Genomic DNA, 140803 nt, shown 5'->3' with positions numbered 1-140803 from the left:
AATTATATAAGTGAAATAAATGTCATTATAATTTAATTTTATAAAATTAAGTTAAACTTAATCTTACTTCTTAATCAAATCTATCCTAACTGTGTTTATTAGATTTATTATGTTATCACTCACATACATTTAAACTTATATTTGAGATATTTAGTTCTAATTTATATTAAAAAAATAAAATAAAATTTCAATACAAGATATTTTTTTAAATTAAATCAGTTTAAAATCAATTCCTAATATAAAAAGTTAAAAATCATATTTTTTTAAAAATTGCTACTAAAAATTCTATGGTTTTCGTTAAAAAAAGGGTAGTGATGTGTCCTAAAAATATTGGAAAGAAGATGAGAGAAAGAAAAGTATGCAAAGTTTGTAGAAGAGAAAGAAAATGCAATAATGAGAATGAGAAGAGTGATAGTGATATATGATATGAGAGCATTTTTCTTTGAATTTGGATTTTTGTTTGGCCTCAAATCTTGCTTCATTCCCTTTGCTCTTATCTCATAAGTGGGCCCCACTTTCCTTTTCAATGCATCAATCTCATTTCCCAAGACTTTTTTGTAACCCTTATTTTACGCTCCACACATTTTTATTCTTATATATAAACAAATCTCATTTTAATTCTTACATCAAATTTACTACTTTCTCCATAACATGATTACAAGTAATAAATAATATTATATTTAGAGAAAGATGTTTAATTTAAATTTCTTAATATAAAAGTCCATTCAAAACTATAAATACATCAAATATAGTATAAATAATATTTGTACTGGTATAGCCGACCGACATGTAACGTGTCTTGGTCATTCTAATCGAACTGACCGAGACACCACGGACGATCACGCCAATTGACACATTAAACCATTAACGCTCAAATCAAGGTCAGTGAAGTTAAACTACCATTAAGAATTAGGTTATATAACTATAAGTGTGTTCTACCCCACTAATCAGACTTAATGAGGTAAACCCATTCAAATAATAAAAATAGCATACATTCTAAGGAATAAGGTACGTCATTATTACTGTACACCTATCCGAGTGTCGAATACCCTCTTTACTAACTTGAGCGTTAGAGTGTCTTCTGTAGGTACCTCCTCCATTTGGCATTCATCCGAGACCGAAAGTCGAAAGAATAGCACGAAGGTGAGAAGGATCCCAATGAAACCCTAACAACCTACTCAAAAAATGAAAAAAACGAAAACTTCAATAGTTCTCTAGGTTTCATCTCCTTTTCTTTATGTCGTTCTTGATATGAATTTTTTTTAGATGAATTCGACTTTGATTGATAACGTTGTTACATATTGTATATATTGTTTTAGACTTTTTTTTACTCATGAATTTAATCTTAATTGAAAATGTTGTCGTATTTTTCTTATTTAACCTTAAAAATAAGTAAACAAAGAATAACGTAATATGAATGTAAGGTTTTTTACTAATGAATATCTTGTTAAAATCTTCTCGACTAAAATCCTTTATGGTAACAAAATTTAATAATAAAACACATTAGTTACCTTGATATTATTAAAATAAAACTTCGAGATCCTATATTTACTAATTGCTAAAAAAAAAAAAACTAATCAAAGTGTTGTTGAATTTGGTAAGTTCATATTGCAATTCTTCTCATAATCTTATAATCTTAATATTGATTAGTGCAATTAATATGAGAAAATTTGGTATGACTTGAAAGTAACCCTCTTGCATAAATGTATTATTGTAATGTTTGTTTATAGGCACCGACAGAAAAAGGATACCACTCTACTGAAAAAAAAAGATAGTAATATTTATAGTAAATAATTCCATTTTATTTTTGTAATTTTTTTTGTTTCATTTTAAATAAAATCATTTTAGAACAAATTTATATTAGATGCTGTGAATAAAGTTTTTTTATAATTTTATTTTAATATTTTATAATGTATTTAGGAAAATATAAACTACCAAAATAAAATTTAAAATGCTATTGAATAACATCACTTATCATGTAGTGTTATTATCTTATGGTATTATATACGAATTTTTTTCCAATTAATTCAGCTCAAAATTATTCGATGTCTTTTTTAATTTGTTTTTTTACAAATTTTCTGTGGATTAAATAAAGATAAGCAAAAGCTGATTTCGGTGACAAGACTATGCTTGCTTTCTAGAATGTGCATGGATTAAATTCATCTGTATTTAAAGTGAAATTATATTTGGACTGATTTTTTTAATTTAATTTCCATAATTTAGAATAAAGTATTTGAGTAGAAAGTTTTTATTTATTATATAAAATACAACATTAGTTCAACCCATATGATAAACTTAGTCAACGGAAGTCTTGTCATCCACGTATAAAGCCCAAGGTTTAGAGTGAAAAATTATGTGGTAATTACACCTTAAAAATATAATTAAACTCGAGGAATTGGGCCATGTTGCAACAAATTCATATATATTTAATGCATATTATATTTTATAGGTTTAAGAACATTTCATTTTTATTTGAATAGTACACTGATGATGATAAAAAATAAATTACAGACTTTTATTCTCGGATCGGGAGTGAGATGACGATTATCTTTCTTTTTTATTGTCTTTTCTTAAACGACTTTTTATTGGGTTCTTGTTATTTTCTTATTTGGAAACTTTTAATTTAGATGATACGTGCAAAATACACTATTATGCTAAAGTAAGATTTTGGTATTCGATATTTGACACATTTAATGTGTGATGATGATTTATTTATTTTTCTCAGAACTCGTGATTATTTATATGATTACTATGAATCATTTGTTATTAGGTCGAATTAGAGTTTTGGATCATAATTAAAAACATATTACCTAATGTTTAATCACTGTTTGGTTTTATTAATCTTCTATTAGGATTAATGAATCTGGTCAGTTAGCACTGACCGAGGGCTGAGACCTCCATCTACAATTAATGGAAACTAATAACTAACTTTCATTCATTAATTAACTATTTCATTTAATATATTATTTTTCTTTACATCTTTTTACACATATTATTAAATTTTATCCTAAATGTAACCAAATTTAAGACATTTAGTGACACCGATAATATTATGAAAGATCAAAATAAATGAACAACAGAAAATTAAAGCAAGAGGGGAAATGACATTCTAAATTACAAAATACATTAATGTAAAAGTTAAAATAGCTCATCAAATAATTAAATAAATTCAAATTTAAAAAATGAATAAAAGCAATAAATTAATTTCATATTTAAAGTAAAAAAAAACCGACAACGAGATTAATCAAAGTTGTTTTAAATAGTTTGGTTGGGATTACGAAACTTATCAAGTCAATGGGGTTTATTTAACAAGATTGTTGCTTTCATTCAATGCTCACCTCACTCCTACTTTTATCCTTTTGCCAGTTGCCGCTTAAAACCTTCTAGAACACCCATGATTTGCTTGCTATTTTATTCCCAGAAATATATTTTAAAATTGGAAAATGATTTTCTGACACTAATTAGACGAGCTCGGAAAGGACAATTTAAAAGTGGTGCAGAAGAATAATATAAAAATAGTAAAATATAAAAATGTGTGTTGCATAATATTTGAATGGACATGCATGGAGAGTGGAAAAAGACAAGTAACCGAGGTACACATGAATTGTTATTGCAATAAAAATAAAATAAAATTTTGGAATGGATGATTATTTTTGTGTTGATCAGAAAAAGCAAGATCTGATGGTTGTGGTTGGAAGAAGAAAAGATGAGCACGGTTGCTTTCAATATTAACCCCTAGTCCGGTTGCAAGTTGCCGGTTTCTGAAAAGCTTCTAGAAGACCCACCGTTTTTTTATATTTAAATTTATATTTTGTGTTCAGAAATCTAAAAATCAGAAAAACTTATCTGGAAGACCATGTGCGGCCCATTGTGATTGCTATAAAATGCTCTCTCTCTCTCGAACGCTTCTCCACACTCACTCTCTTTCAAACTTCAAGATTCTCTCTTTTTTCAAATTCCATAAACCCTCACTCAAACTTTTCGCCCTTTTCTCTCTGCGATTTCTGAATCGTGTTGCTGTTAATGGGATTTCTCTGATTCAATAATAAAACCAGAATCGTCTTTCGTATTTGCTTCTGTACTGTTTTACCATGGAGTTGATTTCAGGTCTACCAGAGGACGTTGCCCGAGACTGTTTGATTAGGGTTCCGTACGAGCAACTCGCGGCGGTGGCATCCGTATGCAAAGGGTGGAGCTCCGAGATTCACTCGCCGGAGTTTCACCGGCGGAGGAGAACCACAAAACACGCACAGAAAATCCTTGTCACGGTTCAATCCAAAATAGAATCCGAAAAGGCACGAACCGGCTTGCTTGCGAAGGCCTCTGCGAATCCGGTTTATCGGCTGAGCGTGTTCGAACCGGAAACGGGTCTGTGGAGCGAGTTGCCCTTGGGACCCGAACTCGCTTCCGGGTTACCCATGTTCTGTCAGATAGCGGGTGTCGGGTACGAGCTTGTCGTTATGGGCGGGTGGGACCCGGATTCGTGGAAAGCGTCGAATTCGGTTTTTATCTACAACTTTCTGTCGGCCAAGTGGCGGCGTGGGGCCGACATGCCGGGTGGGCCCAGGACGTTTTTCGCGTGCGCGTCTGATCAGGATCATACGGTGTACGTAGCGGGCGGGCACGACGAGGAGAAGAACGCGCTGAAGTCAGCGCTTGCGTACGACGTGGCGAGCGACGTGTGGGTCCCGCTGCCGGAGATGTCGCGCGAGCGCGACGAGTGCAAGGCCGTGTTCCGCCGCGGCGCGCTCCGCGTCGTGGGTGGCTACTGCACGGAGATGCAGGGGCGGTTCGAGCGGAGCGCGGAGGTCTTCGACGTGGCCTCGTGGAAGTGGGGCCCGTTGGAGGAGGAGTTCTTGGATGCGGCCGCGTGTCCTCGAACATGCGTGGACGGTGGGGATGGTAAGGAAGGGGAAATGTACATGTGCCGCGGCGGCGACGTGGTGGTGTTGCAGGGAGAGACGTGGCGGAAGGTGGCGAAGGTGCCGCGTGAGATTCGGAACGTTGCGAGCGTGGGAGTGTGGGAAGGGAGCATGTTTGTTATTGGGTCGAGTGGGTTTGGGGAACCGCATATGGGCTTTGTGCTGGATCTGAAGAATGGGGCTTGGGCCAAGGTTGTGAGCCCGGAAGAATACACTGGGCATTTGCAATCTAGTTGTATTTTGGAAATTTAGTGGCTTAGGTTTTGTTTGGGTGAGTTTGTGTAAATACATTATGAAGCAACATTTTTGTTTTCTTTAGTTGCTTTCCTTACTTCTCAAAAGCTTCATCTTTTTGGTTCAACTTTAGCTTTTATGGAGTTCATTGTACATTTCTCGAATCCTCAAATTAATAGCTTTTCTACACTTCTTCATTGTCATTTTCTTTATAATTTAAAGAAAATTGTAAACTGTAAAATTGTAGTAAATATTGATGTTTGGGACCGAGCGATATAACGTCTCGGCTCCCATTCCAAAGTCTGATTGATCGAATAAAGTCGAAAAAGTCTGATTGATCGAATAAAGTCGAAACACATGTTAATGGGTTATTGGGCCGATCGTTACGTATCAGTTACGTTCAATTAAGATTAACAAAGTTAATCCGAAACACATGTTAATAGGGTCATTAGACCGATCGATAGTTCAAGATCAGTTAAGTTATTAAGATTAACAAAGTTAATCCGAAACACATGTTAATCGGGTCATTAGACCGATCGATAGTTCAAGATCAGTTAAATTAAGATTAACAAAGTTAATCCGAAACACATGTTAATTGGATCATTGGCCGATCGTTCAAGATGAGTTACGTTCAATTAAGATTAACAAAACACATGTTAATTGGATCATTGGCCGATCTATAGTTCAAGATGAGTTACGTTCAATTAAGATTAACAAAGTTAATCCAAAACACATGTTAATTGGATCATTGGTCGATCGATAGTTCAAGATTAGTTACGTTCAATGTTAACCAAAACACATGTTAATCAGATTATTGGGTAGTTTAAGACGTTCATGTTAATTGGGTCATTGGTCGATCGATAGTTTAAGATCAGTTACGTTCAATGTTAACCGAAACATTTTAATCGAATTATTGGATAGTTTAAAACGTTCAATTGAAGTTAACAAAGTTAATCCGTAATTAGAAATTAAATAATTTTATTATAAATATAATCTTTAAATACAGTTTAATCCTTTAATATGGTTCAATAAAAAAAGTTTAATATAAATATCGTATATTTCAAGAAATAGATACATCATTATCGAGTATTACATCTTTATTGACTTGAGTGTATTCTCGTTTGATGCTTACAAGAAGATTATTGAGAATTGAGAGAGATGAGAACAAGAAGATTATTGAGAATTGAGAGAGATGAGAAACGAGCAGTAGAGGTTGGAGAATAATACGATTGCCAGGAAGAAAGAAGAGAAATCCTCTCTGACCATAACTCTTACACCAAAACAACTGAATTTGAATTTTATAAAATAAAAGAGATGTTGTAACCCTGAATTGAACTTGGGTTGAGGGTGGAGCTTCTATGAGTTCCCATTAAATCTATCGCTTTCGCAGTTGAGATGAGTGTTGCGTACAAGACTCTTCAACCATCATGATGTTTGATTAACAAAGTTAATTAGTTTTATGTAATAGTCTCTATCTTATTAATTATAATTAAACATCTTATAATGGATCCTTTTTTGTAATGATAAGAGAATTATAACTACAATAGGAATGACTTCTCAATTATTTTTAAACCTACTTTTATTAAGAGCAGAAATATTCTCCTTTCACCAGATATGGCAATGGATCATGATATTTTGTCTTCATATATGGTAAGAGAAGAATTTTTTATATTTATTTTACTTCATCTATCTGTATATTCATATTTTAAATTATTAAAACATATTTAATTTATTCATTTATTGTCTTTAATTTTATTTCATTTGAAAAAAACTTTTTTATTATATAATTATTATTTTTCTTAATTATTTGCCTCGTTTCATATTTATTAAAATCTCTTACATTATTTTTCATCATAAACTTAATTACATTTTTTATAGTTTTTTTATCATATATTATAAAGTTATTACTTATGAAACCTCTTAATCTTGCATCGCCCAAACATCTTGCTTCCCTAGGTTCAAATCTCCATAACTTATCTTTTTTCTCCTTTAACGTATTCAATGAAGATACATTTCTCTATTTATACTTTTAGTTTATCATTTTTTATATGCGTAATCTCAACATAAATTATCGTAATTTGTTGACTTTCTACTTCATACCTCTTTGCGAATCTTAAACTTTAGAGTAGACGATAAACTCTTATTTATATGTAGATTTTAATGTTTGCAGCTTCTCCTCAAAAGGACTTAGGCATACCAACTCAAAGTAAAATATACATTATCTACTCCAAAATATTTTTGTTCATTCTCTTATCAAAACTATTTTGTTGAGGTATACCAGTGATTATCTTATGCATCCTTATGTAATCTTTCTTCCAAAACTCATTAAATTGTTATTATCCAAACCTCAATTCATTGTCCAATTCTAAGTACTTACCTTTTGATTATCGAGATCATGTATGTTGCTCCTTAAACCTCTAAAAGGTCTTGGTCTTACTTTTTAAAGTATCAATTCACACCCTTCACAAATAATAATTTATGATAATGAGGAAATAAGTCCCTCTACATGAATCCAAACTCGTGTTGGACCCCAAAGATTTGCAACATGTTTATCAATCTCAAATTAATTTATAAGACTTTCAAGGTTGATCACAAAACTACAACTCTTTCCTTTTATTACCTCTTAGCATGTTCAACTTGCCAAACTCCACCAAAACTCTTTTATTTACATGTCTCAACTTCAGATGTCACAATTTCACCTTTCTTGTCTAACTAGTTGCAAATGCATGCAAGATCATTACTAAATCATGTAGTATTTAAAGATTGTTCTTTCAGGTTCTTAAGACTATAAACATTCTTTTTTATAACTTTTATGATGTTTATGACTTTATGATTTGTCATTCTTTTCCTTTTGAGACAAAAACTTTGACACATTTGTCCCACTTTTATTGTATGAGTACATCTTATTATATCAAAATAATTTTTATCTTAATTCTTCATAATCCCAAAGTCAAAGTCGATCTCACAAGAAATTTTCTCAATACTATCCTTAATGGTCATGTTTTCAAACCTAGTTTTTCTTCACTTTCTTTCCATTATACACACAAACAAGATTGATTGGTAAGTTCGTTTAACAATCATAAGAAAAACATGAAAAAAAAACTAAAGAAAAACAATAGGATTCTACACATAAATAATTAACATATATATTATATACATAATAGAGTTTAAATATTTGATATATAGAGAAAATGAAAAGTAATAATAAAAATTGTTAAACCAATTAAGAAAAAGAATATATAATACAAGAGAAAGAAAATAAACTATCTAAAAGACGATAAACAATTTAAATAATCTTAATATTACTAAATATTCTCTAGATAGTCTTTTATGATATAACCATAATAATATAGAGTCAATACTTGTATAAAAATAAATTTATATAAGATTGATCTAGGAAGTCTTCACTTTTTGGAGTCTTGAGATAGACTCATTAAGACTTTTTGTCACTTTGGTTTATTGATTGAGATGTTTACTCCAATAAAATAGTTTCCTTTTCATTGAAGCCAATAAAAGAATGTCTTATTTGAACTTTATTTTAAGACAAAAGTCTCTACAAGTTGGCCACTTCCTCCAACTTGTTCGGATAAGAAGCACAATAAGAACATGGATCATCATTCTCCACTTCAAAATTCAACTTCAATAACATTTCTAGATTAATTATAAAATTAATAAAAAATAAAATGTAGGGAACTGCATTATATTAGATTAATTTAATAGCGGATTTTTAAATTAATTTAACTTTACAAAATCAATATTATAAAGTTAAATTAGTCATTAAATTCATATCCTAAAATGGTATATAAAGTTATTTACAAAACCAACGTTATAAAGTTAAATTAGTCATTAAATTCATATCCTAAAATGGTATAAAGTTATTATTAAGAGTAATCATCTATAACATTATTTAGATATCAAGGCCAATAATATTAGACAGGGGAGGTCTATAGGGAAAAAAAATAATTTAGACAAATTCTCCCTGCATCATATCAATCCAATCTGCTATTTTAAATGACAAAAATGTTATGATAAAAATAATCTTAAATAAAAAAAGGACGTGATTAAAAATTACTTTCGAAACTTTTTTCAAAAATAGTTCAAATTGGGATTTTTAGAATACATTTTTGAATTCCGAAATTTTTTATCATAAATATATTTCCAATTATGTTTCTGAAATATATTTTTTAGTTTTTGAATTATATTTATTATTCTAAATTTTTTAATATAAAAAAATATAAGTTGCAGGTTAAAATTGATATGGTCCAAAATTAATAAAGAAATTGCAATAATCTAAGTCTCATCTTAGATAAAGCTCCAAAATGAAAAAACATAAAAGTAAAAAAAAAAAACAACTTTCACCTTGATGTCATAGAATTTAATTATGTCTAAAATAAATTTTCAGATGGTATCATACTTTTTCTCAATTTTTTGTTGTTGAATAAATACATATATATATATAATACAAATATAATACAAAGAGAGAGAGAGTTTAGAGACAACGTTAAACCATAATTTTATTAGGAGACACATGCTGTATAATTGGCATAAAGTTGACATGCTTTGAACAGATGTGAACTTGGTGTTCTTATAGAAGGTGAGCAACATGGCACCACCTTGGCATCGAATTTTATATCATGTGAAGTTATTTCATAGTTTATTAATAAAAAATAACAAATAAACTAAATAAATGACATCTTGTCTGATTAAGTAAACAAATCATTGTAGATCATGTATTTCAATAAACCAACATAAGATAATTTATTGTATTCTAAAACATAAATATGCTACTATTTAATCTCTCAACTAAATTTTACTAATTCCTTTTATTTAATTTATTTTACAATTATATTAATTGATTTGCACTCAAACACAGATGACTATTGCTTTTCAGGAACATTACTTGTTTATATACAAACGAAATAAACCAGAAGAGATGGTAATCTTTCCCATAAATTGGATTGAAAAGGGTTTGTGCAATCTAATAAAAGAATGGGAGTATTGCATTACAAGTACCAAGCAATTATTTCTCACTTATTTACTTCTCATGCATCTCACAATAACCTCTACAAATTTCTTATACATGTGTTGCTTCAAATACATTTGCTGTACCTTCTTTCTTCCTTCCACACCCATTTGCTTCCTTGCCAACTGGTTTTTGAGCAAAAACCGGAGATTCTGAGCCAGAACAAGATTCCCTGGATGTCCAACAGGATGAAGAAGACCTGTAACATTGTGCTCAACAATCTCCTTTGTTCCCCCAGCTTCCGTTCCAAGAACCTACACCACAGACAATGCACATGTGATGACATAAAAACCATTGAGTTATCAACTACTTTCAAAGAATAAGTAAATAGAAAGAAACAAAGTAAATATAATGTTATCAGAAGTTTCTTATAAATAGAGCCAAAATGTTATCAGAAGGCATTGTTGCCTTTTATCTTTTGGCAACTGTTACATGCATATGCTTCAGTAACAGCTATCTTATGATGAGTTTAAGCAGAAAATGTAGTCATACCGGAAGACCAAACGCCATTGCTTCTATAGTCACACGTCCAAATGTTTCTCCCAGCCCCTGTTCACCATTTTGCTGATTAGCAACAGCTTTGCATACTAGCAAATAGTTCTTTCTACAATTAATTCGATTTCTGCATGTATCTGGAATGTGTAGTTTTAGCAATTATGTAAGTTGCAAAATGAAATGTTTTTTCTTTATCGCAGAAACCGGAACCAAAACCTGGATTTGTAGTTATTTGAAATAATTTCATAGCAGAATTGTTGTAAATCTTATATTTGTTTGCTAGAGAAAACTAAACAGGCTAGGTACAAATTCAAGTCTTCAAGACAATATGATGAGAATCCAAATTAGAAAAAAAAAATACACATATTTCATCTGCCTCAACAAAAATAACTTACTATGACATTATAATAATATTTCAGACATACTGAAACAATAGTCATTTTACAAATAGATTTGTTTGGAACTATATATTATATAATAGATGTCAAATTTAAACTATATTCATAAACATATGCACACTCAAACAACGAAGGATACTTACACCTATTAATGTATGTATAAACATTTCATGTACTACTTTACAAATAATTTAACCTTTAATCCTACCTGAGAGTTTATAACATAAACATCGGCAGCAGAGTAAAGTGAGGCAACCCGAGTTGTGGCTGGAGTCCAAAAAATTGATTTTGAGGTGTTTGGATGCTGTTCTAAGAAATTTAGAAGGCTTTTAACATAATCTGCCTTGTTACTCTTTGATCCAACAGAACCAATAAGAAGCTTGAGAGATTTTTGAATTGTTCCTTTGTCATCAGGCAAAACTTGTTTCCTCCTGGGAATGTCAAAATTCTCATGATCACTGGAACATACAAAAATTGGATACTACACAACCATAAGTTATAAAACCTTTTTTTAAATTTGTGTTACCTGCTTAAAGAATTGCTTGAGATATCATTTGAAACTACTTTGCCATTCTTCAACACCGGCAACAATTTTCTAATACGATGCTTTCTAGCCAGGGTAGATATGCCTTCCTTTATATTTGATACCTTTTTCATTTTCTTATCATCTTGCAACCATCCTTGTTCAAGTACTGAGCTTACTGATTCAAGAAGCAAGAGCTGGCCCTTCCCAGGGTTGATGCTACTCAGAGATATCACAAGCATGTCACTATCATTTAGGCCAATTTCTTTTCGGACTGATTCCCGCAATAACTGCCTTTTCTCCACCATTTTGTCAGTACTAAAGGATGGAGTGTTAAGTGTTGAAGGAATACCAGCTACAAATGCCAGTTCATCATTAACAGACAATGGAATAATTTCAGGGTAGGATCTAAGTTTTATGCTTTCCTCTTCGCACCATTTTAACCACTGTTTAGATTGTGATTCAGAAAGAAAAACCAACATCTTTACTCTGTCCAATGCATCTTTTGAAAGATCAAAGTACTCTCGCCGATTTTCCATAATCCACCAGACAACTTGGCTTGCACCAGCAGGAAAACGTTCGATATATTGATCTGGATGCATATAAAAACATAATGATTTTCTATCAACACATGTAGAGATGTGGAATTACAAACTCACATTGACAAATTATAAATTACAACAAAATGCACCACAGTCTTCAACTTGATAAGAGTTGAAGATTCCAATCAACCAATAGGGCAATATGCATACCTCCATGTACAATCAAACTCAATTGTTTTATCAATTTCCATAGTTCAAACTTCAAATTATTAAAAGGTTAGAAGTTTATATCTATATGCAGGAAGTGAGGCATGGTGGTGAGGATCCTCTGCCAACCCCATTTAATGAGACAATCGAATTATATAATATTGTATCATTGTATGACAGGTTTAGAAACAAAGTACTAAACCAATAATTCTAGAACTAGTTTGAGATGAATAACTAAGCCTTTGACAAACTTCAACTACTTTCTGACACTAAAAACTACAATATAAATAATGAATTGTTACCAATCTGTTCTTACCAATCCATGATGCACAGACAGCTGAACCAGCAATGACAAGATCGGCCTTCATTGCAGTTTTGAAGCTGAGATCAGCTTTGTCCTCAAGCACCTTGATCCGTCTCCTAGCAAGCTCTGACATCAAGCCACCTTTCTTGCTAAGCACAACAGCTGAAACCGTAGCCCCACAGCTCAAAAGTTCGGTTGCCAACTCCATCATTGAAAGTGGAGCTCCAGTCATGGAAAGCTCATGGAATACCAAGATAAATCTTCTGGACCAAACAAGACGTGCAAAGTCCCCCTTCCTGTTACATGTCCCAGAACGTTTCTCTGGACTCCATTCCAGAATCCTATCCTCCACTGGGCCAAACGGACCCACAAGCAATCCATACGTACCATTGGCCGTAGGAATTTCTGGCTTCTGCTCCTCTATATCAGCGTCCTTAACATCTGTACTTGGTTTCAGCTTACCACTTGATTTACCTTTCGAAGCACGTCTTCTCCTGCTCCTCTTCTTTGAGCTCGTTTTACGATGAGATGGAACATCATTGCCTCTCTTGGCCAAAACTACATTTATAGTTTTACTAGACAATGCTATGTTTGCATCAGTCTCGTTATTAGCAGACAATGAATGATCACTAGCAAGTAAATCACGGCGCTGAACCTGTTCCGCGTCTGAGCCAGTATTCCGCGGCCCAGTTCCAAACCCAGAAAATTCCTCCTTCTTATCACTATGAGCCCACCTGGACTGAACGAAAAACCCAAGATAAGCCCAGAGGGTAATTAGAAGCAACCAAAAAAGTAAACGATTGCTCCGAAACCACAGTGCCCCGCCTATACCGCTCCTTCCTTCTTTTCTTGGTGTGCGGCCAGAATTCTGTCGCCGAAATGAAGGCGAATTTCGCGGAGTTGATCTTCCAGATAACGTTGATTTAAAACTACCACCTAACCTCAATGAAGTCTGTTTAGCCAAATTAGGCTGAAATTCCCCTCTATTGATGCTTTCTTCCATAATCTTCCTGAACTATCATATCACTAAAAAAGCCTCACTCCATCCTCTTCTAGGGATAATTCCAAGAACGCTTCAACCTCGAACAGTAGTTTTCTGAATTTACCACACAGAAGAAATAATTTCCCATCATAATTCATCCAAAGAGAAAGAAAGAAAGAAAAATAATTTTTGCAAGTTGTCCAAAACCTTAAACAGTTCGTTTCTTGTTATTCTCAAGATCTCTCCTTCTGTCGTCCTACCAAAACCACTGGAAGTAAAATCGTACAATTTTATTTAGCTGATTGTAATGAAATGGAGTTGGGTTTGTTTCTATCTATTTATCCCAAACCAAAAGAGGAAACGCATAGCAATACATGAATAATGCATAGTTTACTTAACCAAGAAACCCATTGTGTAAAAATGGCAAAATAGCAGAAGAGGAGAGAACATTACACGGATCGTTCGAGATCTGCGCATTATTGAGTTTGAAGAGCGATTCTTGAAGCTTGTTCTTCAATTCAACACCTCTAAGCTTCTTTCAACACATTCAACAGCACAGGTTGAAGAGTTCAGAGAGAGAAAGAGAAAGTTTGCAGTGTCATTGTGAGAATTTCTGAGAGTTATTTCAGATAGAAAGAAACAACTACAATACCACGTGCGCCCTGCACGTGCCATCATTCTCAATTTCATTCCCAGTCACCGACCGCACTGCATCGTCGGTAGTCTCATCCTCAGATTCTGACCGTTGGATCAATCCAACGGCCTTCTAGGCGTTTGACCTAGGTCCCACCATTTTGACTTTTATTGCTTCTAGTTCGTCATCCAATCGGCGAGAAGGTGGTGTATTTAGTAACGGTTTAATTTTTAAAATTATTTAGCATACTAATATTAATATAGAATAAATTACAAGACTCTATGATTTTCGTGAATTTATCAGGTATTTTTTTATTGGGATCTACAGAAAAATGTTTTAATTATTTTAATTTTAATAATATTACACATACATACACCTTTTAAGCATTATATTGATCTTTCTTAATTATTTAAAATTATTACGACTACTCTCCTAAAATGATTAATATAAACATTAAAAAAAGTAGATATATCATGCATCATTGGAGAAATATCAAGAGATTGATATAAATGTAATTTATTATAAATATTTATTCAAACTATTTTTATTTCTTCAGGTTAGAGTAAAAAACTAGAGTATTCTAATATTGTTTGATTGAAGGTAATTTCCCTCTCATATTTCTACAAAACTTTATTCAATCAAGCAATTCCAAATCTATTATAATGCCAGGAACTAATCACCAAAGGCCATTTTTTAAAATTAAACAAGACTTCAATTTTTCAGTTCCTAAATAGAATCAAAATTAATTTTAAGCATCTAAAAAGAAAGTATTATTTATTGGCCTTTTCAATAGTGATTTTTTTTCAAGATATTGATTATAATTACCAGTGAGAGTAACATGTGACGTTAAAAATCTATATAACATCAAGAGTCTCTCTACCAAAGCTGTTATTGATAACACGAAGTCTTAGTCTCAAGTCTTAATAGAAGAAACAAAAAAGTTCAGAAGGCAAAAATAGCAAGCAGTAAAAAAACACTAGGTTGAATGTGGAAAAATATAAAAGATTACACTATTAACGGCTCATGATAATTTACCACAAGTCAAATACCATATGAATAATAAAACCATAATTTACACCAGAAATTTTCAATTCCACGAGCAAATCAGTTGCTGCAAAACAATCATTGTTCTTTCCCCACATCTATAGTTGTAGAAAAGTCTGCCTATATTTCTCACGAGCTTAACGAAAGCAAAACGCAAGAAAAATCTGCAAATTCACATAGTTTCCTCAGCAACTATAACAAAAAGACATCAACTGCAAATTCACATATTATACTTCGATCATACTTACCGCACAATTACACAAGCAACTACCACCTGTCAAGCTGCAATTAACTTCTTTAAATGGAGAACAGCATGAACAGGCGGTTATATAACTGCAACGAAACAAATTGAATACGGGGAGAAAAAGAGGTCTGTCAGTGTATAAAGTCCAAGGTAAACACACTAAAAAATAAGTTAAAAGATATTCCCAGCGAAAATACAAGTTCTATAATCACCTAAAAATTCTTGAAACATATCGCTGCCCAAAGTACTCTCCAGAACAAAAGCTGGAGGACAAAGGACCAGTAGGAAGAAGGCCTGTGATACTAAAATTACGAAAACTTAGAAAACTGTAACAATAAGAAAAATAATGCATCAATCGAGGGCAGTAACAAACCTTATCTTCTTATTCAAACAAGTTGCATTCTATATAATACTTCATTGCCCAAAGTTCATCTCCGAGTATCTGCATGGAGGAACATAACCAACAACATTCATTGAGATTGTGTTGATCTAAATAAAAAAAGGTGCCGCCACCAGTAAACAAAAAAACAGCTAAAACCATGCTCAAGCATTCAGAAAAAGAAAATTCTTTCAAATGAATAGAATGGAGATGTTTAAAAAATCAACTTGCCTGCGGGGCTTATTATGCCGCTGTCCAAACTCATCATTTACAGTCTCTGCAGACAGATCAATTTTGAAAAATAAATTATTTATTACCAATGGCAACGAGAAACCAATATAAATGGAAAAAGAATATCAATGTCGTACCAGATTTTGGGGGTGCCTTCCATTCATTACTACCTTTATTCACAATATTTTCCTTGCTGCAAACATTCAATCAAAACAGAAATTATAAAACAGAAAAAAGCTACAGAAACATAAAACCTATCAAGGAGGCAAGAAAAAACATGGGAAAGGCCACTTCATTGTAAACACCCCTTCCAGACTCACACAAAACAAATGTAATAGCTTAAAATACAAATATCATCAGTCATGCCAAGCCATAAAATTTTAATAACATATAGGAAAAGTGTAAAACAATACGAATTCATAATAAACTTATAAAAGTACCGACCTTGAAGTAGCTGTTGCAGATGTCTGCCCTGGTTGTCGTGGATGATAAGCACCATCAACAGTGAGATAGGGTGGACAGTATGTAGCCCCTAAAGCACCTGCTGCCCCTAAAGCTCCAGCCGCCCCTAGAGCTCCTGCTGCCCCAGTCAAAACTGGTAGCCTAAACCAGAAAATAGGTAGCTAAATAGTGTCCAAAAAGGAAACTAAAACATAACAAAAGTTTGTTTTCTCACAAAGAATAAGGGGTTTTGTGTGCATGAATATTCCAAACATTAGTTTATTAGAGTAGTTAAATACATTGATTATGAATTTCTTTATGAAAATTGCAATGTGCATCTTACACAGATGTATGTACTAAGGAAGGAGATTTCAACCATTTTAACACATTATAGAATTCGGTCATTAATATTCTTACCATGTCATTTCAGAGTTTCCCAAACCAAGTTGAGGCTGACCAACATATCCAGGGAATGCCATGCCAACAGCAGGAACTCCTATGCCACCAGGATGCTGCCCACCAAATTGCATAACTGTGTCCCACCAGTGTCCAGTGAAAATCAGAAAAATTGATCAAAGAATACAAAAAAAGTCTATGCATCTGTTCTGAAGGAATCACAAGTATAAACACACAACAAAACCAGAGGATGTCGATAATCAGAACACCCTCACCACAACAACATCTCTAACAGAGTAAACAATTACTTGACTTTCCACCGACTATTGATGCTACTAATTTTACTTCGGGCGTTCGGCAACATTGTATAACAATGCCAGAAATACAAATTAACAATAATTATATTGGATTAAAATTTTCCGCTATAATGGCACTGTGATATTTACAAAGAAGATAGCGGATTAAGACTGACCTGGCAAAAAGGTTGGGAAGTTCTGATCTCCATGATTACCATTGACATTTCCAGCAGTGCCCATAGTTCCACCATAAACAAAAGAGCCCCTTCCGCTACCCTGGGAAGCTTCCCTTCCCTTCCCAACCAATGCACCCTTCAATTTACCTGATTCTGAAGCTCCATCAATTTCTCCAGAATCCAATGAACTAATTGCAGCGGACGTGATTGGGGGAGATGAAGCTTGAGACCCACTACCAGGTCGATGACCCAACTGTGGAGCAGGGGCTTGCACAGAAGGTGAAGTTCGCCCTGGAGCAGTTCTCTGAATAGCCTGGAGTTGAGTTGGATCAATTTTACTAGCTTGATTATGAGAGGCAGCACGCTGATAATTCATCTGCACTGGTACTGCTCCACCCCTCCCAGTACCTCTTGAATGAGTAGACTGAGATGCATTAACTCCAGAAGATCCAGGTGGCGGCATATGCAAATTGTTAAAAGCTTTCCCAACAGATGGAGCGCCAGACCGATCAATATACAACTTCTCCATGCTGACATGATCAACAACATTCTTTCCCCGAAGAAGTGCATTGTTTTGTTGAACAAAAAAACCCTCATCGACAACACCAGGCCGAATGTTCCTGCTTGCAGCAGCAGTTTGGATATCCCCTTTTGATGTCACACTTGTATCTTTGTTAGAAGAACTTGAAGGGTAAAAAGGGGGAGATGCATAATTCAAATTTGATGCAAAGACCTGTTTCTTGGAAGGTACAGGATCGGGCTCAGAATTTGAGACTGGAGTGAAAGTTTTCCCTGTACCACCATGTGAAACTTTCTCTGGCTGCTTCCCATATCTTAGAAAATGAAATAACAACATTATGATCAGGAACCTTTAACATGTATAACATGCATAGGTAGCACAAATTCAACTGATCTTATAAAATACAAAAGTCTGTACTCACTCTTTATTTTGCGCCTGTGATGCTAAATCATTGCTCTTATTAGTAGGCTCGTACCTACGGGGTCCTCTCCCTCGGACAACACTCTTTGGTGCCTGTGTTTGATTGCCCCTGTTATCATCATACCCTTTTCTGTTACCTCGAACATATCCTCCACTGCGATCAACACCTCGTGTTTTACCTCCACGACCTCTATAACTACCCTTTGAAGGTCTCCTTCCCTAAATTTTACATAGATTACATAACAGGGTCTCTTTCACTTCAAAAGGAAAAATAAAAAAGTTCAAGTAATTTGTTCAAAGTAATTTACAAAATCAATCATTACCTCTTTGTAGTGCCTTTCTTGCAGAGTAATTTCCTCAAACTTATCATGTCCCCACTTCCTGTCATCCTTGGACTCCCAGAGTCTCCTTCCACCACGCATGCGCCTAACAAGATAACAAACAAACGTAAAAAACAAAACAAAACCTTAAAATCAACAACGTAACACTGAACACAAATTAAGCACAGGTTTCAGTAAGGATTTAGACACCTCTGGCGTCCACCGGAATTATCCCTGAAGCGATCATCGTGCATATAAAATGCTCCAGCAGTGGGCACCGCAAACGGTTCATTCTCCTTCTTCTCTTCCTCGTCTCCATTCCCTGATTCCTCCAAAGGCTCTTTAACATCAGCATCAGAGTCCTTAACCACTGTACCATTCACACCTCCTTCCTCTGCAACCCTACCCTCATTCTCTTCTTCTTCCAACAACTCCTCTTCCTCCTGCTCTTCTTCCTCTTCTTCCAATTCTTCTTCGTCGTCATAATCCGCCACGCCACCCTCGCCGTCGGAATCATCGGAATAGTCTATCCGGCGATCGACGGCGACGTTCCTCTCGTCGGCGTCGCCTTCCTCATCATCACTGGCCTCGCGCCTTCTCCGCATTGCGAGCGATCTCGTGGCCTCTTCGGGATCACTCTCGTACTCAAGCCCTTCTTCACCCGCCGTAGCCATTCCTAAAACCCCTCAAAAACCTAAAAACCCAAAAATCTAAATCAACCGCAACCTCCACAACACACGAAAGAAACAACCACCAAGAAACCAAAAGCGAATGAGCGCAGCCAATTGGAAATCCAAGATTATTGGAGAGCGCGAGAGGCGAAGAGAGAAAACTTAAATAGACAGATGAAACCCTAGATTATTGGGGTGGGAATGGGAAGAAAGGTTTGCACCTTGCGAAGGGAAACCCTAGATTAGATAATTTTGGGACATTTGATTTTGTGTCGTGTCGTTGGCAATTGAAACAGAGAGAGACGAAGAAAGAAGGCTCTTAAAAGCGGAAGGGTTGTTGTGGAATTATCTTATTATTGGGGGTATTTCAGTAATTTTCGTTGTCGGTTTGAGATTTGGAGTGAGTGATTGGTTTGCCTACTAACTAACTTATACCATAATTTAAATTATTTAACTATTATTTAATATAGACCTGAAACATGTTTTATACGGTAAAAGATATTTTTATTTATCATAAACTCTATTTTATAAACGTATTCCCTTTACATTTTCTTATATATTAGCAACACTTTTTTCCTTATTCAGGGAGTAGTTCATAACTTTTTTTATACACATTAATATATTCTGTTTTTTTTTAAATATTAATAGATGAAAAAAAAAATCTAAAACTAAATTCATCTTTGGGATACATATAGAAAACTAATAAAAATAAATTCAATTTATTTAAACTTAAAATAGGTATTTCTGATATAATAATTTAATAATATCGCTTATTTAAGGAATTTGTTTCTTGTAAAAATAAAAAAAATCTTAAAATAAAAAATTGCTAAGTAAATCAATATAAATTTATGAATTCTTAAACTTGACTCAATAATTATGTAAAATAATTATAATGACTCTTTTAATAATTGTCACGATTAAAATGTCTATTTTTTGCAACATAATTTTTCATTTGTTCATCGATATCCCTCTAGTGTTTTTCAATAATTGATGTCAAAAGCAATGCATTAGAGAAGCAATTTTGGTGTGTATATCATTTTTTTTTTATCTTTTTTTCTACTTATTTATATGTGTGCTCGAACATAAAGAAATAATATTTAAAATAAAATTTTAGTCTAACTCAATCTATAAAAAGTATTAATTTGTGTATAAAAATATATATTATAGAAGATTTGATAACTTCTTGATAGAAATGACATGATAGACCTAACAAACTCTTATTGAAATAAATTTTAAATAATTCTAATACTAAGAAGTGAACTTTAAATTTAACTCAATCTCATAAAATTAATTTATAAAGTAAAATTTACATTTATAAATAATAAAATATTCTAATTATAAAATATTCTAATTTCTAATCAATGTGAAATTTTCAAACAAAATATCATATTCTCTAGTCGTGATATCATAATCTCTATCATATTCTGTATTCGTGATATCATAATCTCTATATATGAAATCTTCAACGATGACTTCTAAAAATCTCATCAATCCTCCGTTAATTGTGACAAACCTCATGGAGAACAAGAAAATTAATGATAAAAAACACATTGAAGAAGAGAAAACCATAAAGAACTCAAAAAACGACCTTAATTATGAGGGAAGAAGTATTCTGGTTCACAAGTTACAATATACAGAGATATATATGATTTTAATGAGAGGATCTATCCCTCAACAACCTCCTGTGAGATTTTGATTTTGTGTTTCATAAAGGAACAGTGATATATATTATCTCGCACCAAAACGAACCATGTACCACTTTATTTAACTTAGCCGGCAGACTCATTCATATTTACATTATTCATATGAAATGAAACCCAAAGAAATGCTCTGTTTGGCGGTTCCGCAATAAAGTAGTTTAAAAAAGTGAATTCGTAGCGGCAACATCACAATAGCAAGGTACAAAGTCACTTTTAAATTTGTCAAAACTCCAGGCTCAAGAAATAACAGCACTATAGAAAGTTTGAAGGTTCAAGAGTTAAAACTGTGCGGTCTAAATCCAAAATTAAGTTCCTTATCACTTGGAGATTGACTCAAATTCATTCAAGTACACTAATTAAAGTATGCCACACAAGGGCAAACGAACTCAGGATAGTAAAATATCTTTGTGAAGGAACATGAGTAAGGAGATGTTTCTCAATCATCAGAAGCCTTGGGAGAATTTTCAGGGGTCTTGAGAAGTGTTGATGTCTCACCCTTGTGAGCCATGACAGCGGCTTTAAACTCCTCCACTATGGACCCGTCCTTGAACTTCAAGGCAAATGTTGAAAGACCACCTTTACCTTCGCTGGCACTATTGATGCAGGCAAAAGTAACACCCTTCTTGTCCATATTTGTGAGCTTCATATCAGAATAAAGACGTGCATTCAATATCAATCTCAAATTTCCTCTAGACCTCATAAGAAGTCTGGCTTTTTTTGTCTCACTGGCAACATTAACCTTCAGTTCTCCCTTTCCTCGTTCCTTCCAACTGCTGTCAACAAACTCAAACAACACTGAATCTGCATTGAACATCACTTTCTCATTTTCTTCCCCGGTTTCAACAGCAACCTCCTGCATTGCTATACCAGTCCCCTCATTCTTAGAAACAGCAGATGCCCCTAAAACAGAGCTTCCATTGTTGGATAAAGCAAGACCAAATGGCTTATCACTTTTCAGTCCAAAAATAGAACCGGACCCTTCATTTGAAAAGGATCCAAAGGAAAATGAGGAAGTAGAAAATCCAGTTCCAGCAAGACCTGTAAAGGCATTTTGGCTACTTGAGTGCAGTTGAAAGGACTTCAAATGGCCACCTTCAGCATTTGCCTCTTCATTTTCAGATGTGTTGTCTTTCTTATCCTCGTTCTTATCATCATTTTCAGAATCCTTGTCTTTCTTATCCTTGTTCTTATCATCATTTTCAGAATCCTTGCCCTCCACTATTTGTTCTTTATCTAACTTGCCGGCACTCTCATGTGCAGCATCCTTCTTATCCTCACTTTCACTACCTGTGACATCGTTACTTTGTTCTTTATCTACCTGAGATTTGTCATCCGTAATTTCTTTTTCTGCAGTATGGTCCTTCTCTGCATTGCTTTCTACAGCAGCATCCTTATCCTCGATAGGTTTATCATCACTATTTTTGCTCTCTGACAACTTAGTTTCCCCATCTTCAACTTTCTCAGAATCCTTAGCTATACCATCACTCCTCTTTGAATCATCCGCACCAGTGTTCTCACCAGCTGATTGTACTTCACTAATCTCAGCAAGATTAGCACCGGATTCAGTGGGAGCAACTAGGCGTATTCCAGCAAAAGGATTTGCAGAAGGAGCAGAATTAGTTTGTTGGCGACGAACCTTGACTATCCTTCTGGTTGCCAGAACATCCTCACTGGCTCTCTTGAAAGTGCCAGTCTCAAGCTCAGGAGAATCTTCCTCATCGTCAACAGGAGTATCTCGAGTGAGTTCCCTTCCAGCAGCCCTTTTCTTTGAAGGTGGAAGGGCATTATCAGCATCTCCCATTGTAGAAATAAAACTACTTGTCCACTAAGGCGAAGGACAACAGGAGCTGCAATCAGGAAATTACAATTCTCATTCCTTATGCTCAAAAAGTGTGTAAAAATTCAAGCCAACAAAATAATCCATATGAATAATGGCAAATCAAGCATTACAAAGTAAACAATAAAAGTTAAAAACCTCATAACTTAAAATATTATAGCCAACATACCATAAACTAAGAAAATACCAAACAACTAACAAAAACACATAACGATTAGAAATTTCAACTATATGAATCTAACAAGGTAACCCATATTATATTTTTCCTGAGAAGACTGTAGAAGGCTCGGTAAAAAAGAAGCACCTAAATTATATATGCCAAGTACATTTACTCACAAAAATTTGATAACATAGAGCACTACACAGGGTAAACTAAAAAGGAGAGAAAAAACAGATTGAGACAGCACCTGAAGGGTAACATTACACAGGAACCAGTCCCACAACAAAAATTACTCCAGTGACAAGGTGCAAAATATAATATAATTGCAACTAGACGTTGTTTTATTTGGTTTCAACATGCCTGTATTATATGAAGACTTCATAAGTCTGTTTTAATAAAGTATTCGATAAACACAGTTCTAGAACCTAATAACGCATGCATGACCTAAGATTAAATTATTTACACACTAACTAATTTTCTTCTCTGCTAAGTGTTACGATGAAGTTTATTCAAATGGGACCTATGTAACACCTATTAAAAATAACAATGGGTCAAATATCATAACTTCAGAATTTGTGCAGCTCTGGATTTGTTAAGTTGTGATACCCATAACCTTTCATTGTCTCCTCTTTGGTAGAAAGAGACAACAAAGTAAACAAACAACAGATAAATAGAAGAGAGAAGAAGAATTCAGGATGATGAACAAGGGTGACTATATAACCTTCCCAATGAAAACAAAGAAAAAAATGGAATCCCAAAATCAATCAGAGGAATCTGGGAACCAGAATGTTCCTAAAAACCTAAACAGTGAAAGTAATATGAATTATTTGGGAGTATCAAAACATAAAAACCTAGGACAAATGGTAGAACAATAATAAGAGCTACGAATCAAACATCGAAATGATGAAATTCAGAGGCAAAAAGTAGGGTATGGAATATGGAATACTCACAGGCAATCAGCGAAAGATATTTCTACGATCCTGCACCAATCCTTTCAATTTCAAAAATTTACAAACATGTAAGAGAAAATTAAAATTAAAATTAAAATAATAAAAACATAAATTAAAATTAAGGAAAAAAGAGGTAAGAAAAAGATAAAGAGAAGGAATGAAGAGTTGAGAGTGCAAACCCTAAAACTATGGGGAGAGCACAGAGAGAGAGAGAGAGGGAAGATGATAGTGGCATCAATGTACTCACAGCTGGCACCACTCTCCCTTTAAGTAGAAAAAAAAAACAGAATATAGACAGGTGGCATTTTGTTACATAAACATTCATGATTCATACAAAATTTGTAAAATTGAACAATAATACCATCAAATAATTTGTATAAGTATTATATTTAAATATAAACTAGATGATTTTCATCAATATTAAATAATTTTAAATTAATATAATAATTTTTAATTCAACTGTAAATTTTGAAAACATAAAAATATTAAGCAATGTAATATTAATAAAATCTATAATATCATAAATTAATTTATATATTTTAATAGAAATTTCTTTATTTCTCTCTCTATATGTATATAGTTTATATGTACAATTTTTTATGATAGTAAAAAATTATTTAACACAATTAAATAATTGTCATAAATAAGAAACCATAACAACAAAGTCAATCATAAAAAAATGTATTGAGTTTGATTAATTTGTATATATGTTTAAAAATTAATTCACTTATAAATTACTTTTTATTTACATATTTTTTAGTTACTACATTATTAATGTTTTAATTTTCTTTTCATCACCATCGTAAGTGAATATTAACTATTTTTATTGTAATAAAAAATATAGACATACTATAAAAAGTTGGTAATCTATTTATTGTCTTTAAATAATGTTTGTTCGTTTGATTTTTTTAATACTTATTTTTTTAATAATCCCATTTGTTAGCTTTTTTTACAAAATGTTGTACATGATTTTTATTTCAAATAGTGTAATTATTATATTTGTTTCACTACAAATCGAAGACTTTACCTTTTTTAGTTAGGTTTTTACATATAATAATTTTGTACTTTATAGTTACATGTACATTTTTTTAAAGGTTAATCATTCTTCTTAGTTAAACGCAATATATATATATATATATATATATATATACTTATATTAAAATTAACCTATATATATATTTTTAAATTGTTTTTAATTTATTTATAAACTAATTTAACATTTCCCCAACAAAATGCTTAGAAAGGAGCTCATTGAAATATAAACTTCAATAATCACATGAAAAACTCTCTATACTTCATATCCTAAATTTATAATTTAGTTAAGAGAATATATATATATATATATATTATCATTCATTACCAGAAAATTAAAAATATATCATTATGAAAAAAAAACTTAAAATAAATCACACATTCCTTTATGAAAATTGTAAAATTTCTAAGGTTGGATGACTTTGACCAAAACCAATAAACCATCACTGTGTTAAATTTTAGACTGTATATGTTGTCCAAGAATTTGGATGATGAAAAAATGATTAAAAGTTGAAACTTAACATGTTATATTTTAGACATATTTAGTACATATATGTTTTATGAATGGATAGTTCCAGACATCATACCAAAGTTACTATCAGTTAATAAACGGTTGAAAACCACTATCAGTTAATAATTAACAGATAACGGTTGAAAACCACCAAACATCTATAGTAAATCACTCTAACCATAGTTTAAAGTAAAAAAATGTTTCAAAACTTCAACCACTCTTGTTTTAGGAATAACATTCGACATGTTCTTGTGGAATGTTCATCCAACTATAATTTTGTGATTTCAAATTACCAACTTTTAGTCTCTTATTTCAAATTTTGAGCAAAATAACATTTGAATTCGTGATTGCAAATTTTGAGTGACATAACTTTTTTAATCATAAAATGAAATCCCTTATTTGTAAGCTCATTTTCACCCTAAGTAAATCCATATTTTTAATAATTAGGAAGAAAACAAATTTATTATTTCTTATATGAATAATTGCATTTAAAACAAATAATGAGCCGTTGAATCACATTTTTATTGAATTAAATAGTGTTTAACTTCTTTTTATTTTCCCAACCTGAGAAGTAAAATTCCTCCCAATTAAATTTTGAAAAAAAACTAAATATAGTTATTTTGGTGTGTTCTATTTTTAGGAATGACAGGTATTATACACTTTAGTGTGCTGTATATAGTGCAATGAACTGTAAACTATGAATTGGTATAAACCAAACTTTATCCCACTTCATTTGACCTATCAACTGTAAATCTTGGTTCATGATAAAACTTTATCTCACTTCACAGGTACAAAGATTTCAGGAATAATGCAGACTCAAGAAATACTGGTTGGTAACAGCAAGTTGAAGTACCGGGGGAATCATTATTTTCTCTATTAACCATGCATGTTTACAATCCATAAAATATCAAATGTTTAAGAATGGTCATGAAATTTAAAAAAAGAAAAAAACTATCTAAAATTTAAGCAGTCACTCATTTCTAGTTCCGTTTTTTCTACATTCACAATGACAAGAGTATATATATTGAGGTAAAAGCCTCAAAAGAATGTGCTATATATATATCTAGAAAATTCTAACTGACCCTATGGAATATTGCTTATACCACATGCAAAATGACAAAATTCAGGGCACTACAAAACCACAACACCAGGAGACAAACTACCAGTCCACAAAAACCTCTTTATGTCACCTTGAGGAGACCTGCATTTTAAAGTAAAGAACATGAAACTGACAATAGTAAAGTAGAAAACCATGGAGTTTATGTAATGCACAATCATAAAAAAATGCAATGCTGGCAGATGCACAAAAAAACACAACACTACTCATAATGCAAGCATCCAAATGGGGAAGGAAGGAATAGTTTTTCAATCCAGAAACAGTCTGTTGGATTGGATGGTAATAAGATCATGATAATAACCAAAAACTATTATTTAATCATACACTGCTGAATATGCTAAAACAAATATTTTTATCAGCAAACTGACTAAGACTACTGATTTACAAATGTTTTGCAAATGCAGATGTCATAGCCAACGCAATATGGAAATTTGATCCTAACCTCAGATAAATATCCCAGAAGCTGGAACAGACGGTCTTGACGAGACCTAGTGATGTGGGGCAAGCACTGCCAACAAAAATGAATATTTAAGCGAGGATAAGGAGAAATTATTTTTTTTCTCTAAAAGAAACAACTTTATTGAGGTGCCTTTCACATTGAGTTCAGTAATATTGTAATGATACACAGTCTAATAATAAAGTTTCGTAAAATAACAAATAAATGGTTGGTCAAGGATGAATTCATAAAGTCAAGTATCTATATAATGTTTATATTTACAGCGCCCTCATTCCTAGTAAGCAACAGTTAGTCAATGGATGTTATTTTACTATTTCCTCCCCGATTCTCAAGTATAGAGCCAAATTGCAGTGTTATTTTTATAAGCCTAATTGCAGTGTAGTATCCGATACTCTAAAAAAATTGAGAGCAATTAAGAATGTTAGGACTCAGGTGGTAGTAGTTATAGTAAAAACAGGTAGTCGTGAAACTGTTTAGAAATGGCACATCAGAAACAATTAATCACCAGAGACAAAATTTCGATTTTCACACCACCCCAACCAATTGCTTTTAGGCTGACGGGGCTCCTTCATTATTCGTACCCCAGTCTTCTTCAGCCTCGTTACCATTAACGAGTACTGCACCATCTGTAGAATCTGCATCCACTACAACTGCCTCCTCTTGGCTTCCTTCCTCTCCATTTTGTTCCTCTGTGTAGTGCTCTTCTCCATTTTGTTCAGTCAACTATGAAAGGACAACAAAATAAACTAACAGTCGAACACCACAACTAACAATGAATTGAGGTTATTATTTATGTAGCATAAAACAAAATAACATACCCCATTCTCCAGATGCTCCTCTTCTTCCTCAATCTGCATATTTCTGAAAGCTTGAACAAGGGTAATGTGTGATTTGTCAGCATGGTTGACGTACTGGTCCGCAGGAGGGTACACATCCCTAACATAAAAAAGAAAAGTTAAAGAAAAAGTAAACATTTCATGGAGTTGAAGATGTTTTTCACAAAAATGCTAATCTACTAAGATGCTTCAAGATAAGGTGCAAGAAAGTATGCATTCTTTATCCTGACCTTGTTTCTGCAGCTTTAGATTCAACAGCAAGTGCAACTTGCCAGTCTTCAAACAAATTTGGATATTCTTCAGGATCAGCCAATGATTCAGCAGCTTTTGGATTAACCTGTAACAAAATATATGTACTCTATTTAATCCACAAGCAACTTATCGACGTGACAAGACTAGCCTAAACAAGGCAACTGAAGAGAATGGTCATTCCTTCTGACAATAATGGATTAGGATCAGAAGATATTTACCTTATGAAAAAAATAGTTTTTTATGATAAAATATTGAAACCAAATACAATGAATGGGTGTTGATTCTTATATTTTCCACAGCAGAAGGTGCAGTTCTTTTTTAGGACTGTAGAGGATTCAGATTCCCACAATATCACAGTCGAAGTAAATATCAGGAAGTTCCAACCTAAGTAAACATCATCTACCTGAATAAAAAATTACCTTATTGAGATCTTTTCTCCAAATTGCCACTATCTCTGATGCCTTACTCGGAAGATAAGATCGAGCCATTAAAGCTGCCTCTGGAATTCGATTGCTGCAAAATGCATATGTCAGCTATATATGTAACTGCAGTCTAATCATTCTTCCCTGCCACTAATGTTAGAAAGGAAAAGAGCACAAGTTTAAACGATTACCTTTCTACCAATAGTTGGAGGCAGTCTTCTAATTTACCCAACATAAATAAGCACAGGAAAGCAACATTGTTCTTCCCTTGTTCCTTAGCAAGGAATGCAAGTTTCGATATTCCTTCAGCATCTCCTAAAGAAGAATATAGGAGTAACAAACCACTCAAATCCATTGCATGCTGCAAACATTCCTCAGCCATTTCTAACTGCAATAATGGAACATACAGTGAGCACTGAGCTACAATGGAACAAGAGACATTTGCAACAAGAAGCAATATGTATATTCCCCCAATTTCTAGAATTAATACTAATTCTAATAAGATAAAAGATAAAACATTTAACGTCTCAATTATACACTAGAATCAGTATCGATGACACAAAACGCATGACCATAACTTCTAACTTACAATGACGCAAATCTTAATTTGGACACAACTAAAATCCGTAGTCTCTTGCATCACAAAAGTTTCAATAAGGTCTATATACATCATGTGCACATGGTCAAATTCAGAAGCACATCATCATGGAAATCTTTAGTACATTTGGTTATGAATATTTAGGAGCGCAATCAAGCTTCAACTATCACAAAAATCAATACACTTGAAGATTCAAATCACAGAAAGCACCTTTCCAGTAGACATAGCTAATTCTCCCAACTGCTTCCATTTAGTCTCACTCTGTAATTCTATTGCAATACTCTGCAACAAAAGAGGATGAATAGCCAAATCAAAGTCAAGAAGAGAAATTAAGAAAATTAGATGCTTAAGTTGAATTCAACGAATTTAGCAATAACTCCTGGTACACTTGTTACATGAACATACCTTTGCATCATCTAGTTTTCCAAGTTGTATCGCTAGATCAAATCTGTAGTCAGGGTCAGTAGCTACTTCAAGAGCATCTTCTATCATCCCTCGTGATTCCAGGAAGTGAGCCACACTATCATAATATCAAGTATTTCAATTGCGATGTAAGTAATATATTAGCACTAATTACCAAATTTCAAAATATGAAGACACTCTGAAGTTTGAACAAAATAACAAAATTATAAATCAAAGTAACAGGTAAATGAACATGTAACACTTGTCTGTAAATATTATTCACTGATAGTTTAATACAATAAAAGGATGGCACAACAAGCAAAGATAGATGGGGAGAAGTAAGAAGATGGTACAAAGTCCCAATTAAATGTAATAACTATTCATATAAAACTATTAAGTGTCAAAAACTCCCAAATCAGCTATAAAAGATGAACTTATATTTTGCAGCAGGTTGAAACTCTATGGGATCATACCACACTTTTCTTGGACAGAAGAAAAAGTATAGAGGGAATGTAATATGTAATACATTATATACATAACTTTATAAAGCATAACTAATACCAAAAGTATTTATAATTTCTAACCATATCAAACACATTTCTAAACATTGAAAGGAAAGTAATCATTCTCTTGTAATGTTAGACAAAGTAACTTCTACCTGTTATGATGCTCTTTAGGGATTGATGGCAGAATTTCATTGGCCCTTTCCAAATCACCACGCATCACAAGTGTCTTGTACTCAATCAAGCTTAAAAGTAGTGTGTATCCCATTACACTGAAAACAATTGAGAAACAGAAAAATAGTTAGATTATTTCAATTTAAAACTTGGAATAAGCAAAATAGAAGTTTCACTTACTTAAACTCTTTGTCAATCAAATAAACACGACTTTGGTTTGCAAGATATCCCAACAAGTACATAGGGCGGTCCAAATGAAACATTGTAGTAACCTAAATACATAAAATTATGCATCAAAAGGTCTCAGATTATGCTTGTAATTAAATTAAAAACGAATGCAAGCACTTTTTTTTAAACTAGATCTCTAGATGGAAAAAGAGTTAATACCTCACCACCAACGCAGTAGTTAAGTCTCCAAGAGGAATTGTTGTAGATAAAGCAATCCCCAACCCAGATGCCTGTCCTAACACGCTCATTCATTTCATGTAAGAGTTCAAAAGCATCTTCAACACCTTCCTCGTCTACCGGTCTTCCACTATCTAAATGTGATATAACAACATCACGCTGCAATAATGGAAGTCAAAATGTGTAAAGGCCAAATATCAATCAGCAGATATTGTTGGGGGCAAAATATAAGCAAGTCAAAAGTATAAGAAGAAAATGAAGTTCATGAGAATCCATACATTGTACTTCAGAATGTAGAATGATGTATCACTAGCAATCGTTACTAGATCACCACTGTCAGCCCAGTAGAGGTTCTGAAAAAAGAAAATTAACAAAATTAAATCTAACAATGAATAAGAAAGAAAGAACAGATAAATATCAATCACCTAATCAAAGTACTTACTTTCACACTGACATCAATGCGATAGATCAACCTGCATTCAGCCCAATCGTAAAAGCAAATGAAATCATTGGAGCACATTGCCAGTAAAGTGCCACCAAATATTCTTTCAGCAGAAAATGTTGGTCGGACACTCCTCTTTTCCTGAAATACCCATTGTTTGAATTTGAACTTAGAATTCCCCAGAGTGACGATCATTTATTGCAAAGTTTATTTCAATTTGGAGACCACTATAACAATATGGATTAAATTTTAGTGAACTCTCCAGAGTGATGATCAAGGCAATTCAATAAACGAAAATGAAAAATAGAAGTCTTGGTGTTCACTTTGAAACAAATTTGTCAAACTCTACTTCCAATATAAATGTCTTATAAGCAAAATTAATAGCTCACATAGTTTAATTACACACTTTTTGTCATAAAGGCATTGAACTTCATTCGCAAAAATAATGAGTCTTCTTCCAAAAGGATTCACATGCTTTGAATTATGAGGGTTCCCAAAATGAGGGTTTCACAATTGTCATAACAAAGCTCAAAGTTGAAAATCTAGCTTCTTCCATTGTTCAACATTTTCTAATGATATTAAACTACTATATTTTCCAAGTGATCATGGAAACCTTGATCAAGAAATGCATACCGAGATAGGAAATTTTTCCATTAAGCTTTATTAAAAGTAATTGAGAAAAAAAATGGGCAGGTCCGAAAGACATTTTGGAAGGGAAGGGTAAAAACGGAAACTTGTAAGGCGTTCAAGAGGGTCGATGCTTCAACAAGGGAAGGATAGAAAGATGATTAAAACAGGGACTAAAGAGGCTGGTGAAACCAATGGAGGTGGCACAACATAGCTCTAGGGACCGAAAGGCACCACATGGAACCCATGCCTTGGCGTAAATAAGTGGTGTGAGGTGGAATTTGCCTCTATGATCAGTTGGGTTATGTGTCACTCGAAGAGATGCTCTGGATCTGGTGCTTGCTGGAGAGAAAGACAGTAGCCAGCAACAGAAGACACCAAACAACATTTTCCTTGTCAAACAATAACAAGTAGAGCACACTGATACACATATGTGTATCTTGCAACAAAAGAACAAAGAGAGAAAATAAGAAACAAAATAAAGTACACCCCTAGGACTCTAGGTGATAGATAGATAAATAGATACAACAAAATGCAGCTTTTACAAAGTTGCTTAGAAGATAATATAAACTATTCTAACAGTTCTCATCACAACTTTCCTTACACAAAGCACAATATTTTAAAGTTTTTAGAGAAGAACAAACCTGGAAAGTTTTGCTAAAAATTTTAATCTTTGATGTACTCTCTCTGACAGCATATTCTCCCTCAAAAGACCAAACAAATTCCAGTGCTGAACCAAATGACCTATTTCTCCAAGCCAATGCAGTGTATATAATATACTCACCATCTCCACATACAACAACAAACCTCCCATTTGGATTGTGCTTTAAATTCTGCACACAAAATTAAATCAACAATCACCAACCAACCACCCATAAAACATTGCTGATGATTGAACCAACCAGCAATAAGAACTATTTTAATTAAAACTAACATCTATGAATATAAATTAGAAACTACAAAAAATAATTCCAAACTACCAACTGGTTTGCTATATTATATAGATGCCTAAGTTTAACAACACAAGATACCTGCAATTACAACTTTTCTGGGTTATGATTTTGACTAAAAAAGACATGTTTGTTATTTTTTTGTCAAACGTAATTTTGTTTTTAAAAGCATGTTTACTAAAAGTGAAAAAATGTAGCTTTTGTATTGAATTGAGAAATTTAAATCCCATTTTATCTCAAATTTAATTTTTAAATATATTACTTCAAGCTCACTTGTAACTAAATCAATTTTATAAAATCAAGTATGTAAATGCTCAACCAGACACTAAATTTTGCATTTCAAGGCCTGCCTACTACATAATAAAATATCATTTAAGCATACATAAATTTATATCCATGGTATATAAACAATATCTAAAACGAGGATGGCTAGATGACCAATTTAATCCTACATGCAAACACAATCTTTTTTAATACAAAGAAAATGGAAACTTGAGCATGATTCATGAAACATGAGAAAATGCCAATGATGAGGTCAATGTAACTGTACCAAAATATCTAATTTGCTAAATAATGTACATATGCCACTTTCTGAATTTGTCAAATTTTGCATTAGAGCAAAAATAATTAAAAATATAAAAGCTGGGAAAAAGAATGAAACAAAATATAAAAAGGTATATTAACTCACTTGGGGATAGAGATCACAGGTGCCCAACTCCTTAACAGCTAAAGGTAACCTTTCTCCATCAGCAATCTAAGAAGCATAGTACTTGCACGTCACTAAAAATAAAAAGGGAACTTGACAGTTCTTGCTCGCAAATTATACAGCCAAATAAAGGTATAATAGAGCTCACACCTCTACATCTGCTCCTACACTTTTGATATTGACAGTCTGGATTTCATTATGCTTAGCCCAAATAATTTTCCCGCTGTTGTCCATGCTAGCCACAGGTACCTCTCGACCAAGTTTGACCATAATTGTTCCTTCATCATAGCCAATCACAACTCTGTTTGAATGCACCCGATAATTTTGGTTATGAAAAAGGAGTAAAGGCAAGGAGACTTCATAATTCAAGCATACTTTGCCAGTCTCCCACTCAACATTGTTCAAGGGTATAACAAATTATATTAAGAAATTGCAAAAAAATTATCCACAAAAAACCCACCGACGGGAAGCCCTCAAGTATCCAATAGCCCAAACTCTTTCAAGGCCATAGTTCAATGTGTTCTCAAGCCTGCAAGCACATCAAACCATAATATTTTTTTTTAAATATACTTCCAATAAATATAGCAACAGCTTAAAAACAGACACTTGAAATTAAATGGAAAAATGAAGAAATAAATATATCCTGTCAATCCCAATATGTGCTATCTTAATTTTAAATCAAATCTAGACATTATAGTCACCAAAATAAACCTTTCCAATCTTTTATGTACCAATAGAAACAGCAAAAAACAAAAAGGGCAGACCCATATAAGCCTTGGTCTCTAAGGTCAAAAGTCAATCATAAGCAAATAATCCAATTTCCAACACAAATGATGACCAAGGAAGAAAAAAAAACTAGAGCAAAATGACAAATGGAATAAGCATAATGTTAAACCTCATAGCTCAGTAATCTGTGCATTTCACTTTACCTATAAGTCGTGGAGTGCCATATGCGTACTGTACCATCTTCAGAACCAGTAATGATTATAGGAAGTTCAGGATGGAAGCATACAGCAGATACATTGTGTGTGTGACCATCTAGGGTCTGGACACAACTTTTGGTCTGATAATCCCATACCTGTTTCGTAAGTTTCAACTGTTATTCCTCCTCGTATGTTATATGCATATATGTATGTTTCAACTGTTATTCCTCTTCATACGTGATACATATTTTATGTATATAATTGCATAAACAGATAAATCAATCAAGCAAACAAATGAAAACCAATATTAAAACAAAACCTTGGCAGTGTGATCATCAGAACCAGTGATTAGATACGGTTTGTCACCACCTGTAAAATAATCAACGCAATTCACTCCCTTCTGATGTGCATCCAATGTAAAATTAGGGTCAGGAGAGCCAAGATTCCAAATCTGAAAAAGAAGAAAACAGTTGCATTGATGCATTATATCATAGGATCATAGATTTATTTATTTAGCACAAAAGGAAACAACATAAATATACCTTTATGGTTCGATCAAGAGATGCACTGGCAAAGGTGTTTGTGTCTTTGGGATTAAATGTAACTTGCATGACATAATGAGAATGGCCTTCAAATATCTGGGTACAGACCCAACCTTTTTCCCAATCCCAGAGCTTTATGAGCATATCATCAGATGATGAAAGCACATAAGGAAGGGTGGGATGAACTGCCACACACCTAATGTAATCAGTATGTGCTTCAAATACTTTGACCTTATCCATCGTGTTATAATTATATACACGAATAAACATATCATCTGCTCCAGCAACAACCCACTGTCTGCGTGCAATAAACTTGGCCGATCTAACTGCAAAATCAAATTGTACAAGAGCTCTAGTGGTTTTCTATGCAAGAAAAATAATTGAATATGAAAAGAAAAGTGTGCCTTTGAGAAAATGCATCAAGAGGTAGATATACAAACAAATAGACTAAAGAAGGTTCATGACTTCATGTACCTGGCAACTCAGTAACCTCAAAAGATTTGGTCATGGTCTGAAATAGAATAAATTAAATTATGTTAATAACATAACCAAATCTCCATTGAAATTAACAACAACCCATTTAAAGCAGCAGTTTTGTGAAGGATTTAAATATAAAACAGGAGAGTTAGAAACTAACATCCTTCCCTTATTAACAATCTATGAAGATACAATGAATGTGTCGCAAGCTACGAAACTATAAACAAACAATCAAGACCAATATGCATCATAGACAAACAAGGCCACAAATCGCAACGCAATGCACTAGAAACTGCAAAATCAAGCTTGCATAATGTGAAGTGTTAAAAGCAAAGACAAATGCCAAATGGTGATCATAGAATCAATTAAATGGGATTAATTACTGGTCTTACTTTGGAATTTTCAAAAGGGTGTGATATGGATTAAAGAAACACACAGTTTACTCATCAAATTACTTACCAGTATGTAAATTTCACTCAAGTCCTAGTTTCAATCCATTTTGAAGTACAAAATACTATAATATTTTCTAGCCATGCTTCAAGACAAAATCACTTAAAGAGCACCATTTATTCGTTCAATACATCACTTAATGAGTCTCTACATCATACACTATTCTGTTCAATCAATCATATAATATAGATACTTGAAATTGGAAGGAACTATGGATAAAATAGGTCCCCCTATTTGAATCAGTAGCTCATTATATATGGGCACCATGCAAAAGGTGGCTTGTTTGTAGATCAATCGACAAACACCTGTGTCTGACTAAGTGCCAAGATATGCATATCAACCATTACATTTCTCAGTTAGAAAAAAAAAAACTCATTCATGACAATATACATAAAGAATTGCACACCTGAGATTGGTAGTTCCAGATACAGACAGTTCCAGAGTATAAACTCGCCAGAATCCTGCATTGACAAGGTTGCTTCAAGTAATTAATTAAATGACACCAACGGTAACCTCGGATGACAAACATCACTATTAGTGACTAAATCGCCGCAAACTACAGATAATTCCCAATAATAAAGTTTCCTCACATAAAAAATTAGATTCAGAAACAAAACTACAGCAGAATAAGAGGCATTACCATGGTTCTGTTGGATGCAGATCCACGCATTTTACTCTTTCTGATCTTTGCGCAAGCTTTCGCTGATCAAATTTTACAATAACAAGTTAGATTAAGTAGCCAGAAAGTTAACCATTCACATTGCGTTTAGTTTCCGATAAATCTAATCTCGTAGGCAGGAAATAAAAAATCCACGGGAAACCAAAACAAGAATACATTGATTCAGAATACAGACACAATTACCTTGATTTCGAGTCTGAGAGGCTGCAAATGCAAGTAACAGGAGAGAAAACAAACAAACAAACAGAAAACACGAGTCAGTGCACGGTTCCACAGTAGATCACATTGAAATTGAAATAGCAAGAGCTGGAAAAGCGAATTGCGAGGCTCGCATTTCAAGCAACAGGTAGAAAAGCATTCGAAATTGAAAGCGCGAAGGACGGAAAGATAAAACATGAAATCGAAGGGAATTCGGTCCAGATCTAAGGTTGTTAGGAATGCAGAAGCGTTTGCGGAGGAGCAGATCAGAGAGGAAGCTCACCATTTCTGCAGATTGGAGAGTGCACTAGCCTCTACCGAGATCAATCTTCGGAGATCAGAAACCGAATTCGACGAGCCCAAGGAGATCGAGCTCAGTGAGAGAGAGAGAGAGAGAGAGAGAGGGAGGGAGCGAGGGAGAGAAATATGGTTATTTGTATTGTAGGAGAGCACGGTGTAAATAACATGAGGATGAACGAACCAACGAAGGAGAGCGGTGCTATGCAGCTAAGGGAGATTACGAAAATGCCACTGGATCGGATACTACCCTGTGCCTTGTCACACCGTATGCTTCATGGTGGTGCGGAAATATACGGGGAATGCTGACATCGTGGCAATGACGTGCTTTCCACGTGGCTCCTCGGACCCACTTTTTATATATTAAATAACTTTTGCTTTTATAAATTATAAGCTTTCCAAAAGCTTTTTTTCACATTTTATTTTATGTATCATTTTTATCATATTCGTTGCTAAATTATAAATAGAGAGTTATGAGCTTCAACCATTTCTCTTAAATGGTATGTCTAAAGATACTATCAGACACGACATTCTTATAGGATAAGTATCGATAAAGTGTCTAATTTAAAATATATTTGTGGTATTTATGACAATTTTAACAAGGTTATAACACAATCTTAAAAGAATAAATATATTAATTTTCTAAAAACTCAAGTTTATTGTATAAATTTTTATTATGATTATAAAAATAAGAAACAAATCTTTTTGAATCAGCCATGAGACATTTTCTGCTAAAAAATACTGAAACATACTTAAGCACATAAATCTTTATTATTAAATTATATAATAAATAATTATGTAATATGTAGATCCGTGTCCATGTGTCCTACATTTTAAAAATTATATGTATATCTTTGTCCGTGTATATGTCGTATCAATGTCTATGTTATAAAGATGAGATGCTTAGTATTTTATACTTAATTTTATTCTTAAATAAAAAATTTGAAAAATAAATTTTGAGATCAATCTTACTAGGGTATTTATTTCTGTATGGTGAATTTCTATTCGCTTAATTTTATAGAATTTTTTTCTAAAATATCCTCTTTAATAGTTTTAAATTAAATTTTAATTAGTTGAATTAGATAAGTTTTCTATTATAATTGTGTAACAAACTAAATTTCTATTAACCATTATATAAATAACTATTTTTCAGTATAAAATAATAAATTTAATTTTTCTCTAGATCAATGAGAATTTGTTTGGTGTGGGCCATAAAGATATCATTGATCGATGTTCGAAAATTATTATTAATATTTCAAAAGGATTCAATACTTTACTAAACAGAATATACTATGTACAAATTTTACTGCCGGATCAAGTAATAAATTATATTATGTCGTGGGTAAAGGTTGGTTTATTGTGTTTCGGTTATTGAAGATGAATTTTCTTAAAAGAAGAAAACCTTTTTTTCATTCTTCCTTCTTTTAATAGATGTTTGGTGCCCTTGAAGACTCTTTGTTACGGGCCTTTTATTAACTGGATTCGGATATTCAAACAGGGTACTTATGCTAATAGAAAATGAATATTTAAGACTAATTCACTGTTTCTTCCTCTGGAACTCCATAGCTTCTTCTTTCCCTTTCATATAAAATGTAAAAATATATTTTTATTCTTTTTGTGTTACCATTATAGAATAACTTTCGGATTTTGAAAAACAACTTCTAGATTACATAATATCTGAAAGCTAAAAAAAACTTTTAGATTACATAATCCAGAAGTTAAAAAACACTTTCAGATTGTGTAATCCGGAAACTAATCATACATTTAAACAAAGACTTCTGGATTATATAATCCAAAAGCTAATTAAGAATTTGAAAAAAGACTTCTGAATTACATAATCCGAAATATTACAAGGAATATTTTTGGAAATACAAAAATTTATGGAGGTGAGAGAAAAACATATGAAGGTGTAGGAAGAAACAGTCAGACTAATTCTCCCGTATTAGATCAATTCTGATATGCATCCATATTTTTTTAAAAATTCTAAATTGTCCTGGATACTTTTGAATTTTTTGCATCTAAAATGAGAAAAAAAAACTTTCAAATTTTAACGTTATGATGCTCATATATAAAAGACACATCTTAATTACAAATTTGTATATCCAGAACTTTCTTATTTATGTTAGAGATATAGATATCCCAAAGATTAAGGATAAAATAGACATTTTTTACATGTGTTGCGTATGTATCACAATTGATATAGTGCACGAAGAATTAACCAATATTTAATTGTATAATTTAGTATTGATATTCAAATTTAGGATATATATACATGATTATATAACATTTTGTAAAATTTAATTTGTATTTGTAGTTGTACATGGATTGTAAAAAATATATTTAGAATTTTAAAATTATATGGAGGTGCAAGAAATGAAAACATATTTTATTGAATATATGACGAAAATTAAAACACATGAATCCGAACACACATGTACAGACACGAGTATATTACATTGGGAATTATATTACATAAAGAGAAACGTAGATTCTAAGAACAACTTAGAAACAGACGTTTAACCTAACTGCAGAATATCATGCTCTATCAGCAGTTAAGCTCAGCATAAGTACTTGTCTTCTGGCTACCAGAGGTTGGCTTATTGGATTCTTCCTTCAGAAATCTGAAAAAAAAAGGTGTAACTGATAAAGTGAGAAGTATATTTAGAAGTTAAATTGCAGAATCATAATAATTCATTTAAAATCAGTGTCTAAGATTATAAAATTTTGAATTTACTTCTATAAGGATATTAAGGTTTCAAAACTTGTTTCATTTGGCAGCTACGAGATTTACCTTGACAATGACGAAGCCTTTGTCACATCCAAAAACAAGCCTGCACAGAGCAGCAATGTGATTGCAGTCAGTGAGAAATTATAGCAAGATATTTTTTTTTTCTTTTTTTAAGTCAAGGGAAGTTTCAGATAATTACTGAGATGATCCTTTCTTGTAGCCAATAGTCCACACTCTCTCGAGACCAAAGTTCAACGTGGTTTGAAGCCTGCAAAGTTAATGGCAAGTGGCAACTGTTTAAAATTTGAATAACCAGAAAGTTTCTTTGACACACTAAATAAGAAGGACCTTAAACCAACCTCAGCCTCATAAAACTGGTTTATGAGTTTTGCACCTACTTATATATTATGAAATAATCTAATTTTTAGTCGAGATATTTTTAAGTTTAAATTTTGATTTATAAGGTTCATACCAAAGTGAAAACGATATATCAAATGGCTAATGAATACCTGTAAGTGACAGCATCCCATATTTTAACAGTAGAATCCTCTGAAGCTGTTATTATTATAGGGAGCTCAGGATGAGCACATATGGCAGTGACATTGTTTTCATGTCCTTCAAGTGTCTGTAAACAGTTTCTAGACTGATAATCCCAAACCTGTAGAATGTGGATTATGATTTTGATGAGAAATAACTCAAGAAAAACTATATTTAAGCAGTGAGGAACTATTGATAAGCAAACCTTGGCAGTGTAATCATCAGAACCACTAAAAATATATTGTTTGCTATTGATTATGGAATAATCAACACAATTCACTCCTTTCTTGTGTCCTTCCAGGGTAAATTTTGGTACTGAGGAATCAAGACTCCAAATCTACAAAAAGAAGACAATTACAGAAAACTGTTAGTCAATGAATTTGAGATTGCAGTCATAAGATTTGAAGGTAAGGCATCCTAATCTATTTAACAAAGACATGGACATAAATACTGAGATACATATAATTTTTAAAATGTAGGACATAGAGACATGAATACGTATAATTTCTAAAATGTAGGACACGGAATACGGATTTATATATAATATAATTATGAATTATATAAATTAACAATAAAGATTTATGTGCACAAATATGTTTCAGTTTTTTTATAGAAGAAAGATGTTTCTTTAACTGATTCAAAAGAATTTGTTCCTTATACATGTGTTCGAGCTCATAGATACTAATACTATCATACCTTCAAGGTGCCATCAAGGGATGCACTAGCAAAGGTAGAGGGATCCTGCGGGTTAAATGCCACTTGCATCACATAGTGTGAATGCCCTTCAAAATTCTCAACACAAGACCAACCTTCCTTCCAATTCCACACTTTTAGAACTTGATCATCTGAAGCTGACACTACATATGGCAAGAAAGGATGAACTGCTAAACTCCTTATATAATCTTTGTGTTCCTCAAATTCTACTATCTTTTCCATTTTGTCATAATTGTAGACGCGAATATATTTGTCATCTGTAGCTGCAACAATCCAGTTTTCCCGAGGAATGAACTTTGCTGATCTGACTGCAAACATTGGGAAATAAAAAACACAGAACAAACGTAAGATACTAAGACATGTAGCACAAATAAAATTATAACAATAGGAAGCAAAAGTTTGTAAGTCACACAAGTGTTGTAATTTACCAGGGGATTCGCTTACTTTTAAAGACTTCTCTTCACACTGCCATATTATCAAAATAAGAAAAGGTATCAAAATGATGGTTAACAATAAAGTTCCAAGCAGAAAGATACAGAACAACTACTAGTTCTATAGTCTAATGACACACACTTATAAAGAATAAAATGTCTTAATATTTAGTCAATGTGAAATCTCTAACACATCTTCCTCACATCGAGTATACCAACTCGTGCATAGAAATATATGTTATGGGTGGTCAGTAAGTGATCTAATAGACCAACAAACAATCACTAAGATAGGTTCGAAATGACTCTGATATCATGTTAAGAAGTGGACTTTAAGTCTAACTCAACCTCATAAAACCAGTTTATAAAGCAAGTTTTACATTCACTTATAAAGAATGAAATATCTATCTGGGATCTCCTACATTACTCTTATCAATTGTGTCATTGTACTTAGTACATAAGTGCAGGTATAATTGATTACCTTTGTCTGGTAGTTCCAAATAGAAATAGTTCCTGAATATAAACCCAGTAGAATCCTGCATGAGAAACATATATCACATGTAATTCGTTGTAGGTGCCATAAAAAATGTTAAACAAGTCAATATAGAAGTTTTGTTACATACCATGGCTCACTTGGATGGAGATCAACAGATTTTACTCTTTCGGTGTTTTGAACAAATTCATGCTGATAAAAATTATCAGGAAAATAATGTCAAAAAGCTTCACATAGGAAACCAAAATTTGAATATGAACAGATGAAACATAACTAAAATAGATAATGTAGAAAGCAACAATACCTCAAATTCAAAGGAGAGTGTTTGTTCCTACAGAATCAACAAGCAGATTAGTCAGTTCATAGTTAACATGTTTCATCAAGCTAAAAGTATGCGCGTTATTAAAGCATTGGGCCTACCCAAAAAACATTATGCCAAAACATTTGTTCTTCCCGACACAATAGAGCAAGAATTTAAGAAAAAAAATTGAAATAGCTTGATTGTTTGATTATTTTTCGAAATAGGCAATCATATAGGGTTCACTGTGCTATTTAGTTTAGAAGAAAAAAAAGGCTAAAATGAATGACACACTTTGATCTTCTCTCACCATAAGGTTTAACCATGTATGTTTCAGTTTGTTCCAAGGGTGTTTTATTTTTCACTTTCATACTTTCTTATGACATTCTCATAGGTCAGAAAATATCATTTTGTCCTTAAAAGAATACTTTATGAATTCTAAAATATGGAAATATTTTTTTTTCTATTTACACCTCCCAAAATATAAATCCGAAAGGTATTTTTGAATTTAGAAATATCTTTCGGATTCTACAATCCAATTTTTTTTAAAAAAAAACACTGAATTATAAAATTTGGAAAGTATTTCTGAATTTAGAAATAACTTTTAGATTCTATAATAAAAATATCTTCCGGATAGCAGGAATGTATTTTTTAAACAAACCCATTACAAATTATAGAATTTAGAAGGTTTTTTCAGTCTTAAAATATCTTCTAGATCTATAATACAAAGTTTTTCTAAATCACTTATTCCAAAATAAAAAACACGGATAAAATAAAAATGAAATATTTTTAGTAGTTAGGAAGTATGGGTTACACTAGAAATTATGAAGGTGTAGGAAGAAAGAAACAACTATAGAGGTTGGTCTTGGTCTTCGGACCTTGAGTCAATGAAGCACAAGAATTGAAATAAGTGAATTCAAACATATATATAAATTAGAGAAAATGAAAATTTACTATTTTCTCATACTTTTATGTTTTAATTGTAAATTGATGAAAATATGATATGCAAATCATGAAGTAATAATGATGTAAAAGTCAATTAAAACAGTGCACAATCATTAAACTCTAAATTCATAAATACCATAATACTACTTTCTTAAATATTTAGATTAATTTTCAATTAATAGACAATCTAATAATTTTACTCTGTGAAAACTAAACCCTAAAGAAAGTTGCACAGGGATTAAGAAAGTAAGTATATAAATAATGAAATTAAAGAGATTTTTTGAATGAATAGTGACCTACCATATTATAAAAACTTGGTTGCAGAAAATAGAAGGGCTTTGTAGCAGAGAAATTGCAGATGAAGCTTTCTGAGGAATTTTTTTGGTTATATAGTTAAGGATGCTTCGCAGTTAAGTTAAGGAATGCAGAAAAATGAGAAGATTAAGGTTGAAAGTTCCAAAAACATCATCTGTTTCTACCAATCACAAGGTAAAGCCAATTTTATAGTCAAATTCGTATGGTCTTCACGCGTAAAAAAGACCATTATTTCTTATCAACACTTAGGTTCTTCTTCAGATCTTTTTTTTAAGAAAATTGAGCATCACAACGACAACAAAATGTGTCCCAAAACCCATGTACAAGGAAACTACCTTAAGTTGCTCAAAATATTTTAAACAAAATAAAATAATGAATAAATTTTATATAAACAAATATTGGAAATCCCAACTTTACTAGGAATAGGCAAATATGTAAGTTACAATCTCTGTCCGAAACATTTTTAAAAACAAATTGTTTCAAATTAATTATATTTTTGTTTATTTTAATTATATGATTTAGAGTGTAAAAATGAAAAAAAAATCAGAAAAATAATTAATATTTAATTTTCATATTAAATTGAGAGATGATTTTTAAAAAATTATAGAAAAACTTGGTTAAAATTAAATTTGACAATAGATTTCAAATTAGATTAGATTATAGGAAGTTGTTTCCCTTTTCATGTCTAAATTGTAAAATCTAATATATAGTTATTCAAATTCATATTATTTTAAATATATTTTAATAAAATTACTGTAAATTCAAATTATATTTTTGATTTTAAGTCCAATCTATTTATTTAGATTAGCATTGTACATATATTTGAATAATTTTTTGAATTTTGAAAATTCAAATCAAGGTGCATCTAGATCATTTTAAGTTATGAATTGTTAGGTCATATCAGACCCAAGTAAGGTAGTATTAAGTTGAGTTAAGTTGGTCTTAAAAACAATCCATTTAAATAAATTAGCCTAAAATAATCTGTTTGTTTTTTAAGACTAATTTATAATCTAAAATATTAATAATTAAAACTTATAGCTAATTTATAAATTATTTTATAAATTTTTATTAATAATAAAACCACTTTCAATATCAATAATTTTGTAATCTCTAAAATAATATATAATTTAGTCGATATAGTGACTAATTATTTTTTTTCTCTAAACTTACTTTTTATTTAATAATTTTTTTTGTGTATTGTTCACTCTAGAATTTGGAGTTCCGTTACAGTTTTGTTCTTAAAAGACGTTTCAGTAGTTTAAGGGAAAAAAATTGTATTTAAAGTATTTTTGTCATCGACTTCTAAATGATGTGATATTATTAACAATAACTTTTTAAGACGAAAATCTCAAGTAATGAGAAATAGATTAATTTTTTTAATATGCAAGTTTGAGAGAAATTCCAATTCTAAAAAGAAAAGCATGATAGTATAGATTATCAATTAGGATTGAATGAAATGTGATCAATAACTAAATAACAAGTGTTACTATATGATGTTATTACTCAAGACATCTTCCATAAGTTGTCTAACTAAATAAGAATGATACTGAATTGATGAAATAAGTTAAATAAATATTATTGATGAAATATTTTAAATAAATTACTATTGAAAAGCTTTTATTTAATTTTGAATGTAATATTTGAAATTCTTTCATTTTATTTGAATGTAATATTTGGAGAAATATGTAAATATTACAGAAACTTTATAAATATTTTAAATGTTTATTTTGAAATGTTGGACGATATAATCATCTATATTTGCATAAATAATAAGTACTAATTAATACTTTATAGTTTTACGTATTAAATAATATATTTCTACACTATATATGTTAACCGACCCATAACTTATATTAATAAAGTATTTTATTTTTTTACTATAATTTTAAACTTAAACTACTCTTTGTGAGTTTTTTTCTTGACTTTGACTGATTTTTTGATTTTTTGTTGAAATAACTTTTGTAGTTCATTGGAAGCAATTTTCTGAATAGTTTAGTGGTTTTTTCTGTCCCACTAGTGATCTGGTTTTGTCTTTATGACATATGCTAACATTTCCTCATTCCATTTCATTACTATATTGTGTACCTATCATTTAAAACGTATTTCTTCCGTCCATTTAATAGTTTTAAAAGAGGTCGATTTTAACAAATAATACATGAAAACAACTCAATAGGTTAATATTTATTTATTACTAGTAAATATAATAAATATAAACTGTGAGAGATGATATATCATTTTTAAAATAAAGGAGATATATTAATAATTTATTATATGATTACAAATTCTTAAAAAATATCTATGAGTGTTATAAGATAGCCTTCCTGAATAAAAGTAAATATTATTCCATACACATTACAACAAAATCATGAAATAAAAACTAATTTTTAGAGACCAAAATAATTAGTTGTAATAATAACTAAATTAGAGATCATTTTAGAAACTAAAAAAAAAATTAGTTTCTAAATGAGTTTATATTATTGTTAAATGGTTTCTAAATTGGTATCTAAAACCTTGGTTGCTAATTAGATACCAATTTAAAAACAATTTAACAATAATAAAAACTAATTTAAAAACTATTTTTTTTTAGTTTCCAAAATGGTCTCTAATTTAGTTACTATTGTAACTAATTATTTTTTTCTCTAAAAATTAATTTTTATTTCATGATTTTCTTGTGGTGACAATATATACTAGACTAATTTTAATGATCTCTCGTTATAATCTTTAAGCATTGAGAGTCTTAAAAGTTTGACCTACAATTCAATGAGTGTTTCTCCTGCAACCGAACAAATGGCTTCCTACACCTTGTCATTTTTGGAAAAGAACATTTTATCCTTTATAAAAATAACTTCTAAATTATTATTTTTGGAATATTTTCGGAACATACTTTCTAAATAAATTTTATGAATTATAAATTTACCATTTCAAAAATTAAAAAATATTTTTTGAAATGGTTTTTGTGAATTTTCTATTACAGAAACACACTTTGCTTACGAAATCCCGAAAACACTTTTTACTTATAAAATTTTTATCCGGAATCATCCAAAATTATCTAATAATTTTGGTATTTCAAAAAATATAGGGTGCAAGAAGAAAAATATAGGAATGTAGAAAGAAATATTTTCAATGATTTTTAAAAATATTTATTTGGTTAATGCCTACTCAATTAGTATGTTATAGTTTAACTAATAACTCTAAATTCAATTTTTAAGTATATATTATATCAAATACTAAAAAACTTGTTATTCATAATAATAAAGTTGGAGATTAGATGCGAAGTAGAGATAAAATCATCCATAATGTATAAATGTAAATTTTTCTTTATCAATTAATTTTCTAAGATTGAATTAAATGTAGAATCATCTCCTTGAATTTATAATAACCAAATTTAACTAGATAATATATAAGTGATTGTAATACCTATTCTATTAAAGAAAAAATAGATAACATCAAACATTATTGTCCTGTTAGATCAGCAAACCCTATTCAATCGTGTGAATAAAATGGTTATATCAGACAAACTATGCCGACAAACACTTGCAGGGTTCCACCGATTTTCCTTTTTGTACACGTAACTGCGTCATTTAGACCTTAATTTTACTTTAATTCACATGCTTTTTCTTCTGTTGTTCCTTTTTAGGTAAATGTTATACAAATTCTAGTACCCACTTTCGCAGAAACTACCATTAGAGGATATGTAGGTTTCTTTCCTCAGTGCCTTCACCACTACGATTTTAATGGCACAGAACACACAGTTATGCTTTGAAAACCCTCAAAGTTGACTTTTTATAGTGATGTTTTGGGGAAAACCACATGAATCAACATGCAAATCATTATATCTATGAAACAACAGAAATGAATGCAGATAAAATTGAGGCATATGGGTATATTCTAGGAATAAACTCCTCCACTCACCACGTTTTCCAAAGCTAACTTTGTCACTTTCTCTGTTAAGTTTCAAGCTCACTCTTAGAATAAGGGAGGCCCCTAGTGAAGCCCCAATATATGCATACCTACCCAATGCTTTGAATCGTGCATTTTCAGCACTTTGTTATCTTTTTTTGTATTCTTCTGTTGTAATGTGTGTGGATTTCTTTCATGTTTCTCATGCTCGATTAATGTTCATAAATTTGCTGTTGCATGGTTTCTCTACGCATTTCTTAAATCTGATTAGACTGCTGAGCACAACTCGTGGATCAGATCGATGAAACAAGAGATTCAACACAGTGGTGGAACAAAAACTTTTTGACAAGTACCCACTTTCTGATACATGTGATTAAATGTGTCTTTCTATTTTAAAGTTGCCTAGTTAGGAGGAGTGGCAGAAAAATCTAGAGGTTGTTAATATTATGAAAATTAAACTAAAATAAATAAATAGTAGAACAAGAAAATATTGTATCAATGTTTAATAAATAGACCTAAAACATTTAAAGTATACTTAATAAGAGTCCATATCAATGTATCAAATGAGAGTTGAACCTGACCAAGCAGATAAGTAAGAGTCCATATTTAACAATTAAGAATCAGTCCAAATCAATGAATCCAATAGTCGAAAGTTCAGTATAATAATGAAAGTTCAAGAGATCGAGAAGAGAAGAAGAAGATTAATTGTCTGAATCCAATAGTCAAAAGTCCAATATAGTAATGATAGTAAGAGAAGAGAGGAAGAAGATTAATTGTTTATAAGACTTATACCAGAAACTAATCAAAAGATAAATACCAGAAATAAGAAAATCGATTAGTACTTCCATTTAAAAAAAACATGCAAATTCATTCAGTAAAATTTAATAGACATTATGAATAGTTACATAATTTTCATTTATTGTGACAAAAACATTATTATATTCTTGTTTGTCATTTTATACATTGATTTTTCGAATTATTTTGTTTATATGACAGATAGTATGGTGGTATGTTTGTTATTGATAACAATGATAAAACAATAATAGACACAATTATTAGGTTTTTGGTTGTTTTCATATAGGAAGATGAAAGGTACAAGACAGACAGATTACTGATAAAAAGTATGGAAAAACACAAATTGAATTTGGCTGAACACCGTTCTGATGAAAGCATCTCATAAATATTCGATGGCTACCAGACTGTTACAATAGGAATGATTTAAAATGGTGACGAGCTCTGTCTTCTGCTGAATATCTATGTGCCTCACGTGGAGACCACATCAATGATGATTCTGATGCAATCTTTAAGGTGGTTTTGCATGCAATGTTTCTGTGGTCCAGCTATTGTAGAAGATGAACTATGGTTTGGTGCATGCTTTTCGATTGGCCAAGAACTGAGGATTCACCTTGTTATAATTGAGTCTCACTTACCAACACTTTTCTTCTCGTTACAGCAAATCTTCATGAGTTTGAGCAATAAGTACAAAATTTTAAAAGGGAATCTGTGCCTCTCAGCACCCTAGAAATTTTCTGTTTTCTATGTTGTTTCGTGACTGAAAATATGCAAGCTATTATTCAAGTTAATTAAGTTTCAAATACTTCATAGATTCTTTTTAGTTGATTGCATGGTAAAATAAATTCTCACATAGTTAATTGATTTACATTTGTAAATAATAAAATGGACAAACTTTTTCTATGATATAAAGATCTTACAAAATATATGATTTTGAAATTTCATACCTTCAATTACAATAGAGATAAATATTTACCTTTATGACCTTCTGTACAGAGAGACAAAATCTTATGTTTTTCAATCTTTATCAAATTAAATCTCATCAGATATTATAAATATCATAAATAATTATAATAGAAATAAACACTTACCTTTATAACTTTCTTTACATAGATAGAATCCTATGTTTTTAATGTTTTCCAATCTCTATCAGATTAGATCTCATAAGGTATCATAAATAATTATAATAAAAATAAATACTTACCTTTATAACCTTATTTACAGGGAATAGAATCCTATGTTTTTCAATATCTATCATATTAGATCTCATAAGTATCATAAATAATTATAATAAAAATAAACACTTATCTTTATATAACTTTCTTTATAGAGACAGAATCCTATGTTCTTAATGTTTCTCAGTCTCTATCAGATTAGATCTTATCAGGTATCATAAATAATTAATTATAATATAAATAAACACTTACCTTTGTAACCTTCTTTACAGAACAGTGACAGAATCCTATGTTTTTAATGTTTTTCAATATCTATCAGATTAGATCTCATCAGGTATCATAAATAATTAATTATAATATAAATAAACACTTACCTTTATAACCTTCTTTACCTAACAGTGACAGAATCCTATGTTTTTTTAATGTTTTTCAATATCTATTAGATTAGATCTCATCAAGTATTATAAATAATTATAATAGAAATAAACACTTATCTTTATATACCTTCTTTACAGAGACAGAATAATCTTATATTCTTAGTGTTTTCCAGTTTCTATCAAATTAAATATCATCAGGTATCATAAATAATTATAATAAAAATAAACACTTATCTTTATATAACATTCTTTATAGAGACAAAATCCTATGTTCTTAATGTTTCTCAGTCTCTATCATATTAGATCTCATCAGGTATCATAAATAATTAATTATAATATAAATAAACACTTACCTTTATAACCTTCTTTACAGAACAGTGACAGAATCTTATGTTTTTTTTAATGTTTTTCAATATCTATTAGATTATATCTCATCAAGTATTATAAATAATTATAATAGAAATAACACTTATCTTTATATACTTTCTTTACAGAGACAGAATAATCTTATATTCTTAGTGTTTTCCAGTTTCTATCAAATTAAATATCATAAATAATTATAATAAAAATAAACACTTATTTTTATATAACCTTCATTATATTGACAAAATCCTATGTTTTTAGTGTTTTTCAGTCTTTATCAAATTAGCTTTTTTATTTTATTAAATCACATTTAAGTTCAAGTTCGAAAATCTATTTCACACAATCACATTATAAAAATTAATTTATATAATTTTCTTATATAAAACACTTAAAAAAAATAAAAACATTTTAAATATTTAATAAAATAATTTTTTAAAGTAATAATCTAATTGAAAAATGTCAAATTTATGAATTAATTAAATTCAATTAAGCCAACTTTGAAAGGAAAATACGTAAAATATTTTATGTAAATTAAATTAATATAAAATTTTCAAATCCAAAATAATATTTTTTTAACGTTTTAGGTATATCGGTTAAACTAAATTGGCCATTCTATCCATTTTTGCAGTGACATGATTAACTTAGTCAGTTAAAAGTTGTATTTTAGCCGTAAATTTAAAACATGAAATAAAATTGTATAAATTAAATAAAAAATATTTGTAATACCAAGCAAATATAAATTTTATGCACAATATTGTGAACACAAAAATTTCTAATGTTTTTACGTGCATGCATTACAGCCCCACCTACTCTTCACAGAAGACATTAAAGTTATAAGTTTGATCACCATATTGATTAAATCCTGCTGGTGCAACCTTTTGCACACCCTTTAGCCTCATTAGTTTAAAAATAAAATTTGATGAGTCAAAAATCAAAAGTTTTTTTTATCAGTAAAAAATAAATTATTTTAGAAGCGATCAAACTCGTATACCGAATAAAAGACACAAATATTTCTCTTTCCTTACATAAACAAAAACACACCAAAAAAAATCCAACTGTCTACGCAATCAAAATCAACTAAAGGTAATGAAAAGTTCAAAAAAACAACCCAAAAGCATTAGTAACTTTTGATTAAGTATATACATATTAGGAGTTTTAGACATCAGAAAAAGATAAACTCACTGATGATATCTAAAATCAAACTTTAACATGTTAAAAAAATTAAAGAGGGCATTATAATAGTGCTTATTCCTTCTCCAGCCCCAAAGATTGAAGTGAGTTGATAAGATTAATTTTGATCCGTGCCTTTAAGAAGAAAAGATTTGCAAGGAAATCTATAGTTAGATGATTCGAAAAGGAAGAATAAAATTGGTGTGAGGAAAATAAAATCATTGTACAGGAATCTGGAAACGCTGACCTACAGCAACTGAGGTATCATTGGTGAGAAGCCACGTGTTGGCATGAAAGCTTTAATTATTCATACTAAGCAGAGAACCTCTGAAAATGGGAGTAGGAAGAGTCTAAAGAGAAAGGAAATTGCATCTACTCCATTCATTGTGTTTCCTTTTCAATTCCTTCAGAATCTGATCCATCAATTGTGGGCACCTCATTCATCATGCATCAAATTTTTTCCTTATCTTTTCCAATCCATTTTCTGACACGCACAACTCTCTCTCGCCGCGTATACTACTCTCTTCCTGTCCCTTTCCCTTCTCTTCTTCAAACCAGTAAACAACAAAGACATCTAGGAATAATGTTATTTTTAAACATGTAGTTTTGATATTTTTTCCTTGATTCAATTAAATGTATGGTATTAGGTCATGTTCTCGTATGTCAATATAGTCACACATCCTTTAGAAATCGAGATCAATGACAGTTTATATACTCTCTCCTCCTCCAATCCATCGAGATACCTTTTTAGTACAAAACTGTGACGGAGCACCAACCTCCAACGCGTATATTATTATTTTGAGTAGTTGTTTAGAAGATGTTATGTTGTTTGTTTGTCGTTGTTTCTTTGTATATGGTTGGATCATTCTTATATATATAAAAAGAAAGAAGTAAAAAAAAAAAGAAAAAAAGAGAAGTAGAATCTACCAACTCTGTCACGTATTCCACCCAAGTCAAATATCTATCTAGCCTCAAAAATATTAGTGGCTCTTGAGTGCTTCAACCTACACAAACTTTTGACTCTCTTTGATTATTCTGCACCGAGGGGCTTTACTTGATTTAAGAAAAGTAAATCTTACCCTTTTTAAGATTGATGATATTGGCTGGAACAAATTCAAAAAACAAATGGAAAAGTTGTGCAGAGATATTTGAAAGTTTGGTTAATGAAGGGAAGTAAAGAAACTATACCAACAGACAATAGTACCAACTCATTGGCAAATGGAGGAAAACAAAAAGGAACCAACGGTTCATGTGTACCTAACTTTGTGTTGTTAATTGGATCTCTCAGAATGTCCTTTCTGTCTATCTACTTGCATTTGTTTATCACAGAAACGCTTAGTCTTGTATGAATGATCTTTATGTCTCCAATAAGGTGTGCAACTTGCCCTTCTGATCAATGGAAGTAGAGAAGTGTTACAATTGTTTATTTTAAAGCACTTTTCAATGGCTATGTAATACTACTAATTTAAGATGTTATATCAATTAGTATAAAAAAAAAATTCTAGTGGATATAAATCTTATTTTATAATTCGATTTTGTTAAGTTGAATAAAGTTTAAAATTTAATGAAAGAGTAATACTTAGCAGATGTTAAGGTTTGGTCTTGGATCTCGTCAAAAATACCTTGAATCTCTAGTATGCATGTATTTAATTAAAAGTTGCTGATAGGATGACAGAGTTGGTATTTAAAATTTAAGTCGATTTTAACTAATTTTAATAGGATTGTCGATTAGGGTTATTTTTTATTTTTATGTCTCATATGTTCTGTATGAGGATTACATCACCCTTAAATGAGTCACATTTATTCCATCTTTCTTTGTTGATAAAAAAATCAGAGTATCCTAACTAGATATCTAACTAGAGTTTATTTAGTCAATCAGATCCTCCGCTATCAAGTGATATTGGACCACGTTTAATTACGTTTCAAGATCCATGAACTGCTTAATAAGTTTCTCACCAGATAATTTTCCAATAGTATAGCAAGGGATAGACACTGAGTACCTATAAAAGTGTGATGATCGAGAACAGTGGTGGGGCTCATGATATCAATTTTATGAATAATTAAATCGATCATGAAATCATTAATCAGAGGCCAAATTATGGGTGAGATGACGATAATAATTTGATTTGTTTGTCTTTATAAACAGCAATCCAGATGTAGAATTTCTACTGGTGAATCTTCAAAGTGGGATATAAATGGACCTTTAATCAATGCCTAAACTGTTACATTAATTCTCCTAATTAAACCTAACCTTATATTCTGCTTAGTTTCTTTCTGTATTCACGTTTTGCTGTATCAATATGTTAATAGGTTAATTTCAGTCAAAGAAGAACGGTAGGAGCTGTTTTTTAGTGAGATTACAATCTGATAAAGTCATTAATACTATTGTTTGTATTCAACTTGTTATAAACAAAGCCAGAATTAATGTAAACATATGGTCTGTTTAGGTGATCATTGTATGAATCTGAAGAAAAAGAGAAGATGATGAGTGTGGAAGAATGTAGAAGAAAACCATGCTACAGCAACCACACCTTGTGATTTTTAATCAAACTAAAATCTGTTCGTTTTTCTTTTTATAATTAATATCTTGATTTGTTGACGTTTGATGTCGATTTAAAGTCTCTGTTAGTTTTTTTTGTTGCATTTGAAAGTTTGATGGTAGTATTTTTACTACAAGAAAATCATGAAATGGAAACCAATTTTTAGACACCAAAATAATTAGTTACAATTGAAACTAAAATATAGACCATTTAAGAAACTAAAATCAAAATTAGTTTCTAAATTAGTTTATATTATTTTCTATTATTGTTAAATAGTTTTTAAATTGGTATCTAATTAGCAACTAAGGTTTTAACTACTAATTATTTAGTTTCTAAATTTGGTAGCAAAAACATTGGTTGCTAATTAGATACCAATTTAAAAACTATTTAACAATCATAGAAACTAATTTAGAAACCAAATTTATTTTTAGTTTCTAAAATGGTCTCTAATTTAGTTACTATTGCAACTAATTATTTTGGTTTCTACAAATTGGTTTCTATTTCATGATTTTCTTGTAGTGTTTGTTTAGACTTTGACTAGTTCTGACAAGATTATTGGGTATTTCCTTTGAACCGTGCTCGTTTATATTTATTTTGGTTTATATTTATTTTATTTTTGTTTATAAAAAAATATAGAATATGAGAACTTTTTTTCCAATTCTGTATATTTAGTAAATTGGGTACTGCAGCACAATGCTGAGATATTGGGAGAGGAATTTGAATGACATGTTTGCCAACTTCTCAAGCACTTGCCTTGATTATTGGAGAGTCAAAAGGGAAAAGACATTTTTGATGTTGGTTCTTCCTCCCAAGAAAAGGGTTTTCAATTAAAAATATCAATTGTATTATTATATAGTAACGTGTTTTTCTAATATAGTTTACAAAAAGAAACATATATTTATCTTCTAAACAAAATGTGTCACTATGCAAAATAGTTGAATAGTTAAACAGATTACAGAACCAAATCAAGTTAGAAACAGTTTTTTGGATTTTCCAAATAGTAGACTCAAAGTGGTGTTTACTTGTTGAACATGAACTATATGAGAGTAGAACTGTGTTATATAGTCAGAAAGAACTGTTACTAAAAGTATAAATTAATTAATATAACTTTTTGTTTAACTTTATTGCCTAACTTGTTAGGATAAGGTTTAAGTTTAACTGTTATCAGGAAGTTAATTTCAGAAAAACTGTCACACAGGAGACAGTGAGAGTGACTTAGGTTATAAAGCTTGTTACTTTTAAATTAAAAAAAAGTATTCTTTTTAGGGTTGATATCATGACATATGTGCTTTGTTCATATTGTAATATAAACTATATTCTACTTTTTATGAAAAAATATATGGACAAATTAACTAGGAAAGGTGGAAAAAGCAAGGGATTAAGAAGAAAATACACAAGTAATAATAATTAGGGTACAGTGATATTTTTTATATATCATCTATCTTTTATATTTTTTTTATCAATAATAAAAAATAAATAAAATTAAATAAAATATTAAAGGATGTTTCAACCTTTTTATATTATTGTATTGTACTTTTGTGCACAAAACTGCAACGTTACTAATACTTCTTAACACATTTTATATTTATAGTTGGATAACTCATTATTTTGTTCATTCTCATTGATATACTTCTTAACACTTTTTATATTTATAGTTGGATAACTCATTATTTTGAATTCAATGAATTCTAAAAATATATAATGAAAGTATAATTTATTACCTATATTTTAGTTCATATATATATATGTTTAACAAAATTATGATGTTGGAGATCCACATCCACTAGAGATTAGAGTCTTTCGTAGTATATAAGTGGATGCAAATCTCACCTCATTGAACTAGTTTTATGGGGTTGAGTTAGACTTAAAGTTCACTTTTTAATATGGTATCGGACCGCGTGTCATTCGCTATCAGACCACCCATAATATATAGTCTCTTGCACGAGTTGACCGTCTAATAATGTAACCTTCTAATTAATATTGTTACCTATGACAATTAATTGAACTAAAATTCAAATAAGTAAAAAAATGACTTACATAATCTTTGATGTTTTTATATTTTCATTTATTTATATTTTTATATTGAACAAAACACATCCTTCCATATGTAAATACAAGAGAGAATATGTTAATTTCAATAATTATATACATTAAGATTAAAGGAAAACAATATCAAAATTATTGAACAATATGAAAATGAAATTAACAGTCATATTTTTTAACAACTATAAATACAAGAGGAAGACAAATTTAAAAAATATATCTTGACACAATTAAAATTATACTTTCTTAGAAAAAAAAAATATTATATGAACTTCAACCTTTGTAAGTTGAGAGAAACCTTCTTATAATATCCTTCAACTTAAAGTTACATCTTGTAATAAGAATTTTTTATTGTATATATACAAGAGTTATTCCACATCTTCACTTTATTCATTGTTATGTGTAATTAGAAGTGACAGTTAAAAATACTTAGAATATTTAATTTTAAGAAAAGATTAAGATAATCAAGAATAAATTATCAACTTGTGATAACCATAAATAATTTGTGTATCTATTTTATGATAATTATTTTATTAGTTAATCAATATAAATCTTCTGCGTTATTTTTATTCATTAAACCTCTTCTAAACAATATAGTTTTCTCAGAAAAAGAAATTTTGTAATTTACTAAACACCTTTCCCAGTGTACCTTCACCTATCAGTCACAAAAATGTTAAAGTTTCCATTTAGTAATTTTAAATTCAATTCTTTATGTTACATTTTCAACAATCAAAATAATAATAAATAAATAATATATATATGTCATATTTTATTTGACACATCATAATTCCATCTTTAACTTGTAACTTCCTCCATTTTTTATTGGTCACGTTGTTTAAACTGTTTTTCAATCAAATTCTATTAATTTTTTAACTACAATAATACAATGAGCAGGAGAGAATAAGTGACAAAATTTGCAAAATAATAAAAAATGCAATTAACTTAGTAAGATTTTGTAATTTGATTTCTTTCCTATTTATTTATATCACCTTGAGACAATATTTACACTACAAGAAAATAATGAAATATAAACCAATTTTTAAAAACCAAAATAATTAGTTACAATAGTAACTAAATTAAAGACCATTTTATAAACTTAAAAAAAATATTTCTAAATTAGTTTCTATTATTGTTAAATAGTTTTTAAATTGGTATCTAATTAGCAACCAAGGTTTTAACTACCAATTATTTAGTTTCTAAATTTAGTCTCTGAAACATTGGTTGTTAATTAGATATCAATTTAGAAATTATTTAACAATAATATAAACTAATTTAGAAACCAATTTTTGATTTGGTTTTTAAAATGTTCTCTAATTTAGTTATTATTGCAACTAATTATTTTGGTATTTAAAAAGTTAGTTTTTATTTTATGATTTTTTTTAGTGTTAAAATAATTAACTTTAAATTAAAACTATAGTAAGTGAAATTAATTTTCATATGTAGTACTTATCTATTTGGAGTGTCTTTATATTCACCATTTTAAAACACTCTAGATTTTTTTGCTTAAGAATCTTTCTTTAGATTTTATACCAACCAAGGTTTACTTAGAAATAAAATTTCATTCTCGTTAACTCTTATCCAGATTTGATACTAAGTATTATATATGTTTTTCTAATTTCAATAAATAATTTTATTTAAACTAATTGAACTAATGAATATTAATTAAATTTAGTTTTTTTTATTTAATTTCAAATTTGATATATTTTTATTTCTTAATTTAAGTCATTGTCATACTATTTATTTAAAAATTGAAAATAAGTAATAATAAATAAAAAATTAAGAACAATAACATAATGTATTAAAATATAAAAGATAATAATAAATATTAAATATTAAATAAGTTAAAAGTTATACTTGATGAAACTATACCTTAAAGATTAAAACTCAAAAAAAAATTATTTTGGAATATTTAATAAATATTTTTATATTAGTAAAACTAGTTTATAATTTAATGAAATAATTAATATATAAATAATTTATTGGTCTTATTAAACATATTCTAAAAATACATTTCTTAATGAGTTTAATAACTTCTTTCTGAAAAAATCTATAAGTATATATAGAAATTTATGTAATATACTCACTTTCTATTAACTTACAAAATTTTATTATAAAATAAATGGCTCCTTAAAATTAGAAAGACATGAATTCTCAAATAAATTTATTTAAAATGACGTATGAAAAATTTAACTTTGTGTAGTGGAAAATTCGTCTAAAGTTTCTATGAAGAATGATATGTTGGATTTTAACATAATTAAGTTTTTGGTATTAATACTCGTACTTGTGCTACATTTACTCCGATGATTAATGTTCGTTGAATGCTTCGTAATTGATGAAATATTTGTCTTCATTATTGTAGAAAATTCAGATTTATGGTTACTCATAATTTTCGTGAAGGGAATGCATAATGATAAGTTGAATATTTAGGATTTATCCATAAAGGATTATTTCTTTCGTAGAATAGGCTTCTATATGGTCTGTTTTTAAAATTCTTTATGAATATGTATAATCTACCTATGTATTGTTTTTTTAACATATGGGTTTTGGTCCAGTCTCCCATATTTTTTTTGTATTTTTTTTAATAATATTTTTTTCATGACAAATGATTGTTACTTGAAAGCTAAAATGTCAGGTGCCATAGTGATACCTAATATTCAACTTTTATAAAAAAAAATAAAAATAAATTTGTTTAAAATATATTAAGTAAAAAATATAAAAACATTATTTTCTTGAGATTCTTTACCACCAAAATAAAAGTGAATCCACATTTTTTAAATTATTTGAAAAACAAATTAATTTAAGGAATTGTGGTAGGAGATTATTATCATTAGAAATTTTTATTTGTACAACGGTTAAATATGTATAATAAAAATTGAGAAAAATAAAAGAAGTAATCCAGTAATTCAAGATGCATGGGAAAGGTTAATTCATTCAATCAAGTTTCAGTGTTTGAATCAGAATTTGACTACTGTTTTTATTGTAAAATTAATAATTAATAAATTAGATAATTAGTCAAGGAAAATGGCAGTGAGAAAACAATTAATGAAGAAGAGAGTAATAACACCAAGAATATACCACAGAATAAAAGAAAATGACGATCATGTCCCTGCAACACAAACGTTAGACGGTAATGAGTAACAACAGGGACAGTTACGTCGCTGTGTAAAAGATCTCTTCTCTATAAATTGCGTAATTCTGTGGTTGCGTTCAAGAGAAACCGCGAACAGAGAAAACAGAGAAAACAGAGCAAAGCGATAATCCATGGGTGTGAACTCTAACAGAGTGGAACACTTCGACAACCACCACGCCACCCTCAGAATCCAAACCCAGACACCATCATTGGAAATCCATGCAGTGCAGTTGCCGCCGCAACGAACCACACTCCACAAACTCCGGCAGAGAGTCTCCGAAATCTTCTTCCCCGACGACCCTCTCTACCGTTTCAAGAACCAAACCACCTTCAAAAGGTTCATCCTCGCGCTTCAGTATCTCTTCCCCATTTTCCAATGGGCCCCAACCTACAACCTCACCCTTCTCCGCTCTGATCTCATCTCCGGCCTCACCATTGCCAGCCTCGCCATTCCTCAGGTCCCGCAAAACTCCATTTCACACGCGCTTCTCTTTCTCCCGTCACTAAATTCATTTTTTGTCTTTTTCTGATAACCACCATAAACTCAACGTGTTCAACGTTGTTGTCTCTTTGCAGGGGATCAGTTACGCCAAGCTTGCAAACTTGCCACCCATTATCGGTCTATGTTAGTGTTTCTTTCTTCTCTGTCGTAAAAATGTGATTTTTTTCTTCTGGGTTGTTGCAAAATATTGTGGGAGAAGAAGTAACGGTTGAAATGACTTGAACATGGTGCAGATTCAAGCTTTGTGCCTCCATTGATATACTCGCTGCTTGGAAGTTCTAGACATCTTGGCGTTGGCCCTGTTTCGATCGCGTCTTTGGTTATGGGATCAATGTTAAGCGAGAAAGTTTCTTTCACACAAGACCCTTCTCTGTATCTGGGATTGGCTTTCACCGCCACTTTCTTTGCCGGTGTGTTCCAAGCTTCTCTGGGTATACTAAGGTACAAAAAAAATCATAACTTTTTGTCTTGATGAAATAAATACTGCAGTTAAGAACAGTTATTGTAATTGGTTAACCATTTTGTGATGAAAATAACCGTTGTCTGTGGTTGTGTGTGTGTGTACTTGTTCTACGACAGATTAGGGTTCGTGATTGATTTTCTGTCGAAGGCAACGCTGGTTGGATTCACCGGCGGTGCCGCCATTATCGTGTCACTGCAGCAGCTGAAGGGTTTGCTGGGAATAGTGCACTTCACCAGCAAGATGCAAATAGTTCCTGTTATGATCTCTGTTTTCAAGCAAAGACATGAGGTACTCACACCACCACCACCACCATAGAATCTAATGATTCCAATCAAATATTTTTCAATCAGGATTAATTAAACTATTATTTTAAATCACACTAAAAAAAATTATATTTTTTTGCAATAAACTTATCTTTTCATAAAATATGTTTAAAGTTTAGAAGATATAAATACTTATTTATAAATTTTGAAAAATACATAAATGTCATTTTATTAAAAATGTTAAAAAGTGTAAAGTAAAAGAATTGTTATATTCTTGGATTTTTTGAAATGGCTTTATTTTTAATGCTTAAAATTTAAGATATATTAATTTTTATCATTTTAAAAAAATTCAAGGTAAAAGGAGGCGACTTTATGCTTTGGGTATTTGACACGTGTAGACCTTCGAACCTTACGTCTTTTTTTCTTGTCGTACATTACAAACTAGAAACATGTATTCTGAAATAGTAAGATGAAAAGTTTTCTTTAATTTATTTATTACAAACTAATATTAAAAACTTAATATAAATATTAGTTTTTTAAATGAATTTAAATAAAAACAACTATTCGGCACCACACAACTCTTTCAAACATTCTCATGGAACTTATTCTTTTTTTAAGAATTTAGACTATCGTTGTACTCCAAGATTTCTAAGCCAAGGATACCTATGTTTTAAAATGTGTTTTCTTGGAGTAGTATTCTACAGGGAATCACATTCCCAAAAGAAACAAAAATATTGGAGAATCACAAAAGAAAAAATCATATTTTTTTATTTTCTTCCTTTACACAATTTACATTTTTCGTACAATCATATTTAATTTTAAATTTATTTTTTATTATATATATTTATTTTTAAACCGATCATAAAACTCTAAAAAATGTGTCATTTTTCCTACTATTTTGTTGTTGTGCAGATGCAAATGTGAACTTTAAAAATGCATGTTCTCTAACATATTTGAGCAACTTTGCAGTGGTCATGGCAAACCATTCTTTTGGGATTCAGCTTCTTGGCATTCTTGATGACCACAAGACACATTGTAAATTTTTCTATCTTCCACAAAAACATTTGCTTTCACTGTTTTTTCACCCCTATAGTCTGACAGTTCCTAATCATTGCAACAGAGCTTGAAGAAACCAAAACTCTTCTGGGTTTCAGCCGCTGCACCATTGACATCAGTTATTCTGTCAACCATTTTAGTCTTTCTTCTCAGAAACAAGACTCATCAAATTTCAATTGTAAGATAGATACTTGATCATTGGCCATTTCAACTTCAACACATGATAAGAGACAATACAAATATATAACTTCTTTTTCTAATAACTACTATTTTAGATTGGACACTTACCAAAGGGAGTTAATCCACCTTCATCAAACATGCTATACTTCAATGGTCCTTACTTGGCTCTTGCTATCAAAACTGGCATCATCACTGGGATCTTATCTCTAACTGTAAGTTGTCTACTACTGATTTTGCATTCTCATATTGGACATAGCTACATGTTTAGAGACGTTAATGATATATCATACTATGTAGTTTCATTTAACTGTCACACTTATTCCACCAAATTTTCTATTGTCTCAGGAAGGAATTGCAGTAGGTAGAACATTTGCATCACTTAAGAACTACCAGGTGGATGGAAACAAAGAAATGATGGCTATTGGTCTAATGAACGTAGCTGGCTCTTGTTCGTCATGCTATGTCACAACAGGTAATGATTCTCCTCCAATTTGACCATATGCCTAGTTACTTTTTTTCTTTGTAAAAACTTTCATGTTAAATATCACTATGCAACTTGACATCTGAGTAAGTTGACACTTCAAGTAACAACTATATACCTAACAACCATGTTATTTAAGAAGCAGCAATCTTATGTGTAAAATATACTTGCAGGGTCTTTTTCTAGATCAGCTGTTAACTACAATGCCGGAGCACAGACAACAGTTTCAAACATAATCATGGCTGCAGCTGTTCTAATTACCCTTTTGTTTCTCATGCCTCTGTTCTACTATACACCAAATGTAGTCTTAGCGGCCATTATCATCACTGCTGTGATTGGGCTAATAGATTATCAATCTGCGTATAAATTGTGGAAGGTTGACAAACTTGATTTCTTGGCATGTCTGTGCTCCTTTTTGGGGGTTCTGTTCATTTCAGTGCCTTTAGGCCTTGGTATAGCGGTAAGTTGATAGATTTGTTTCCTCTTATTACAAAGCTAAAATATAATAGCATGATAATCTATGTAACTGCTGTGCCATCAATATCAATTAACTTGGTCAAAATCTTCAGGTTATCATATCAGTCATCAAGATCCTGCTTCATGTCACTCGACCAAACACTTTGGTTTTGGGGAATATACCAGGAACTCAAATATTCCACAACATAAACCAATACAAAGAAGCGTCTAGACTTCCTTCATTCCTCATTTTGGCTGTTGAGTCACCAATCTATTTCGCTAACTCAACTTATCTTCAAGAAAGGTTGGTCATTGAGATTTCCATAGTTTCAATTCGTGAAGTTTAGTATGCTGCTTTTGAATCCATGATATGATTGAGAGCTTATCCTGAAACAGGATACTGAGATGGGTTCGAGAAGAGGAAGAACATATTAAAGCCAATCATGGAGCTCCACTGAAGTGCATGATTTTAGACATGACAGGTAACATATTTCATTGGACCTACAACATTAGTTGTCTAAAGTTTGGTCACAAAACTTTGACTCAACAATATTCTTTTCTCAGCCGTCACGGCCATAGACACAAGTGGGCTTGAGACTTTACGTGAACTTAGAAAGATGCTGGAGAAGAGATCACTTCAGGTACAGATTCTGATTGTCATGTCACAAACTCACAGTGTCTCACAAACTACAGTTATTTTATTGCTAACCTCTGCATTTATAATTGGCTCATGCAGCTTGTGTTGGCAAACCCTGTTGCAAATGTGGCAGAAAAGTTGCACAGGTCAAAAATTTTGGATTCCTTTGGATCAAAAGGAGTCTATCTCACAGTGGGAGAAGCTGTGGCTGACATTTCATCGATCTGGAAAACTCAGCCTTGATTTCCCATCAATGGTGTTGTTCATAGAACCACAAGACTTATGAGATAAACTCTAACCTTTTGTTTCTGTGGCGAATGCTTGTTTAAATTCCAGAGAGTCTAGTTTCTGTTAGTAGGGACACCGTCTAAACAATATTTCCCCCTAAAAGGAAAAAAGGAGTTGCCATCAAAATCACTGTTACTCCTTTTAGTTTCTGCTTCTCAGCAATTTTGCTTCTTCTTAGAGGGAAATGAATCCGAGGAATGTATGATACCCTCATTCATGTAGAAAAAATTGAGTTCAAAGTATGAAAAATTGAGTTCAAAGTATGAAAAAATGATCATCTCTTCTTTTAAACAACATTTTTGACACAATTAATCCATGTGGGTAAAAGCAGTGTTTCTTAAAACATGACTATTTTAGTATAAAACAAAAAAAAAACAGATTTGGTGAATAATGAAGCAGCAACCTCAAAAACCTGCAATGCTAGACGGCTCAAAATCATTGGAATAATGAAGCAGTATTTGGTGGAACATTCTTCATAGATGCTACATCCATTGATTATTATAGTAAAATTTTGTTAACAAATTCATACCATTTAAAAACGTTGATTAATATAAAGAATCAAAAGTGGAATCCTTTTTATTGAAAATTATAACAAACAGTTGGTGAATGTATGAAAGAAATCTAGTTTTACAAACTTCTTCTGCTCAAAATCTAGTTTTAACAACAATCGATTCTTAATCTTTCCTTAAAAATCCAAATTGTATTTCATGTCAGAGAATCTGTCTTGTTATTAATAGTTTTTTTTAGATCTCATGACCCTAAACCCTACCAAAAGATTTATGATCATCAAAAACATCAAATCTAGGATCAACAACGTTTTTATCCTTTTTCTATCTTTTACTTCTTCTAGGTTCTAAGTTCAACACATTTATTAGTATTTCTATTAAAAGGTAAACCAAAACTAGAAGCATTGTAAACACTTTTAGTCAATTTATCCCTTAAAAATAAAATATTTTCAAAGAAACATCTCTAAACTTCATAATGAAGCATCACAAATAATATTAATCAATTTATACTTTCTAGAGAAAAATATTTTCGAAGATTAACAAACCATTTTCTAAATTTATTAATAAAATTATTGAAAATTTCTTACATTAACCACCAAGAATCTATAAATATTGATATACTAATAACCAATAAAAACACAATTAATAGTTTTTACTTATAGGAAAAATGTCCTCCAAACCATTTAAATACCAAAACTTTTTTAAAAAGTATAAAAAATAATGAGAAAAAATAATACTTTTTAACAATAATATATGTCTATGTTTTTCTCTCTCAAAAATCTTTTATTTATTTATAATAATAGGACATAAAATCATACCTAAATATTTTCCGCACTAAATATAATAAGGTAACCAACCCTATATAATAGGAAAAGAGTTACTACTGGTTAAAAAAACGTTTAAAACAACATATATAAAAAAGTACTTAAATTTTTAAATTATAATAAAATATTTACCAAAGAGTAACATTTGTTATCAAATAATTTATAACTTTTGGTAAAAAATAATGAAAAAATGTTCTGTATCATACTACTTTAAAGTCATACAGTCATACTAATATTAAAAAACTAATATTAAAAAACTAATATTAAAAAACTAATATTAAAAAACTAATATTAAAAACTTTAATTATGATAGATAAAATAAATATTTAAACAATAACAATTTCGTATACTAAAAGATTCATTTATTAAGATATTTTAGTTATTAATGTATTTTGTCTTTTGAAGTGATATTGAGTTTTATCATCTAAAACATATTTCTTTGTGTTAGACTCTGAATAAAATTGTTTATTATATTTTCTGGTAAAACACAGTAAATTATATTTCATGTACATCATCACGTATCCGTTATTTTAAATTTTAAAATTCCATCATGACGCATGACTTGAGTTCAAATGCAAGTACTTCATCTTCAAATTTATCTGTTGATCAAACAATGAAAGAAAAACCAGGGTTAATGGGTTGAAACTGATTTTATCTTCCTTCATGTTGTATTTAATGTACTAATGTTACATGAATGTTTCGTAGTAGATATAATATTTGTCTTAATTACTCTAAAAAAATCAGATTTAAGATTATTTATATTTGTTGTGATAGGATTGTGTGTGCTGATAAATTAGCTAATTTAAAATTTATTCACATAGAATCATTTTATTGATATAATAAATTTTAATCTAGTATGTTTTTATAATTCTTTATAAATAAATATAGTTGTATCGTTTTTTTTAATATATGATTTGGTTTAATCTCCCATATTTTTTTTGTATTTTCTTTTTTTTAATAATATTTTTTTCATATAATGACAGATGATTGTTATTACTTGAGGTGTCAGTCTAACTAAGATGTCAAGTTATATAGTGATACCTAACATAAAAACGTTTATATAAAAAAAAAATGCCTATGGCACATAGGTGTATGATTATGTTTAACTTTTAAGTGAAGGTAAAAGTGTAGAAGGTAATGATAGGCAAGTAAAACAATTTATGAGAAGCAGGGCCTGCTCCGGCCTCTTTCATCAACTCATCATCCACTGAACATTACATATGGTTCTTCATCAGAATGGAGAAAACTCTACCTAACTGAACCATGAAATATGGTTCTTCATCACCAACACACTATATAATTTGCAATGCAACCATGCATAGCACAAACAAATCCTCATAGGTAGATGTTTTCAAATTATTCAGTGTCTCTCAAGAAAGTAAAGGAAGTCTGTTATTTGGACAAAAGCAGACCCGTGAGGAAGAGATCATGGGGGCTTGATCCAGGAGAACTCTCAGCTGAGTAAGTCCCAGTTTTCTCCAATTCCTCCTTTACCAAAATTTCCTCTGATCCACAGTCAAAACTGCAAAATGCTTTGCCACCCCTGCAAGATATACAGATGGTATATTACAACTATTGCTTTTGTCTTGATTGAAGTAGCAGTAGCATAGTGAGATGTTTGGGACAAACCTGTATCTGTAAAGTTCTTCCTCCCTAACTAATTTCTTATTACATGAGTAACAAAAGCTCAAAACATTGTCAGAATGATAAGGGGATGAACCTTCTGAAAATGTAGGAACTTGAGAAGCTTTGAAAGCAGGTTCTTCCTTCATGCTAAACTCAGTGAAGTCACTGTTGTGACATTCCAAAACGCAGTCACCAAAAATATGTGTTCTTTTGGGGTTTGGACCATGAGAAATTATACAGGTATAATCCTCAGAAAGCTCTATCTCTCTTGCGGAGAGCGAGCCTAGACACCCTTTACTAAAATCAATGGATATTGGAAGAGAATTTGAGTTAATATTCAAAGACTTATCTACCTTTTGTGAGTCTCTGCTTGTCACCAGAGGCAAACTCCTTAATGTAGTAGATGCATTTCCTAAACATAATTCATTCATTCCCAAATTGGAGTTTTGATTTGAGTTTATTAATGATGAAGGCCTAAAGGAACCAGGCAAAGAGACATTGTCAAAGTTTTCCACTTCAGATTTGGGAGTTTTGGTTTCAGAAGGAAGTGAAACTACATAGTTTTTGGGCAAGGAACTAGATTTCAAATAAGGTGCAAAGAATTCATGGTTGTTTGAAAATTTAAGGATGCCAGTTTTCACCTGTGGTCCAAAAATTATACTTTTCCTCTGAAATTTACCAAGGATGTCATTGTTATGTTTGGTTTCATTAACAAGGGAACTTATGATGCCAAGGCCTACTTCACTGCCATCAAGCTGTTTCTTATGACCAGTTTGAAATGATGGTCTACAAGACTTTACACTAAAGGGGTTGCTAAGATTTGAGAAGAGTCTGCAATCAAGAGGAGATGTAGGGCTCCAAAGAGATTCAGAATCCAGCAAACCTTTAGCACCAATTCCCAACCTAGAACCAGAGATACAGAAATTTGAGAAACTCATTTGTCTTAATGCATCACAGGGTAAAGAGAATTTGGAAGAAGAATCAGCCATGGAATTACAAATCCTCCAAATATGAGCCTTTCCCTTCTTCTGCATTATCCTAGTACCCCATTCCTCTCAAAAGCAAGAAATCACCATTTCCTTGCTGCATCAAATTCAAAAAGCTAAAGAAACAGCAATGTATTAATTCCCAGACAATAGGAATCACGACCAAAGTTCACAACAACTCATAAAAAAATTGCTAGTTCATTTAGCCACTCAGAATTTTTCCTTTTTCAGAGTACAGAGATATTATGAGGAAATGGAACTTTCAAATTTTGGCACAGATTAGGTGTAGAATTCGTGCAAAATATTAGAAAGTGGTTAAATCTGCAAATCTATTGATACTTTTGGCAGCTCACAGTTGATATCAGGGTGAGTATTCATTTCTATTCCAAATAAACGAGAAATTTGCTGCACAAAGAGCAATACGAGAATCTAAATTTCCTGAAGTGGTAAATTTAGTATGGCAAATCTCATGAGAATTTTAGCACCTTATCAAAATAAAAGCTTCTCCAAAGACATTCTCGATAACATAATACTTCGAAACAAATTAGGAACAAACAAATTCATTAACAACATTGATGATCGGATTTAGAAAACTATGAAAAAATTGTAAGAAATACATAATTGAAGTTGCAAACCACCAAAACAGGTCAGATTCCCAGATGATACCTCAAACAAACACATAAAAGTGCAACTGATAAGAAAGCACAGTACAATAAAACATCTAGCTTGGGATTGCAAAAGATCGTTATTTTTCCAAAAAGGAAAAAAAATAGTTCATCAAACACTCAAAAATCAACAGTGAAATAAGCTTATGCAGATTCTGATTATCACCCAAAACAAAATCTAATCTTACAATCCCGCAAAAGTAAAAAGGGTCTCTGATATTGCAAAAAAACATCTTTAGTAAAAAACCACTGAGATTATTTGGAATGAACTCCGAAACCACTAAACATTTTAGGAACAGCAAACTAAAAGAATAAGAAAAATCCTAGAATGCATCGATTGGTGAGGAATGAAAGCAGAGAAATTTAGTGTAAAGAGACCTGCTTTTTTCAATCTGAGGGAAACCCAAATGCGTAAAACTTGCAGTGATGAACATCAGCAGCAAAGACCAAACCTTTTGTTTACACTTACACAACCCTCTTCACATTCTTCTCTTCACAGTTAATCGGATTTCTTTTTTAGTTTTCACCGTCTTCTTCCACCTGCATCTGCATGCATCAAAGTCAGAGAAACAGTGAACTCACTGAGTCTTCCGATGTACTACTCTCTCTCTCTCTCTCTCTCTCTCTCTTTCTCGTCTCACTCTCATCATTGAGAGCTACAATACATATACAAATACGTATTATCCCTGTACCGTATAATATATATATATATACACACGTATACACACACAACATTTTCTATAAAATTTAGTCGGTTTATATTTTAATCATCTAAAAATATTTTTTATTTTTAATTATTTAAATTTTAATATTATGTGATACTAATTAACTAGTTGTATGTTAAAAGAAAAATCAATGTATTTGGATCAAAATTATTAATTAGAATGGATAAACAAAATTAAGTTTAGAAGACACGTTTCACTAGCTTCATACAATAGAAGTTTCGTGTTAGAAAAAAAAATGAATTGAAATCTTGTTACCATGACTTTGGTGTTGTATCAAATGCAGAAGTTGTCAAGTTTGATCACGATCTTAATTAATAGTGAAGTTATGTATACAAAACACAATTCAGAAATATTTTTAATTGAGAAATGAATAAAAAATAAATATGTTGTTAAAATTATTGAACAAATGAATGAAATAATAATCTGTAATTTTTAAAAAGTGTAATAAAAAATTATTTGGCAAATTGTATAATATGTTCTAAATTATTAATATATGTGTAAAAAATTGTAAGATTTGTTTTAAATAAGACATGAAATAAAATGATATAAAGTGTGAAATGAAGTAAAGAATTTGTCATATAAAAATTGCAAAAATATTACAAGAGCTCATCTTGTTATTTGTATTTGTATGAACAATATTATGATTGTAGGTTGAATAAATGAATTGGTTGTTTACTTACTCTAACAAATGAAATTATTTATTTAAAGTTTATGTCATTTTATAATATTGATTAATGAAATGTAAGGAAAATAGATTGTGTTTATTAGTTATCTCTTCAATTGTATTTTTTGAATTTAATGTGTCGTATGCAATATACTAAAAAGGAGATTATCTTTTTTCTCAATCAACTTTTGCATATTGTAATGTTGATAATATAATCGTTCCTTTTATATTTAATTGTGGTGTGACATACTTGTAACAATTGGAAGAATCATGTCAAGGCTTCTTTTATTTCACATCCAACTATTGCAAAAGCTAAAGAGAATATGTTTCGGTTTCCATATTGACCAATTGCAATTAGCAAAGTTTCATAGTATTTTTCAATAAAAAATGTCCTATCAACTTTTAGTATTGACTTGAAGTAATTGAAATCATCAGTGTATGGCTTGAAAACAATGATCTAAGATGTAACACGATTTACAACAAAATGTCAAGTGACATATTGGACAATTATGTCAAAGACACTTTCTTGTACAACTTACAACCATCTTGAAAGATGATTATATGATTTGTTTCAGTTACCAAATTCCATGGTTAACACCTTGTATTTTGCAATTCATGTTTTCTATACGTGAAGGGGTGTTCAATGGATTAATTTATCCTTATCCTTATATTCAATTAAGAGGTATAACGAATTCAATAGTCATGTGAGAAACACAACTTCTATTATATTAAATCGTTCTAATGAAACTCAATTTACTAAATTTTAATATTTATTTATGATTGAGTATTTTCTTAAGTGAATTGGTGGATTAATCATACTCTATTCAATTTAATTGCACATAATTATAAGTTGATTAATTAATGACTAGCTAAAAAATGTACACTGAGATATATTCATATGTTTAGACTTGTTTTAATATGTTTACACTTATTTTAATGATTCTAAGAGGAAATGGTTATGAACATGAGAAATAAACATTTTTGTGATCTTTCACCTCCATTTTTATCCCACTTAAGAACGTAATTATATATATCTGTTCTGTCTAGAAAAAAATTCAATATTATTTATTTATTAACCATCACACACAATTTAAAATTCCCTAATATCCATGAATACTTTTTCTTTTTATTTTATTTTTTTATAATTTTAAATAACATTTCTTTAAAAGATTTCTTAAAATATAAACTTCTAAAAAAGTTGTATCATAAAGTATTACGTCCTAACACAAGAGTACAGATAAAATTCATCTTTCTAGTAAACAAATTCGAATAAATCATTTTCAATTTTAAGAGTTTTTCTTATCAATAAAATAAAAACCACTATTAATTTTCTTATCAACATCATTATAAAAAAAATAAGATTTCAAAAATACTTCAAATACATATACTTATTATTCATATGTGTATTTTCACATATTTTTGTGAACAAATACTTTGAAAATCATACAATTGGATCAAATTAAAAGAGACATTTAGATTACTGGCACTAAGATTAAATAAATAAAAAACAAAATAGTGCTTTAACAAAAATAAGAGAAAAAAAGAGTCACATTTTACTTCTGTCAAATATTATTAGTTATGACCCTTTACACATATTTAATAAATATACAAATAATGCATCCTAATTCGGAAAGCTAATTTTATCATTTTTATTTTTAATATTATTTTTATAATTTATTTATTTTATTAATAGTAAAAATATCTCTATTTTATTTTGCTGTTTTTAAAATAAAGATAAATTTTTTAATAATTTTAAAATTTGAATCATGCACGAAGCGTGACGTGGTTTTTTCTTGGAGACGGGATCGAGATCTTGGGTTTAACAATGCGTCCAAATATAATATGAAAATAATAATAAGAAACTAAAATTAAATAAATAAAAAATGAAAAGTATTAATTATACGGCACGCACCAGGCTCACGTTAGCAAAGAGCACCTTCTATCTCTGTGGAACTTGTGATGGTGCTTTGCCAATTGACAGTTTCTTTATTTTCGTTTTTTTCTCACTCTGTTTGCAATTTCTCACACTTTTCGTTTCCCAGAAATTGCGTTCTCTCAGGTATGAAACACTAATCACAATCTTCTCATGTTTCATGCTTTTGCTTTTATCTCATGAAATTCAATGAGAAATTGGATGCAATTATTTTTCCTAAATTCATTTTGTTCATACATGCAAGAAATATTATTGTGAATATTAGGGTCATGCAATTGATTTTGATTGGAATAGAATATTAGAGTGTGCTCAAAGAGGGTTTGTTGAATGGTTGGTTAAGGGAGATAGAGAGATATTACTAGTTTTGTAGCTCTAGTTTCCTACCAATATTCTGTTTCTCAATGGATGGCATTGAGGATGATGCGAGCTATCACCCTAACCCTTATCGCATCATCAGTCACCAACGAGGTTATGGTTATGGTTATGGTTATGGTTATGGTTATGGTTATCAGAATTCTCCATATTCCCCCCTCCCGGTTAATGCTGAGTATGCCCATCATCATGATGAAGATGAAGAACAAGAGCAGTTAGAAGGAGATGATGAGGTTGATCAAAGTAACAGCCTTCAGCTTGGCCAAAAGGATGGGGATGAAGAAAATGGCATGGATGGGGGTGGTGATGAAAATGGTGATGAGGAAGAGGAGGTAGAGGAGGTAGAGGACAATAAACAGATTACTTATTATGCCACTAAGACTGAAGATGATTTGGAGTGGCACCCAAAGAAGCAAAAGCTGAAGAGTTTGATTTCAACCTATGAACTTGCTCCTCGTGTGCCAGCGCCATCAGCTGCAGCAGCTCCAGTTCCTTCAGCTCCCAAACCATCTTCTGGGGGTAGGAATTCACTCACTGACTGGACTGAGCATGAGACATTTGTTCTTCTTGATGCATGGGGTTATAGGTTTCTTCAACATGGAAGGAAGAGTCTTCGGTGTGAGGAGTGGCAGCAAGTATCGAAAATGGTAGCACGGGTTTCAAAAATTGAAAGGACGGAAACTCAGTGTAGAAACCGCCTTGACACACTGAAGAAAAAATACAAGAAGGAGAAGGCTAAATTTCCAGATAGTGATGGTGGAGATTGCAAATGGGTTTATTTTAAAAAGATGGATGAGCTAATGAATTCTCCTCCACAACAAGTTGGTATCTCTTGTGGTTTGGATTCAGGAGAGTATGTTTTTACGAACCCCGGAGTTTATTTGAATCATGCTAATGGATTGGATGAAATAAGGGATAGTCCTGAGAATGTGGAATCTACCGGTGAAGAAGGTTCGGATGGACTTCAAGCAAAGAAAAGGAAAGGAAGGAGCAGTGGTGAGGCTTCTTCCTTCAGGTTACTTGCCGATTCCATTCAAAAATTCAGTAAGATATATGAAAAGATAGAAAATAGTAAAAGGCAGCAGATGATGGAACTGGAAAAGATGAGAATGGATTTCCATAAGGATTTGGAAACACAGAAGAGGCAGATGTTTGGGAATTTGCAGTTTGAGATTTCAAAACTAGAGCAGATAAATGATGAGAACGATGATTCTGCTGAGAATGGTATGTGAAATCTTATGCATTGTAGTTGCCATTGCTGTGTAAGATACAATGAAGACACTAGATTATTAGTTGTATCATATTTGAGGCATTTTGCCCCTTCTTGCCAGCAATATTGCATTTTACTACCAAGTCATTGTTTCCATTTTCAAAATTGTGCTCAATGCCTATCTGGTCTATTTCTTTACTGTTATATTTTCAAATTCATGAATAATATTCGATGATGTGAATTACTTACTAAATGAGTTGACATTTTTATTTATAGTTTTTAAAGAAAACAGAGATTGTTCATGTATATGTTATTTAACAGGTGATCGATTACAGTTCATTCTGTATCAAATCTTATAGAAGATATCGTATAAATAGATTCATTTCCAATTTTGTTGCCAAGTTTAGATGAATAATGTTTCTGCAGTTTTATAATCCCTGTGGTGTTCATGTCAAACCCTCAATCCATCACTGTTATGATCATGTGAAAGGGCTCAAGTTCCTTTAATTTGGATTCAGATCCATATGCAGATAACTTCATGCAGTTTTACATCGTTTCCTTTTATGACAAATCTTTCTGAAATATATGACATCAAATAACTCTGCTATCCCCCAATAGACAGGGAAAGGCATTAGACAGCTACTATCAAATTAAAAAATAATTTGCTACATAAAAAAAAAAACTTCTGTCCACCATTTTTCGACAGATAATGTGTGATATCTGTTCAATTTGGAGCCTATAAAAGAAGTTGCAATGAGAACATGACTTGCAAAGAAGAATGATTGATTTGACCAGGTGACAGGCTCCTAACTCATTGTCTATTATGGAGAAACGCCCCAAATGGAAAGTTTAAAGAAAAGCGTGCTCTGAAATATATAATTGACGCATGCTCTCAAAGATTATTGTAAGCCTTATACTTCATAATACTTTTGGGCACCCCTATTTTTATTTTAAATCGAATCTTATTTTACATCAATTAGAAATATAATTAAATTATAATAAATTTATTAAATCATATTTGTATTCAAGATATTTACTTCTTGGTATGAAAAAATATGTTGAATATTTGCTATAATTAAATTATATTATATAAGTATATGCAAATACAATAGTTGAATGATTGGTGATGAGTATAAACATACACATCTCAGTTTTTTTATTAAATGTTATTATTCAATTCATTTTGTAAATTTTGTTTTTTTCCAAGAGGTTTTCAGTACTGTCCTTTGAGTTGTTTTCATGGATTCCTCTGATTGACAATCGTACATAGAATAGAAGTGGTAAAGAAAAAGGTAAAGTTTAACCACTTTTCTAAAGGGGAGGGACCATAGCATTTTAATTTGGAGTACAAAGGGTTTATAATAGTCTTAAAATGTTCATTATTATTATCTCCCTCTCCCTACCAAGTCTTATCTTGCTATCCCTCCAAAATAACCCATGTGGCATGTTGTGCTAACTTTTAATTGTAAGTTTGTATATAAATGTTATAGATTTAGGGATAACCATATTTTATATTATATAGGTATAAATTTTACTTTAATTTTATAAACTTTTTAATATGGTATTAGAATCATTTAGAGTCCATTATAATTATATAACAAAGAGCATATCTAACACTTAATAAAAATTTGTTAAGATTATCATTTAATCCATTCAAAAAATGACTTCAAAATCTAATTTATAGTTTTTCATCATTCACTTGTCAAAACCTTCTATTCAACTTACCTGCTTTTCTCATCTTTTGGTAAGGTTAGACTATAATGCAACTTTATAGAAGTTAACTCCTTACATTTTAATTTTCAAAAACTTAAAAGACATGTTAAAATATTAATTTTAGTAAAGCACTTCATATTGATGCTGCAAAATACAATCATATCTACATAATTGTGCAAACATAATTTTCCTACAGCTATTGGGTGTAACTTTAAGAGTTGCTTTGGTCAAATTTCTAGTTTTTTTTTTAAATATGAAATTTATTTTTGCACAAGTTCGATGAAAATAAAAATTAAAAACTTTTACAAATTAATTTATATATAAACTAATTTTAACTTACAAAAAAGTTAATTCAATTTTTTTTTATGTTTTTCACTACTCCAGAATAACTCTAAACACCTCAAGGATGTCAGGATGTCAGTCAGATGAACTTGTGTTACTATTCTTAAGACGGATTATAGAATAGGTATATGGTTAAACGAAAGAATAAGTTGCTATTTATATCATTACTCAAAATAAAAAGACATGTAAATAAACTGTTTTGGAATGTGCTATTACTCAAAATAAAGAGTCGCACTATCCATAAAACAATTTCCTAACGTTATAATACTACTTCTTTCTCTATTTATCTTCCATCCTTATCTTCCCATTGATGGTAAAAAGAATTGCAAGCCATTGTTTGAAAGAAAAAAAGAAAAACTCTGACACATACAACATAATAACATAGCATAAAGGTCAGGGTAACTAATTAATGTAATAAAAAAATTCCTTCCTCAGATTGAAATCAACTACACTTTCTAAGGTTTCTAAACTAATATATGAGGGATTTTTCTACAATATTGGTTTTCTTCATTGAATGTTCCTATCCCCTTGTAATAAAAAACATTAGTTCCTCACTTCAAAATCAGTAATGCAATTCAAGGGTATAGTTAATAATCATTAACAGAGTCTCTCAAAAAGGTGATACCAGATGGCTCTCATGACTCTACCATTTTACAATCATCAACCTTACCGACTGCCTCAAGTATTGAAGAGTAGGTGATGAGGTCATACTGAAATCCTTTTGAACTCATTTCTTGCATAAGTTTTGCAGCCTCTTCAAACATACCTGCTCTGCTTAGACAACCAAGAATGGTGTTGTAAGAAACCCCATCTGGCCTAATAGTTGAGTTCTTCATTTTTTCAAACATTTCCAAAGCACGCTTTGGGCCACCTGTTCTAGCCAAACCATTCAGGACAATATTATGAGAATTTATATCTGGGGAGCAACCATTTTCTTCCATAGCTCTAAACAAGGAGAAAACTTCATCCACCCTTTCAGCCCTTACCATTCCAGTCATGAGAGCATTATAAGCATAAACATCAGGAGTGCATCCAAGTTTTTTCATCTCGTTAAAAAGATTGATAGCTTCATTCAGTCTCCCACATTTTCCAAAATGCTTAATCATTACAGCATACACACGAGCACTTGAACTTCCACAGTTCTCCTTCAACTCCTGGAATAGCTCATTTGCAACATCATAGCGCTTTGCTACTCCGAGGGTGTTGATCAGGCTGCAGTAGGCAGCAGGACAAGGTGGAAAGCCTTTTTCATCCATCTCCTCAAGAAGCAACAGAGCCTTCTCAACTCGATTTGTTTTGCAGAAACCATCAATGAGAATTGAATAAGTAAATGAGCTGGGGACTATTCCATCTTTCTTCATCCTCTCAAACCATGAAGAAGCTTCAGAAGGTGGCGCTTTGGCCTCGAATAAAGATTTGATGATGGTATTATATGTCACAACATTAGGTGCACAATTCAGCAATTTCATTTCATCAAAAAGCTTAATAGCATCTCTTAAGCGATCAGATCTTCCCAAAATATTAATCAAATTATTCATCAGAATGACATCAGGTTTACAACCATCTTTCAGCATCTTCTTGTATGTCATGTAGGCATCTTCAACCCTCCCAGACTTCCCCAGCCCCCTTATCAATTCTGTGTAAGTAAAGACAGTTGGGAGACACCGTCTCACTCTCATCTCCTTGACTAGGCCTAATGCTTCTTCAACCCTACCCAACCTAAAGTATATTCCCATTAAAGTTGTATAAATCTTCGCAGTGGGCTCCAATCCATTTTCCTTCATCTCATCAAATAATCTAATGGCAGAGTCATCACGATTTAGTTTAGCAAATGCTGATATAAGTGCACTGTACGTAACGGTGTCAGGAAAACAATGGCCTTCGCTGCACATTTCATTATACAGCTCATGGACCTTTTCATGATGCCCCTCTTGCATCAGCATCAAGATGACAGAGTTGTAAGTGGTCGCTGTGGGTCTGCACTTGCGACCCTTAACCTGGTAAAAGACAGATAATGCCCTGTTAACCATCTTGATCCTGCCCAAGATCTTCACAATTTCAGACAATTCAGCAGGACCCATTGCACATGAACCCTTAACCATATCTTGTATTGTCTTCCACACGTCGCCAAACATCCTATGTTCATCCAAGCAGCGAATCAACGCCATGTAAGTGGTTGAATCATGTTCAAAATTCCTCCTCTTCCCAGCCCACTTAAAAAACTGAGTCTTAACACTGACCTCAACATCTACCTTCAGAATCTCGCGAACCAAGCGAGCATCAACCTTCAGTTTCAGCACTTCCAAGGCCTTTTCTGCATCAGGTCCCCATTTAAATATTTTCAAAATCCTAATGAATCTCTCATCCAATGTCCGAGAATAAGGTTCCTTCCTCGACCCATATCCTCCTTTCACGGGAACGTTCTGGTGGTTTACTTCATGGGGATTAGGCAACCGAAACATTTGAACAATCTCATTTTCTGCGAGTTTAATAAAAATCACACAAAATCAGATATGGTCAAAAATTGCATTGCCTGAATTCAAATCAAACAAACTCAGAAGTTAAAAATGATAATATAAAACAAACAGAATAAAAAACAACGACAACAAGCATCATTTAAGTTGAGTGAGCGAGTGAGTAGAACCTGTTTGCTTTAATCTCTGAGAGAAAGGGGGAAAAGTTGATATTCCCCTCCTCATTGCAGCAATGATTCAGCAAGCATCATTGGATCTTCATCGAGCTATGTGCTACGGCAACAAAACTTGCTTACCTGAAACTGAACGTAACAAATTTTTCTCTCGTTTTATTTTCTGCGACAAAGCATGAACTGCAAAAGGTGTGCTTCAAAATTAAATATTCAATCAATGAGATTCGAAACCCATACATGATATTCGCAACCTTCTCTTTCGTCTTTTCAACATAAAAGTAGAATTGTGTTGAACCTGTTTTTTTATTAACGATATTCGCAACCTTCTCTGTTTTTTCAGTTTCCACACTTCACACCGTAGACGAAAGCAAATTCCCGAAAGAAGAAGGAAAAAAGAACAACTAATTGGGCCTGTTTCCATCAAATGGGCTGCGCTTCTTATAATTACTTGGGCTGCTTCTTCATGCACCTCCATACATGTTTGAGGCACTCCATAGTAAATGTGAAAATATCTTTTTGTCCTTATGTAGGAAAATAAATTTATCTTTAAAATTCAACATCTTTTAATCACCTCTTTCTCCCTCTCATTTAAGTCTATTGTAAAAAAAATCTACCTCAGATTTGTGTCTTCCATTTTGTTGGTTCCTTTTTCATAACATTTTTTTTAATAAAATTGTATGAAAAAAATAAATGTAACAAAAAACAAATCCACAATGTTCTATTTATTAACTAAATATTTTTTTTACATAAATAGAAACTAATTGCGTGTTTAACTAAAAATCACTATAATTTCTTAAATATCACTCTCTCCTTTGAACTTAATTAAATTATAGTAGTCTTGAATTATAAAATACTCCTCTAAGTAAATTATTATACAATACTTGAAAATTTGTTCTGCGTTTGGAGCTTTAGAGGTTGCTATTTTTTAGAGAATTTAAAATATTTCGTTAGCAAAGTATATTATTAGGATAGACAACTTTAGAAGATAAGAAAGTGGAAGAATTTAAAATAAATATATAAAAATGTAATTTTACCCAACATATGATTTCAATTTAAAAGCTTGAAAAATACACATGATAGTTATCACAGATTTAATCATTTTGTATTTAAATGTTTCCAATTAAAAAGTTTTAAAAAAACTAATGACTTCAACGAATATGTTTCAATATGTCAAAAATAAAATACTTAAAAGAATAATAATTTCAATAACTCTATAGAATTCAGCCCAACTTCTGGATCCTAAAGATGATTAACTGACCAATCTTACTAAAAACAGATTCTATTATATAACATTAAAAGGCATTCCTCCTAAATTGCAGAAAGAAATGTAAGAAGATTCACAAAGGGAAATGGGGAAAAAATGGAACATCGAAAGGAAAATCGAAGGTTTAACTCAATGAAAACAAGCATTGTAATTCCACTTATAGAAAATGGTACACAAATAATCTAAAATCCTAGAGATCGTAAGAGTTTGACAAAAAAAAAACCGGGCCCAAGACCATAATTCACCCATAAACAAATTTTCCAGCATCAACTCACCCATACCTACTTTTTCAGGCACAATGTACGTATCATAGAAAGAGATCATGGCAAAATCAACAACAAAAATTAAGCAGAGCCTGTGTTCTCTGATTTCTCAGTCTCCATTGGTTCAGCAGATGGTGGTGGCGGGGCCGGATTACCATTGTCCCCTGCATTTTCATTACTGCTGGCATTAGGGTTCTCCTGAGATGGTGATTGTTGCGGCTGCTGTTGCTGTTCACCACCCTGAGGAGGTGGGGTTGCTGGTGCCTCTGGAGTGGCTGGCTTTGGCGGAGGTGGCTTTGGTTTTGTCATAATTGGCTTACAGAACCTTTTATTGAAACACAATTGAGCAAGGTTAATGAAAATGCCGCACACAGAAGAGAGACCTAAATCTAAAGAACAAAAGCAAATACCTGTCAACAGCTTCAGCTTTCTTTCTTATGTCAGCTGACAAAAGTACAGGGGAGGCATACTTTGGGAGCGTATCCTGTTGAAGCTTTTTCTCCCTGAGCCATTTCTCAGCTTCCAAGCATTCATTTAAGACCTGCAAAAACAAATAAAATGGAAAACATGTCCAGCTCAATGCCAAATAGGAAAATATGAATAAGAGAGAATCAGTATCAACCAATTACCTTCTGTTTCTCATTGATGTCGATGTGATCAAATTTGGGATCACTTGACATTGCAGCTTCTCTATAACTATTTATACAATAGACGAGTTGGTCAATTATTGAACCCCTCTCTGTGAATTCTTTGTAACGCTCTTCAACTGGATCACCTTGCTGCAATCAAGTAAATATCCAATCAGATTGTAAAAACTAAAACACAAACATATCATTTTCCCCACTTTTATGAATAATACTTATGTTCATTCCATCCTTGGAAAGTAATCTCTAAAACAACCAGGCCTTAGGAATACCATAATCAGCTAGGGTCAGATTTTTTAATCCCCAAAATATCTCACCTTCTTGAGCTCTTCTAGTTTGGCAATGTATACACCTTTAGTCTCATCTTCACCATCTTCATATAGCCAGTCTTCCACCTCCTGAAGTTTAGTAGTGAATGCTTCCCTCTCTGAATCAATGACAAACTCTTGGTATTTGTCATTAAGCTGAAATGATAACAAGAAATTAGTCTGGTAACGATAAAATACTCCACATAAAATAACAAGAAAATCATGACAACTCTAACCTTGTTTCTCATGTCATAAACATAAGCCTCTACAGCATTTTTCTTGTCTTTTGTTTCCTCCATCACTCGATCTTGCAAAGCCATTTCAAACTCCTTCTCGACAGCTTTCTGAACATCCGCAACTGACATTGCTCCATAAACTACCTCCACCACGGGAACATTTATTTTCTTCACCTTCTTCTTTGGAGCCTCAGCCTGTTTCAAGTAAAAGCAGTTCAATTACTACCTAAAAAGGACCAAATCGACAACTTGATAGATGGGCATAATACAAAGGTCATTTAATATTCAAACTACTGGACGGGAATGAGTTAGGTCACCCTTGATTTATTTTCTTGTTTGATAAATTATTTTCAGTATTTGATTGACAAAAATTGGACAAAGGAAACATGAAAACAAGACCTTACAAGAGTTAAGTCAATTGTAAATGAAGAGCTGAAAACAAAACAAACAGCCTCATGCACCTCAAAACAAGGAAAAAAGCGAAATACCACAATTAATCCAAACAATGTCCAGAAAAATTAAGTTCACACTATCATCTTATATACCAAATATACTATTTATTATAATTCATTTAAGATCTAATAAACTCCTGACTCTGATCGCAATTGTCAATGGTGTCTTATTGATGAGTATACTATCAGAAGAAAATATAGACAGAAAACCACAAAACAACATAAGATCTAAATATCAAAAATAGAAATATCACATCTAAAAAAATTAACAATTACACAAAACACATTTCAATCATATGCTTAAATTTTCTTTTGACCATTACCTTGGTATCAGTATCCATTTGCACAGGTTTATCTCCTGCCTCAGGGGTACCATTTTCAGCCCCAGTGACATCAGCAGATGGATTGGCATTGACATTAGCATCTTGCATGTTAACATCATTGTCATTGGCGCTAGGAGGTGTGGCAGTATCCGCAGCAGCTTCATCAGTTTCCATCTTGGTATTTTCTCCTGCTGATTCTTTGGAAACAGGAACCTCAATTTCTTCCTCTTCCAAGAGCTTAAGGGAGAAAAATATGAAGTAAGAAACAGGGGCCATATGGTTTACTTCCATAACAACTTCACAGGTATACAGGAGAAATAAGAAAATCAAAAACCAATGCTACAGGGAGGGACTTACAGTTGCAGATTCGATAGATACAATTCCATGCAGATTCAACCTAACTCTAACTTTAATTTTTGCTTTTTCACCTTTTGTTGATTGAAAAGGGCCAATCTGCATACATTTTAGTACAATTGGGGCGTCAAATGACTGTCAAAAGAATGTATTGTGTGTGCATATAAATAAAAACTTTAAAGCAGACTTACAGTATATGTGCTGCTCTTTGCACATTTAACTTTGAAGTCAAATGACTAACAAAAGAATGTATTATGTGTATTGCATGTAAATAAAAACTTAAATACCAACTTACAGTGTATGTGCTGATCTTTGCAGGTGTTTGCAAACCACTCACATCATCATATTGAACATCAATAGAAAACGTTCCTTGCCTGTAGATTGTCAGTGCCTTAAAACTTGGTATGGGATTTCCCTTGGGGAAGACAAGGGTACTTTGTTTACTATCTGGTCCACTTTCCTGTGCATCAGAGCTTGAACCTTTCCACGAGAGAGAAATTGAGAAAGGAAAGCTTTCATTGACCTTCACATCATGAAACAGAAGATCAAAATTATATAAAATATAATATTAACACAAGACAAACAATTCACCACACCAAACCAGCAGTTGTTAAGCATAATTTACAATGAAATTATAATCTAATGTAAAGGGAGATACCAAAGAAAATGCAATTCAAAGTACATAACATGTACCTATCAAACAAATGCTGAAAACATGATTCTTGAGATCTAAACAGTCTTGCATTATCAAGGGGGCTTTTGAACCAGAGAATAATACAAAGCAGAAAGAAAATTACCTGAAACTCCCTCACTTTAAAAGTTGGACTGAGAATTGCGCACTGTAATGCACAGCCCTTGGCAACACACTCACTTGCATTCATTGTCCGCCTAGGCTCCTTTTTGAAGAAATCTGTCAATATTTTGTTTATAGCAGGTACACGGGATCCAGAACCAACCACCTCAACCACGTGAATATTATCAACTGTAAGACCTGCCTCCGCAAGTGCCTTCTCCAATGGTCCCTTCACTCGTTCCAAAATTGGAAGACTTAGTTGCTCAAACTCATCACGCTTGATAAAGCTTCTGACATCCTTCTCATCCATCAAACACTCTATGTTTAGAGGTGCCTCTGGATTAGCACTAAGCACCTTCTTCAGCTTCTCACAAGCAGCCCTCAATCTTATACAAGCCCTAGCATTTTGCAATACATCAATCTTGTACTCATCCTTAAACTTTGTAGCAAAATAATGGAACAAAACCTCGTCAAAGTCCCTCCCACCTAGAGACCTATCGAATGACTGGGCCAACACTTTAAGCTGACCCTTTTTAAATCCAGCAATGCACACTTGCATGCTGGCATGTCCAACATCAACAAAGGCAACATTCAGCTGATCATTTTCAGGAAGATCAGTCTTATAAATTCCATAAGCCAATGCAGTTGCTGTTGTTTCATGAAATAGTCGAAGAGGGTGTAACCCTGCTATAGTGGCTGCATCCAAGACTGCCCTCCTCTGCAGATCAGTAAAATAAAGTGGAATTCCAATGCAACAATCAACAACAGCAGCATTCAGATTTTTCTCAGCTATTTCTTTAAGGTTTGATAACATCATTCCAAACACTTGGGTAGGTGTAAATGTTTTAACATCACCCAAGTACCTTGCATGAATCAATGGATATCCATCAGGCCCTTCGGTGACAAGAAAAGGGTAAGTTTTCAGATCTCGCTGCAGTTCAGGATCTGAAAATTGTCTACCAATCAAGCTCTTTATCTGTGAGATAGAATTCTTTGGATTCATCATAGTAGTTGCAGCTCCAGCGGTCCCAAGAAACCGTTGTTTGTCACCAAAGCATACAATTGCAGGTGTTTCACGCTTGGACTCATCATTGAGCACCACATCAATCCCCCTCTGTCTTGCAACCGCAACAATGCAGCTTTCGTTACCAAAATCAAATCCAACCACACTCATTTTTGCTTGATCTCTAAGTCCAAAAAAATACCTGATGGAGGAAAACAAAACAAGTCCCGTGTCACATCAACACAATTTCTTGCCCTTAAAATAAAAATGCCTAGAATACCAACTCATGCACTGTCACAGCAGCAACAATCAAATACAACAGTTATTCAAATACATTCTAACGTCGATAGCACAACATTCAGCACTACAAATTCCATTTAAAAAAAATATCATCTTGAAAAAGAAACAAAACAACATCTTGCATGATAAACCAAGCTTCGGAGATCAAATCATTCCACACTTCCCAACAAAACTGCAGTTTAACATTCATAAATTCAGGCAACAAGCAAAAGACTGAACACAACAAAAAAACCTCCTCTTAATTCAAGAGGCGGTAACATAAACCTTAATTGCAGAGAAAATGCATGGATATATTAAGGAGGAGACACAGATCTATGAGAAAAAGAGGCAAAAGGAAGAGAAATCTAAGGAAAGAGGAAATAGGGTTTACCAGTGGAAGGCGATCGAAAAACAGAGAGAAAGAATGAGAAAAAGGGTTTTGAGAGGTTCTGGAACAATCCTAATAAAGGGGGCTAGAGAGAGTAGAGGGAGTGACTCTTGAGTTAGTTTGGTCTGGGGCCGGTGTGGTATTTTGGGTTTGTGTTTAATATTTGTGTTTGTGACCTTTGCACTTCTTAAATTCCCAGTTTTTAACGAAACAAAAGACGTGCTCCACTCAATTGGTCCCAGAGATGTCTGGAGAATCCTCTAACCTTCTAGAAACATCCATTACTCGGATCTCTTCCTCCTTCTTTTTGCTTTTTGAACCCTCCAACTGGGCCTCTTTCGGCTTTCGGTTCGGCCTTTTTACTTAATAACTCCTCACAATTACTACACTCGGTTTGGAGTTCCAATTCCATCAAAAAAAATCTCACAAAACAAAATAACTAAATGGTTAAATTTAAATTAAGGAAATCAAAACTATATATATTCTTGTTATAAAATTATTGGTTTAAATCTTCCACAAAGTCAGGGTGAAAACAAAAAAAATAAGATTCAAGAAATAAATTTTATTGTGATTAAAAAGTATGCAGTGATTTTTTTTATATAAATTAATTTCAGTTAAAATTTATTAATCTATAAATGTTATCCATTGTTTTTCTCTCATAAAAAAATTAAATAATTAAGCAATATAGTGTACGTGAGCGTGCAGGTTCGTCTTTATAGTACAGTTTAATTATTATTTAAATAAAAATAATGTACATAAATGAATAAATTAATGTTTAAATATATTTTTTTTAATAGAAATTAATGTTTAAATAGAAATGACATATATAGATGAATAAATTTTCTATCAATTCTCAGTTTGTCGATATAGATTTATAAGTGCTCATTTGGGAACTTTGTGTAGTCAATTTTTAAATTATGAAAATTTTAATATAATATAATTTTGATAAATATCTTTTTAAAAAAATTATAGTTTTAACTTTTTTTTAAATCTTATAATATCTATTAGGTAATTTTTAATTATTTATAACATTATTCAATTATCTATAATTGTATCATTATTTTGAACAACAGAAGGAATGTGAACGATGTTCGTGTGAAATTGAAGATTTTAGATGATAAGTGATCTTGATATAAAAATACGTACAATATATCATTAACTTCACTAATGATTTCAATCACGTAAATTAATGCTTTATATTGTGAAAAACTTAATAAAACATTTAGTAATATATGATGAGTTTTGACTTTTTTAAGTCTTAAACTTACTCTAAACTTGTGATTAAAGTGATGTTATAAAAAGAAACTTAATAAATATAATTATTATAAAAAAAATTTAAATAGAGAATTTACATAGGGTAAACTGGTCATTCAAAAAATAATATTTTCAAAACTCTCAGTTCCTTTTCATTTTTAACATGACTTCTTTTTTTCTTTAAATTATCTCAAATAATCTTCATGAAATCAATATACTTAAATAGTAAAATAAGTTATACCAAACAAAGTGTAAAATCAATTGTTTATTTTAAAAGTAATTTTTACACCCTAAAATCTAGATAAAAAAAAATCAAAACAATGACTAATAAAAAATAATTTCACAATATCTAATAATAAAAAACAAACCTAAAATATTTATGAAAAATAACAACAGAAAACTTTCCAGTATCAACAAATATGAACAGAAAAAAAGTTGGATAAAAGAAACCACCCTAAAGATTCGCCACCACAAGTTTATATTTTGTTTAATTACAATATTATTTTTTACATAGTCAAAATAACACTAAAATAATTTAAATATGATAATTAAATATCTGTAATTTAAAAACAATTAAAATTAAATTAAAATATTATTAAAATGTGACTTTACAACACTATTAAAAAAAATTATTGACTAATGAAGCAATGACTCTGGAATCATCGAATCAACCCTGCATTGGGAAACTTCAAAGAAAATGGTTGTTTCTTTGTTTTAGTCAAAATAAATTTCAGTGCATTTTCACTATCCACCTACTCGGTTGTCATTTTCAATATATATTTAATTTGATTTAATAATATTTTTTTTCAAAACTAAAATTTTGGATAAATAACTTATAAAATAAAAAATAACAAAAAATTAAAAACTGAAAAATGGTCAATTCTATTTTCTTAGAGTTTTAAACCTAAAACTACTGTTTTTACTGGAATCAAAATAAAAATTTCAAATAATATATATTTGTAATTTACATTATATATATTGTATTAAAAATATAAATAATATTTATATATAATTACTTTGATGATATCCGTAGAAAACATAATTTTTTTATTAATGTAAATGTATATGTTATTTGATTAATCAAGGTTTGTTTCAAAGCATAAACCATGGTGATAAAACCCCACTTTTGCATATATAACAAATTTTATTTGTTTAAGCAATTTTTGTATAGAAACATATAAATTTTACACGTTAACCTTTTTTTAAAAGTAAATTATTCACAGTTTTACTTTATTTTGTTTGTTAATATTATCTAACTTGGAAACATATATATTTGTATTTTAATAATTAAAATATATTTTAAAATGTATTGTTAAGATTCTAAATTAATGTGATATTGAAAAATATTTTGTTTCTTGTCTTTTATTTGTTGTTATTAGATGTTTCAATTATTATTTTTTTATTCTTTTTACCAGTCTTGATGGCAAACAATGTCTTTACACATTAGATGATTCATTATCACTGCATGTTTTGTTTGAACAATTTGAAGAAGTAACTATTGTTGATAATATTTAACTTTGAAATATATTTATATATATATTGATATTGTATTTTAATAATTAAAAATATATTTTAAAATGAATATATTTATTTATATAATTATTTAATATATATTTATAAAAACAATATTTTGTAAAGGTTAACAAATATGAAAAAATAATGAACAATATATTGAGGGTTTGGTTGAGGAAGTGTGAAAAAAAATGAGCTAGTTTATTTAAGCAGCTTTGAGTCAAGTGTTAAGGAACTTATGATAAAATTTGATTTTGATTTCAAATTTAAATTAAGTAGCAGATTCAATTTTGATTATCTAATATCTTATTTAAATTGTATATATATTTTAAATTTATTGCATATTATCTTATTGAATTTAATTAGACTGTTTTGCATTTGATTATATAATATATTATTACAACTTTATTTGTAGAATGATTTATGATTTGATTTAGTTTTAATTTAAAGGTGAGTGCCTAATGTTTTCATGTTTAATTTTTATTTCTAACGAGTAAATAAATGAATTAATGCATTTTGATATTTTTGTATGATCCCGATAAATAAATGGTTGATATTCCAGTACACACCAGTTCTTAAGATACAACATTGATTAATATTTTTAAACACAAGATTAACTAATCATCTAATTAGCAATTAAAATTATTCATTTTCAATTTATCCATAAGATATAAAAATTTATAATTTTGTGTAAACTTTTTAATCTCTTTAAATTTTATTGAGACATCTATTTACCTAAATTATAATGTTATTTATTAACAAAATCTTAGAAATAATTAACTAATTCTCTCAACTTCTTCTTGTTGATTTGAACTTTTTATACTCGATCAATTAGTTTTAACTTTGTTATATGAATTTATTTTTGACTACTAGATGCGGCGGGTTAATTATCGATTTTTAGATTCAATATCACTATCGGATGAGTGTATACTTGTAAAAGATTTCGATAATAAAAACAAAATTAGTTTGTTCATAAAAAAACATTTTACTTACCTATTTATAATAGTTGTTATTAGACTTTAATTTGATTTTTACTTTTTACAACTTACAATTATTAAGTATATTTTAATTGTTTTTGGTTTATTTATTAGATTTTCATCCAATATTATTTTATTTTATTATTTATTTATATTATTTTAACTTTCTATATTCTTGCTATATTCTTACTGCCTTATCAATTTAATTTAAAAAATGGTAAATATATTATTTAGTTTCTGTAATATCATCAGCTAGATTAAATAATATTTTTTCCAATTTAATAATTAAATTGACAAAGTTTAAGAACTATTTAAATGACCATTTAACTTTTTAAATCTTTAAAACAGGGTTCAGGTACTACTACACCACGACGTCGTTCAGCGATATGCAATGAATTGGCGGGAAAATTATCTCATTCTATAACTGGCGCCAGTGGGTTCTCATGTTAGGGTTCATTGGTGTATGAAAAGTTCAAACAAAAGAAAAGTAAGGTAAGTGTTTTCTGATTTTCTTGCCGGAATCGAGTGAAAACGAAGAAATGCCGACCTACAAGATAAGGGGAATCGACGTAGATTTTCCGTACGAAGCGTATGATTCCCAGATCGTTTACATGGACAAAGTCATTCAGTCACTTCAGGAGGTAACGATTTAGATTACTTTTTTTTCGTTGGAGGTAGATTTGTTCGAGTTGCAGTTGGGTACTGAATATGGGTTCTTTTATCAGTGGGGATTCTAATCTTGATTCACCATGTGGTAGAAGAGTTCGCTGGTAACAATTTAGAATCTACTTCAGTGAGTTCTAATATCTTCTTAAATATGGAAATATGAATTAAGGTTGTTGCAAATTTCATTTGCCAATTGGCGAGAGTGATCGTGTTCTTGAAGTTGTATTTATAAACTTCCTTTTGGATAAATTGAATGTGATGCCGCAATGTTAATGTTAATACTTGATACTAGATAGTTCGATAATGACTTGGCTCTGTCGTAGATTAATATGTATTCAAATGATCCGTGGTTTACCATCGAATCAGTATAATATCGGGGTGTTCTCATCAGAATTGGTATAAAAAGTTTTGTATTTCCCGAGTTCTATTCAGTATTGATATTAAAAAGTTTAAAAAATAAAAAAATTATCTAATTCTTGAAGTGTTTTAATTAGTATTGGTATAAACGGTTTTAAAAATAAAAGTATAAAAATTGTAAAAAACGCTATTAAAAAGATTGAATTGTCTTTGAAATATTTGACATGGATATGCATCTGGCAGTGTTATGACATTGCATCGCTACTGTATAGAAGTTTTTGTGCCTTTTAGATTTGAAGTCATTATCTGCTGCTGTTTACCTTGGTTTTGTTTTCAAGTGCTCAATGCCTTGCTATTACGATTCACCTATGGCATCTGTTTTCTATCATTTGTTTACCGTTCAGACTGTGATTTTATTAGATACTGAATGAATTGTGCTGTGTGTTTTGGCATGGCAGAAACGTAATGCACTATTGGAGAGTCCCACAGGAACTGGAAAAACTCTCTGTCTTCTCTGTGCTACCTTAGCATGGCGGAAGAGTTTGGGTAGTTTCACAACTGGTGTGAGCATGCATACTGGTGACAAATCAGAGGGTAAAAGTGATGTGTCACTGTCACAATCTGAGTCCTCAACATTCTCTACAATTGTATATGCTTCACGCACTCACAGCCAAATCCGTCAAGTAATTCAAGAATTGAAAAGAACATCTTACAGGTCATACTATATATTTAGGAATTTTTTTCTGTTTTTGTATGGTTTTGCTGATTATTAACTTGTCAATGTTGATGATAATTGATTGTGTCAATATCATGTGAATTTACCATTATCTTGCACTTCCTCAGTTTTTATTTCCTATATCTAGTTGGTGATATTGGTCCAGAGAGAAAAAAATGGATTCTGTGAACTATCATGGTTAATATTTTGTGTGTACTACTACTACTTATGCTGAACCAAATAAAACTTATTGTCTGCAGTTTTTATGATGATTAGTATGTTGGGCCTAAGCTTACCTGATATTTATCAGTATGCAGGCCTAAGATGGGAGTCCTGGGATCTCGGGAGCAACTATGCATTCATGATGAAGTGAAATTACTTCGAGGAAAAACACAAACAAATGCTTGCCGATTCCTCTGCCGTAGGCGTGGGAAGCGTCAATGTAGCCATTTTCATCAAGTTGCGGGTAATTTTGGAAAAAAACATTTCTATGCATACAATATGGGTGCTTATATATTACGTGTGCACCTTATTTTTCATTATATGTGTATCAGTAACCCATATTTAAAACTTAACATGTAGATTATTTGACCAAATGAATGTTCTCATACATGTTGCGTGATCACTCTTTGTACCACGGATTGCCATAATTCAAATGATGAACAAGCATAAACTTACAACATACCAGATTTTATATTATTCTTATTTGTTTATTTATTATTATTGTTATTAATATTTTATTTTTCCGTTGTCACCTTGATATGCTATGTTAACCTGCCTTAATTATGGACACCCTTGGCAATTTGTTGCCTCATATACTTCATCGTGATAGGTGTGAAGAAGTGGATACAGTCCCACATTAACTACAAATAAGGTTTGAGCAGTGGTTTACAACTTAGATAATTCTTACCTTATAAGTTAATTTAGATTCTAAGCCCAAATTCTAAAAAGGCTATTTGTGTCTAATTATTTCATACAAACATATAGTAACTTATTGATCCAGAAAGGAAGAATGATTTATTTGGTCCTTGAAATTCTGTGATGAGTTCAAGTTAGTCCTTGAAAGTAGTTTTTAAATTTCATATTCATCTTTCATTTTAGATAAGTCTTTGTAATACTACTATTGAAATTAAATTTAGTTGGTTTAAGTTATCATTAAAATGCAATTTAGTCCATATATGCAGGGACAAATTTCATTTTAATGATACCATACGCGAACTGTATTGAAATGAAGGATGAATGTGAAGGACAAAGGTTACTTTTAGTTTATTATCATTTAGGCACTACTTTAATACGGCCACACGCTTTTATGGACCAAATAAATAATTCTCTTCATATAAATTCTCCCTCGTGGACTAGGTACTCTGAAGCTCAAATGATATCATGTGTGTAAGAATAAGATATAATGTTTATGGAGGTTGCTGAAATCTACATATCATTTATGAACTATTTGTTAAGTAAAATCATTGCGACTTATCTTAAGAATGTTGCTAAAATTTTGTTGCAGAGTACTTGAAGGGCAATTCCCATCTTGGAGAAGAGCCCGTAGATATTGAGGATTTGGTCGATATTGGTAGAAAATTTGGGCCGTATGTTTTCTCAGCTATGCTGGCTGTAACCATAATTTATCATCTTAATGGGCAATTTTGTTTGCCTCCTTTTCCTTCTCTTCTCTCTCCAAGTGAACAATTTTGCCTTAATTTGTGTCTGCTTATTTCAGGTGTCCTTATTATTTATCAAAGGAGCTCCACAAGTTTGTTGATATATTATTTGCTCCATATAATTATCTTATAGATCGTGGATATAGAAATTCTCTGCAACTTTCTTGGAGCAATAGTGTACTCATATTTGATGAAGCTCACAATTTGGTAAGAAGACATTACAAATTTGTCAGAAATTAAGATCTATGCATAGACTTTAGTTCCATTAAGTGTAACCTGTCTTTGCTATGTTCAATCTTGTCCTCTTTCAGTGCTCTGCTATTATGTATTATTGAAATTTTATTCATGCTAATGTTACTACTTTCAGTCTGCTGTGTTACTGAAATATATTCAAGCTATATAATTTGCTTGTTATTTACTTGCAGGAAAGCATATGTGCTGATGCAGCCTCCTTTGACTTGCCTTCTTGGCTTCTAACTACTTGTATTAAAGAGGCAGAAAGTTGTATTGACCTTTCTATAGAAAGAAGAGATAAATCAAATGATAAGTCACAAAATCCAGATGATTTTGCTATCCTTAGAGGTTAGCTTAATCTTACAGAATGCCACTCAAATTCCAATTTTTCTGACAATATCACGATGCATGCTTTTACTCAATTTAACAGCATTATTGAGAAAATGATATTCAATATAAACCATGTTTGTGTTTACTGGATTTTTGGGTGCAACAACCAATTGCACCTACATGCATTTCTTATTTTTTTCTTTTCAGATTCTGGTCTGGGTACGCCAAAAATAGTAAGCCATATATATTTTGTCATCACACGTACAGATTAATATTTTCTTTCTTGCAGCACTTCTTCTAAAGCTTGAAAAGTGTATTTCTGAGGTGCCTATCGAATCTAAGGAGTTGGGGTACACCAAGCCTGGGCCTTATATCTATGAACTGCTGGCTGATCTTAACATCACGCACAAAACTGCTTCTAAGCTAATCGGTATAATTGGTGTAGCTTCAACACTTCTCCAGGAACATAATCAGCAGAAATCAACTGGCACGGTCTGCAGGTTGGATAGAATAGGTGAAATTCTTGATATTGTGTTCAGGGATGGAAGAACTGCACATGCTAAATATTATCGTGTAAGTATTGGACTTTATTGTATCCAAGTTACACTTCACAGGATAGTTTTTGTTTGTGTTGTCATTTTATGATCACTCCTTTTTTTTTTGTATTTTTGCATTTCTATGGATTATATCTTACTTGGAGCTTTATTTCCCTTTGCATAAAAGGTTCATGTGCGGGAGGTTGAGGCTTGGGCTGCCAATGACTCTAAAGGTAAATTGAGACTTGTTTGAATGTACAAGATTTCTCAATGTATTGAAATAATCTTTTTTCTTTAAATACACTCCATTTATTTTTCCTCTATCAACTTTCAAAAACTTACTATTTACTAATACTATAACTTTAAAACTGACCAGTTTTATTTAACATGTTAAGGAATGCTTCATAATTTATGTGGACTTGTTTATTGTACAATTTGCGATTCTTTTTGTGACAGTTTTATATTCAATTATTTTTTATCCATTATTGTCATGAAGTCCCACAGCACTTGCCTCAATTCTTGAAGTGAGGCTTATATATTTGTTGGGCAGCTTAGCTTAATGTCAATTTGATTTAAGATGAAATTTGACATGGCATTAGGACCTATAGCTCGTCTTCTTAAAGTGTCCTGTTCTGATAGACTCGCCTGTTCTGGTAGACATTTGTAGAAGGGGTATTGGGAAGTCCCGCCTAATGTGGCTCAGTTCTTGGAATGACTTATATATTTGTTGGCAACTTTGCGTAATGACAATTGGTTTTACAATGAAATTTGACAATTATTGTCATTGTACTTCATTAAATTATCCCCTAGTCAGATGTGTTTGTACAGATTATTGCTGCTCTTTTCTTTTTTGGAAAAATAATGTTTTTATTTTTATTGTGCAAAATATATTTTAATGTTTAAAAGATATGGTTGATTCTGAAAGCTTTTAGGCCTGGCCTTTTGGTTTATATTTTTTTGGTGTTGGAATGTGAAGAGGAGTTGGATTTATAAATTTAACTCTGGTTGGTTACATGATACAAGTGATACGCACCAAGAGGAGGAAATGTTTCTTGTTGAGCTTTAGTCTTTTTGTAAATGAAGCTGTTCCTTTCATTATACATACATTCTAACTTGTTTCCATTAGATCTGTACAGTGTTTTGTAACTTATTTGTCCCTGTATGTTACATTCACAGTTATGCTAATATGTCTTGTTGTTTTGATGCTGCAGGCAAGGTGTCAAGGACAATCAGCTGGTGGTGCTTTAATCCAGGAATAGCCATGGAAGACTTTCGTAATAAATATGGGGTTAGATCTATTATACTGACTTCGGGCACATTATCTCCTATGGAGTCTTTTGCTGAGGAACTGAAGTTGTAAGTTCCTTTGTTGCTAACTGTGTTTTCATCAATAATATATTAGTTGCCATTAACAAAAAGTATTGGTTCTGGTAATCTCAGAGACTTCCCCATCCGGCTAGAAAATCCACATGTAATAACCCCAAATCAGATATGGGCGGGTGTTGTTCCGGTTGGTCCTTCAGGATATACTTTTAACTCCTCTTACCGCACTCGTGATTCACTACAGTACAAGCAGGACCTTGGAAATGCAATTGGTATTTGACCTGCTTATGCTGTACTGAATTTGGCAAAATGAAGTTTATGTAATATTTGTCTCACCATTTTGATAATTGCATATCTAGTTTAAAAAAATGGAGTTGCACTATTTTGGTAGTGAAAGCCTCATTAGTGAACGGAGCATTGCATTTTTGTTACAGCTTTCTGCTTTTATACCCCAACCTATTTCAGATTTTGGAGTGCTTTAAAATCAACATTTTTTTGAGTCAAACATATCTAGGCTTCAGATACAAACATGATTTTTGATGGTCTTGTGGATCATTCCTAGAAAGGTATGTGGTATAATTCACACTATTTTAAGATGGACTTGTGTAACCAGTCCTAAATAGGAGTGTTGATTAAGTAGAGGTTAAGTTGTCAATGTCATGATTTGATAGTTTATGCTCTGTTCTAGTCATTGACCTGGAGATAGATGTGAGTGTTTGAGGCATAATGAGGCCTATGAGTGGAAACCCAATGAAGATTTCAACAAGTTAATATTATATAATTTGTATTCATGACTTCATTTGTGTGGGTATAATTTCATAAAAACTAAAGAAAATTCTATATTCCAGATTGAGACACCAGAGCCTACAAAATTTGGAATAAGTAGCTTGCATCATTATCAAAAATTGATGAAAAGACTTGATGGGTACTGTCATTAACTAACCATAATTTCATTTCTATGTTGTATTCCAGTAAATTTGGCCCGAATTGTTCCTGATGGACTTCTTGTATTCTTCCCATCGTATTACCTTTTGGACCAAATCATTGGTTGTTGGAAAAGTGTGGTAAGATTCATACAAACCTAATGAAAGATAAATTTGTTTGGTCAAGCTATGGTACATGGTGTTGAGGTTTGTTATTTTCAGAGTAATGAAAATTCAATGTCAATATGGGACAGAATTTGCAAACACAAGAAGCCTGTTATAGAACCTAGGGAATCTTCGTCATTTCCTTTGTCGATTAAGGTAACACTTTTATGTAACATGGTGAAAACACATTCTTCTATAATATACATTTGGATACATCATATCCTAAGATGTGCCTAACTTGACCTTTATGCTTCTCTGTATAGGACTATATGTCTAAGTTGAATGACACCTCAACCACTGGAGCAGTTTTTTTTGCTGTTTGTCGTGGGAAGGTAGGACTTAATCATGAGTTGAGAAACAACCTTCTGAGTTGTTCTCATAGGAATTCATTTATTATGGTATACAAAATACTGTAAGGTGTAGTGGTACCTGGTATACAGGAGGACCTAAGGGATGTCAATATATTTGAAGATTTTGGGATAGAAGATCATTTATATAATATTAAAATATTTAGTGACATTTATAATTAAGGGAGAATGGTTCATAAAGGCCAAGCACTATCCTAGAAATTGTACTACATATTCATAATGCCTCACTTAGATGTATTTGTGATTGGTTATTTTAATAGGTAAGTGAAGGATTAGATTTTGCTGATCATGCTGGAAGAGCTGTGGTAATTACTGGTTTGCCATTTGCGACAAGTACTGATCCTAAGGTTTGATTATCTTTTCCCATTCTTGTATGTTATCTCATTCATTAACAATCCTAACTCCAAATAGTTCTCTTGGTATTGTCTATTAATTATGCATGTACATGTACTTATGTTTGTTATGAAAATTCACTTTTAATCACTATAGGTTCGACTAAAACGAGAATACCTAGATAAACAATCTCGTCCAGAGGGAGAACTGTTCAAGGTTATGTTGGTTTACTTGCATAAATTTTGTACACATCAATGCAATATGTATACAAGTATTAATTATTTGTCTTGTACTTAAATAGGTTTTAACGGGAGATGAATGGTATAACCAACAAGCCTCCCGAGCTGTGAATCAAGCTGTTGGGCGCGTAATTCGCCATCGCTATGACTATGGAGCAATTATTTTATGTGATGAAAGGTTTTTACCTTGAGTTAATTTGGTCTAAATATCCTTAAAATACATGGGTTTTATTTTATTACTAATTCTCATTCTCTCTTTTGTGTATTACTTCTTCAATGAAACATGGATAATTTGCACATCAGAGATTTGTTTTGGTCCCAACAAATTTTTGTTGATGGTTTTTTGGGTGGCTCTGTTCAAGCTATATAAGCCGAATGCAATATAAATGTAAATTGGTTAGTGTCATGATAATATGATACAAACTAATTTTCATTTTGTCAAAATTATCTCATAAATATCTTGATGTATATGTTAAATGTAACTACTATATGGGCTTTACCCATCTCTTTGTATTTTGAGACACTTATTCAGGCTCCTGTATTGTAACAACACACACATAGATTATTTTTTATCTCTTCACCATATATCTCAACATGGTATCTAGAGCCTAAACTAGATTTGTGATTTCCCGATGGACCCACCGTTCATTGTCATTATAATATTCGACCTCTTTTGCCACTATTTTGCCATTGTCTTTTCTACTGTTGTTGTCGTCTCTGCTTTTGCCATCATTGTCGCTGAGGACACCACTGTTCAGATCGCCTCCGCTAGATGATCATTGTTCCGTCGATCCTGCATCCAATGGAGCAACAATGCTTTTGCCATCATTGTCGCTGAGGACACCATTGTTCAGATCGCCTCCGCTAGATGATCATTGTTTCGTCGATCCTGCATCCAATGGAGCAACAATGCACCTTCACACTTGTTAACATGTCCTTCTCGTAGGTTTGTTAGTCGCCATTTGTGGTGGTGTAATTGTTGGTGTCGATCTTGTTGTGATGTGTTTTTCCCGATTTAGTCTTGCTTCTGGGATCAAAGCTTGATTGAAGTTTCTCACCTTATTTGGAGACATTTTTCTCTCTCTAATATGCAATGACTTCTCCTAGTGTTGCTTGTTCTTATTCTTCTATTTTTACTAATTACATCAACGTTCCTTTGTCCTTTGACAAGTTAGATGAAACTAATTATGACACTTGGATACTGATCTAAAACTTTAGCTTAAGGGCCAAAATTATGTTAACCATCTTACATAAACAACAACCTAATGAAAAATATCACTTTTGCTGGTCTCGAGTTGATTATCAATACTTCCCTCGAACATATATTTCATGCCCATGACATGTTTTGGAGTATGGGAACAAGCTTGATTACTGTACACAAATGACACATAACGTCTCTTTGGCGTTTGTCAAAATCTCTTGAATGTTGTCACTCCCAAATGTCTTAATGGTTCATTGGTTGAATATTGGGGCAAAGTACTTGGTCTCCTTCATGACTTTAATGAATTGTTGCCTCTTGCTTCTACTCCTACTCAAGAATTCGAATAACACTAAACTTTCCAAAGAATATTTGGTTATTTGTTAACAAATGTTGAGATCCCTGAATATGCCCACTTTGACTTTTGCTTGGTCCACCCTCTTGCGCATGCTGTGCAATTAATCCATTGAGATACCTTCTTCTATCTCCACTAGTGACTCTTCAACATTCATATCTCAATGTGATGATCACAACCAACTCACAAACCTAGCAAGAATTGTCCCAAAAGTGATAATTGTTGTTAGATATTATTAGATATAATTAGATATTATTTGATATTATGAGATATTATAGATATTGTTAGATATCTCATATTTATGTAATGGGCTTAGCCCATATGTTTCTTTTCCTTTTTCCTATATAAACATAACCCTATGTGTTCAGTATACACAAGGGATTTACCCTATTCTTTATTTTCCTTTAATATGGTATCAGAGCCATTTTGAGCCTATCCTAGCGAGTATTTGTTGGGCTTATCAGGCCACCCGCTATCGGACCATCCATAATATATAGTCCCACGCACGACTTGGCAGTCTCGGCGTGAGGGGGGTGTGTTGGAGATCCCACATCGCCTAGAGATTAGAATCTTTCATTGTATATAAGTGGGTGCAAACCTCAACCTCATGAGCCGGTTTTATGGGGTTGAGTTAGACTTAAAGTCCACTTTGTAATATTGCCATAAACTAGGTCATATAATTGAAAGGTGTTATGTATTACATGACTGCTTTTCATTGTTGGCCTCTTAATCAGTCGGATGTCAGCATGTCTTCCTTTACAGTGATTTGCTAGAGGAAATTTGTATGGAGGAACCTCTTGGTTTTTTTTGCTTAGGGGGAGTCTTCCATATTGTTATGTTACTTTTGCAAATCTTTATATGGTCTCAATCAGTCGTCTAGAGTATGGTTTGGTAGATATAGTGAAGCTGTCCAACAATTTGGTATGAGTAGAGGTGAGGGAGATCATTTTGTGTTTCATCGTCATGTATGTTGATGACATTGTTCTTATAGTTAGTGATCATCATGACATCTTTAAAATAAAACAACACCTCTTTTCTCATTTTCAAACAAAAGACCTTGACAAACTTAAATATTTCTTGAGGATGAGATAGCACAATCCAACAATGGAATTGTCATTTCTAAAAGAAAGTATGCATTGGATATTTTAGAGGAAATTGGACTAATAAATTCCAAGCCCATTGACTCACCCATGGATCCTAATTCCAGACATCTACCTAGACAAGGGGAGTCATTGCCTGATGCTGAGAAATACGGAAGATTGGTTAGAAAATTGAACTATCTCATAATTACACTTCCCCGACATTGAAGTCACTGTGGTACACCAATTTCTAAATTCTCCATGTACAGGACATTAAACTGCAGTTATTCGCATTCTGAAGTATATTAAAGGTGTCCCTAGAAATAGTTTGTTATATGGTCACAATAATCACACTCGTGTTGTAGGTTATTCAAATGCAGATTGGGTTGAATCTCTGTTTGACAGGAGGTCTACCTTCGGATAGTGTTTCATTTTTTGGGACAATTTGATCATGTTGAAAAGCTAGAAGCAAATTTTAGTTAGAAGATTTAGTGGAAACCCTAAACCCTAAATAATTGGAAGATCTTAGATTTGAGTATATATGTAAATAAGCTTGGTTCATATGATTTATGTGTCAACTTGAGAGGGAGGGTTAAATGTAACTAATATATGGGCCTTGGCCCATCTCTTTGAATTTGAGACACTTATATATATATACATGCTCCTCTGTTGTAACAGTTACACATAGAGAGATTATTTTGTCTCTTCACCATATATCTCAACAATATACATTAGTAATTCAAACGCCAACTAATAAACATGTCATGGTCCTAGTTATAATTATTCTCTTATTTAGTAAATATCAGTAGCATGTTATATTACAACCTAAGTATTAATTTGGCCTTTGTTGTTTTTACCCATTTTTGCTGAGGGTTATTCTTAGTATTGGAGTTGTTACAGGTTTTCACATCAACAACGCCTGTCCCAAGTCTCACGTTGGATACAGCCTCATATAAAGGTGCTACTCTTCACTGAAATTGCCGTTTTGGATTACAAATTTTTTATACTAACTGGTTTCCATTATTGCAGTGTTTCTCAAGATTTGGAGAAGTCGTTTTCACTCTAACTCGGTTTTTTCGAGATGTGGGAACTCAGTGTCCTACTAAGGTGTCTTTGTTGGAAGCTAAAAAAGAGGGTCAGTGTCTTCTAGTACTACATTATGTTGGTTGTGTCATGTCATTTCTTTCAATTGTAGTTTCCCTTCTTTTATATATTTATTTTAAATCATTTTTCTACTGATATGATTTAACTAGACCATTGCTGATACAGGAAATCTAGGAGAATTAACGTCATCAGAGCAGCATATTGAAAAACTTTTTTCACCTATGGTAACCCCTTGATCACGCATTGTAATTATGCTCATTTTTTCAGTCATATAATGCTATTGTTTGGCCCTTCGGTTTGATAATAATTTTTCTTGCAGACCACACCAAAGGCTCAAAATTTCTCTTTGAAAGCATCATCTTTGATTGATACTAAAAAAGGTCATGCATCATTCCTGGGAGAAATCATGCCGGCCAATCGCTCATCTCTTTCTTTTGACAATTGCAAGACTGTACACTGTAAAAGTTCAAGTGATATTTCCGGCAAGGTTTTGCTTGGAAGGAAGACTCTTCTATCATCAGAATGTGAGAGGGTTGAGTTGGCTGATAGTTGTCATCTTGGTGAAAAATCAAAGGATACACCAATAGCACCTTGTTCTTCCAAGAAGCGTAAATTTATGTCAGGAGAGTACGACTTAAAGCAATGTTTTGGAAATTCTAATGAGCATTCATCATCTGGTACAAATTTTCTGAATCATAAAGCTCTCATTTCAGTTTCTAATTATATTAATTATGGTACATGAGTAGATTTATGATATGGCTAGTCAAAACGCTCAGGGGTTGTAGATCTAAGAGATAAAGATGGTGTGGCCTCCAATAGTGTTGAATTGACTAGACAAAAAGGCAACACTCCTGCTGATTCCGTGCCTTCAGTTGGTGATGAAACCCAAGGATCAGCATTCCTTGCTCAGGTAGAATTGTTATTTGTGATACATAAATTGCATGTAGCCTCAGAAAGTAGGGAATGCAATAAATGGAAGTGAAACTAATTCTCTTTATTATTAAAGCTAATATGCAAGAAAGTCCAATAAACTGTAATTATAAACATGAGCTATAAGGACAATCAGATTTTGATCATAATTCTTACACAGTTTAAACTCAATTTCTGTTTCCAATTTATTTGCTGATGTGCAAGTATTCTTGGGTCAGTTTGCATTTAATTGTAACAGAATTTATACTTGGGCTTGGATTTTGTTATGAGGCAACATGGTGTTGCAATTTGATGTTCCTTTATATTGATACTGATGACAAGTTGAGTAAGGATATTTTGTATAAATTGTGCCTTACAGGTTCGAGATAAGCTCAGTGCTGCGGAATACATAGACTTCGTGGGTTGTATGAAGGCACTCAAGACCAAAGCAATGAAAATTAGCGAAGTTTTACAGTGTATTTCTAGATTGTTCTCTGGACCTGATAGGCTACCTCTACTTAAAAGGTATCCAATGAAATTATAATATTTTAAGCAACCTTTATGGCTTTGAACTGTTGTCCTTTTTATACCATTCATCCCCAGTCACTATGTTATTGAAAGTTCTTGATGTAACATATATCCTTAAGATTGGTTGCAATTCATGTAGCGCTATTGTCAAGTTTAATTATAATGCATGAGCCAAGTCATTCGATATTCTCACTGCAAAGTGTAAAACGGGGTACGTGAAAGAAAATGACTGATTCCTGCACTCGAGATTGCCACTTAAGACTCACTTCCTTGCATGATGCCTTTTACTTGAAGGAAATATATTTCAGACTTTTGATCATATTGAGATTCCCGACGTTGAATCATCTCTTTACCTTCGTCATCTTGTTTAACAGGTTCAAAGATTACATCCCAGCAAAATATCATTCTTTGTATGAGCACTATGTTGAAGAAAAAACATCAATCACGTGAAGACTTAGGTGCCTTCTTGTGACTATCATCTGATAATTCGTCAGTTAAAAACCAGGTGATCTCTTAAGTCTTGGCATCTTTCTTGGATTGTTATTGAAGACGTGGAAAGGAATGAATATTAGTACATTACATAACAAGACTAGGAATGCGGAGACACGTGAAGAAAATATAAATTAGATATTGGTATTTCTTCACTCATAATTTAATAGACAATAATTTCATAAATGTTTGCTTCAGGAGTATTAACTTCAAACAGATTATTCATTGGCATGTATACTTCATAGCATTGAATGTGACAAACATGTTGAGATGAGGCTTCTTGAGATTTGATGTTTGACCTATGTGGATCAGCAGCAGATGATATATTTAGGAATCAGTTCGTCAAAAGAATGGCCAGTGAATTTTTTTGAGGGCCAGACAAGCAAGCCCTTTGATAACCGGCTTTCATGAAGCATCTTTTTCGAATGTCGTGCTTCGTGAGGAAATGCATTGTTTTTTGATCATTAATTTTGTTTAATCTTCATGGATTTATTTGTACATAGGTCTCCATGAAGTTGGTGAATATTGTAATTGAATACATTAATAGTTTACTATGTCTTTTTACTTCCAAATAGTTAGTAATGTAGATTGAGTTCCTTTGATAGTCAATAAACAATGCGAACAATATGTTAAAAAAACATTTATGATTTGTCAGAGTATTTATTATCTATACGTGGTGTTGGTTTGGCAACTTGCGAAGAGTTCAACTTCCCTTCAACCCAAGTGTGCATTATTTGGTGCCGGGAAATTATGTCTTCACCCATACAGGTACATATTCATTCAACTTCCTGCACCAATTCCAATGAACTGTGTTATAAGTATTCGCTAGTTTTATTGATGATTATTTTCTATTGGAATGTTTGAGTTTAAAGTTGCATAGTGTGATGCTAAGTGAGATATAACTCAACGTAATGTCTGAGTTTAAAGTAGTTTAGTACGATGCTAGTTAAGATATAACTTGATACAATGAAGTTAAAAATAGTTTAGTGCAATGCTAGTTAAGATATGAGACAATTTCTTCATGTACCATATCAATTTTAACTTGCATCCTATCAATTTTTAAAATTTCCAAAATTACCCTTATTTTGGATTTGAATAATAAATATAATTCAAAATTAAAAAAAAATACATTCTTGATTAAAAATCCAAAAACACCAAATTTAAAATGCATTTTGGATAAAAAAAATTGGAATTCAAAAATGTGTTTTCAAAATCCAAATCCAGAATATTTCTGCATAAAGGGTTTTCGAAGTAATTTTCATCTACATTCTCATTTTATTTAAGATTATTTTCATCATTTTGAAGGGATTTTGTCATTTTCAATAGGTGAATTAACATGGTGTAGGGAGATATGACTTCCAGAATATTGAGCTTTAAAGCAATATATAACACAATAATAGTACTTTTTTTATGATGTTGAGGTGTTTGATGGTAACATTTTGTTCAAGTTCATGCATCAATGACCTAATTTACTATCATTTATGAATAGTCATTTTTGAAAATACACTAAATGTTTTAAATTAGTGTTTTTTCATATCTTGAAATGACATGATTGTTGTTCATTTCTTTGAAAGTTATTCTCAAATATCAATGAATTAATAGAAAGACACGACCTTTTATGTTCAAAAGTGACTCTTTTTGTTTGAAACAATTTCTCTCTTTTTATATATATATATATATATATATAAAGACATTTTCTCATTTTGTTTTTCTTTACCATCAGGCTTTTCTATTTTATTTACCTTTTTCTTTTTATCGTGTTTAGTTCATGTTGAGTTTAAATTATTCTTTATTTTATAAATAAATTTTATTTGACATTCCAATAAAAAAAATCATTTAACAACATTTTTTAGAATAAAATATTATACTATAATAAATCACCTTTAAATTTTTTATATAGAATTAGTATAAAGATATCATTACGTATTCTCAGCAGGTAGGTTAGCTATCACATGAGTATGACTTTTATGGCGTTTAAAAGAATAGGGTATAATAAGCAAAAAAAAAATTGTTGACACTCAAAAAAGTAAAACACATAAGTTGACAAATTATAATAATATTTTAAATTTAATATGATTAAGATATTAATTTATTGAATTGTTAAATGAGTGTTTGTTAATGTGTGATTTCAAGATATCAGCACCCGTATAATAATAATCTTCGTCAATTTAACTTGTTGAGACACTGCATATGCTAGGGTCAACCATGTGTCCCCTATAGAGATACACACACTAAAAGTGTTGATAAAAAAATGTTATATTTAAATTATATATTAACATTATCACAATCATTATGTTAGCAACAACTTATTAAGGTGTTGATTTTCCAAGTGAATTTGCTCTGTAATTTGGGCAAATTATAATTTACTTCTTTCCGGTTTCAGTTCATTTTTTGCTTAACATGAATCAATTGCTTTTTTTTTTTCACGAAAACAATACTCTTTATCTAGTTGTTCACAGTGTGATAAGAGAATGATACCTTTTAAGAAGGAAAATTCACAACCTACTTAGAGAATAAAGAAACGTAAACTACAATTTGATTGATAAAGTTGATGCTCTTGGTAGATGTTATTGCACAAATAAAATTATTTGATTTTAAATATCTATAAATCAATTGGCTTAGAGTATCTTACTAATAAGAGTATAGACGATTTAAAGTTCAAATCATTCAGAATAGTCAATAATAAGTGTATTTTTAGTTTAGTGTAATCTATCTTTTTTTCTTGTATATTCCATGTTATATATCGAAATTTTTATCATATTATCTGTCATATCCGATCTTATTATTGACCTAATTCAAATATTATCTCTTATTTAAGATTAATTATTTTGATATGACATTAATTTACTTATAAATATTAAGATCAATAGGTAATTATGTTATTATGTGAAGTCGATCTCGGCCATTACTCTAAATTTCACTTATTGTGAATTTTTTTTTCCAATTATGATTTTATCACCATTTCCTAATTCTTGAGTTTATTAGGTTGAAACATGCTTGACTTATATACAAAGCTAGAAACCTATGATAATTCCACATTCACTCAAAATCACAAAATACAATTCTTAAGCTATAAGCAAAGTGTGCACATTTTTGTTAACAACACACAAAATCATCATGGTACAACTTACTTTATGTGAAGTCTGGGAAAAATTAAACATCGAAAACAAGAGTTCAAAAATCAAACCCATGATCTTCTTGAACCTCGTCTCATGAAAATATCTTTGGCATGCTTTTCCAAGAACACTTTTTCTTATTTAACCCTTGAAGCCTAACCCCCACTTGACATAAAAATTTAATGGTTATTATTGCGTTCTGAAAAAACTAAAACCCTAACGTTACGTTTTTGGTCACAGTCCTAACGGTTCGAACGCTACGTGGCTTGTCGGAAGCCGGTTCGGAATTGCTCCGCCGCATGGCGGCGGCGAGATCCACGAAAGCACCGAGGATGAACTTGTGCGATTTTTTGCGGTTGAGGTTAAGGTAACAGAACAAGAGCTCCTCCATGAAATCCCAATCAACCACCCCTTCGTGCTTCTTCACCATTTCTTCCATGGAGCCTCTGAAATCCTCGTAAGGGCTGGTGGAGTGCGACAAGAGAGCGATGCTATCATCCGGAAGAAGCGCGTGATCCGCACGCGCCTTCTCGTAGGAACCGGAAGACGAAACATCGTACAGAGTCGAAACGGTTGAGACCGATCCCACCTCGTCACTGGTCGTTGTATTCGTGGTGTTTGTGAAAACGTCCTCCACCAGCGACCCACGAGGATCACGCGGCGATGTCGTTTCTTCCACTTCGCGGTTTTCGTATTCACCATCGAAGACCCTTTTGCTGTTTAAGGTAATTTCTTCGTCGTCTTTGAGGTAAAGCGACTTGAAATTCTCGAAGAGGAAACGGTCAACGTCTGCCAAGGTGGCTGCATCGTTGTTGTTGTTGCGAACATGAACATGGTGGTGATGGTGATGATGACGAGGTTCGTTTCCGCCGCTGTACACGGCAAAGGACGGTGTCCGAGGATGTTTGCAACCAGAAAGAATCCAATTCTTGGAGGGTAATCGGATTTGAGGACGAGGGCTTTTGATTCTGAAGAGGTAATCTCGAATTTTCTTTGGCATGTTTCAGAATCATGTGTGATATAAGGAACTGTGATGAGTGAGATTGAAGAAAGGGAGTGTGTTTATAAATAAAAGGAACATGAGAAAGCGAAAGAGGGTTGAAAAATTAGTTTATTGAATGCTATGTGTGACACCAAAGAACATGCTCAAAATCCAGATTTATTAAATGAATTTTTGGTTAGGGAGAATTTGGTGAAACGCATGAACTTGGTTTGGTTGAGACTTGAGAATCATGCTTCTTGCCAAATCCAATTGAAAAGTAGAATAATTTCTTCAACACAATCATCATCTTTTTACCACTTTGCACATCCACAAACTATGAATGTGGTTATTATCTCTTTCTTTTGCTTCTTCTACATCAATAAGTGCCATAGATTGAGGTGTTCATCGTCAAATCAACCATGATATTTATTTTGAGTCAATGCATCACTAACTTGAAACTTTTCTCTAACTTTAACTTCAAAAGATAAGCATTGATGATGAATTTAGTAACTCTTTCGTGTCTTTAACTTATTTCCTCGTGAAATGTTAATGTTCTTGGTATATAATATAAGGTATAAATGTCAAAGTGTAACATATGATAAAAAACAATAAAAAAATACCTAGAAATTGTAAATAATGAAAGTATTTATACCTAGAAATTATAAATAATGAAAGTATTTATACTAGTATTACTAGAAAATTATTAAATAAAAATCAACTTTAGAGATAAAAAAAATTATTAGTTTCTATATTGACTAAAATATATACTATTTTAGAAACTAAAAAAAATTATTGGTATCTAAATTATTTTTATTATTGTTAAATAGTTTCTAAATTGGTATTTAATTAGTTGGTAGCTAAAACGTAGGTAGCTAATTAGATGTCAATTTAAAAAATATTTAATAATAATAGAAACTATTTTAGATACTAATAATTTTTTTAGTCTCTAAAATAGTATCTAATTTTATCAATATAGTAACTAATTATTTTTTATCTTTAAAATTAATTTTTATTTGATGATTTTAGTGTGTAAACTTAACGTACATATAAAAAAAAATTAGCTACTTACATTTTAGCTACCAATTATTTAGATTCTAAAGTTGGTATCTAAAACCTTGGTATCTAATCAGATATCATTTAGAAATTATTTATCAATAATATAAATTAATTTAGATAACAATGATATTTTAGTCTATAAAATAGTATATAATTTTATTAATATAATAACTATTTATTTTTTATTTTTAAAATTAAATTTTATTTGATGATTTTATTGTGCAAACTTAACGTACATATAAAAATGTTTATTATCTTTTATTAGTTTTTTTAGTCTTGTTGTTGTTGGTGTGAAGTCTCTATATGGGACTTAATTAAAGAGTTTGACTCTAGTTTCACTTCAACTAGGGATATGTTAGTTCTTTATTAAAATATGTTTGAAACATTATTGTTAATATTCTCTGATTTTGCTTTTAAAGATTATAATGAGACTACTATATATATACATGATTAAAAATTAATAGGATTTTGATAAAAAAAAATATTTTGATAATTTTAAAATTGGAATGGATGCTGGTCAAATGATCCTATTAAATAATGCTTTGTACCTATTAAACTTTATTCATTTAACTATTGAATATTTTGATATTAATTTAACGATTGCACACATTCAATTTTAAATAAATAAAACATTTGTAGTTATGTAACTATACTCTATTTTAATTATAATTTAATAAACACCTTATTTATACGTTAATTGAATTATTTAATAGAGTATGTCATAGTTTTAAATTGTATAAAAATATGTAAACTTAATCTACTTGGTAAAAATATATCCCATCATAGCTCTTAATACACTGTTAACGTATTTTTATGATCAAATTATACTTTTAGTCTTATAAGTTTCTGTTTATTTATTAATTTTGTTTTTTATCACATGTCACTATAGAAAAATCATTAAGCATTTTTTTTTTAGTTTATTTGAAATTTAATTAATTATCAATTTTTTAATTATCAATTAATTTATATTCTAAAGTTGGTAGATAATTAGATATCAATTTAGAAACTAGTTTATAAATTTTTTTATACTAAAAATTATTTTAGATATCAATAATTTTTTTAATCTTTAAAATAATATTTAATTTAATCAATATAATAAATATTTTTTTTAAAATTAGTTTTTATTTAATAATTTTCTTGTAATATATATACTAAATTGTATTAATTTACTTTTGGAAAAATAATTATTGCATTTTAAGAGAGAATTTTGAATAATTTTTTTATAATCCAAGACATGAAGTTTTAATGAAAACTATGAATATTTATGAAAATTTTAAACCAACTAATAATTAAGGTTAATTTAGTATACCGGTAATTTTTTAAAATTAAACTAAATTAGCTATTTTTATTAGTGTCTATACCTATGTTAGAATACCACCTCATATTAATTAAGGATTAAAGGGAATATTTTCAAATATTTATTCCTTGAAATCTAAAATATTACTACATGATAATTGTTAAATAAAATTAATTTTAAATTAAATATTAATTAATTACTATATTAAGTAAATTATATATTATTTTTAAAACTAAAAAAAAATATTAATATATAAAATAGTTTTTATTATTAACAAAATTTATAAATTATATTTTTTAAATTGGTATGTAATTATCTAAATTCTTAGTTACCAACTATTTTCAACTATTTTACATTCTAAAGTTGATAATAAATATTAATTTAAAAAATATTTTATAAACTTTATTAATAATAAATTATTTTATATATCAATGATTTTTTGTTTTTTTAATTAAATTTATATATAGTTTAGAAAGATAAATTAAATTTTAGATAAAAAATATGAAAAACAAAACTGAAACTTGTATACATAGATATAAAAGAAAAAGGATTAAAAATATAATTTTGAAATATTTTATTATTATTACTAATTCCTAGGCCTAGTAGCTAGCTTTTGATAGAACCAAGAGGCAATTTGAATTACTCTTCTATTTTTTATACTTGCTTCCTCAAAAACGTCTAGTCATTTAATAATTTTTTAATGATTAATTAAAAGCACTAAAAGATCACTAATGTTACATTAAAACAAATAGTCCTGAATAATTAATATTTTCAATTTTTTAACGTATAGTTTTTATTTCACTAATTTCACTAATTCAGTATTTAATTATAAGTTTTATTCAATAACGTCTACATTAATTTAATTTCGTAGAAATAATTCTAGATATATACCAACTAGTCATAAAATTAGGATAATAGGTATTAATCTATTTTGCTTTTAGTGTATATCAACTTAATTTATTATGATTATACTTCGTTAAAAGTTGAGTTAGTTGAAAAAATATGTGATCTATAATAATTTTTAAGTGTGTTTATTAAAAGAAAAATTAATGTTAATATATAGTTAATTAATTTTGGAAATAATTTTTATTTTTTACCTTTTCATTTAAATTTAAATTTTGTAAAGATTAATTATATATTAATGTTAATTTTTTCTTTGATAAATATACATGAAAAACTATAATATATTAACCAAGTCCAGACAAAACTGTAAAATTATTTTTTTTACTAAAATTGTTATTATTTATATTGTACTAAAAGTAAAATATCTTAATATTTATTATATCGAACTGATTATTTACACTAAAAATTATAATTATATTATTAACTTTTATAATTAAATGACAATGAAAAACTATTTTAGACATGATACACGACCATTGATTTCTTTTTAAAATATTATTTTTGACAGTGCAAAACCAATAATAAGGAATCCATAATAATAAAATGAATTTATTAAGCCATCACTATAATTCTTTTAGTTAATTAAAATATAAAATATGTCTATTTACCTGCAATTTATACTGTGTATTTTAATAGGAGATAATTGTAATGTATCAAAATGTATTAGTGAGTAGATGCGTTAGTATTAAAAAATTATTAAATAAAAAAAATTTTAAAGAATAAAAATAATTAGTTACTATATTGATTAAATTATATATTATTTTAGAGATTAAAAAAATTATTAATTTTTAAATTAGTTTTTATTATTGATAAATAGTTTTTAAATTGGTATCTAATTAGTTATAAATGCTTTAACTACTAATTATTTTATATTATAAATTTGGTAAAAATAACTTTAGTAACTAATTATAATAATATTAAATTTCGAATATATAAAACACGATCCTAATGTGAGAGCATGAAGCATGCTGCTGCAATGTTCTCTAATGGTAATAGTTGTTGATGCCATTGCCATGCATCTTTATTTTAGGTTTTCATTGCAATTCTCATCATTTTCAAGATATCCCACATTAATGCTTATTTCCTATTCTATCACATTTCATTTTAGAGTAAATGTCTTATTGCTATATAAGTTTTTCAATTACTTTTTCTATAAATGTTTGAGCTTAATCTAGGTAATTAGTTAAAAATTGATCATCTAAACTAATTTAGTCTTTGTCTAGAGTTTAATTGTTTTTTAAGTACGTATTGTTTTAGATCCCTAGATCTTGGTGCTTCTCTTGCTCATCTCATTAATTTTGCAAACTCCATTGATGATATTTTGAGGCTGAAGTTTTAGAATAAGATTTTTGTTTAGTTGGAAGGGTTTTGGTAGAATAGTATTGGCAAAATAAGAATTAATTATCTCCTTAATTGGTGTAGATACAAAATGGACATCTGCGAAAGAAATAAACCAATGAAATAATGACACTGAGAGTTTTTAACGTGGAAAAACTTTCTCAATTTGAGAAATAAAATCCACGAGACCTGGTAGGTAGGATTACAATATTCGTATATTTATTTCTCTCACACTGTGAGGATAACACTCAATCTTACTCAAAAAGATGGAATACAACATCTCTTTAACTTTTTATTAGGATTTCTAATTTCACACTGTGATGGATATTAATCATCTCTTTTACTTTGTATGTTGCTATTTGCTAGTCTTTTTTCTTCCTCACAGGTCCCCTTTATATAGAGAGTGATAGGAAGACTTCTCACATAAAGAGATAGTGGATAATTAAAACTCATCACTTTTTCAAGAGAGAGTTATAATCTCAAGGCTTTTGAAATGACCATCATTAAATATATTCAATGGATCAGTTATCAAGATTCATTGATATGGTTCTCATTAAAAAGGTGAGATTCTCAATATATAATTATAAAGTTGCATATATGAAATTTGAACTAATAGTTGGAAGTTTTTTTTTATATATTTTAAAGTTAAAGAAAATTATTATATTATTAAAAAGGAAACTTTGGGCTCGTGTGGCCCTATTTCATAGAGGCGGAAGCAAGGGAAGGTTATACCCTTAATTTTATTTTTAAATGTACTGATAAAATATAAGAAGAAAAATCCATATATGCTTTTATCACAGAAAAATCCAAATATGATTTTATCACAAACTATTTTCTTTATTATAAAAAAATTTATAAAAACATATAAATGCAATTTTATTTTTTTTCCTTTTTGGTATAGTCAATTGTTATAGAAAATCTTTTTTTGTGTGTGCGTTTGTATTGAAGTGTATTATTAGTATTTTAAGCAAGGGAAATTGTTGAAATTTTCTGTTTATCACAAATGATCAAGAACAGTACTTTTAGTCAGAAATATTTTGAACTAATTCTACATTTCCTTAAACAAACTATTAGGAGTGTAACTGAGGTTAGGTTGAATTTAGTCTAATTTTTAGCCAAACCTAAGTAATTTTATTGGATTGAATTTGTCTTTCAAAAAACCCTCAAAATTAAGAATTTTGAAATTTCTTAAATTTTTATGAGGTAACAACAATACTTATAACATAAAAATATAAATAATCCTTAAAGTATTCAAATATAAATTAATAATTATAAACTAGATTTAACTTTAGTAGAACGCGATTTCAATAAAGAATGTAAGGTATGAAATATTTACTTGAAATAACATGTATAATATAATAAATTTACTTAATATTCATAGGACAATATAAATAGTTAGTGTTTACATAAGTTTAAGATCTTCAATACGTGACTCACTTTTGTTTTGATTATGTAATCATTTTTTTAAGGATTACGTATCAGAAAGGTTATAAAATTTTGATTTAAGTTTCTGAAAGAACTATTTATTTATTCTTGTTCCTATTATTTTGTTAATTCGTTTGTTCCTATTATTTATTTATTCTTGTTCCTATTATTATCCTTAAAATATTTTCAGTCTAATCTTTTGGTCTCTTAATTTATTTTCTACCACAACAGTGAGTATATCTTATCATACAATTTAGGCAAAAAAATTCTTCACCTCCATAACTCCTTAAAACACTTCTATATTAATTATATTGTGAAAAGAAAGTTTTAACATTTTTAAATAATCTAAAATGAAATATACCCTTATCTTTTTAAATAACCTTTCACACCACATACTTCCTTTTCAGTCTCATACATGCCTTCCAGTTGAGGCATTTCGATTTTTCTCTAGTTGCAGCATTTGAGAGATTAATTTCATCAATTGAGCGTGAGTGAGAGGGTTAACTAGAAGATTCCATGTATTCAATCTTTATAAGTAAATATTTTTTTTGCACCTTATTGGGTTTTTTTTTCCTGAGTTTTGTGCCTTATATTTTTTTTTTAAAAAGCGAACGAAAGCATAACCAGCACTACTAAAAACACCACAAAACTTATTTCAATTACCGATGTTTACCACCCGTCACCACAAACAACCACCATCACTTGAAAATAAAAAATACAACATCACATTCTCCACCATACTTAGAAAAATATTATGGGAACTTAAAAAAGTATGAAGGTACAGGAGGAAGGTATGGAGGTGGATGTAAAATTTGCCAATTTAGATAATAATATATTAATACAGCTAAGTAAAGAGATTTAATGTAGAACCAAAACAATGTATAACAAAATAGACTTAATGTATATCACTTTTATTCTCAATATTTCAATTTTTATATTATTAAATTTTTTATATAAAAAAAAGTCAGGTGATTCTACACTAACGAACCATGAACATTTTATATAAAAAATTTGATACATCACTCTCAATCCAAAACATTAAGTCAATAACATTAAGGTAATAGTTACATGTATCTTCTTTCTTACATATTGTTCTTCAAACACATTAATACTCAAATGTAGGACAAATTCATTTTTGAAATCGATGTGTTTTAACTTATTCAACAATGACACACAACCGTGAAAGTTTGGTTGAAGTGAGGAAGAGAGTGGTCACAAGGCTAGTAGAGTAGGTGGCTAAAGTTGGGTCTTATTTCAGCAATGTGAGGAATGGTGTTAATTTTGGTGGTGCTGCCAACTTTTGTATTTTTGGTGGAGGATGAGTTTCCCAAGCTGCCATATATAGTCACATGTGATCCAAAATAGCAAGGTTGATATGTAGCATTTGTGTTGGTAGCCATAAATATGTAGCAGTTGTGTGATTTTCTTGCACCTAATCTACTGAATTTGCCAATTAGAAGCACAGTAGAAAGATAGGAACAAACAATTGCTCTGAAACTGTGTGGAAGCATGACTTGATTCTTAAGTACAGTGGTTAATGGAGCATCCAAGTGAAGTTCTGTCACTAATTTGGAGCCTTGCAGTGTAGTGTGCAGGCATTAATAATTGCATTGGACAGTTTGGTCCAAAATATGTGTAGCAAGGTATGAAAACACAAGGACAATCATTAAATTCCACGAGCCACGCTGCAAAGTCTGAAACCTTTAGCTGATCGTGATATCTATGGTGTGATAAAAGAAAACATAGCAGAAAACAAATGCACCAACAACTTTTGCTATCTCTATTTGTTTTCTTTTGTTTTTTACCCTCTCCAATACTTTCTGCTCTACTTTCCAACATTAACTCAAGTAGTAACAATTCAAAATGTTTGATGCTGTTTATTTGTAGCAGAAGAAGAAAGGCCAGGCAAAAAGAAGGGAAAAAAACTCAAGGAAATAACCGAGAGACAAGGGAAGGGTTTTTGAATAAAACAAGTCCATGTTCAACGCACATGGGTCCTGTAGTTTCTGCTATGCTACTTTGCCAGACATAGTGAACCATAAAGCTTAGCTAGTACAAAACCTTTATGCATAATAATCAGCAATAGAGGGATTTTGTGCAAGATTAGTGATATTCTATTTTGTCATTGTTTGCAAGATTACACTACCAAGAATCCTCAACCACAAGCCTCTTGTAAGATGAAAAGAAACAATTTAATATTCTCCAAAGTTTTTTATAAGATTTGTTCAACTTAGTGTCTCATTATGTCATAAACCATCAAATCATTATCAGATCATTCTCTGAAAACTGTAATTATATAAATATGTCCTAAACTCAGTTTTGGTACCCCAAATTTTAATTATTGGTAATGGTGCAATGTTTTCAGCAAAACAACTAAAGAATTTCTGATTACTTGTTCAATGAGAGGTTGATGAACTTGGATTGACAGCAACCTGGCTCAAAATTGGCCTATTGGAAAGAAATTTGATCAATTATACCACCATGAAGAGGAAAAGCAGACCAGAGAAAAAAAGAAGTGAAACATTTCAAGAGCATCACTTGCATAACATCCAAAAATTTGTACAACTGCATCATGTTGATATGAAAAGTAAAACTGAGAGCAAAAGAACTAAAAGCTACACCATTTTCTCTCACAATTTATCAGCAGGGCACAGTATTTGATTCTTGTCAAAGATCTTAGAGGGGACTGCAAATCGAGCTGAAAATGAGCGAGAAAGGTTATCAGGGTCGTTGGAAAAGCCATCATCGAAGTTGTGTGAGTAGGAATTGGGATCGTATTGAGCATGAACTGCAGGTGAAGAAGCACTGAATAGCCTCCTCTTTTCCCTCTTGATCTTCCTCCAAAATGTTCTCCACCCTGGTATCTTCAATCTTGTCATCAAATTATCCACACAAACAAATGGTGTGCAGAAAATTGTGACATAATAAGTTGACCAACTTGTGTTGTTTTTGGCATCAACAGAGTGAGAATTTTGAAGGTTCATCATCATGGTGAAAAAAACCAGAGAAAATTGAAAGCATAAAATGTGGTTTGATTTGAAGTGCATGGACAGGGAAAGAACAGCAAGAACTTATAATGGGAAGGGATGCAAATAAAGGGTATGGAATGATGCAATGCGATCTTGCAAAATCAAAAAATTCTTTGGTTCTGTCAGAAACTGAAATTTCAATTTATGACTTTTCTCAAATTGCTCTGTCACTATAATATTTGTGTACTGTGCGTTTCCTTTGCTGCCATTAATTATAATACTCAATAATATATATGTTGCTTTCAATGAATTTCATTTTAAACCATTATAAAATGTGGTTAAAGTGTTTATTTAATCACATTATTTTTAAATCATTAAATGTTTATTTAATGGAATTAATTTTAAAACATTAAATTTGATCAAGATGTTGAATGTGCTTATTGTTTATATTTATTATGATAGTTTAAATCAATGTATTTCTTTTATATGAAAAATGATTTTTCCCATTTGAAATAAAGAAGGTGGATAATCTTTTTGCAATAAATTTATGCATATGATAAAGTTTTTTTTTACACTTTAATAATAAAAGAATGATTTAATGCAAAAAATTTAGAAGAAGAATAATAACTAATATTTGAAACAAACTCTCATGTATTGGTTATAAGACACTGAAACTTATTTGGTGGATAATTAATTAAGACTACATTTTTAGAGACTAAGGATATAATTATAAGATAAAACTATTTTCTGTCTAAAAGTGTGAAATGATTACGTATTTTTACTATTAATATGTCTTGTGCATTGTTGTATTTAAGTTCAATTATTAATTGATATCTTAATTATTTTTTATGGATTCAATGTGTTACACTATTTTTAAAACTTTTTTGTACTAATATTATATTTGGTCGATGATACTTTCAAGAGAGAAAAATATTTATTTTTGTAATGATTCAAAATTTTATCTAAGCCCTAATATTTTAATTTTTATGTAAATAATATCCTATAAAACTCTAGTTCTAGGCTTAGGACCATGGATATAATTTCGTGCCCTAAATAAATAAAAATTTAGTGTCTATATTAATTAATAACTAAAAAAATTATTTATTTTATCTAATCATGCATTAATATTTTAAATTATATTTACATTACTTAATTCAATATACTAAAAAATGAAACCAATTATATAATGATATTGATATTATATCAAAAAAGTTCATCGTTTTTAGAGACAATTGTTTAACTTAAAAAATATTTTTTCTAAATAAATAAATAACTGGACATCCTTTTTTTCTTTTTACTTATTTTATCTTTCTCGTAAAATAATTTTAAATTATTCACTGTTTTAGTTTTATCCATTTTTTATCTCTTATTTTTTTATTTTCTATTTGTCATCACCTCAACTAACAAGTAAGATTTTTTTAAAAAAAATAATAAAATACATATTACTTAATTCTAATATAAAAGTATGTACAATTTCTAAAATATAAAATACAACTATTTAGAATCTCTAAAATATAAAATACAGAGACAAAATTGACAAGATTTACGTGCACAAATATGTTTATTTTTTTAATAGAAAGATGTTTCTCATTGATTTAAAAGTATTTGTTCCTTATTTTTGTAATTATAATAAAAATTTATATAATAAATTTGATTTTTTAAAAAATTAATGCATTTTTCTATTTTAAAATGATAAGAAATTCAATAAATATTTTTTTTAATTAGACATTTCATCGATACATATCCTACAAGTGTATACACTTGTTCGAGTCTCCTAATACTTTCCCTAGTTTTTTTTTTTTTTTGTTAAAAACTTTGTTTAAGATAAACTAAAAGTTATGTTACCTAACGAACCAGACATTGATAGTCCCTGCATTTTACTGTCCGTAACTGAAGCAACAACAGTTCCTTTGGTCCTATCAATTCCTTCTTCACTTTTAGACAGTTCTACTGTCACCACCCTAAGTCCTTCCCCCAACACAACACAGTTCTACTCATTTTACTGTTTTATCTTCTGGTCCCATTAACACAAAAAAATGGCCTCAAAAAGCCAAAAGAACTACTCCAAACCAAATCAAAATGTTATTACAGTATCATGTTACAAAATCAAAATTTACTGATATATATATAAGGATGTCAGCATAATTAGTTCCATCATGAGTGATGTTTAGCCACTGTTACAACAATGATTAAGGAGTACACATTTGTGCTTCAGCTGCTAATCTTTTAAGATAATCATACTGTTATGCATTATACTGGCCTCACCCCCACAATACACCTATATAAATTTGAGTAGATGTATACACATATAGTGGGGCTAACATTTTTGGACTCTTCTGGGGACCCTGTGTGGTCACTGAAGTCAAATCATAAAGATATTCATTCAGTACAACGAAATCATAAACATATATATTCATTGTAAAGTGAAAAGTTAATCAACAAACATTACCCCACATTAAAAGTGTAAAAAAGCTAATCAAAATTACCTGGTGGAGACAATGTTGACGAATAATAGTCTGGTTTACAATACTCACCAGAACCTCACACGATAGTTTTGCCTGTCGGATGTTATGTGTTACATACAGCAGCATCACCAAATTCCAAGTAAAAATAGTTCACAAAAATTGAAATTAGACATTTCACTAAAATGTGTACTAGAAGTATCGTACTACAGACACACCATTTATAAAGCTTATGAGAAGTGTCCAAGTCTCATAACTTCTATAAATAATGTTATAGCCTAACTCAACCCCATAAAATCGATAGCGGTCCGATAGGGAGTGATATGATAGGTTCAACACAGGATAGATTCAAAATGACTCTGATACTATGTTACAAAGTGGACTTTAAGCCTAATTCAACCCCATAAAACCGGTTCATAGAGTTGAGGTTTGCACCCACTTATATACAATGAAAGACTCTAATCTCTAGTCCACGTGAGATCTCCAACCTATAAAACATTTTATTTGGTGAAGGAGCTTGATTTTTAGTTACAGATTTTAATATAAGTTGGTTAGTGGTAGTAGAAAAAGTTACCTTCATGGGGAAGTGAAAGAAGAAAAGGCCGAGTTGGCCACTAGTGTGGCTAACTGTGTCAAAGGGTACGATACCTTTGGCCACGTCCTCCAGAAGCAGCACTAGCTCAGGAAGAACACTTATGCCGGCAAATTCCACGTCAGCCTCCACGTGGGAAGATCCCCTCGCCCTCACGTGCACCTCCCTCGACCTCACGTGCCCCAGCATTTTCCCTCTGTACGCCACTGCCACGTTCACGGCACCCAAGTCCATGAAGTACACGTCGGCGTTGCGCACCCGCAGCGTCAGCAGCATGGAGATGTCCACGGTGATCGGCGGCACCGGGTGCACCTTTATCCGCCGCAGCTTCAGCCCCACGATCTTCAGATCTGGACCTGACGGCCACAAGACGTAGAGAGTGGTCACGAGCAGCGCCATACTCACCGCGCACGAGATAACACGCCGCCGCGATAAAACGACGAGGTTTTGATGGTGGTAGGGTTTGTGAAGGAGGAGGGCGCAGAAGGAAGGTTTTGAGATTCGCATGGTTTCTCTTTAAACACTGTGTGTGTGTAATAATAATGTGATTGCAGAATAGAATATGAAGAATTCAAGAATATGAATAATAATTTAACTTAGGTGTGGTGTTTGGGAAATTGTGGCGCGCTTTCCTATTTTGTCTGTGAATGCTACCTTTTCTTCTTCCTTCATCATTTTTCTTATGCTTCAAGTACACTTAACTTGGATTTACCCTTTTCACCATCTTTTTACTTCTCCTTCAACTCTTTCATTTTAGATTGCAACATATTTTTCAGTTCAAAAAACTATAATATATAAGTTTATCAAATATCTTTAATAATTTAATATATTTGTTGTTCTACACTATTTTTATTTCGGTTTTGTTGTCTACATTTTAAAAGTTTGTGTGCTATAGGTACTGTAGGGTTTAGAATTTTCACCTTGGTTCTAGAATATGTTGCTGCTATTTTCCTTAACGTGTAATTAATTTGACATTCAAAGCAAGCAAAACCATGTTGAAGATGATGCATTTTTAAAAGGAACAGATATGGCTGAAGCATCCAGTTGAAATTATTGCTTTTGGACTGACTTGATGCATCAGGTATTTGAGGTCTCGTGTATGGATTATTGAAGAGAATAAGAACAGCAGGAAATTAGAATATGTGTGGATTATTGCTGACATTTAGAGCATATTCAACAAACTAACAGTCAACGCTAGACAAAACTACCAGTCAACTAGTCACAGGTTGTGTTGATGGCAAAGTTTCATGTGAGAAATTTAGCTATTACTCTCTTTAATCACATAACTCTCTTTTTCTGCAGCTTCTACAATTTGCTTCCTTTTCTGCAGCTTCTACAATTTGCTTCCTTTTCTTCAACCTACCTAACTTGCAGTATGGCAAGGCCAGGGAACAAGATCATTCAAGCCAAGCTGGTGGGTATGTCTTACCTTGTTCTTAATTTTATTTTTCTTGTTCCCAAGAGTTCTACTGTATATTGCATGATCCTTGCTGTATCAAACATTTGTTCTTGTCAGATATAACAATCAGATGAATAGATCGTTATTAAATATGGAATAGAAACAGGCAGAGAAGATCAAGATAGCACATAAGAATTTCTTAATGTAATCAGGCCAAATTTTCAATTTGGTACATAGTATTTAAAAAAAAAACAACTAACATGTTTATATATCAACATCTTATGAACTATTCAATATAGTACTCTTTTATAACTATGTTCATGTAGATCGAACATAGAGATTCATATAAAATGCCCTTTTTGATTGTAGGTACTTCTTGGAGACATGGGAACTGGAAAGACCAGTTTAGCATTGAGATTTGTGAAAGGCCAATTCTTTCCTAACCAGGTTAATTTGCTTTCATTTTATTGCATTAATTGAAATTTGAAATCTGATTTCTTCATTCTCACATCACTGTACTGTACCCCCAGAATGGTAAGAAAACAGTTTAGAAAGCTTAATAAAATTAATCTGGCACAGGAACCAACAATAGGAGCTGCTTTTTTCACCCAAATATTATCATTATCTGAAGCAACTGTGAAGTTTGATATATGGGACACAGCAGGACAGGAACGATATCATAGTTTGGCTCCTATGTACTACCGTGGCGCAGCAGCAGCAATTGTTGTCTATGACATCTCAAGCGTTGTAAGTATTCAATTTGCTAATTTTGAAAGCTCTACTATGGTTTACCAGTGGATAGATACACTGAAACTTGTGCTGTGACATTGCAAGCCCAGCAACATTTGGCTTTACTGCAATTTTGTTTTAAGTTACTGCATAAACTGATAAGATAACACACTTATAATTGTAATACTCTGCCCCAAAAAAAATCTATATTCTGCGCTATACGTTAATACTGAATACTACATTAGTAACTGATACTTCGGAAGTTTCTCTATCATGAAAGTTCTATTTCTTTTAGTGCACTTGAATGAATCGTAAAACTTTTTGTCTGTTATGATCTTCTATTCCAGGATACATTTGTTCGAGCAAAAAAATGGGTTCAGGAATTGCAAACACACGGTAATGCTTCAAATTCAGGAAATAAACAAATGCTATATATTTTTTCATTTTTCTTGTTGCTGCAATTCAAGTTTTTCCTAAGGAGTAAAGAAGTTGGAAATAAAGCCACTATCCTCAATCACCACCTACTCTTATTTGTCTTTGGACATTAATCAATAGACTATTTTCATTAATTCCAATGTCACTAATCGCTACAGTAAAACCTATCTACTTCATGTAGGAAATCAGAAGGGGGTGATGGCATTAGTAGGAAACAAATCTGACTTGGAGCCAAAGAGAGAGGTTGAAGCTGAGGTAGTGTTGAGATCATCCTCATACCCTTCTCCTTTCTTTTGACTTGGAATAGAAAAATGATGAAAAATACACAGGAATACTCAGTTTTTATGTTTGTAAATTGGAAATTGATACTTCGACAACTGTAAATTGAAAAACACCAATTTATAACTGTGATTTGACCAATATAATTTCATAATTTGCTCCATTTCAGCAAAAAGTTGTTTTTCTTTCCAGTTGTAATATGGTGTATGGTTCTCAACATATCAATACTCTTCTCAAATTTCACCCAACTCTGTTTTCATTTTTTCCACCTCTCCATTTGAAATTATGGAAGAGAAAGTTCATTTCTCAGCATTATCTTCATTATTTATTTCTTATAAGGACCAGAGTTAGTGTAACTGCAACAGTTCCCTCTTTGCTTGTGTTCTTACCTTGTGACTCGTTTGAGTAAATTAAACCATTGCAGGTAGGAGAGCAATTTGCTCAAGAGAATGGAATGTTCTACATGGAAACATCTGCTAAGACTGCAGAGAACATCAATGAGCTTTTTTATGAGATAGGTATTTTCTGAACATCTTCAAAACACTCTAGCAAATTCAGTCATTTTCATCAAATGGTTAGCTTTTGGTGTGGAGAAAACTGATTTGAAATTTTATGGACAAGATTGCAATACTATTTTACTGATAAAGCTTATCCACAAATTTTCACCTCCACACCAAATTGACCATAGGTGTGTGTGTCAGTTTAAAGGAATATAGCAGGTGTATTAAGTTGTTTCTATCTGATGAATTCAGCAAAAAGATTAGCTAGAGCTTTACCACCAAAGCCTACTGGAATGAATTTGAACAGCAATGTACAAGATAGAGGGAGAATTTATTTTTGTTGCTCAGCATGATATTCCTATGTAATCAAATCACAGAATGTTCCAAGGTACCTTTGACATTGTTCTTTTGTTATGCACTCACGATTGAATATTTGAACATAATTTACTTCTGATTCTTGTTCCTGTGAGTATATAATCTCCTTCTAACTTGGATGGTATTTTTCTGTATTCAAAGCATTGATGCATTGCTTGTGTATAATTGATCAAAGCTTAAAGAGAACTGGTTGAGTTTGAAAAACTTTAAATAGTTTTTAATTTGAACCACAAAAATAATATTGAGATTTATTACTTTTAGAATAAAAATATGAAGATATATTTTTTTCATCAAAAATAATTTTATAGAATCAAATTACTTTTCAAAAATTCACTCAAAATCAATTTTGTGAAACACTGGTCTAAATACACATTTAAATCAATGTTTGGTTTAAAAAAATTAAAAAGCTCTTTTTGTAAATTCTAACATAAAAAGAAATTAACACTTTATTATATTAACTATAGCTTAGTTCACTGCATGCGCCAAGTCTCTCCATGGACTGTCTGATTCAATTTCTTTTTCTTTTGGCACTATATAAATTATTACATACACTCGATACATCATAAAATTTCCGGAATTGCTTTTCATTCTGAAATATATGAAATTAAAGAAATATATTTTGGAAAAACAAATATGGAGTAGATTTTGTGTTTCTAAAATGAAATTTTGGAATAAAATTGAAAAATCAAAATTTTAATTCAGAAAAGTAATTCCAAAATACAAAAAATAAATTCTAAAATAAAATTTAAAAGCGTGTTCTGAAAAAAGAAAATCCATAAATCTATTTTGATCTGCATCTCCTTATTCGAAGACATCTTTATTGTTTCACCTGAGCATCTCAAATTTGATCAGGAAGTCGTTCCCTTGTCTCTTTTTTTTATGTACCTCCGTGGTATTTTTTACACCCTATATTTTTTAAAAATTTAAAAATTGTTTTATTTAAAATTAAATTGTACAGTCTAGACTACATTTAAGGGTCGCTATGACAAAATAAGACGAATGCCATATCAAATCAAATATTAAATTACTCATTAAGTAATTGTAACAAACACAAAATCAGTAGTTTATCACACATCAATTTATGATGCTTGAGTTAATTAGGAGGCAAAGTTTAGTTATCAGATATAAAAAAAATCATTTACTACAGAAGTTTTATTTATAGATAATGTAGCATGGTTTCGCAGATGAATCTGCACTGTATATATAAGATCGCATCCTCAGTTCTACAGCGAAAGACCTTTAGATGCTCAGCTAAAATGAGAATAACAATATTTACTATTATAATAAAAATGACATGAGATTGATATTGATCAAGAGGTACAGTATAAGGCCATTGTATTATAGAATTGGATTTCATAAACTAATAATTTTTTTGGCCAGAAGCACGTTTATAAATGTAAATTGTACATAATCTATCAGTCAGTAGTATGTACAGTACTTTGAATCTGTTTGAGGGGATTGACATTAATTACAAATATGCAACTGAACAAAACATGGATCATGAAATGTTTACAATAAAGGAACATGAATCCATTCAAATATATTGTCTGCAATGATATGAAAATTCAAATGCTGTTTATTTAAAGATGTCATGTGCAATCTGGAGGACTCATCCCCAACCCAGAGATCTCAAATCATATAACAAAACCAAGAAAAAATACTTTACCCAGAAAAAATATGAGCAACCAAGCTCATGATGAGCTCTGGCCTAGGTTCTGTGATATAGACCTCAATTCACTGTACATTTTTGAACATTCAAGAGAAAAATCTGACATAGCCCTAAAGAGATCTGGCATGAGATTTTTGAGACTTCCCAAAGTTTTTTGCCTCACTTGGAGGCATTGCCGTGCATAGGCTTCTTCCTCATCTTCTAATCTCTTTTTCACTTGTTCAACTGCAACCTGCCTCTCTGTAACAGCCTCATCAGGACCGTTACTGTCTTCTGCTGTATCTGGATTGTATTCATCTGGTATTTTCTTTTGCATATACTTGTTATACCAATCTTCAAATTGCCTTGTTTTGCGGGATAGCTCCTTTCGCGTATCCTCACATTTCCTCTTCATAGTGATTTCATCTGCTTGCTGGTGGAAAATAGTATCTATCACAGCAACAAAGTTTCCTATATTTGTCTTAGCAAGCTCATCAGGAAGTTTTTCTAGACGGTCATTCCATGCAAGGAGAAGGCCTTGGATGGGCGTACTTCTAACCCTTGGAGGTGAAGAAACCTTTTCCTTTAAGCTGCTTTCAATAGGAATAAGATTTAATTTTAACCAAGTGTTCAGGGCCATTATGTATCCCTTTTGATGGTTGGCAAGCATTTCAAATTGTGAATGCCACTGTTGCACAACAAGCAGTAGCTGGTATGTTCGGTCATGATGGTGGTCGCTTGTTTGCTTAGGAGACTGGGAAATGTCCAACATTTTCAGCAATTTCACAGTATCTGATTGCTTCTCATGGTACTCTAGCATTAATTTCCACATTTCAGCAATCCTACAGTCCATAAAAAGCCATCAATATTAGCATAGAAGCTTATATGTGTCATATTATGCATGAGGATGAGTTTGTGCACCCATAGTGATCCAGGCTAATGTATTATTTGGATTACGGTAACAAAAAAAAGCTTCTCTGCAAGAAATATGCAATAATCATTCATTTGAGTAGAAACATTACTGTATACTCAAGAAGACGTATGCCAAAAATATGAATTGTAAAAACAAAAAAGAGAAGAATTTCTTTGAGATTAAAAGACTAGCCTTCTATAATTACAAATAATAATTTCTAAATTACAACTCACCCATCAACAAGCTGAACAAGTCTTGGATACAACTGTTCATCACGTAAACGGTTAATCTCTGAGACTGTTGAATCCAAGGATTGCATATCTACAATGTATCTTGTATGCAAATGACTGACAACTGCTTTTGCTTTCTCCAGTGCTTCAGAGTTGGTGCCTCTTTTCTTCAGTTTATTAAGTGCCGCAACTTTCCTTTGGTACTCAAATTTCATCAGTTCACCAGCCTATAAAAGAACATAGACAAATTAAGAATTAGAACAAAAAATGTGTATCTAAATATTTAACCCAGAACTAAGCAAAGACAAGGCATTAGAAAAAGGATGAGCAGAAAGAAAAATATAGATATTTAACAAATACACACGCACACACATTGACATGTTCAGAGATTCATGACTGTGAAAGAAAATTGTTAAAATTCAAATAGAAAAATAATCCAAGTAAAACTCCTATCACATAATATTTGCCTCAGTCAACTTACCTTGACTTCGTCATAAAGTTTCTTCTCCCACGCTAACAACTTGTCCAAGATGGTGGCATGCGTCTCATGCTCATCTGAGTCAAAATCATCCTTCCCATCATCCACATTAGGTATTCCCTTAAAGGATCGATTCCATGTAATAACTCGCATGACCCGTGCAGAGTGATCAATGTGTCCTGCAAAAAGAATACACAAGCAAAAAACATTTGCATAAATACAAATCAATATGGCGATACAAAAGATGTATGCCATCATGAGTTTATCACAAAATAAACAGGACTATTACTCAATCTGCCTCCCACGTCCCCCCTTCTAATGAACATACTAGCCACTCCTATGGTGGAATCTATCTAGTAATCCTCCTTATCACACCATTACCACATAATAATCCTGAAGACTAGAAGTTAAAAGCTCGTTATTCATAGCAACAAGTACCCAACATAAAAACAAGGTTACAGAGAATCAGGAGATGAGTAGCAGTAAGTAAGTACCTTTGTTATCAGCAAAATTGGAGTGATAGTGCAAACGCGTGGCCTCAAGCATCTTTGAAACATCATGAGCAGCCTCAGAAGCCTTGAGAAAATTGTCGTCGAGATCAGCAAATATCTGCTGCAGATTCATAGAATGTTTCACAATCCTCTTCCCCTCCACAGAACTCGGCGTCTGCTTCAACTTCACGCCCTTCCCCACCGGCGTCTCCATCATTTCATCGGGCACAGCGGCAGGCTCGGGCGTGGGTTCGGGCTCAGGCACAGGAACCTCAACATGCCTCACAGGCGTGACAACCTCATCGTCAATTTCCTCCACCACCCTGTTGGGCTTTTCATCGAACACCTTCCTCTCAACATCGTGGACCTTCCCGACAGCATCTTCTTCGGCAGCATTGAGGCTGGGCCCAGCAATGTTCTCAAAGGAAGGGAAAAAGTACTCCCAGGCACCACTCTGAGTATCCTGAGCCATGGAGTGGTGATGATGATGAGTGATGTGATCACGAGGTTCAGGTTGTTTGGAAGGAGGAGGAGGCATAGGAGGACGAGGCTCCTGTTCTTCTTCTGCCGGCACTCTTCTATTACCATTCACTCTGTTGTTGCTTCTTCTTTTCCTCAAGGAACCTTCGTTCTCCGACTCTTTATCTTCCTCGCCGTCCTCCTCGACGATTGTGCCAACGGTCTCGTGCATGGGGCGGGGGTCGGGCTTGTTGATCTTCATCTCGGGCATGCTGATGGCCCGCTGGAGGGGCTGCGCGGGGGAGAAGTCCGGGAGAGGCGGCGGCGGGAGAGGAATCTCGAAGGGCTGAGGGTTTGGAAAGGCGGCGTTATTGTCGTTGGAGTGCAATTGAGGGTTCTGAACCTCGCCCTGGGCAAAGTCCCCGAGGGCGGCGCCGGTGTTCTTGAGGCAGGTGGCGTAGGCGGAGTGTGCGGCGGCGAAGGCGTTGCGGGAGGAGACGGCGTCCTTCATGAAGCGCTTGCGCTCCTTGCATCGCGCCACCGCTTCCTCGTTCTCGATCTTGGATTGGTTGCAACCCATTTTTCAATCCTTCGATTCCTGCTCAGTTTCCTCTTCGGATCATATCTCCTTCAGCGAGATTTAGATTCAGAATTAGGATTCGAAAGAGAAATTGGCACTTTTCTCGTAGAGAGAGAAACTGAATTTTGCAGAGGAATGAAAAGGAACAAGGATGCGTTGAAGTGAGAAAAGCAGTGACAGAGATGAGCGAATGCGAATGTGTGCAGACAAAGTGAAGAAGCGAAGAAGGGATTCGGAGGATAAAATTGACTTTTCCCCTATTATTTACTTCATTAGTTCTCTTAATAATGAGATAAGTACTAAATAATTGGGATTAGCAAACAAAGTACCCTACTCTTATTAATTGATTTTAATAAAAGATTTAGTGTATGTTATTGAAACAAGTTTGAAATTTACTTCAGTAAATTTCTAATTAAATTCAAATTTGAATTAAATAAGATCATTAAAAGATAGTACTGTTGAAAGTTAATGGAAGTTACTTATTTATTAATCATTAACTTTAACTATATAAGATAAACATTTATTACAATTCACAGGTAAATAATCTAATTATATTTTAAAAATTCAAATTTTAAATTACCAGTTAAGCTACAGCATGCCATCTGAGTTGTGTTTAGCAGTAACAGTGTGACAACTATTAATTTATACTATTTTTTTTGGGCTCTATTATCATCTTTTGTTTTAAAAAAAAACATGTATCCCATTATTAATTTGTAACCCCCATGAATTTTTCAAACATGTTATTCTTAAAACAGCCATGGAATTCAATTTCACCTTGCATTCTTTTAGGTTTGATTTCGATGAGGGTGCAAGTGAAAGTATAAGAAAAAGAGAAAAAAATTAAATTGTTTGGATATAGAAAAAATGAATTTAATTAAAAAAAATTATAGATGATATGATTGATGTGATTAAAATATAAAATAATTTAATTGTGTAATTTATTAATTTATTAAAGTATTTTTATTTTTAAAATTTTGAATTAAAATAAAAATAAATTTTATATATTAAGTTTGATACATGCATTTATTTATTTATGTTTAAAAAATATAATTAAAAAGTCATAATTTTTATTTAAAACCATATTATGATGATAAAAATATAATTGTGTTATCAATTGATTTAAAAAATACATATGACTCAAAATTTTGAAAATTTTAAATTAAAAAAATTATTTATTAATAAAAGTTTATATACTTATTTATATGAATAAATATTTATAAATTAATACAAAGTCTTTAATTGATTATGTATGAGAGTTGACTAAAACTTCCTAATCAATTAAAAATCAATTAAGTAATCAATATTAATTGATTACACAAATCTTTAATCAATTACAAGCATTAAACAATGTTGAGATGTTCAGCCCATATATTTCTATTTATTTGAAAAATTAAAGTTATAATCCGTTATGAACACATCAACGTTACTCCACCATGCAAATATTTTTATACTATTCTTTGACTGACGATAAATTAAGAGAAATATATATAAAAAATAGTAGAAACAGAAGTTTGTTAGTTGAGAAAAAGAAAATATAATTTATTTATGGGAAGAAATAATGTAAAAAATATTTTTCAATATTACTTAACTTTAAAAACTATTACTATTTTTAATATTACTGATATTTATAATTAATATTGTTAATACTATCATTTTATCAATATTTCCATTAAATGTAAATTTATTATTTAATTAATTTATCTATATTAATACTTATATTAACATAAAATGAAAACGTGATAAAAAAAAGGAGACTAAAAATTGGTTGATAATCTCCAATTAAAGAAAATGTTATTAGGACGTCTTATTTTAATTTATATAGATTTGTTATGTTAATTTTAATTTTTTTCTTTTAAGCACCATGCAAATACATTTTAATAAGTTTTTACTTTTATTCTCAATTTTAAAAAAATTAAAAATATTTTTTATTTTATGACAAATGTCCATTAGGATTTTTTTCAAAAAAAAGTTATAATGTATTTTATTAATTTTAATAAAGCATTCATAATTTTTTTTTTACATCAGAATGAATATGTGTGTGTAATTATATATATAAACTAATTAAAAATGAGCAAAAAATATAAATAAATAATTGATGTTATGATAAGATAAACAAAAAATTAAAAAAATGGTGATATTCAAAGATATAATTGTAGAATCTAAAATGAGAGGTTTTGTTTAGAATTGAACACCAACAATTAAAAATGCAGAACCTACTTGGCTATAATGGATGCATGATTATGGCATTATGCTTGTTTGGCACCAAATACAGTTGCAATTTTCACTCATCAGCATGTTAAAAAAAATCATAGCTCCACTCTTTTCTTCCTTTCTTTCCAATCAATTAACCTCAAATCATGCCTACTAAAGTGACACTTTTTCAGTCTCCAAATTGACGTGAAGAACACATCTATCCAACCAAACACATTATGAAAACTTTTGGTTTTCTGGCGTAACCTCACATGTTATATCTATGGTTCATCAGTAATAAAAAATTGTGCCCGAACAGCAGAGAAGACAGCCAACAGACACTGAATAATAAAGTGGAGGGAATGTACCACGAAGAGGGATCGCAATTGATTTAATGAATAAATTATTTATAATATCATCAAAAAAACTGAATCACAAAAGTATGTAAATTCCCATAGTTTGAAATGCACTACATCTGCTGCTGCTACTACTACTACTTCTATGCATTACTCTTAAATAATACTAAATCAAATTTGATTGGAAATAAAATAGTAAATAAATAAACATTTGGATAACCTTGTCCTCTTATGTGAACCCACCTAATTTGACCTGTATTTGTTGAGATTATATGTTACTTCCAAATACCGAGGAACTCAAACCAGACCTACAATTTGTGAATTTAATAATTCAAAATTAAGCAAAAATAAAATAATAATAATGGTAATAAAATTCTTGTTCAAATATGGCAAATACTAAGAAGTACTATAAAGACACTAATTAAAGAATTATAACATGTCAACAACAAAAAATTTATCTCACTACACATGATGTCTTTGAACTCAATCAAAGACAAAATTCCTAGAAATATTATTTCACCGAGAATTCTCCTTCTCTTCTAATTTTCTTCAATGATCTTAATCTCCCTCTTTTCCTTTTCAGTGTTAAAAGCCATGTAAGTTACTAGTTAAAAATTAAGTGTAATTTTTAAATGTTCTAAATGTTCTAAATGTTCTCATGCCGTGATTTCCTATGCATTCCAACATGATTTTCAATAAATTAAAAAACAAACTTTCTTTACTGTTTTTTATTTTTGCCAAGGCCCCTGCCCTTCCAAATTTCACCCAAGAGCAACTGAACTGAGGCTTCATGTTTTTGATTTTAAGTACTTGATCTGCCAAATCTCAACATCACGTCCTCTATCATATTCTCCAACATACTGTGGAACTTGAGAGATGTCTATCCGCTTTCCAACAAAATTAGAGATGCTTACAGACTCAAGACTTTCAATTTCTGCAATAAATTATATACATCAAGCATTCCATATAGTGAACAATTCTTTAAAAATAAATTGACACAATAATTAGGTGGAATTAATGCACACTAAAAATATGTCTATGTGCTTACCGTCCTCATCCCTAACATAGCTTCGAAAATGTGAATATCCATTTGCAACAACATCAAGGTCTGACATAGAGAAGTTGTAGCGCTTTTCCAGCGCCATGTATAACACCTACAAATAAATTAGGCAAATAACTAATATTGAACAAATGATAGCGCAGAAGGGGAACTCAAAACAGATCATGGTTGCAACATTTCCAGCCCATACTCCACACTTATCGGCACTTCCCCTCTTCCTTTTTCTACCGTAAAGATTATACCTTTGTTGAACCCCTTGACATTAATCTCTCTAAGGTGCTGAAAAATGCATCAGTCAGCTCATCGCTATAAATAACATCAGCAGCCAACAGCAAAGAAGCATTCTCTACTTCTTCAATTTCTCCAGAAGTCCACGAATAGCTGGGTGATGCATAAAGTGATTGTGATGCACCCCTGATACACAATTTTAAACCAGTAGTTTGTCTATGAAGAACGGAAACACTGACACTAAATTTCTATAATGTAGGACATGTATATACTGAACAATGAATTATTTAAACTGAGAATCGAGATTTATAAAAATATGAAGACATTGTTAAAAAGACATCCTCTAACTCATGTTTATCTAAAGAAAAATTTAAATCAAGAAGGAAAAACTCAAGTGACACAGTAAAGATAAAATGTAAATGTGAAGTAAAGAGAAAATGTACATGTGAAATAGGCTGTTTGTTTGTTTAATAGAGAAATAAAAACGTACACATTAAGTTTCTGACTATTCAACTTTAAAAAAGAAAAATCACCCTGTCTGTACCCATTAATATTGTGTCAGAACAGTAAAAAAAGTGGTTTTAAATTTGACACTTAAATGCAGTGTCACACATATGTAGGGTGTCTTATAAGGCGTTGGTGCTTCATAGGTAGGTTATTGTTAGTGCCATACAAAAATCCCTTTCAGAAGTTAGAGACTCAAACTCAACCCCCAAAAGAAAAAGAAAGAAGCAATTATTTATTGGAGACTATTCGTCAAAATAATTAACTTTACTTTTGAGCGCAAGGAGCCTCTTCTATTTTTGCTTTTGGAGGCCAGCGATTGAACCAATCAAGTTCACGTACATGAATTTTGGCTTGATAGTTCAATAATCCAAAATTAAGCTGAACATTTTTTGCACAGTTGTCAAGTATTTCAGTCCCATAGTCTGACATAATAATAAGCATCAGCTGTCCATTAAAATCGTCAACCTTAAATGAACAAAAATTTAAAAAAACTAAACAACCTCGGATAATAGTTTGCTACTATTAATGATGGAAACTGATCCTCGTAATTCTCTATATGTAACATTTATGCAATAAAATCCCCATTTATATACAAGAATATAAATTTTCACCATGATAATTCATAGGAGCTGAGGACTCAAATAAAAAGAGGCACATACCTGTTAGGAACACTGTATTCGCAACACGTGCAAGTAATAAACCCACCAAGCCTGATTGAAAACTTGAAATCAAAAACATATATTTATAATAACATGATGTCATTTCAAATTGTCAGATTTGATTATTCCTCTCCATGGATCATCAAAGCAGTCATTAGGAGTGACTCAAAGGGTTTTATAAAATAATCCGCAGTTGGATAACAAAAACACATTTATTGCTTTACTTTTTGTAACGATACCAGCAATTTTTCTGTGGTCCAGTATAGTAGGTTTAATATAGGTGTGTATGAAGAAGCTAGATGAGATAAATTCTAAAAAAGTTTTTCTCTTGCAAGTTTGAGTCATTCTAATTCTTGATTCATTTTATTTTCTTCTAATATTACTCTTCTTTGAGATCTTCATTCAAACTAGCTCTAAATCCCTTAGTGAATGTGTTTCTGTGCTGCAGAACTATTATTATGCTAGCCCCATCATATAACCTGGCCTCCTATTTATTTGTGGGATTAACATGCAACTCATTCAATAACAGAGAAAAGTGTTAAAAGAAGAGTCTTAAAGAGTGTGTCGTCAGCATTTCTCATCTCATAACTATAGTTAATTATTATACGACAGAAATGAAAACTGAGGGATCCAACAGCATATTTCACTAAACCATCAGTCTTTGGTTTCAACATGTTACCGAGCTCTTCTGACTAAAAGTCAGTCAAAATTTGGGGATCTTACAATTTTGTTTAGAAAAAAAAAAAAAGAATTGATTGCAAAAGCAAGGAGAAATAACAAACCAGTTCCAGCGCCAAGTTCTAATGCAACAACTCCGTGAAGCTCAGAGGAGCACGATGCTTTATGCAATATAAAATCTGATAATACCAGTTCAGCTTTCCAAACCTGAAGGCGATTCGGGGCAAAATAATCAAAATTAAAAATAATAAAATCAAAGAAATGCAGGAATAGAATTGAAAACGAAAAAATCATCAATGATCAGAAATGAATCAGAATTACCTGCAGGCCAACATTTGGAATTGTCGATGTGATGTTGTGCTGGATTCTGACGCTAAAGCCATCACACGAAGAAGGCGTATTTGCTTTAACAAATAAAAACACTTATATAAGTTCAATACAAATAGAAAAAGTGAAGGAAAGAAAAGAAAGAGTAGTGAAGTGAAGAAGTTACTGCGGCGTCGTCGAGGGAGAAGAAGGTCACCGTCTTGATCGAGGTGGAGATTGTTAGCGTGTAATGGATTGTCTTGTGAAGGATGAAGGTGTGTGGTGCGAGAAAGATCTAATTGAAGAAATAGAGAGGTGAAAGAACGATAGAGGAGTGAGAAAGGAGAAGAAGAAGAAGAAGAAGAAGAAGGGTTAGGTTACCAGAAATTGAAATGGTGAAAAGGGAAAGAAAGGGACCGGTGAAATGAGGTGGACAACCGAGGTGGACCTCGCTCATCACTTCCTCGCCACCCATCTCATCCCCTTCCGATTCCATTCTCCTACCTCCTGCTTCTTAAGCTTCTCTCTGCACAAACATGCTTTTCCATGGAAACATACTTAACTTTTTCATACCTTGTAATATTTATACTTTCAATTTATTAAAAAAAATTGTTTAATTGATTACTAATTTATTTTAACCATGATGGGAGTTTTATTTCCATTTTTTTTTAATATTAAACACTCAATGAAATAAATACTTTAATAACATTTCAGACAAAATCCAAATTTATTATCTAAATTTAAAATTTATTTATATATAAGTATACTTATGTGTTCTCTTTACTATGAATATTGTAAAATAGAGTTGGTCCATTTTAAAATATTTTTATATGATATAATTAAGTTATATACTTGTAGTTTATTATAAGTGTATTTTTACAATAATAAATAATATATCTATATGAAAGATTAAAGGAATATATTGTATATTTCATTATCAATGTGTTTGGATTAGGAACTGACATTATTTGAGGAAAAATGAGAGGTTGTTACTCCATCTGGATCAAGACAAAGACAAGAGTGAAGGAGTGAGGGAAGAAAAAGTTGAGTGAGTGAGTGATTTTCTGAAGGTTGAAGAGAAAAGATAGATGAGTGAGGAGAAAGTCACATCATAGTATGTGAAATACCATTGTACCCTCTATTTTTTTCACTTTTTTTTTCACAATATTTCAGTGAATTGATTTTATATTGCACTAGTGTCATGCACCAGTGTCATGTACGATAGACATTACAGTTATTCCATTTCAAATATTTTTGACTTTGGCACAGGAATTTCTTTGACCACCATGAACTTAGTGAATGCATTGCCCCAAAGTTGTTAGGTCATACATAATGTTGTTCATTCATGAATTATATAAAGCATGGTTCTGTGAAACACATACCGCATTTGAACAAAAAACAGACTTTTGCATTGTTTGAGTGACCTTGGAGAACTTCGTGAGTTAGTAGAGTGCAAAGAAAGTAAGTTTGTTATTGCATCTTCAATCTCATGTTAGCCATTGTGTGAATTTTTTACCATGCCTAATTGATTATCAATTAAAAGAAACACAACACTTAATCAATTATGTCATTCAAAATAGTTGATAATCGATTAGGTTGAATACATAATCGATTATGTGTTGTTTCTTTGAAAGCATAATCAATTATCTGATGTGTGTAAATATGAGCATACTCAATTATGTTTATTTTGTAAGTAAAGACATAGTTGATTATTGTGCTGAAAAATTTAGCTTAATCAATTAGATTGTGTTTTTAAGAGATAGGTTAATCGAATATGTTCAAAGTTTTTTTTTCAGATTTTTTCAATTTATGTTTTGCGTGATTTTTTAATAAAATGTGTCCGCTCTCTTCTTCAAACGTTTTGCACTCTCTTCCTCTATACCTCTAATGTTGTGTTTGGATTAGGGAGTAGATTTGAGGGAGTGAATTTTAGATGATTTGAAGAGAAAGTGTAAAGAAAGTTAGGGTGTTTGGATTAAGAAATAGAGTCGAAAGTTTATGAAAGTTTGTGAATGATGTGATTGAAATTATATTTTTTTAATTGATAAAAATGTAAGTTTGTAAATTTACTATTATATTTAAAAATTATTAAATATGTAAACATGAGATATTTTGTGTGTGTAAATTTTAGTTAATTAAAATTTTATAAATACGTATTTTTTATAAAATCAAATCAAAATTAAAATTATTTTTTATTACTGTTAATATTATTATTTAATAAATTTATTTTAATTATTATAAAAAATATAATTTATTTTTATTTTTATTTTTATTATTATTGTTTATAATTTATTTTTATTATTATTATTTTTAAAAATGTAATGTAAAAACTAAATTTTAAAAATGTAAACAAAATTAAAATAAATTGTAAATTAAAATAAATAAATAAATTATTTTAAATTTTAATATATAAAAAGTTAAATTTTAAAATGATAATAAATTAATTTTAATTTTACTATCAAATAAAGTACTTTATTTTAATATTTTATTAAAATAAAACATTATCATTTATTCATTATTTTAATTATTTTTTTACAAAATGTAATTATTAATAAAATTAAATTATATTATAAAAGATTAATCTATTAAAAATAATTTATTTTTAAACTTTCTTCGGAGTTTTAAATAAAAAGTTTAAACAACAGTTGTTTCTCGATTAACATGTTTATTCTTTTTGAATTTTACTCTTTCTTCTCGATTCCTACTAAATAGTATTTCAGTGCGTTTCTATACGCAGAAACAAACACCTCTCTTTAATTGACTATATTTTAAATATTTAATATATGAAGTCATTTTCCTAATTAACTGGTATTTTTTTTTTTCCAGAAGTTACTTAAGTAGCATTTGAATTTTCAACTACCGAAATGTTTATTTTTTTCATCTTTATCTGCAGCACTTTAATAGTTTTTTTATTTTGTTGCCTTATTTAGGGTTTTACATTATATTATTTATTTTAAAGTTTTAATGAAATATTTGAACGTTAAACAAAAACTATAAGAGTTGTATAAACAATATAAAAGTTCAAAATCAACTAAAGAAACTTAAAATTGCAATGACCTAAAATATACTTTTTTTTCATAAAATAAGGAATTATGTTTAATAAATCGTTTTGTATTTATTTAATTAACTTTGTAATTATCTAATCCAATAAATTAACTTTCTGATAAAAAAAATAACAAAATCAGTTTTTTATCTTCACTATCTCTTCGGGTTTCAATCTTGAGAAGATCCATATACGAATAGAAGGAACTATTCTGACTATAAGAGTGGTTCCATAGGTTACCTCTTTATTTATGTTATGTAAGGTTCAAGAGTATTTCGAAATTTTGGGGTGAACAACGTTTCACGTAATTTTGGCAGATTAGGAAACCTTGGTCCTGTATATATCAATTATTGTATAGCTTCTTTGCATTCATCAGGACAATCCCTACAATATAAGATTAAATATTATCATATGACATTTTATTCTCTTGAATGCATTAGCCGAAATTATTCATGACAATATTTTAATCTTCTTCTATAGGGATTGTCCTGATAAATGCAAAGAAGCTGTACAACAATTGATATATGCAGCATCAAGATTTTCTGATCTGCCAGAACTACGCGAGTTCATAACATTGTTCACCGCAAAATTTGATAATACTCTTAAACATTACATGAGTAAAAAGGTAAAAAATAAATCTAAAACCCTAAATCCTAAATCCTAAAAGGTAACGGATGAAACCAGTCTTATAGTCTTTAAACTTCGTGTAGAGTTTTTTTTTTCCACAACTTACTTGCATAATTGTTTATCTATAGTTTGTTGACAAATTGAGGCAAGTTACTCGTTCGCAAGAAATGAAGATCCAGCTGTTGAATGATTTAGTGCAAGAGTTCTGCATGAGATGTTGTACCATTTTTATACATAAAAATTCAATTGCCACAATTTAATCTGGAAAACCAAAATAACATATTATGAACACGTAAATGATTAATTATCCTTTTTAGTCTTTATATTAAGATCAAATTAATTTTTTAATTTTTTAAAAACAATTTAATTTGTTCCTTACGTTAGATTTCTCTCATTAAAACATGATTATTTTAACAAGTTTTTTTACTTCACATTGAATAAATTATGTGTTGTTAACACATTGAATAGTTTTAAAAAGAGTTGGTATCATCATATTGAATTATTTTTAAAAAATTAAAAAATAAAAATAATTTTTAAAAAATAGGATAACAACTTTTTAAAATTTGTAAAATTTAGAGGATGAAATTGATTTTTATCCTTAAAAAGAATGATTAAGCTATATAAATTTTTTTTTACTCTTTATATTAAGGATCAAATGAGATTTATAATTTTTTTTAAACAATTATTTTTTTATCTTATTTTACCTTAACATTTTTTTACTGCGCATTGAATAAATTACGTGTTGCTAAATTGGAATCATCATATTAAATTATTTTTAAAAACTGAGACTAAAATTAATTTTAAAAAAATGGGACAACAAATTTTTAAAAAATATAGAATTTAGAAAATGAAATTGATTTTTGATACCTTAACAATTTTTTACTGTACATTGAATAAATTATGTGTTGCTAATTGTTTTAAAAATTGGAACCATCATATTAAATTATTTTAAAAATTTGAGAGTAAAATTAATTTAAAAAAAATGGGACAACAACTTTTTTAAAAATTTAGAATTTAGAAAATGAAATTGATTTTTGATACCTTAACAATTTTTTACTGTACATTGAATAAATTATGTGTTGCTAATTGTTTTAAAAATTGGACCCATCATATTAAATTATTTTAAAAAATTGAGAGTAAAATTAATTTTAAAAAAATGGGACAACAACTTTTTAAAAAATTTAGAATTTAGAAAATGAAATTGATTTTTTATCATTAATATAGAGATTAAAAGGATGATTAAACCTATATAAATTTGTAGGATATCAAAATATGACCGTTTATCTAATAGCAGTTTCTCGGGTACTTACATGTATTTATGGATGTTCTTGATATTCTTCTCGTATTCAAAACACTCTCTTCGTCACTGATTCTCAATTTTAAAAAAATTGAGAGTAAAATTAATTTTAAAATAATGGGACAACATTAAATTTTTTAAAAAAATTAGAATTTAGAGGATGAAATTGATTTTTGACCCTTCATATGGAGACTAAAAAGATGATTAAGCCTCTATAAATTTATCGGATATCAAAATATAGCATTTTATCTAATAACAATTTGTTAGGTACTCACATGTACTTACCCATGTTCTTGATGTTCTTGTTGTATTCAAAGAACTGCATTTGTCCATACCGATGTTCTTGATGTTCTTGTTATGTTCAAAACACTCCCTTCGTCTTTATCGATGTTCTTGTTGTTTTCAAAACACTCCCTTTGTCTTTATCGATGTTCTTGTTGTATTCAAAACACTCCCTTCAACTTTGTCGATGTTATTGATGTACTCAAAGCATTCAAGAAAAAAAGATGAGTCCGAGGCACAACGCTGTGAGTGAGAAACGTGGGAAAGGAAAATATATTTTGTATATTATGCGTAAATTTAGCAGAACTGCATTATATAAGTACATGGTGTGTGAAAAGAAAAGGATATTGGGCTCAACTAAAACTTAACCAAACATAATTAAGCCCAACAAACCCAAAAATATCAAACAAAAATCTTATTTAATTGTAAAATTCCCATAATAAAATCCTCATCTGGATAAGCACTTTATCTTTTGTTATTGTTAAAAAAGACTTGAAAAAATAAATATTAAAATAACAAATTATTTTAAGAATATATTTATTAGTTTAAGAAATTGAGTAACATAAACGTACTTTGTCCTGCCAAACTATTGCATCTATGAGTTTTGAAGGATTGTTTTACGGTTGTAGGAGATATCAACTTTTTAGATATTTAAATATATTTCTAATACTACATGATATCATATTTAATTAATTTATTTAACTAATTTATAAGCTTATAATTTATTATTCTTCTTTATAAAATAAGGAATCATATAAGTATGTTTAATAAATCGTTTTATATTTATTTAATTAACTCAATGATTATCTAATCCAATAAATTATTTTTTTGATAAAAAAAAAAAAAACAAAATTAGCTTTTTTATCTTCACTATCTCATTGGTTACCTTCAACAATATAGTTGTTTTTCTAATTTTAATCTTGAGTAGATCTAGACACGAATAGAATGAACTATTCCTCTGCTCTACGAACTACAAGAGTGGTCTCATCCGTTAGCTCCTTACTTATGTAAGGTTCAAGAGTATTCCAAAATTTTGGAATCAACAACGTTCTGAACTCGCAGTTCCGGCAGATCAAAAAACCTTGGTGATGTATAAACACCAATGACTATATAACTTCTTTGCATTCATCAGGAAAATCCCTATAGCAGAAGATTAAATTCTTGTCATGAATAGTTTCGGCTAATGCGTTCAAGAGAAAAAATGTCAACAGTAACTGAGATAGATATGAACATTTTAGTTACATCCAAACGAACGCAAGAATCAATAAAGAGCAAAAAGAAAAGAGTATTCTTTACTTTTTGGTCTTCATCCATTCTTCCATTCCTTTTGACGTAACTAGGATGTCCATATCTCAGTCACGGTTGATATTTTATTCTCTTCAACGCATTAGTCGAAATAATTCATGACAATATTTTAATCTTCTTCTGTAGGGATTGTTCTGATGAATGCAAAGAAACTATACAGTCATTGATATATGCAGCAGCAAGACTTTTAGATCTGTCTAAACTACGAGCTCAAAACGTTGTTGACTCCAAAATTTGAGAATACTCTTGAAACTTACATAAGTAAAGAGGTAACCGATAAAATCATTCTTATAGTATGTAAACTATTTTCGTGTAGAACTTTTTTTTCCACAACTTACTTGAATAATTGCTTACCTTTAGTTTGTTGAGAAATTGGGGGAAGTTTCTCCTTAGAAAGAAATGAAGATCCAGCTGCTGCGTGATTTAGCGTAAGAGTTCTGCATAGAATGGGATAGCAGAGGCTTCTGTTTAATCTGCAGGATAGAAAAGTATATATATATTTAATGAAAGAGTAAGATTAGAATTGATTTTCTATGTGTAAATACAACAAAAAAAATCGATTTTGCATTCTTTATCTTTTTAGTAGAATCAGTTTTGCATTCTTTAAAAATTATTATGGCTATATATTTTAATTCTGTTAATTAATTTTTTCATTTTATAAAATATATACAGTTTTAATTTACCAATTAAGCTCGTGGAATGTGGAATATTGCAATGAGATGTTGTACCATTTTTATACATAAAAATTCAATTGCCATAATTTAATATCGAAAACCAAAATCACATATTATGAATACGTAAATGATTAATTATCCTTTTCGGTCTTTATATTAAGATCAAAGATTTTTATTTTTTTTAAATAATTTAATTTGTTCTTTACGTTAGATTTCTCTTGTTAAAACACATTTACAAATTTTTTTACTTCACATTGAATAAATTATGTGTTGTTAACACATGAATGATTTAAAAAAAAAAGTTAGGATCATCATAGTAAATTATTATTATTTTTAAAATTGAAAGTAAAATTAATTTTAAGAAATAGGATAACAACGTTTTAAAATTTGAAAAATTTAGAGGATGAAATTGATTTTTGACCCTTAATATAAAAAATAAAAGGATGATTAAGCCTATATAAAAATATTTTTTAGTCTTTATATTAAGGATCAAATGAGATTTTTAATTTTTTTTAGAACTTTTTAATTTGTTCTTTGTCTTAGATTTCTCTTGTTAAAACATATTTATCTTAAAAATAATTTACTGCACATTGAATAAACTATGTGATGTTGTTTACTGCACGTTGAATGATTTAAAAAAAAAAACTGGAACCATATTGAACTATTTAAAAAAATTTGAGAATAAAATTAATTTTAAAAAAATTGGATAACAACTTTTTAAAAATTTTAAAATTTAGAGGAAGAAATTGATTTTTGACCTTTAATATAGAGACTAAAAGGATGATTAAATCTATATAAATTTGTAGGATATCAAAAGATTACATTTTATCCAATAGAGTTTGTTAGGTACTTACATGTATTTATGTATGGATGTTCTTGATATTCTTGTTATATTCAAAGTACTCTCTTCGTCCCGATTCTCAATTTTAAAGAAATTGAGAGTAAAATTAATTTTAAAACAATAGGACAACATTAAATTTTTAAAAAATTTAAAAATCTAGAGTATGAAATTGATTTTTGACCCTTAATATAGAGACAAAAAGAATGATCAAGCCTATATAAATTTATCAAATATCAAAATATAGCATTTTATCTAAAGGCAGTCTGTTAGGTACTCACATGTGTTTACCCATGTTCTTGATGTTCTTGTTGTATTCAAAGCACTTCATTCATCCTTATCGATGTTCTTGATGTTCTTGTTGTATTTAAAACACTCTATTCATCTTTATTGATGTTCTTGATGTTCTTGTTGTATTCAAAGCACTCCCTTCGTCTTTATCGATGTTCTTGATGTTCTTGTTGTATTCGAAGCACTCCATTCGTCCGTAGTGATATTCTTGTTGTATTCAAAGCACTCCATTCGTTCCTGATTCTCTAGATCTTCTAAGTTTTCACAAATAAGTATGATGTATTGAGGAGAGATAGATATTACCACAAGTTTGTTAGATACTCAGATGTGCTTACCCGTGTTCTTGTTGTATTCGAAGCACTCCATTAGTCCCTACGATGTTCTTGATGTTCTTGTTGTATTCAAAACACTCCTTTCGTACCCATGTTCTTGATGTTCTTGTTGTATTCAAAGTATTCCCTTCATTCCTGATTCGCTGATCTTCTAAGTTTTCACAAATAAATATGATGTATTAATGAAATAGAAATTATCACAAGTCACTTATTTATACTATTTTGTTAAAGACTTGTTGATGGATCCTTTTTAAGGTCCAATACATTTATTAATCTATGATCTATTTAAACGCTAGTTAAGATAATTATTTTTTGAATTCTTCGGTTTCAAATATTTTAAAAGATTTAATACAATTATAAAAATTTAAAAAACAAA

The 140803-nt window shown here is 30.9% G+C and overlaps 18 protein-coding genes across 40 annotated transcripts; 5 read left to right on the top strand and 13 right to left on the bottom strand.

The window, feature by feature from the left end:
- Positions 1 to 3594: 3594 nt before the first annotated feature.
- On the top strand, positions 3595 to 5345 carry LOC137835977 (F-box/kelch-repeat protein At1g80440). Its single transcript, XM_068644765.1, has one exon. It carries the CDS (start codon positions 4092 to 4094, stop codon positions 5172 to 5174), a length of 1083 nt encoding a protein of 360 aa, XP_068500866.1. The 5' UTR covers positions 3595 to 4091; the 3' UTR covers positions 5175 to 5345.
- Positions 5346 to 10076: 4731 nt separating this feature from the next.
- LOC137835974 (uncharacterized) lies at positions 10077 to 14294 on the bottom strand. 2 transcript variants are annotated; one of them, XM_068644759.1, is made up of 7 exons: positions 14084 to 14287; positions 13838 to 13898; positions 12661 to 13744; positions 11599 to 12187; positions 11281 to 11503; positions 10672 to 10728; positions 10077 to 10433 (listed from the first exon to the last, which is right to left on the bottom strand). In XM_068644759.1, exons 3-7 carry the CDS (start codon positions 13649 to 13651, stop codon positions 10188 to 10190), a joined length of 2106 nt encoding a protein of 701 aa, XP_068500860.1. In that variant the 5' UTR covers positions 13652 to 13744; positions 13838 to 13898; positions 14084 to 14287; the 3' UTR covers positions 10077 to 10187. The 2 variants fall into 2 exon arrangements, with proteins under 2 accessions (XP_068500860.1, XP_068500861.1); XM_068644760.1 differs by lacking the exon at positions 13838 to 13898 and having other exon boundaries at positions 14086 to 14294.
- An 829-nt stretch (positions 14295 to 15123) lies between these two features.
- LOC137835975 (protein MLN51 homolog) lies at positions 15124 to 19804 on the bottom strand. Of its 2 annotated transcripts, none has more exons than XM_068644762.1 (12): positions 18942 to 19804; positions 18735 to 18837; positions 18413 to 18630; positions 17472 to 18304; positions 17021 to 17135; positions 16607 to 16765; positions 16300 to 16355; positions 16163 to 16208; positions 15926 to 15994; positions 15765 to 15854; positions 15557 to 15641; positions 15124 to 15472 (listed from the first exon to the last, which is right to left on the bottom strand). In XM_068644762.1, exons 1-9 carry the CDS (start codon positions 19403 to 19405, stop codon positions 15967 to 15969), a joined length of 2022 nt encoding a protein of 673 aa, XP_068500863.1. In that variant the 5' UTR covers positions 19406 to 19804; the 3' UTR covers positions 15124 to 15472; positions 15557 to 15641; positions 15765 to 15854; positions 15926 to 15966. The 2 variants fall into 2 exon arrangements, with proteins under 2 accessions (XP_068500863.1, XP_068500864.1); XM_068644763.1 differs by having other exon boundaries at positions 15765 to 15846; positions 18942 to 19717.
- Positions 19805 to 21396: 1592 nt separating this feature from the next.
- Positions 21397 to 24346, bottom strand: LOC137835976 (nuclear pore complex protein NUP50A-like). The gene is made up of 3 exons (XM_068644764.1): positions 24229 to 24346; positions 24050 to 24090; positions 21397 to 22949 (listed from the first exon to the last, which is right to left on the bottom strand). Exon 3 carries the CDS (start codon positions 22901 to 22903, stop codon positions 21539 to 21541), a length of 1365 nt encoding a protein of 454 aa, XP_068500865.1. The 5' UTR covers positions 22904 to 22949; positions 24050 to 24090; positions 24229 to 24346; the 3' UTR covers positions 21397 to 21538.
- Positions 24347 to 26436: 2090 nt separating this feature from the next.
- LOC137835973 (coatomer subunit beta'-2-like) lies at positions 26437 to 37382 on the bottom strand. Of its 3 annotated transcripts, none has more exons than XR_011085174.1 (26): positions 37036 to 37382; positions 36738 to 36758; positions 36516 to 36577; positions 36282 to 36336; positions 35423 to 35459; positions 34949 to 35274; positions 34726 to 34857; positions 34413 to 34561; positions 33944 to 34012; positions 33634 to 33784; positions 33466 to 33531; positions 32472 to 32660; positions 31201 to 31341; positions 31037 to 31111; positions 30741 to 30917; positions 30534 to 30625; positions 30335 to 30451; positions 29680 to 29794; positions 29485 to 29556; positions 28868 to 29064; positions 28674 to 28767; positions 28233 to 28339; positions 27985 to 28102; positions 27672 to 27889; positions 27152 to 27217; positions 26437 to 26793 (listed from the first exon to the last, which is right to left on the bottom strand). XR_011085174.1 is itself a non-coding variant. In XM_068644758.1 (26 exons), the coding sequence occupies exons 1-25, from the start codon at positions 37036 to 37038 to the stop codon at positions 27198 to 27200; spliced, it is 2727 nt and encodes a 908-aa protein (XP_068500859.1). In that variant the 5' UTR covers positions 37039 to 37314; the 3' UTR covers positions 26437 to 26793; positions 27152 to 27197. The 3 variants fall into 3 exon arrangements, 1 of the variants encoding a protein (XP_068500859.1); XR_011085175.1 differs by having other exon boundaries at positions 27698 to 27889; positions 37036 to 37314; XM_068644758.1 differs by having other exon boundaries at positions 27748 to 27889; positions 37036 to 37314.
- Positions 37383 to 39414: 2032 nt separating this feature from the next.
- LOC137835971 (coatomer subunit beta'-3-like) lies at positions 39415 to 43750 on the bottom strand. Its single transcript, XM_068644757.1, has 11 exons — positions 43493 to 43750; positions 42254 to 42280; positions 42080 to 42141; positions 41938 to 41992; positions 41457 to 41493; positions 41011 to 41336; positions 40520 to 40651; positions 40287 to 40435; positions 39977 to 40045; positions 39841 to 39880; positions 39415 to 39670 (listed from the first exon to the last, which is right to left on the bottom strand). The coding sequence occupies exons 1-11, from the start codon at positions 43493 to 43495 to the stop codon at positions 39647 to 39649; spliced, it is 924 nt and encodes a 307-aa protein (XP_068500858.1). The 5' UTR covers positions 43496 to 43750; the 3' UTR covers positions 39415 to 39646.
- Positions 43751 to 59019: 15269 nt separating this feature from the next.
- On the top strand, positions 59020 to 63449 carry LOC137835970 (probable sulfate transporter 3.4). Its single transcript, XM_068644756.1, has 13 exons — positions 59020 to 59455; positions 59574 to 59622; positions 59733 to 59940; positions 60079 to 60250; positions 61195 to 61260; positions 61346 to 61459; positions 61557 to 61673; positions 61807 to 61933; positions 62116 to 62402; positions 62512 to 62702; positions 62795 to 62880; positions 62963 to 63039; positions 63135 to 63449. Exons 1-13 carry the CDS (start codon positions 59129 to 59131, stop codon positions 63276 to 63278), a joined length of 1965 nt encoding a protein of 654 aa, XP_068500857.1. The 5' UTR covers positions 59020 to 59128; the 3' UTR covers positions 63279 to 63449.
- Positions 63450 to 65810: 2361 nt separating this feature from the next.
- On the bottom strand, positions 65811 to 68612 carry LOC137835969 (FCS-Like Zinc finger 10-like). 5 transcript variants are annotated; one of them, XM_068644751.1, is made up of 3 exons: positions 68309 to 68607; positions 66283 to 67381; positions 65811 to 66196 (listed from the first exon to the last, which is right to left on the bottom strand). In XM_068644751.1, exons 2-3 carry the CDS (start codon positions 67311 to 67313, stop codon positions 66046 to 66048), a joined length of 1182 nt encoding a protein of 393 aa, XP_068500852.1. In that variant the 5' UTR covers positions 67314 to 67381; positions 68309 to 68607; the 3' UTR covers positions 65811 to 66045. The 5 variants fall into 5 exon arrangements, with proteins under 5 accessions (XP_068500852.1, XP_068500854.1, XP_068500855.1 ...); XM_068644753.1 differs by having other exon boundaries at positions 66283 to 67362; positions 68309 to 68601; XM_068644754.1 differs by having other exon boundaries at positions 66374 to 67381; positions 68309 to 68595.
- Positions 68613 to 71244: 2632 nt separating this feature from the next.
- Positions 71245 to 73087, top strand: LOC137835968 (trihelix transcription factor ENAP1-like). The gene has a single exon (XM_068644750.1). It carries the CDS (start codon positions 71654 to 71656, stop codon positions 72854 to 72856), a length of 1203 nt encoding a protein of 400 aa, XP_068500851.1. The 5' UTR covers positions 71245 to 71653; the 3' UTR covers positions 72857 to 73087.
- A 2184-nt stretch (positions 73088 to 75271) lies between these two features.
- On the bottom strand, positions 75272 to 77949 carry LOC137835967 (pentatricopeptide repeat-containing protein At3g16010). The gene is made up of 3 exons (XM_068644749.1): positions 77774 to 77949; positions 77534 to 77665; positions 75272 to 77368 (listed from the first exon to the last, which is right to left on the bottom strand). The coding sequence occupies exons 2-3, from the start codon at positions 77586 to 77588 to the stop codon at positions 75525 to 75527; spliced, it is 1899 nt and encodes a 632-aa protein (XP_068500850.1). The 5' UTR covers positions 77589 to 77665; positions 77774 to 77949; the 3' UTR covers positions 75272 to 75524.
- A 974-nt stretch (positions 77950 to 78923) lies between these two features.
- LOC137835966 (heat shock 70 kDa protein 14-like) lies at positions 78924 to 84182 on the bottom strand. Its single transcript, XM_068644748.1, has 10 exons — positions 83847 to 84182; positions 82178 to 83378; positions 81676 to 81903; positions 81384 to 81479; positions 81027 to 81263; positions 80252 to 80446; positions 80025 to 80171; positions 79693 to 79842; positions 79474 to 79604; positions 78924 to 79388 (listed from the first exon to the last, which is right to left on the bottom strand). Exons 2-10 carry the CDS (start codon positions 83345 to 83347, stop codon positions 79145 to 79147), a joined length of 2598 nt encoding a protein of 865 aa, XP_068500849.1. The 5' UTR covers positions 83348 to 83378; positions 83847 to 84182; the 3' UTR covers positions 78924 to 79144.
- A 3772-nt stretch (positions 84183 to 87954) lies between these two features.
- On the top strand, positions 87955 to 101789 carry LOC137835961 (regulator of telomere elongation helicase 1 homolog). Of its 9 annotated transcripts, XM_068644738.1 has the most exons (25): positions 88096 to 88227; positions 88312 to 88379; positions 89068 to 89324; positions 89642 to 89790; positions 90832 to 90913; positions 91045 to 91192; positions 91411 to 91567; positions 91839 to 92122; positions 92273 to 92318; positions 93297 to 93441; positions 93526 to 93680; positions 94381 to 94472; positions 94554 to 94652; positions 94760 to 94828; positions 95125 to 95211; positions 95354 to 95413; positions 95499 to 95614; positions 98969 to 99026; positions 99098 to 99203; positions 99338 to 99396; positions 99492 to 99849; positions 99949 to 100082; positions 100461 to 100606; positions 100984 to 101114; positions 101297 to 101789. In XM_068644738.1, the coding sequence occupies exons 3-24, from the start codon at positions 89179 to 89181 to the stop codon at positions 101057 to 101059; spliced, it is 2772 nt and encodes a 923-aa protein (XP_068500839.1). In that variant the 5' UTR covers positions 88096 to 88227; positions 88312 to 88379; positions 89068 to 89178; the 3' UTR covers positions 101060 to 101114; positions 101297 to 101789. The 9 variants fall into 9 exon arrangements, with proteins under 9 accessions (XP_068500834.1, XP_068500837.1, XP_068500831.1 ...); XM_068644733.1 differs by lacking the exon at positions 88312 to 88379 and having other exon boundaries at positions 87955 to 88227; positions 101414 to 101789; XM_068644736.1 differs by lacking the exon at positions 88312 to 88379 and having other exon boundaries at positions 87955 to 88227; positions 101411 to 101789.
- A 2316-nt stretch (positions 101790 to 104105) lies between these two features.
- On the bottom strand, positions 104106 to 105804 carry LOC137835963 (transcription repressor OFP14). Its single transcript, XM_068644740.1, has one exon. The coding sequence runs from the start codon at positions 105212 to 105214 to the stop codon at positions 104423 to 104425; it is 792 nt and encodes a 263-aa protein (XP_068500841.1). The 5' UTR covers positions 105215 to 105804; the 3' UTR covers positions 104106 to 104422.
- An 8041-nt stretch (positions 105805 to 113845) lies between these two features.
- On the bottom strand, positions 113846 to 114205 carry LOC137834435 (uncharacterized). The gene has a single exon (XM_068642490.1). The coding sequence runs from the start codon at positions 114203 to 114205 to the stop codon at positions 113846 to 113848; it is 360 nt and encodes a 119-aa protein (XP_068498591.1).
- Positions 114206 to 116217: 2012 nt separating this feature from the next.
- On the bottom strand, positions 116218 to 117745 carry LOC137835965 (uncharacterized). Its single transcript, XM_068644747.1, has 3 exons — positions 117221 to 117745; positions 116671 to 116742; positions 116218 to 116540 (listed from the first exon to the last, which is right to left on the bottom strand). The coding sequence occupies exons 1-3, from the start codon at positions 117743 to 117745 to the stop codon at positions 116538 to 116540; spliced, it is 600 nt and encodes a 199-aa protein (XP_068500848.1). The 3' UTR covers positions 116218 to 116537.
- Positions 117594 to 121052, top strand: LOC137835964 (ras-related protein RABF2b-like). 6 transcript variants are annotated; one of them, XM_068644746.1, is made up of 9 exons: positions 117594 to 117729; positions 118320 to 118463; positions 118569 to 118656; positions 119007 to 119084; positions 119217 to 119384; positions 119714 to 119762; positions 119983 to 120056; positions 120505 to 120598; positions 120833 to 121052. In XM_068644746.1, the coding sequence occupies exons 4-9, from the start codon at positions 119022 to 119024 to the stop codon at positions 120931 to 120933; spliced, it is 549 nt and encodes a 182-aa protein (XP_068500847.1). In that variant the 5' UTR covers positions 117594 to 117729; positions 118320 to 118463; positions 118569 to 118656; positions 119007 to 119021; the 3' UTR covers positions 120934 to 121052. The 6 variants fall into 6 exon arrangements, with proteins under 6 accessions (XP_068500847.1, XP_068500843.1, XP_068500845.1 ...); XM_068644742.1 differs by lacking the exon at positions 117594 to 117729 and having other exon boundaries at positions 117968 to 118463; positions 118541 to 118652; XM_068644744.1 differs by lacking the exon at positions 117594 to 117729 and having other exon boundaries at positions 117968 to 118463; positions 118541 to 118656.
- A 1409-nt stretch (positions 121053 to 122461) lies between these two features.
- On the bottom strand, positions 122462 to 126023 carry LOC137835960 (protein ALTERED PHOSPHATE STARVATION RESPONSE 1-like). Its single transcript, XM_068644729.1, has 4 exons — positions 124719 to 126023; positions 124228 to 124403; positions 123750 to 123973; positions 122462 to 123445 (listed from the first exon to the last, which is right to left on the bottom strand). Exons 1-4 carry the CDS (start codon positions 125752 to 125754, stop codon positions 122647 to 122649), a joined length of 2235 nt encoding a protein of 744 aa, XP_068500830.1. The 5' UTR covers positions 125755 to 126023; the 3' UTR covers positions 122462 to 122646.
- A 2309-nt stretch (positions 126024 to 128332) lies between these two features.
- On the bottom strand, positions 128333 to 132300 carry LOC137835959 (uncharacterized). 2 transcript variants are annotated; one of them, XR_011085173.1, is made up of 10 exons: positions 132120 to 132300; positions 131926 to 132033; positions 131754 to 131836; positions 131537 to 131639; positions 130755 to 130805; positions 130364 to 130517; positions 129603 to 129774; positions 129349 to 129454; positions 129023 to 129234; positions 128333 to 128608 (listed from the first exon to the last, which is right to left on the bottom strand). XR_011085173.1 is itself a non-coding variant. In XM_068644728.1 (9 exons), the coding sequence occupies exons 1-9, from the start codon at positions 132232 to 132234 to the stop codon at positions 129089 to 129091; spliced, it is 1038 nt and encodes a 345-aa protein (XP_068500829.1). In that variant the 5' UTR covers positions 132235 to 132300; the 3' UTR covers positions 128705 to 129088. The 2 variants fall into 2 exon arrangements, 1 of the variants encoding a protein (XP_068500829.1); XM_068644728.1 differs by lacking the exon at positions 128333 to 128608 and having other exon boundaries at positions 128705 to 129234.
- Between the last annotated feature and the right edge of the window lie 8503 nt (positions 132301 to 140803).

The sequence above is a fragment of the Phaseolus vulgaris genome, chromosome 5 (genome assembly GCF_000499845.2).
Source record: "Phaseolus vulgaris cultivar G19833 chromosome 5, P. vulgaris v2.0, whole genome shotgun sequence".
Taxonomy (NCBI): domain Eukaryota; kingdom Viridiplantae; phylum Streptophyta; class Magnoliopsida; order Fabales; family Fabaceae; genus Phaseolus; species Phaseolus vulgaris.
This window is presented reverse-complemented; position numbering and strand designations above follow the sequence as displayed.

Excerpts from the sequence above, each read along its gene's own strand:
- LOC137834435 (XM_068642490.1), bottom strand. The coding sequence starts at position 114,205 with ATGATGATGAACCTTCAAAATTCTCACTCTGTTGATGCCAAAAACAAC.
- LOC137835974 (XM_068644760.1), bottom strand. The coding sequence starts at position 13,651 with ATGGAAGAAAGCATCAATAGAGGGGAATTTCAGCCTAATTTGGCTAAA. Across the intron at positions 10,729-11,280 it reads TTTATGTTATAAACTCTCAG|GGGCTGGGAGAAACATTTGG; the intron begins GTAGGATTAAAG and ends AATGGTGAACAG. Across the intron at positions 10,434-10,671 it reads CAATGGCGTTTGGTCTTCCG|GTTCTTGGAACGGAAGCTGG; the intron begins GTATGACTACAT and ends TCTGTGGTGTAG.
- LOC137835965 (XM_068644747.1), bottom strand. The coding sequence starts at position 117,745 with ATGCGAATCTCAAAACCTTCCTTCTGCGCCCTCCTCCTTCACAAACCC. Across the intron at positions 116,743-117,220 it reads TCTTTCACTTCCCCATGAAG|GCAAAACTATCGTGTGAGGT; the intron begins GTAACTTTTTCT and ends AACATCCGACAG.
- LOC137835971 (XM_068644757.1), bottom strand. Across the intron at positions 41,494-41,937 it reads TTTGGAACTACCAGACAAAG|TGTGAAGAGAAGTCTTTAAA; the intron begins GTAATCAATTAT and ends ATAATATGGCAG. Across the intron at positions 40,046-40,286 it reads TGGGATGCTGTCACTTACAG|GCTTCAAACCACGTTGAACT; the intron begins GTATTCATTAGC and ends TTAACTTTGCAG.
- LOC137835959 (XM_068644728.1), bottom strand. The coding sequence starts at position 132,234 with ATGGAATCGGAAGGGGATGAGATGGGTGGCGAGGAAGTGATGAGCGAG. Across the intron at positions 132,034-132,119 it reads TTTCACCATTTCAATTTCTG|ATCTTTCTCGCACCACACAC; the intron begins GTAACCTAACCC and ends TTCTTCAATTAG. Across the intron at positions 131,837-131,925 it reads TCTCCCTCGACGACGCCGCA|CAAATACGCCTTCTTCGTGT; the intron begins GTAACTTCTTCA and ends TATTTGTTAAAG.
- LOC137835963 (XM_068644740.1), bottom strand. The coding sequence starts at position 105,214 with ATGCCAAAGAAAATTCGAGATTACCTCTTCAGAATCAAAAGCCCTCGT.
- LOC137835968 (XM_068644750.1), top strand. The coding sequence starts at position 71,654 with ATGGATGGCATTGAGGATGATGCGAGCTATCACCCTAACCCTTATCGC.
- LOC137835966 (XM_068644748.1), bottom strand. The coding sequence starts at position 83,347 with ATGAGTGTGGTTGGATTTGATTTTGGTAACGAAAGCTGCATTGTTGCG. Across the intron at positions 79,605-79,692 it reads ACATCAATGAGAAACAGAAG|GTCTTAAATGAATGCTTGGA; the intron begins GTAATTGGTTGA and ends TTGTTTTTGCAG. Across the intron at positions 79,389-79,473 it reads AAAGCTGAAGCTGTTGACAG|GTTCTGTAAGCCAATTATGA; the intron begins GTATTTGCTTTT and ends TTTCAATAAAAG.
- LOC137835960 (XM_068644729.1), bottom strand. The coding sequence starts at position 125,754 with ATGGGTTGCAACCAATCCAAGATCGAGAACGAGGAAGCGGTGGCGCGA. Across the intron at positions 123,974-124,227 it reads AACTTTATGACGAAGTCAAG|GCTGGTGAACTGATGAAATT; the intron begins GTAAGTTGACTG and ends GTTCTTTTATAG. Across the intron at positions 123,446-123,749 it reads CTTGTTCAGCTTGTTGATGG|GATTGCTGAAATGTGGAAAT; the intron begins GTGAGTTGTAAT and ends TATGGACTGTAG.
- LOC137835976 (XM_068644764.1), bottom strand. The coding sequence starts at position 22,903 with ATGGGAGATGCTGATAATGCCCTTCCACCTTCAAAGAAAAGGGCTGCT.
- LOC137835973 (XM_068644758.1), bottom strand. Across the intron at positions 36,578-36,737 it reads CTCTCAGACTCGAAATCAAG|CGAAAGCTTGCGCAAAGATC; the intron begins GTAATTGTGTCT and ends AAATTTGATCAG. Across the intron at positions 30,918-31,036 it reads TCTACATTCTGAAGTACAAT|CGTGATGTTGTTATATCACA; the intron begins GTATGGATTCTC and ends CCATTATTGCAG.
- LOC137835975 (XM_068644762.1), bottom strand. The coding sequence starts at position 19,405 with ATGGCTACGGCGGGTGAAGAAGGGCTTGAGTACGAGAGTGATCCCGAA. Across the intron at positions 18,838-18,941 it reads AATTCCGGTGGACGCCAGAG|GCGCATGCGTGGTGGAAGGA; the intron begins GTGTCTAAATCC and ends TTATCTTGTTAG. Across the intron at positions 16,356-16,606 it reads TCTGCAACAGCTACTTCAAG|CAAGGAAAATATTGTGAATA; the intron begins GTCGGTACTTTT and ends GAATGTTTGCAG.
- LOC137835964 (XM_068644741.1), top strand. Across the intron at positions 119,085-119,216 it reads GCCAATTCTTTCCTAACCAG|GAACCAACAATAGGAGCTGC; the intron begins GTTAATTTGCTT and ends AATCTGGCACAG. Across the intron at positions 119,763-119,982 it reads TCAGGAATTGCAAACACACG|GAAATCAGAAGGGGGTGATG; the intron begins GTAATGCTTCAA and ends TACTTCATGTAG.
- LOC137835977 (XM_068644765.1), top strand. The coding sequence starts at position 4,092 with ATGGAGTTGATTTCAGGTCTACCAGAGGACGTTGCCCGAGACTGTTTG.
- LOC137835969 (XM_068644752.1), bottom strand. The coding sequence starts at position 67,313 with ATGCAGAAGAAGGGAAAGGCTCATATTTGGAGGATTTGTAATTCCATG. Across the intron at positions 66,197-66,282 it reads GAAGAACTTTACAGATACAG|GGGTGGCAAAGCATTTTGCA; the intron begins GTTTGTCCCAAA and ends TATATCTTGCAG.
- LOC137835967 (XM_068644749.1), bottom strand. The coding sequence starts at position 77,588 with ATGAGGAGGGGAATATCAACTTTTCCCCCTTTCTCTCAGAGATTAAAG. Across the intron at positions 77,369-77,533 it reads TCAGAGATTAAAGCAAACAG|AAAATGAGATTGTTCAAATG; the intron begins GTTCTACTCACT and ends TTAAACTCGCAG.
- LOC137835970 (XM_068644756.1), top strand. The coding sequence starts at position 59,129 with ATGGGTGTGAACTCTAACAGAGTGGAACACTTCGACAACCACCACGCC. Across the intron at positions 59,941-60,078 it reads GCTTCTCTGGGTATACTAAG|ATTAGGGTTCGTGATTGATT; the intron begins GTACAAAAAAAA and ends GTTCTACGACAG. Across the intron at positions 60,251-61,194 it reads TTTTCAAGCAAAGACATGAG|TGGTCATGGCAAACCATTCT; the intron begins GTACTCACACCA and ends GCAACTTTGCAG.
- LOC137835961 (XM_068644733.1), top strand. The coding sequence starts at position 88,126 with ATGCCGACCTACAAGATAAGGGGAATCGACGTAGATTTTCCGTACGAA. Across the intron at positions 89,791-90,831 it reads CCATTTTCATCAAGTTGCGG|AGTACTTGAAGGGCAATTCC; the intron begins GTAATTTTGGAA and ends ATTTTGTTGCAG. Across the intron at positions 95,615-98,968 it reads ATTATTTTATGTGATGAAAG|GTTTTCACATCAACAACGCC; the intron begins GTTTTTACCTTG and ends GAGTTGTTACAG.